At 56.7% G+C, this 138,106-nt stretch overlaps 6 protein-coding genes and 1 pseudogene across 12 annotated transcripts in view; 4 read left to right on the top strand and 3 right to left on the bottom strand.

Moving 5' to 3' along the window:
• The window catches only part of RGS19 (regulator of G protein signaling 19), a 17,504-nt gene extending 10,324 nt beyond the window's left edge, over positions 1-7,180 (top strand). For 2 of the 3 annotated variants that reach the window (XM_072878878.1, XM_072878876.1), the window contains exons 2-6: positions 2,031-2,173; positions 2,348-2,484; positions 4,957-5,031; positions 5,989-6,223; positions 6,852-7,180. In XM_072878878.1, coding sequence (XP_072734979.1) covers positions 2,384-2,484; positions 4,957-5,031; positions 5,989-6,223; positions 6,852-7,040 — 600 coding nt within the window. In that variant the 5' untranslated portion in view covers positions 2,031-2,173; positions 2,348-2,383 and the 3' untranslated portion in view covers positions 7,041-7,180. Of the gene's footprint in view, positions 1-2,030; positions 2,174-2,347; positions 2,485-4,956; positions 5,032-5,988; positions 6,224-6,851 lie in introns of those variants that run through there. The other variant, XM_072878877.1, reaches the window with a different exon arrangement.
• A 3,572-nt stretch (positions 7,181-10,752) lies between these two features.
• TCEA2 (transcription elongation factor A2) lies at positions 10,753-28,168 on the bottom strand. 5 transcript variants are annotated; one of them, XM_072878873.1, is made up of 11 exons: positions 27,927-28,168; positions 26,637-26,729; positions 26,335-26,543; positions 25,108-25,170; positions 24,333-24,438; positions 22,778-22,868; positions 16,682-16,815; positions 15,135-15,191; positions 14,183-14,337; positions 13,697-13,843; positions 10,753-11,758 (listed from the first exon to the last, which is right to left on the bottom strand). In XM_072878873.1, the coding sequence occupies exons 4-11, from the start codon at positions 25,159-25,161 to the stop codon at positions 11,657-11,659; spliced, it is 846 nt and encodes a 281-aa protein (XP_072734974.1). In that variant the 5' UTR covers positions 25,162-25,170; positions 26,335-26,543; positions 26,637-26,729; positions 27,927-28,168; the 3' UTR covers positions 10,753-11,656. The 5 variants fall into 5 exon arrangements, with proteins under 5 accessions (XP_072734974.1, XP_072734975.1, XP_072734976.1 ...); XM_072878874.1 differs by lacking the exon at positions 27,927-28,168 and adding an exon at positions 27,014-27,879; XM_072878875.1 differs by lacking the exon at positions 26,335-26,543.
• Positions 28,169-44,920: 16,752 nt separating this feature from the next.
• On the top strand, positions 44,921-49,703 carry SOX18 (SRY-box transcription factor 18). The gene is made up of 2 exons (XM_072879118.1): positions 44,921-45,552; positions 47,799-49,703. The coding sequence occupies exons 1-2, from the start codon at positions 45,138-45,140 to the stop codon at positions 48,647-48,649; spliced, it is 1,266 nt and encodes a 421-aa protein (XP_072735219.1). The 5' UTR covers positions 44,921-45,137; the 3' UTR covers positions 48,650-49,703.
• An 18,982-nt stretch (positions 49,704-68,685) lies between these two features.
• LOC140659543 (ammonium transporter Rh type B pseudogene) lies at positions 68,686-70,080 on the top strand (annotated as a pseudogene).
• A 5,836-nt stretch (positions 70,081-75,916) lies between these two features.
• Positions 75,917-81,738, bottom strand: C14H20orf204 (chromosome 14 C20orf204 homolog). The gene is made up of 5 exons (XM_072879220.1): positions 81,654-81,738; positions 78,370-78,504; positions 78,062-78,124; positions 77,804-77,956; positions 75,917-76,845 (listed from the first exon to the last, which is right to left on the bottom strand). Exons 1-5 carry the CDS (start codon positions 81,654-81,656, stop codon positions 76,690-76,692), a joined length of 510 nt encoding a protein of 169 aa, XP_072735321.1. The 5' UTR covers positions 81,657-81,738; the 3' UTR covers positions 75,917-76,689.
• Positions 81,739-84,810: 3,072 nt separating this feature from the next.
• PRPF6 (pre-mRNA processing factor 6) lies at positions 84,811-109,683 on the bottom strand. The gene is made up of 21 exons (XM_072878976.1): positions 109,502-109,683; positions 108,406-108,574; positions 107,492-107,610; positions 106,755-106,833; positions 105,637-105,813; positions 104,616-104,771; positions 103,810-103,904; positions 102,923-103,079; positions 102,545-102,707; positions 99,522-99,640; positions 98,638-98,856; positions 96,875-96,997; positions 95,915-96,036; positions 94,609-94,747; positions 93,499-93,618; positions 92,103-92,279; positions 91,095-91,228; positions 90,493-90,584; positions 88,269-88,383; positions 86,095-86,221; positions 84,811-85,297 (listed from the first exon to the last, which is right to left on the bottom strand). Exons 1-21 carry the CDS (start codon positions 109,570-109,572, stop codon positions 85,145-85,147), a joined length of 2,826 nt encoding a protein of 941 aa, XP_072735077.1. The 5' UTR covers positions 109,573-109,683; the 3' UTR covers positions 84,811-85,144.
• A 13,820-nt stretch (positions 109,684-123,503) lies between these two features.
• SAMD10 (sterile alpha motif domain containing 10) lies at positions 123,504-132,412 on the top strand. Its single transcript, XM_072879404.1, has 5 exons — positions 123,504-123,573; positions 125,910-126,094; positions 129,934-130,102; positions 131,251-131,391; positions 132,231-132,412. Exons 1-5 carry the CDS (start codon positions 123,504-123,506, stop codon positions 132,281-132,283), a joined length of 618 nt encoding a protein of 205 aa, XP_072735505.1. The 3' UTR covers positions 132,284-132,412.
• Positions 132,413-138,106: the final 5,694 nt, after the last annotated feature.

Below are 138,106 nucleotides of genomic sequence, written 5' to 3'. Positions count from 1 at the left end.
AAACGGCCCCGCGGCACGCGGCCCCGGCGGCCGTGGTGGGGTGGGGTGCTACGGGGACGTTAAGGGGTGCACGGGGCTGGGAAACCAGCCCTGAGAAGCCAGAGCACACCGGCATTGCCTTTCGGTGCCACGGGCGGGGGGCCCCGTGCAGCCCCACGCCTCCCTTCTCCTCCCTGTCCCCCTTGGCGCAGCCCACGGAGCTGATACGGCCCTGGGTGGGTGCCACAGCACCCGGGACAGGTGCTGAGTGCACCCCATGGGTGTGGGGAGGGGGTGCTCCTTGCTGGGGGATGCCGCCCCGTCCCGCTGCCTCTCCGGGGTGTTTTGTCTCTTGCTTGCGGGTCTGCTCTGGCCGAGGTCGAACACCAGCTGCAGAAGCAAAGTGCCTGGAGCGGAGTCCCCCTGGAGCAGTGCCACGCACTGTCCCCACGTCCCTGTCCCTTGGCCACCCCCCATCCGCCTGCTCCGCACCCCGGGGCCGCGGCAGAGCTGGGGCTGCCTTTGCTTCGGGGCGCGCTCGGAGGAAGCAGGGTTTTCCCAGCCTTCAGGTTTTCCTCCTGCTCGCCTCGTTCCCACAGCCTCGGCACCGCTTGCTGTAATTAGTGCCGCAGCCACGCTGGGAGCCGTGCCCAGAGCCTGGCTCTCCCCACCCCGCCGTGGGGCTGCAGCCCCCCGGCAGCGCCGGGCACGGCAGCGTGGCTGGGCACTGCGGGGCGAGTGGGCTCGGCAGTGGGATGTCGCCGTGGGTGGGCAGGGGGAAGAGCGGCTGCCGGGAGGGGAAGACGGTTGGTCTGGGGGAAGCAAAGGAAAGGGAGAAAAGAGGGGCATTAAATGGACGGGAGGGCAGCGCGGTGCCAGAGGGAGCAGAGCCTGCTGCTGAGCCGGGTGACAAGGTCACAGCCGTCCGTCCTGCCAGCACTCAGGGCTATAAATAGGGACAATTGGGAGCGAAACGCAGACTTTCTCCTTTTTCGTTCCTGCAGGAGCGATGGGAGCCAGCGGGAGGGTTTGCGAGGGCCCAGGCGAGGAGCTCACGGAAAGGGCTGCCGGGCAATGGCCGTGCCGGGGACAGGGTGGCTGCACCCACGGGGGCGGCCGTGGGCTCCGGGGGGGCTCTGGGGACAGCCCTGTCCCCAGCTGGGACCTGCACCCCGGCTCCGTCCCCATTGCTGAGTCTGCGGCAGGACTCAGACCCGAGGTGATGAGACCTGGGGCAGCTCCAGACAGGGATGCTGGGGCTGGGGTGGCCGGGGGCTCTCCCTGCCCGCAGCCCCCCACTTCCATTCCTTCCTTCTGGCAGAGGAAGGACCGTGATTGCTGCCCGCCGCCCTCAGCGGGGCACAGGGAGGCAGAGACGGCCGTGACCACATCCTTGCCGGCACCCTGCGCGGAGGTGGGCACTGAGCCCCGGCACCGCTCCTGCCCAGGAGCATCCCTGCTCCAGGCTGGGCCGATGGTGCAGGCAGGGACAGGCAGGGACAGGCAGGCCTGCGGGCACGGGGGACCGTTTCGCAGCAGCGGTGCAGAGCACTGGACTCAGCCAACACTTGGCATGGCGCGAGTTTTGGTTTAGTGCTGGGAGCTGTGAAAACTCTGCCCCCCCCTCCATTTCCTTCCACTCACATGATGTCGTGGAGCGGCTCCGACTTCCCCATCCTGGGCCCAAACACGCCGGGGGGTCTGGCCGTGCTTCCCCACGGCACGGGGCACGGCCAAGGGCGTGCAGGGCCGGTGCTGAGCCCTGCGCCCGGCTGGGCCCCGCTGCTGCCTGCGGGACTTGGCAGCACCGACAAAGCGTGGGAGGGGGTCCCAGGCGAAGCGTGGGGCTGGCAGAGCATCTGCCGCCGTGTTTCCCCTCCTCCGTTCCTTCTCACTTCCTTTTCTTGCACCCTTTCTGTTTGCCTGCCGTGCCCCAGCCCGCTGCCTGCAAAGGGCTTTCCCCGGCATGCAGCAACCCCCGTCGGAGCTGCTCGCAGCCAGGGGATCCCTCTGCGAAGGTAACGTGGTCCCGCTCCTCTCCCTCCCCGCAGGCTCCGTCCAGGAGGCGGCAGGGACAGTAGCCCGGGGGTCTCGGCGGCACGGCTCACCCACGGGCTGGGAGGAGCGGAGAGCAGCAGAAGAGCCCCCAAAGCACGACCCAACCCCGTCCACCGTGTATGAGGCTGGGACGCAGGTGAGGTGGTGACCATCTTGGGGCCGGCCGGTGGGCGGGACGGCAAGCGGGAGCCAAAACTAAATCACAGCCAGTCACTGCGCAGGGGTCCCTCGTTTACCTCCGGGTGCTTGCACGTGGGGGGGATAATCGTCAGCAGCTCGCTCACCCGCTCCCTGCCCTCCTGCCTTCCAGTACGCAGGACCCGCGTCCGCAGAGACACCCCTTCCGATGTCCCGGCATGAGACTTCTCCGACAACGGTGCAACCCGCCAGCAACCACCGCCCCAACGCCTGCTGCTTCTGCTGGTGCTGCTGCTGCAGTTGCTCATGGTACGTCCCACCGCCCACCCCGGCCCGAGGCTCCCGCGGGGCCGGCGAGCATCACCCGCTCGCCTCGTCGTCCGATATTCAAGGGTCCCGTAAGGAGGGGAGATGCGAGGGTTGCCCTCGTGTCGCTGGTCCTCCGTGCTTCATGCAGCACCAAGCACTGGGACACGGCTGCTGCTCAAGCAGGTGCCTGGGTTCAAGGGAGACAGGGTCCTGCGGCAGCCCCCACCCCTGGGTGCTCCGCAGCCCTTCGGCGCAGATCCAGGCACCCACGCGGCACCACGGGCAGTGGATACAGGAGGGCAGCTGGGATGGAGCCGGCTTCGCTCACCGAGCCGAGCCTCTGGGCTGCTGGTGTGCTTGCGTTGGGTTGGGGTTCAAAAGCCGGAATGGTGCCGTGGTTCAAAAGGGTGTAAATGGTGTTTCGGAGCAGATGGGCATCAGTGGTGCCGTGGCGCGTTGCTCTCCTCTGCGCAGAGCCTAGCGAGCTTGCGAGCCCGACCCTCGCCTCGCCTCAGTGCACCGTGACTCCTGCCTGTCGGCCAAATCTTTTAAAATGTACAGAGCAGATAGTGGCACCGGGAAACCCCGCTCTGGGCTGCCCTAACAGCTCTCCTGGGGCTGGACGGCCCCGGCCGGGCTGCGCGGGGGAAGCTGCAGGCAGCGCCGGCGGCACAGTGCGGTGCTCAGCCGAGCTGCCCAACCTCTGCCTCCCCATCCTGCCCTCCCCGGGCACCCGGCTGCACCCAGGCAGGGTGGCAAGGCCGGGCAGTGGGACCCCTGGACGCAGCGCTGTGCAGGCAGGAGGATTTTGCTGCCTGTTTCAGGCAGGTCAGGGCGGGAGAAGAGCTGGGTTTCCCTGCCCAGCGTCACGGCTGCCTTCTCGCAGCCGCAGTGCCCTGCCCGAGGTGGGTGGCCCTCACCCGCAGGAGCCCTTCCGGGCAGCTCTGCCTTGGAGCAGTGGGTGCAGAGTCCGGCCCTGGCCTCCCAGCGCTGCCCAAAGCCAGGGGCATAACCAGCCGCTTGCCTGCGGCTGCATCTCCCGTCCTCTCTGAGGATCCCCAGCTCCTTATTCTCTGGATAACAGAGATTTTGAAGAGCTCGTCTGCTCTTCTCCATCCTCAGCATCAGCCCGCTCTGAGGCTGCTGACGCCTTCAGGCTTTGCAGCAGCTTTGGGCTTTACGGCCACCGACAGCACTGAGCTTGGAGGAGCAACAAACCCTGGAGCTGAGCACCGTGTAAACCCATGGGGCATCCCCAGCGCTGCTGCATCAGCCCGGTGCAAACCCCCGCTGTGTCCTCGGGGCCCCATCTCGCCTGATCCCATCTCATTTCCTTGCATTTGCAAGGCAGCGAGTGCGGTGAGCGGCTCCTCTCGCAGCCCACCCCGAACATCTCCCTCCCAGACGCTGCCCCGGGCTTGTGGTGTTTGGCTGTGGGCAGGGTGACCCTTCCCTGTGTCCCTTCTCCGTCTCTGCAAGAGCCTGTAAGCAGAGACGGGACAGAAATCCCTCCTGTACCCCGCTCCCGGAGCAAGCAGTGACCGGTGCCAACCATTTTGGGGTTCAGGCGTGCCAGGCAGCAAGCCCCGGGGACGGCGTGGGCAGGGACGTGCCCACAGCTTCACCCACCCCAGCCGCCCGTGCCGCCAGGGAAGAAGTTTGCACATTTAATCCTGTGTGAGCGGTGAGGGACAGTGTTGCAAGCAGGAAGCGCTGCGGTTGGTGCCGGGTGCCGAAATTCGAGGGCCCGAGGGAAGTTGGCTGGAGGCCGCTCTCCCCTTGTGCCACTGGCACCCCCGGGGGCGAGGGACGGGGGGACGGGTGATGCCGGCACCCCCGGGCCCCGGCACCTCCATCCCGCGCGCAGCCTCCGGGCTGGATGGTGCCGGGGTGTCCCAGGGGTGCAGGGTCCGGCCCTTCGTATTTCTCCGTCTACCCCAGCCACCGGCTTCCTGGGCAAGCCGGGGCTGTCACTGGCCGGAGACGGTGATAACCGGGCACGGGGGCCGAGCGCACCACGGTGCTGAGCTCCGGCAGCCGCAGCCCTGGGCCCTGCAGCCACCGCCATTTATTTATTTATTGGTGTTTATTCATGGCGGTTCATGACGGCTTTGCCATGGGCTGAGCCAGCACTGACCTCTGCCAGCTCCCGCTGCCTGGCCCTGCAGCCGCTTTGTCTCCGTCTTCGCCCTGGCACACGTCCCGGGCGGTGGAGCGGGGCCGGGGCCACGGCGGTGCCCAAGCGCAGGAAACACCCTTGCACGATGACGGCAAAATTGCACAAGGGAGCTCGGGTGCCGCCGGGGCAGCGGGTGCCGGGGCGGGCTGGGTGCCAGGGAGGAGCCGAGTTGGGGGGACCGGAGGGGCTGGTGCCCGTGGAGGAGATGTGGTGGCCAGGGCCAGTCAGGGACTCAAGGTGGGGGTCTGGGTATGTCCCCAACACCCCTGACTACCTTTCTGTGTCCCTGTTAGGAACGAGGACCGGGAGCGAGCGTGGAGGGCGTCCCGGGAGACCAAACTGGAGACCATCCCAAACTGTGAAGCGTGGTGAGTGCAGGGGCAGCGCCCTGGGGGTGGGCTGGGGGGACCGGCACGGCACAGCATGGCACCCACTGCCACCCTCCGTGGCACCCAGCCCCGCATCCCCCCCCGCTGGTGCACCCACGGGAAGCGGGATGAGGGTGCCAGGACTCGGGGGGGGGTCCTGGTGCTGCTTCCAGCGGCGTGTCCCTGGTTCCCACTGAGAAGTGGGGAGCCTGGAGCCACGGGCTGCGGCCCTCTGCGATTCTGGCGCTTGGGCCCCTTGCAAAGGGAAACTGAGGCATGCAAGGACCTCAGCAGCTTTCAGGCCATGTCCCAAGGGCAGAACCTCATCCTGCAGGCACCCTGCTCTGGGGGTGCCCTGCACTGAGCACCCACTCCCTGAGGGATGGGTACAACCCCCTGCATGCAGCCCAGACGTGGGTGCTCTCTGCAGCACCTGGAGCAGGAGGGTTAGGGCTCAGACGTGCTAATTAGCCACTGATACTGATTGCTCCTGCCTGCTTTAGCAGGTAACGAGTATTTGCTGGGGAGCAGCCTCCCTCTCTCCCTCCCCCAGCTGTTAGGGATGATGGACCCATGTCAGTCCCTCCCCAGCCAGGGCAGCTCGGAGCTGCCGCTCTGCAGGGGAAGGGCTTTTGCTCCCTTTTGGGTTTGTGCTAAAGCCAGCACCAAAATACGTCTCAGCTTGGAAAAATTCAGCTGAAAGCAAGGCCGTGCTCCAGTCGAGCAGAGCCAGGACAGACCCCATGAGCGACCTCCGAAAGCCTCTGTACTAACTGGAGCCCGAGCAGGAACGGCCTCGGCGTGCGCACGGGGGATGCGTTCGGGCACAGTCCCTCCAGGATGGGACCAGGGATGAGCACGGCCGAGCCGCGCAGGGAGGGACCCAGCAGGGAGCCCGCAGCCCTCCCGGGCTGGCCGTAACGCTGTCCCCTTGCCTTCCCCGCTGGGACCCGGCAGCACCAAACCCACGCCGGAGGAGGTGCGGGGCTGGGCACAGTCCTTCGACAAGCTGATGAAGAGCCCGGCGGGTCGCAACGTCTTCCGGGAGTTCTTGCGGACTGAGTACAGCGAGGAGAACATGCTCTTCTGGTTAGCGTGCGAGGAGCTCAAAAACGAGTGCAACAAGCACACCATCGACGAGAAGGCCAGGATGATCTACGAGGACTACATCTCCATCCTCTCGCCCAAGGAGGTACGGGGCAGAGCCCCTCCCGCGGCTCTCGGGGGGTGGCTCAGGCTAAAATGGGGCTGGGGGGTGTTTTTTAGGGAAAGGGCTCTGTCCCGGCTGCCGCTGCAGCCCTGTGGCAATTTGGGGCTGGGGTTGGGTGGTTGGGGATGGGTTTGGCAGGGTAAGGGGTTTGCTTCACGCTTGTGCCTGGCGGTGGGGAGGGCGTCCCTGGCCCCCCCAGAACCCCCGGGACGCCGCCGGCAGCGGGACCACGGGCCGGGTTGTGCTGCGGGGCCAAAACCTCACGAGGGCACCAGCGGGCTGAGGAGATGCTGCAGCCCGGCTCGCAGCATCCCCAGAGTGGGGGCACCCAGGGTGGGAGCACCCCAACCCATCTCCCTGTGCCCAGCGAGGGGACACGGGGAGGACCCGGAGACCTCCCTGCTCCTCCCTGCAGCTCTCTCCGAAACACCCCGGCTCTGGTGTAAATATACTCCGGGGTGGAGCACGCTGTGGTCTGGCCACGTGCCACGTTGATACCCAACTTCCCACGAGAGCTTGTACAGGGGTGCAGGGGCGGGTGCTGGGGATGAGGGCTCAGCATTGGGGTCCCTCAATCCCCCCCCACCCCGTTTCTCTCCCTGCCACCCAGGTGAGCCTGGACTCGCGGGTGCGGGAGGTCATCAACCGGAAGATGCAGGAGCCGTCCTCGCACACCTTCGACGACGCGCAGCTCCAGATCTACACGCTCATGCACAGAGACTCCTACCCTCGCTTCCTGAACTCTGCCATATACAAATCGCTGCTCCAGAGCGTCTCCCGCTCCTCCTCGGAGTCCTAAGGGTGCCTGCTGGCCGTGTGGGGACGCCGGCGGGGACACGGCGGCCGGGGGGGCTCGGTGCCTCCTCCCCTCCGCCGCCCTCCCTGCCAGTTCCCCCCCCCCAAGTTTTTAGCTTTTTACCTATGAACCGTCACCCCGGTTTCTGGGCCACCCTCCAGGACTGTCCCCGGGGCTGGTGCCGCTGTGGCAGCGCAGCCTGGGCCGGCTCGTACTACTGAACCCTTGCCCCGTCCCCGCCGCTGGCCGGAGCGAGCCGGGGAAGCTCGCAGGAGAGCGCCCGGGGCCTGGCTCCCCCTCCCCGGCTCCACCCGCACCCCCTTTTGAAAAGGTCACTTTATCCCCTCTTCGCCACACCCGGGGACACGGCATGTCCCCGTTTCCCACCTGAGCCCCAGTTGGGGACTGGGTTGGGGGGTTTTTTGGGGTGAGGGGGAGGCTGATTGTTGTTGTTTTCTTTTTTTTTTTTTTTTAACTTTTTATTTTAAAGGCTTTTTTTGTTGGCTTTTATTGGGGGACTCGAGGGGCGGGAGGTGGGGTTTGACAAGCGTCTCTGTACATATAAAAACTTGTCAGGTTTGCATCGCTCCATCTGTTTGAAGTGGCCCATGGGGCTGGGGACAGTGCTGCAGCCCCGTCTGCATTCCCGGTGGATCGGGGACAGGCAGCGCCGGGGCCGGACAGAGGCAGAGGGCAGGCAGCACCCCGCGGCCATGGCCCCCCCCATCTCCAAAACTGCCTAAGGGGCTCTGGAGGGGCCAGACGGGACCCCAGCAGCGGTGATGCCATGAGGATGTGATGCCACTTGGAGGGTGGGCAGGGGTTGCCCAGCAGCTGCCCCCTCTGCCAGCCCCTGTCCCGGAGCGCCCAGTCCCCATCACACGGCACCGGTCCAGCCCCAGGACACCACACGCTTGTCACCCCAAACCCAGAGCACCCTGCATCCTCCGTTCACAGACCTCAGTGAAGGGGAAAACACGCGCGGGGGCTGCGCAGGTATTATTTGGCCTCCCCTGAAAGCGATGGCTCCCGGTGGGGAGAAGCCCAGGGGTCTGCCCTCGTCCCTCGGGCACAGCTTGGCACCAGGCAGGGCTCCACATGGGATGGGAAATGTCGCAGGGAAGACATATAATATCTGCATATCTTTGTACGGCATGAGGAATGGTTTACTGGAGCCCCTGCGCCCAGAATTAAAACATTTCTACCAGCAGCCCCTGCCCTCCACGCTGAAACGAAGGCAACGCCGGGGTCCTGCCGCCCAGCTCAGCCACGCACCGGCTCAGCCCTGCTGCAGAAGACCAACACTAGTCTTTGCTTTTCCTGACCCAGGTTTCCTAATTTATCTGCCCCTTTTCCCACCTTCTTCTCTCTCCATCCCTTTCAAAGAAAAAAAAGGAGCACTGGTTCTTTTTATTGAAGATATTTTTTAAACAAACAAAATTATCTCGACTTTTTTGTTGTTGTTTGTTTCCTAGTGGCACAACTGTGTGGAAATTCATGTCAGTAAATTTAGTTGTGTTTGCCAAGCTGGAAATACAGTTCAAGAAAATGTGTTTTTGAGAGAGACCAGAGATAGTTTGTTTGTTCAGGAATGTCAGTATTGTTATTATTTGGTTGTTATTGGCAGGTTTTTCCTCTGCGAGGGCCGATCCTGCACCGCTACAGCCCCGCAGCATCCCCACCCTGTGCTGGGGAGGTTTTAGTTCTGGGTGCTTGGTTTGAAAGGAAATATTCTCATGTGGCCTTAGCTGGAGGTGTGGAGGTTGAGCATCCCCGGAGCCATGCAGGAGCTCAGCTCAGCAGGCAGGTCGGAGCCTCTCTGCACACCATGGAGGGCTCAGCCCAGGGAAGACCCCGCTACCACCAGTTAACCTCGTCTCTTGCTCCCCCTCCTAACACTTTTCAACACTTTCTAAATGAGTCTTTACTTCTGAGATACAGAATCACAGACACCTCTTTATGCAGTGGCTTTCCCCTGCACTGGCTGTCCTTGGTGTTATCCCAGAAAATGGTACTTTTCCCTCGGTTTGAGGGGCTCCTTCTGCTTGGGACTCGCCCTGCCTAACAGGATTGTCAGCAAACTGTAGCCAAGCTCAACTCCCCTCCGTACAGTAATACAAGAAGAGAGGCCACAGCAACTGGTAATTAGCTGGCTGCTCTTCACAGCGCACAAGCCGGAGTGCCTTGGCCAGCTTTGGTTTCAGCTCCTGAAGCTTTTTTTAAGCATTACTGCGAGGACACTCTTCCCTCCCGAGCCTGGCTTGAATAATCCCATTCGCCACAAGACTCATGAGGCTTAAACGAGTTGTCAGCATCTTTGAGTCTTTTCCTTCTTGGGAGACTTGGCCGCACCCCATAAAGTGAAAGCCCTGAGTGAAGGATCCTGTTGGGATCCCTGCCTCCAGAGGAGCGCAGCCCTCAAAGGGGCTGCGAGCACGTTTTCCATTGCTTTCATGTGGCTGCTTACTCCTCTCTAAACATCTCCAAGGTCTCTGTTGAATGTCTGCTGTCTGGCATGCCGAAAAGCCAGTGGAAATACTTGTTTTTCACTCTGGAAGAAGGGAGCGATGCCATAAGAGATGTGACTGCAAATGCTCCTGCCCTGCTTGTCAGCATAAGAGCTGCAGTACGCAGGACTGCTCCCGAGCAGCCTCAACCTTGGAGGCCTTACTGGGGTCCCCCGAATGCTGTGTCACCCCAGTTAAAGGCTAAGAAAGGGAAGGAAGAGGGATTTTAAGTCTCAGGCTGAAAGCTGTTGTGAGGACAGACAATTTCCCCACCAGGTTTAGTTACCTCCCAGAAAGAGCCTGATCCTCCAGGTCCCCCTCAGAGGGTTGTATTTACAGACCCAGCACCTGAGGCTTGCTTTGCTACTAGCTCCTTTCTGTACCTCGCCCCTTCCAAGCACCAGCTCCGAGCTCACTTCAAACCTCATCCATTTCTAGAGCTAAGTGCTAACAGCTCCCACTGATACCTGTAACCCCTACCTCCTCCAGGTCCAAGCCTCTGGAAATTTTCCTGTATTTGCAGCATCTCCCCTCCTCCCGAGCCTCTCCAGCAAGTCTCTCTGAAAATTCAGGCTGCCTTTCAGCCATCCAGCTAAGAGCAGAGCATGCCCAAGCAGGAAAGTGCCTGGGACTCCCTTTTAACACTCACTGGCCAGTGGATTCCCTCCACCTCCTGTATTGATGGCTTCTCCCTGTATCAAGATTAACCTCACTTGGGCCTAGCACACCTTCCCCCCGTCCTGTTCCCCCAAATCAACCATTTGCGTTGATTTTTGTGGCTGGTGTCACCCTCCTTTCAGTCCGTTACAACCCGGGCAGCACATTCTCTTCTTGCAGCAGCCTATGCTGTTGGCATTTAAAGGTCTGAGATGACAAAGTCTGCATCACTTTGCAAAATCAAATGAATGCTGTGAAGATGGAAAGCAGCATCTGATCTGTGCCCCGAAAGCTGTGTTCCATCAACAGGTCTCCTCAGTCGGAAGACCACCAGTACTGCCCACCCAGCCACCCCAGGACTCGGCCCAGTGTTTTAGGTTTCATGAGTTGACTAGGAACAAGCCTTCATGCGCTGAGGGTGTACCTACAAGCAGCTTCTCACTTTCTGGTGGTCCAGGCAGCGTTCAGTCCTCATTCATCTGGACACTGACCATCTGTCAAGCTCCCACACAGTTCCACGCCGCAACAGCAAAGTGCTGCGCACACACAGCTCAAATAAAAGTCAGAAACTGACAAAAATGTTTAATACTAGTTTTGAAGAAAAAGTGACCATACTTGCTTAGATGAGAAAATAACGACTAAGTGTGTTTAGTGAGCTCTCCTGCCAACCTGTCAGCCCACAGCTGTGGCTCTCCACTGAGGCCCAAGCGGAGAGGCAGGCCTCCCCGCAGCTGCTCTCTCAGCCCGTGACAATGCAAACTCACTTGGGACACAATACACAATTGCCGTGGGAGCTGGCGTATGGAGGTTGCGCTCTGATCTGCGTTTGGCTGCCGCTCTCGGGCCATGGCACATATCAGCAGAACTGCAAGAGAAGGGAGTTTAAACCCCGATTAGAAAACCTCACTGCCAAGGGGAGTTGTGGGTCATGCTCGTGCTGCCTAGAAGAAGATAGGGATCCAGGTGATGGTCTTGTTTCTGAAGCTGGCAAGAGCTCGGGGATTCTGCAGAGGCAGGGCTCAGCCCCTGGAGTAGGGGCCAAACAGAGCTCCCATTTGAATCTCTCGGCTGTGGCTCTTTGGCACTGGGTAGTGGTGCCATTTCTGCTCACCACTGACGGGGAGATTTCTGCTCCCCCCCGAGCTCTGTGCGCAGTATAAAAGAGCAGTTTTAAAATCCTGAATGTCATCACCACCATCTCTCAGGGGGCAGAGGGAGCATGGAAAGCACTGTGAAGCCGGTCATGGCAGAAGAGGGGATGTGAGGAGGGAGGCAGGGAATGCGAAAGTGAGACTTGACCCCAGCTGGTCTGCAGAGATGGGATGAACCCAGGAGCTCTTGCCTCTGTGCTGGGAGGAAAGATCACTTGCTAGAGCCAGTCAGCGTTTGGCAAGCACCTCTGAGGGCAGCAGCTAAGCGTCTGCAGCATCGCGGGTGCAGCTACCCTAACACCCCTCAGTGCCAGTAATATCCTTGGTGCGCTACCTTCCAGCGATTCCCACACTCGTTGCACACGACGAAGGTGGTCATGGGCTCATCGGAGCTGCGGGTCTGCACCTGGGGGAGGACACGAGAGAAATGAGAGCCAAGCATCACACGTGGCCCCGTGGGGGGGTCACGGGGAGCTCCCTGTCCCTCTGGCCACCAGGGATTCATGCTGGGGTCAAACTGTCAGAAGTCAATGAGACACCGAGGCTTGGGACAGCAAAAGGAGCTTCCCTGTAAGATGAGTCTGGTTACTGTTTTACGCACAGATATACACCTCTACACACACCTCATGACCCCTCTCTAGCCTGACACTACCAGTGACATGTTTTGGGGCAGCAGATTTCCCTCCTCACCCTGCCTGCTGCCCGTTCCTTGCAGGTGGCTCCGGAGGTGGACGTACCCACAGCCGGTCCCTCCCCGTACTGTCCCCTGGGAACAGATGCAGCCGGCAGTGAGATGACAAAACCCTCAGCCCATCAAGCACGTGCTCCACAGCGACACATAAAAAAGCACTCAAGCTATTCCCATTTACAGACCAGTCCTAAGTCCTGGCCTCACAGGAACATGCCCTGGGTTACCAGGTTCTGCACATTTCCAGTCTGGTTTGTATTTGAGCCATTAAGGAACTCTAATATTTAACCCAGATGCGACTGCTGCCTCTGACTGGCTCTTGCCAGAAACACATACTTTGCTAAAAATCAGATTTTCATGGCATTTGAATACCACAAGGCAGACCTACGCTGAAAATACTGGCACTCCCTGCGCAAGTCAGACAGCAGAACTATGTCGCGGGGTAATTACGGTGATCTACATGTGTAATTACCCAATATGCAAGAGTCACCGTATTTGTACGATGCAAACTAAGCATGTTTTGCACGCATGCTGGATAGCTAAATTCTGTAATTCTCACCCGACATTACTGGCATTCATAAATGCCAGTTCATCTACTTGGAACTTACAACATTCTCAGTCACCAAATAGTGATTTCACTGGAAAACTAATAAAAATACAGAAAACCTTCTGATATTTCTGTTTAGAAGACACTGTCCAGGCAGTCAGACTCCAGTCCACTACAGGTGGAGACAGAGTCCCACGTGCTGCTGAGGCGAGCGAGACAGCCCAGGCAGCGCTCCCAGCCGACTTACTGGGACGCACTCGCGGAGCGAGGCCTCTCGCCTGAGCCAGCCTGCGGGATGCAAGACTGCTGCTGAGCCAAAGGAAAATCCCTGGTCAGCTGCCTGGCTCTCATCTGCATTTGCATGTCACGTCCAAGCATACGAAGGAGTTTCACTCAGCACTTGCGCACCCACTCAGTAGCAATCGCGTGGTTGCTGGTGCGTTTTTGGGTATCTGCACATTCTAAAACACTGACTCACAGCAAAGGCACATTTATCTCCAGATGCCTGGCACGAACATGGGAACTAAAAAGCACTGGTAATGCACAAGGCTTCCAGCAGCTGTCCATTGAGGAGAAAAATCCCCTCTGCCTGCTCACATCACTGCTTTGTTATTCCTTATGTTTCACCTGTTTTGCGTTGCTTGATTTTAAATAAGTTAGGATTTGTCCAGCCGCAGCTTATCTACATTCTGAATTTGCACTTTTAATACCATGGACGTGCCTGCCTCGGTTTCTGCAGTCTCTCTCCTCTACACTACCCACTCCTTTCTTGTCGGAATCTCCACATTCCCAGCACCTGCTTTCAATGTGCAGCTCTCCCGAGCTGCGCAGCAAGCAGCACTGCTGTACTTTTGAAAGCTTCCTTGGTGCTGCGCAACCCCTGCTCTTGTACAAATGAGACAGAAAAAGTTACACAAACGCCAAGAAAACGTGTGCAAAAGCAGAACTTCAGAAAAGCCTCGAGTGTACAAAAAGGTTCTCTCCACCAGCGGCAAAATTTGTGCCATGCTGCAGGGCCTGTCACGGAGCAGTAAGAGCTCGTGACCGTGACGGATCATGTCCTGTGCAGAGATCAACAGCCTGGAGGCTGTAGGAGCAGGAAGACTAACCTGGGTGTAGGTGCAGTTCTTCTTCTTGCATTTCCCACAGGTGAAGAGATCAGTCTGCGTCCCTCCTGTCTTGGCCATCTGATGCTCCCGGATTGCTTCTTTCGTCATGGCTTTCCTGATCTCTTTCAGCTCATTACTGGCCATTTCCTTTCAAAAAAAGTAATAAAATCACATCTGTCCAGTTTTACCACCACACTTACTACAGTGGAAAGAGTCAACAGGACAGGGTGGCCTAACAGATGGGTATTAAGACAGAAAGCCTTTCATTCCTGCTTTCTAGTTCATACCTAGGTCCCCGTGATGATCTGAAGGCCCAACAGACTACTCTCCACATTGCAAACCCCATTGCTAGCTCGCTCCCCATGCACTCTGGCAGCAGCTGCTGAGAAATCTGCAACCCTGGCAGCAGACCAGCCCCTTGCTTCAAGCTAAACCACAGGACACGTCCCCCGTAAGAAGCAAACCCTGCTCCTCAGGCTTCCTCACCTCCGAGGTCATCACCGCGATCTGCTCAGGGGTAATCGCCCCACACAGCACGTTCTTTTTCAGCTCAGGATTTTTGGAGTCCTTCAGATTCGAGATGCGGCTCCTCACTCGGTTTTTGTATTTCATGTCGGTGTTCTTGACATCTTGGTATATGCGTACATGGCAGTCAAGGAGTCTGCAGTCAACCCAGAGGCCTCCAAGCACTTTCTACACCACTCGTGAATAGCAGGGAGTGTTACTCGCTGCCAGGACACAGACGAGGGTACTGGGACCCAACAACAGTGTCTGCTCTGGGACGTTAATGCTGGATTTGAGAGCAGGCTTATGCAATCCCAGAGTTCAGGGGCTTTCAGTTCTGGCTTTTTCACTGTGCCGGAAATAATCTTTATTTTCAGTGATGCTCAGGTTCTTCAACCTGCTCTTTCTCTCAGCGAGGTAGTCACAAAACCCTCCACTAAGAGAGGCCAGCTGCACCTCCTACCCCACAGCCTCCAAACCAAGCAAACTTCTGGCTTATCTCAAATCGACATGCAACTTGATCCTCATTGCTCCATCCTTCCCATTGCTTGTGTCTATATCGGCACACTCTCCTCAAAAGGGAGGCAGAGGGAAGTTGCATGTATTTGGAAGCAGAGCTGAGAGCAGGAAATAGCATTTTTATGGGAAGGACAAACTGGGGATTACAGTCCATTATGGTGCAAACAGGAAGGAAATACCCATGTCCATCACACCAGCAAGGGGTCTGCCCTGAGCTCCCAACACCACACCAGTGGTTCATTAGTGACCCAGGACTCAGCCAAGCAGAGCTGGAACCAGACCCAGAGCCCTGACAAGCAGAGTTGCAGCAGAACATTTATGCAAAGAAAGCCTGTCCCATTTTTCCTCTGAGCACATTAATTTCATGGCCTGGAGGCACACAGGCCCTTGAGGAAGCCCCGTACAATAAGGATATATTCTTCAATCTGGGCTGCTATGTGCTCACAGTCAGCGCCAATGGCAATATAGTCATCTGTAAGACAAGAGGAACATGAAGTCAATGACTTCCAACCAAGCAAGGGGTCCCCAGGCTCAGTATTTCTGAGATTCAAATCTAGATAACTTCCTATTTTGATTTACATGCTCTTTCCATCAAATGGCATCTTGGCCTTTGCTCTAACCATCCTTCGATCCTTTTGAAAAGGGCAGTGATGAAAATAGACCAATCTAATCAGTCTATGCCCTCTGCCTCTCTAGGAGATGGACTGCACTAGACAAAGCTAACAAGAACCTGGCCCCCAAAAGATACAGTTTTCCAATATATTCTTGGTATAGTTGAAATCAAACATATACAAGCAGGAATTGAGTCCCATCAGATATCGGTGTCAATGAGAAGTAGCTCTACTCAGACCAACAATCTGGCAGGGCCTGAAAGCATGCAGCATCAGAGTCAAGCCTTCATTTCTCTTCTCAGCTCAGGACTCCGTCTGCTCCTCCCCTCTTCTTTCACACACTACTTCTTGCCAATTAAACAGCATCATATAGAGTCCAATGACTGCTGTGAGTTTGGACACTGGGTATGGTAACCAACGCCATAAAGCAGGAACAGGGATGAGCTTAGCAAAAGACTCAAGGGGACTATTTCCCAGACTTCATATGGAAAGGTTTTTTTTCTAAGAGTTATACAAAGTATTTAATGCAGCATATATATAAACACATGCATGTGCACAGGAAGGCTAGAAATAAAGACTTTGTGAACTTCTCCATCTGCCATCTACATTCCTTGGCTCCAAATTAATAAAACTCTGCAGTGCTTAGACCGCAATTTTCCAAAGGAATCTGCAATTTGGACACAAGCATGTGTTCAGCTGGAGGTGTTTAAAAGCTGACTTTCAGAGATGCTGAGCACCTGCAGTTGCCTCTCATTTTAGATGGCACAGCCTGAGCGCAAGAGAGACCTATTCCACTCCAGATCCACAGAGGACCACGATATTTAAGGGGCTCCAGTTTGCACAGGCAGGGGAGTCCAAGCGGAGATGGTGACTGGCATAAGCACCGTTACTGACAAATTCCATGTATTGAGTTACAGCTTCATTTTGTGCCCCAAGGGTAAGCAGACATCACAGCTTCACTTCACAGCAATCAGACAAGACTGAGACCTAGAAAGGGAAGCAAATACCTGCACACCTGAAGACAAAACTTCTGGCCAGACCACGCCGAGCTGCAGAGCAGAAGACCCCGTGTTCTTAACAGCCATTGCCTGACACATTGCCATGCCTCTGGTTCAAGCCAGGTTTATAGACACTTTATAGCAAGGGTCTATAAATGCTGCAATGCCAGCCAGTCTGACAAAGGGGTGACCAGTGGCTAGACCGAGCCGATAGCAATAATCCTTTGACAAGGCTGCTCCAGAAGAGCATATCTAAGAGGAGCTGGTGCTGACCTACATGCAGAGGTCTCTGTCAGAACGCACCAGGACCTGTGAAGCACTTTAGGCAATGCAGTGTTTCCCCCAGCACTTACCATCAGCCTGTAGAGCTGTTGTCAGCATTTCTCTGCATTTGTTGCGGACAGCATCGCAGGTGACGGGCGCCGGAGGGAAGGTGGTGATTTTGGGGGTGGTCGGAGTCTTCGGAGGCTCCTGCCTTTTGTTGGAGCTAAAAGAGAAACTTCACCTGTCAGAATGTCTCAGTTCGGGTCACTAAGAGCAGAGAAGGGATCAGCAGGTATGTGGCCAAGCATCCTGTTAATCATAACACAAAACCAGTCAGAGGAAAACAGTGCAAAGACACATGCCCTGAATCAGCATACAGCCCAATACAGCAACCACCACCATCAACCCAGATACAAGCTCTCCTGTGGACTCCGCTGGCTGTAAATGGAGGGTTTAATCCATGAAGCAGGCCTGCCAACCAACTTCTGTTATTGAACACACACCACAACTGCTGCACCACTGGGTATCAATCAAGTGAAAATATTACGAAGCCATTGGACACCATCAGTAACTCAAATATACTCAGGACTTCCTGAGACCATCAGCACTCTCTTGGTCTGGTAGCGTAGTGCACAGATGCATGGTACTTTATTCCCCTCTCACTTTGCAGGGCACAAAGTCCATAACTGCTCTCAGCAGAAAGGGAGCAGAAGGCACCAGTAAGCTTAATCTCAGCAGGTGCTGGAGATGGTTCCTCATCTTACATCCTTTACTACCAAGATGTCAGCAGCAGGAAAGAGAACAGCTAAACAAAAAAGCGCTCTAGCTCTCTGTAGCCAACAAGGAGTGCAGCACGCTGCCTTCTGGGGCAGAAATCAGAGAAGCCTACACTAGCCCCTCCAGAAGAAGGAGCTGCCGTGCGAAGGAAAAGAAAGAAAATGGCTCCTTCAGTTCCCATATTAAAAAAAAAAAACGAGTGTAACACAAGAGGATCTTCCTTTTTCCTGTAATCTGGACAAGACTCTTTGATTACTCACCTCACAGAAGAGCACCCCTACACAACCACACATGGCTTGTACAGGTGCCAGGCTAGCACAGGACTAATAAATACTGCTTCACTCACAAAAATAACCTCATTTCCACCTACAAGCCATCATGGGCACAGGCAAAGGAATGCAAAACCCTGCCTGCTGTGGCTGCCTCAGCCAGGTCATCTGCCAGGGGAGCTGGCTGGAGAGACTGAAGGCACAGAATCACTGCACAGGCTGGGCTTGCACACACCGCTGCGAGGTTTGCACGCCGGAGAAGTAACTTCACTGAGCAGTTCAGCTGGGTGTACACCCATGGTGTTGAGATGTCTTGCCCGTAAAGCCTAACATCTGTGTCTAAAGTTAGTTAGCCCTGCAAATACTGCCGGTAAAAGATTTGGGCTATTACAATTGCCAGATGATTTTACAGGGCTTTCCCCCCACCCTTAAATCTAGGCAGCAGAACAGCAATTTTTTCAGCAGAGATTGCTCTGACTTTGGTGTTTGGGCCATAAAATGCACTGTATTTATGGCCAATGCCTGGTAACATTAATGCAGTAAGAGACAAAGGGAAAAAAAAAAAAACGAGAAACCCTGATATTTCACCCATGCCATACTGGCAACATCTCCTTTAAGATCCAAGTGGCTTGACAATTGCTGTTAAGCTGGGTCACTACTGCCAGTTCTTTGCCATCAAAAATAAATCTGTTCTGAACAGGCACTTCACTACACTGTCCTGGAAGGGATTAGTCAGCCCACAGCAAAACAGTGCTAAGCTGGAAACCTGTCTGGAAACCAGACAACTTCAGGGACTTATCCTGGGAGACCCTGTTGCTGCTAAGATCAAATCCAGTCTGGTTCTGCAGTGCCTCAAAGCCCGTAGATCATCATTAGGGCTACTGGATTTCTGCTGTTCAAAACCTCGCCAGACCCTTTTAAGAAGCATCCACCAGTGCACCTTCAGCAAGTTTTTCAGCTCAAACCACAGTGGAAAATTAATTTCTTGCTCAGATGAAATAGATGCACTCTACAAGGGAGATTATGTTGTGAGCTTACCGTGTTTCTCTTTGATCAGTAGCTGAATAAAAACACTTTTTACCAGCTAGTTTTACCGGTCAGCACTGCAGGAGGCTATTAAGGAATAGATTTGTGTCCAAACAGCTCAAAACATTCAATAAGGATTTACACTGCACATTACAAAAAGAAGAAACAACTTAGCTTGCAAATAGTCAGTTAGATGATGATCTTCTCCCATCTGGGATGTACAAATCGCCATCAGGTACTTTTGTGCTTAAGCAGCTATGGACAGATCACAGGCAGCACACGTGGGGGTGTACACAGCAGAGCATACACAACTCAGGAATAACTCATCTAAAAATCACAGCTGATCATGTTGCATAAAACAGTTTGAAAGAATGAGACTTGACAAAGGCAAAAAGCCTAGAAAACATACCTACAATAAAAGGAAAGACTGAAGGAATTGGAGTGGTTTGCAGCAGGGAAGATTTAGAGGAGACAAGTCCTGAAATACTGGAAAGCTTGTTACAAAGGAAGTTGGTAGGAAAAATCCTCCATACTTGCTAAAGACAGAAGCATGAAGACATGGTCTTAGCGAGACAGGTTTTGACTGAGAGCAAGTTTCAAATTGTAAAGGTGAGTTATGAATTAGAAGATACTGCCAAGGGCAGCTGTGGAAATCTCTTACCCTGAGGTTTTTTTAGGGCTGTCAAAGAATTGCTTAGAGAAAGGCCTGTCAGGGACAGCTTGGGCAGAGGTTGTGCTATCCTGGGAAGGGGTGGCAGGAGAAGCTTTCCCGAGAGCTCTTCTAGCTTTAACTTTTGTCTCATTTTGCAAGCAACAGTGACACTAAGGTCTCCCAAAGCAAAACGCTGCATGTGAACTCTCAACACTGACCTTCACCACATTCAATACTTAAAGCCAGGTCTTTAAACTAATATTTGCACAGGTAATACTTGATTTTCAGGAAGGTTCTATCTGCAAATGTTATTGACTTCAATATTTAGATGTTTATTCCCTGGAGGTAGAAAAAAGCTAGACAAGATGCATGGTTATCCCACTTCTGTTAGCTGATGAGTAGAGACATTCACCTACATACACATACATGCCCTGAGATGACAACTGATCACTCACAAATTAGATGAAACAGACTTCTCAGCCATTCCAAACACTGTACAGAAAGTTATTTATTAAGCTTTAGAAGTTAGTTTATAATTAGAATAGTTGGGAAATAGAGCCCAAACACACCTAGAAGACTTATTTCAGGAAATCCTTGTGGTTCACCCTGTTCCTGTTAAACAGGAGAAAGAGCTTGTAAATCTATCCAGCCAACAGAAGTTTATACATAAAAAGTCTATGCTGGAACAAAATGGTGGCAAAGCAACAGCCAGGGACTGCAAGCAGAACTCAGGGCTGCACTGGAAGAAAATCCCATGGAAGAGCTGAATTCAGGCCACAGATCCAAAACCTCCTAATAAAGGCAGTGTAGAGAATCCTGGAAAAGAAAAAGCTCATGCTGCCAGAGACAGAGAAACATTAGACATAGCCCATTAAAATGTACTATACTAATGGTCTAAAATACTACAGCACAACAGAATATGCTTTGGATTACAGTAATGCAGCATATAACTTCACAGGTGCCAGCTCCACACTGGCTGGCTCAGAGCCTTCAGGTCTCGCAGTGCTAGCTCTCCAGTCACTACAGAGGGATTTCTACATCTGTGTTCCAGAAAGCAAGACAAGTTTCAGGCCAAGAGCTATTCAAGTATTTCTCCCTGACAGAAGAGGAAGGCCTAGCCAAAACCTATCAGACTAAGTGGCTGAAATATCTGAATACAAGCTGATCTCTTTGGTGTCGATAGCAGCCTCATCTGAACCAGCTATCACACACTGAGCAACTAGTCAGACTCCCTTCATCACAGCCTGGGCTTCAACGAACAAAGACTCTTCACTGCTAATAAATTTTGTTTTTGTCAAGGCAGATTAGTAGTTTATTTTGCAGCACTGGAGAAGAAGCATTCCTGCCTGTAAAGAGAGCCTGGCTCAACAGACTGACACCAGAAGCTAGCCACTTCTGCTGGTCTATGCTCCGCTAATCCATTTGCTTCTGTTTATCTTCCACAACCAAGGGGATGCTTTGCCATTCAGAAGATGGAGGCTGAATACACACATAAAGCATCAAGGAAAAAAACCTGCAGTACCTGCAGCACATCCTCAAGGCACAGGGGAGGGTTAGCAGCACAAGCCAGAAAGCTGCACTGCACATACCCCATGATAACTGTCTGACAAAGCAAGGAGACAGTGGGGTTTGGCCTCTCTACCTACAGCCAGGATCCTATCCCGAGTGAAATTACTACAAGCCTCAGCCTTCAAAGCAGATGTCCTAGCAGGCCCAGCTAGTTTTGTTCATGAAGTGTCTACTGCTACGGTGCCCAGGGAATGTCTCACACTTCCTTCCCTCCAGGCTCTGCATTCCCCAAAGTCAATTTTCCAAAGGTTAAATCAGAAGCTTCCCTTTTTCTCTGAACTGCAATACTACTTCCTGGCTTGAGCAGTACCAGCCAAGTCAGTAAAACTTGCCTTCTACTCTCCCCATCAGGAACAGCCAACAAGTACTTCCACGCAGGCTCCTGCCCTTACCCTCGAGGGAAATCTGCCTCTCTTTACCAGTAAGGGCATGCACAAAGGCTCTTACCTGTGACTGACTCAGTTCCCACCCTCATCAGCCCTACAACAGATCCTTCCTGTGTCCACACCCTGGGGAAGGCAGTACCAGTCTGCACTTCAGAGTATAAGGATCATGAGGAGAAGGTATTTGAATCACAAGGCTGGTGATACTGCTCAGACCAACTCTCTCAGCTTACAAAGCAACGCCTTCCACACTATCGCTGGCTGCTCTTTGGCCTCCAACTCTCATCTCCTCTCAATGGGACAGAAGGAAACAGCAGCTGGGAGCTCCATCCTGCTGCTTTTACCCCCGTACCACTGTCACACACCGGACTGCCACTGGATGCGTCATACACGCAGATCTAGACAGCCCTAGCTCCCATGTTGCACCACATCACTACAAGACTCAATTCTGGCTGTGAAGTCTCCCCAGTACTTTCATTGCAATACTTAGCAAATCCTTTTTCACATTTTATGGAAACGAGATAACCAAAGATGCAAGTCAATTAAAGTTATTGTCATCAGCAGCATCAGTAGCCTTCTCCATCAGCAGCTCTGTGTAGAGCTGCAAAGACTCACATCAAAGTGATAAGCCTTGAGGGATCTGAGCAAAAAAGGAAAAGCAAAGGGTAACATGACAAAAAAAGTGACCAGAGACAGGCTGCAAACATGGAAGAGCCTGCAAACCAGCAGGACTATAGCCTTAATACTCTAAATCTTCTGGCAAACTTGGGAAATTGGCTAAATCACTTAAGGGTCAAACCTATGAAGCACACATCCTCCTGGGATCTGAGGCCAAGAGAAGTCTTTTGCCTCTGGAACAAAGCTTTAAATCGCATTTTCTCCCTCCCCTTTCATCACTGCCTCCACTCAAAGGCTTGGCAAGTGCGGTCGCAGACAGTCGAAATGGGACGTAACATCAGAGGTATGGCAAGGAGCAAGCATGAAGCAGACCTGCCAGATGGGTGGGCATCAGTCTAGAGTGAAAAGAGGACTTCTGCTGCGACTTGTCGAGAAGAGGACAAAGAAATGAAAGTTTTACTGTAGTGATGTAAGAATCAATCCCATCCATCACTTGAAATTGCAAAGGCCAAAAATAATCTTCATTCTAAGGAGTTCAAAGTTAGAAATAAGCAAAAATATATAAAAATGCAACACAAAAGAACAGAGAAATGTTTTACTGATAGAAAAATCACCACATAACCAAGAGTAGAAAAACATGAAATAAGACGTGAATAAAATCAAAAAACTCACTAAAGCCACTGTATTTTGTAGATGTTTATTTCTGTGTTACAGTTTATTAAAAACACCACACAGATCATCTCTGAAGTCTAGACTCCTGGTGTTTCTGACCAGGAATTTGACTATGCAAAATTCCCAACTCAGACACTTAAAAATAAAAATTAATGTAAAGTGCCATAAGAAAATTCACATTCTGTAATAGTACCATCTTTGGTTAAAGGGAAACATTACCTTTGGTCTCTCGAGTTACCAGTCTCCTTCGAGGAAGATGTTGGCAAGGGCAGGCTTTTCTTTTTCTCCTCACTTTTTTCCTCAGAAGCATCTATACTCAAAAGAAGAGAAATGGATGCTAAAGGGTTCAGAACTGGTCTTTACGCTACAACCCCACATACAATAATCAATGTCTTAACGCTACGCAGAGCTGACCTAAGGCAAGTTATTATTCTCCAAAAAGAATCAGGAGAAAGAATGGCTTGTGTGCTTTCCAACAGACCTTTTACTTGCCTCTAAGTAGAAACTAATTCAAACAAAAGCTTTCCCCACCAAAAAGCTTTGCTAGAGAGCAAACACCTTCCCTGCCTAGGAGACAAGCTTCCTCACAAGACATGCCTCATGACAAAAGTTTTTGAGGCACCCTGGCTGCTGAGTACAGATTAGATCAAGTTCTCTAAAGACTAAAAGCAGCATTTCCAGCCAACACCACCTGAAGGGCCAGTATGGGCTAGTCCTTCTGGGAATACAACTTCTAGTGTTTCCCAAGTGCTGCTGAAAGCAAATAGCACAACCCTGGAGAGGACTTTCATTACACTGCAGAACAAGTTTGACCCAGAGGTAAACTGTCTCAGCCCAGCCAATACACATCAGCCCTAACGTGGAAGTGACAGTCCCAGCCAGGACAGGAAAACAGTGCTTCTGACGCTCATTTAGCCTATCAAGAAATGGGGAGCCCTGGGGTGCAGACTAGAGCCAGCTGCACATTTCACTTCACTTCAAACACTACATCGCTCTTGTTCTTTTTACACACAGCTGCCCAAAAGATCTGTTTAAAAAATAAGGAGTGTTTGAATTTCACACTGGGGTACTTTGCTACTAGCATAGAGTGGGAGAGACACGGTCTCGCTAGCAGGACACAGGTAGAGCTGCCCTTCCAGTCTCAGCCCTGCAATTGCCTCATTCTTTTATCACAAAGATAACCACTAAAACCATATTTGTAATCCCTCCATCTCTAATTTTGACATTAGTCTGTGCTATATCAGCATTAAGATTTCTCAGACAGAATTACAAGCTTCTGCTTATCAGCATCCATCGTCATGAATGCCTGGAGGAAACAGTCCATGTGAATTTGTTCACAAGGTGTTAAACTAAGGTCCTTCTACAACTCATCACTCAAAATGCATTCCAGCATTTCTCTTCCCAAGTTGTTGCACAAGGTTGACAGCACACGCTGTATTAATGCCACATAGCACACAAGTGGGGCGGAGGGTTCAGAGTGCAGATATTGTTTCTACAAATAATGCTGCTAATTATTATCTGGACAGGTACACATTAAGAATAATCCTGAAGCTTTCAATGTTCTTTCAAGGATGAGCTAGCTAAACAGGAGCTAAATCTAGAGGAATGCATGGTAGGAGACAAAACTTGAAAGACAGAGGGTGCAATTGTAAAGGCTGATTTGCTAGAATATTCTATTCAGATCAATAGATAAGCTCTCCTGAGAAACCCAGCCTCCCGCTGAAGCCAGCTCCTTCACAAGTTGAATCTGACAGGAACATGCTGATTTTCTTACCTAGAAGTTTTTTCCAAGATTTGATGAGGGATTTGGCAAGCGATATCACTTCTTCATCTGTGCTCTGCTTTCTCAGTGCATTTACTGACATCCCAATGCGGGTGGACTGCAAGTGAACGTTCAAATGAATCATTCAAGAACAGATTCGTTATTCGTTAGTAACTGAAATCAGAAATAAGCACGGCGAAGTCAAAGTAATGACCAAGAGATGAAGTATCCAAGGACTTGCAGAATGATTATCTCCTTACAACTTTGGAAGAGCGAGATGACACTCTCCAGCTTACTCAAACCGATCAGAAGCTAGACATCCAATCACCCAAATACCTTCTCTACACACCTACAAGTGACATGCAAGCTTAGAGTGAAAAAATCCAAGATGCATATCTTAATCTCTGAATTGTAATTCTGTTCACACCTCCCCAGTGTCCTGAATATCACCATTATAAAGACTTAAATAACTTCTCCCATGACTGCCCTTTGTGTTTGCTACTATAATCTGGTCTTTCCTCTTTTTGAAGCCCAAGAAAGGATTTGAGCAGTTGCCCACATTTGCCTCATCAGCTGTGCACAAGTTTCAGGCAGCACATGGTGACCCGGAGCTATTTATTTGCCAGTCCAAAACCCAGGTTCAGTACTAGATTTTCTGGATTTAATGTTTATTTTGATGCTTTGAGTGAGGTAAGAAGCGAGAGGAAATCTATTAAGTTTATTTAGACAACATTTTGAACTCATCTAGATGCAGACTTCAGCTTTTTACTCTAGCTGTGCAACTCACCTGCAGTAAATCCAAAGTCATAGGCATACTTTTCAGTTCTTTCAGTAAATCCATTGCACCATCCTGGCGAGGAAAAGAGAAACAGAATGAGTGCCTCAGCTTTTAGTAAAGAAATGCAACAACTTGGGAATAAATTCAGAAAGTTGAATTCAAAGGGAAAAACACCAAGACTTCCCTAAAACATCAGCAAGATTACTGCTGGGATTGCTGTTCCAGACAAATAGTAGATCCTACAATCTGAAGGCACCTGAGATACTGGAATGGGCAAAACAGAAGAGCACTGGAGCGCTACAGGTCTTTGCTGGTGGATGGTACAACTGCAGCATTAGCTTATTACCCTTACCTGGCAAGCTTAACATTTTTAACACCTTAAAAATACACTCTGAGTCACAACTGTCCCCTCAGCACACCACTTGGCCTGCAGGAGTAATCCTACTATCAAACTCACTATTTTGGGGGCCCTGATTAGTGATATTAGCTCACAAGAACAATTTAGCATAGTTGCAAGAACTTCAGTCACCCACCTAAAGCTCAGAATCACTGTCCAGAGCCAGAGCTAAAACTATCCCCTTTCTACAGCATGAAACTTAATGTAGCTGTTTCCTAGTTTTCATATTAATACCCCACCCAGCTCAGGACAAGAGCTGATACCAGGAGCAAAGCGATCAAGCAGTGAAGCTGAAGAGCTGGTCACTTGAAACTCGTTATATGAGGTTTCTTTACATCAGCTCTGCATCCCAGAACCCAGATCCAAAAAAAAAATCTGACTAGGCAATCTGTAGATACCCAAAATTGGTAGTCACTCAGAGAAATGGCAGGGACAGAAGCACTAGTCTCCCTTCAGCAGCACTCAGCAGATCACAGCCTGGAGTATGCCTGTCTCCATTCAGCTGGCTCTTTCGTCCCATCCCCCTTCTATCAAACAAGGCCTTCTAGTGTTCACATTTAACAGCTCATTTAAAACACCAACCACTCCAAGCCCATTTGCAGCACAAGACCTACAGAGCCTACGATTGTAGAGAAAGCGAAGCAGCCTGCACTGACAGACCCTGTCCTCGGATCGTCCTCCCTATGCAGAAGGGCCGTTTCCGATTCATCGCAGGAAGCAATCCAGCTGCCAGTGCCACCCTACAGAACAGATGCTGAGAAAGCCAAATCAAAGCAGAGTCAAAGCTTTCAGCGTGCACACAAGCAACTCACACCAGCACAAACCACGCATTACCGTACCCAGAACGAGCGACTTCCCACTCAGGCAGTTTCACACCTTTCCGTTCCTCCAACAGCCAAACGGACTCCATTAAATCCAGCCCTTAACATACAAAATGACCGGGTGATTCCTGTCTCCGTTATCAGAAATGGAGCCACTTGGCACAATGGCAGTAAATGGGGATCCATGCAAAAACTAGAGCAACAAACATGTACTCCAGGCAACCATCCTGCAGGAAGAGTTCGCAAATTAGGCAATATACAATAAACGCGCTACAGTTCAGTACCATATAAAATGCCAACCAAGAGGAAACATTGCATACCGCTCATTTAAGAAGCTGCCTCTTTCTCAATGAAGCTTGGAAGCAAATTCTGCAAAGTTGCTCCTTTCCTATTTCAACAATGGCGTTGAAAACCTGCCATCAACGGGAACAGACATCACAGGCTGTGGTTTAGCCCAAACACACTTTCCTGGGTTGTTACAACAGCTACACAAGTGCCAGCACTCACCCCTATCTGCGGCTGGCAGAACCGGTCCAGCATCCAAAAGTTCACGTGACAACCGCACCCAGCACCCCATCACCCAAATACCACATTCCCCTAACCCCTTCCCCTCCTCACCCATCACCTCCCACTCCCCACAGCCCTCCCCAGCCCCAAGAGCCCTCTCCCCCACCCCAAACACAGATGTACAGCCTACCTCCATCACAAACCCTCGTCACCCAGCTTGCTGCCTTGACACTCGTGTGATGCTGTTTGTACTCGTACGAGCTCCAGCTGACATATCCCATTAGGCAGGGAAATACTTGCTGCTGTCCCCCCAGTCACACCAGTTACAACACACCCTGCGAGACCCCCCCGTGTGCACACAGCAGCAAGGCCAGCCCTCCACGCTCCGAAGGCCACATGAGAGTGAGCAGAAGTGGTGAGCATGGGACGGGGATGCAGGAGGCAAATACAGAAGCGCTGGGGTTTTCCCTGAGGACACAACAGAGCTGGAGGCCAGTGCTGGGGGGATGCACAAGGATCCCTCCCTCCCCAAGGGCTCCCAACGGGATGGGGAGAAGGGCTGAGGGTGCTCCCTGGGAAGGAGCACAGGGGGAGCCCCAGGGTGCTGAGCTGCGGGGCAGGGGTTGCATGAGGTTTGGGTTGGATGAGGCTTGGGGTGGGGGACACAGCGTGGGGAGGAGGGCTTCCCACAGCACCACAGGGGGGAACATGGAGCTCCCCCCCGCCCATTAACGGGCAGTGGGATGGAACAGGGTGGACCCCTCCCCACCGCAACGGACGGGGAACGGAGAGAGACACCACCCCACGGCAACAGGGTCTGGGAGAGGGAACCCCACCGTGATGGGGGACGGGGAGGGCTTCTGCACCACCGTGATAACGACGGGGGGGCTGCATAGAGAGGGAGGCTCCCAAAATGGGGGCCGGGGAAGGGGGAGGCCCTCTCACAACGGGCACGGAGGGAGAAGGGGGGGTCCTACAGCACGGCAGCGAGGACGGGAGCCCCGCAGAGAGGGAGACCCCGACTGCCAGACCAGAAACCGGGGAAGGGGGAGGCTCCCTCACCCCAACTGGGCTGCGGGTGCCCGGCCGCCGCCACCACTCACCGCGCTCTTCTTGGCCACCATCTTGTCCAGCCGCCTGGCGATGCGCACGATCTCCTCCTCCCCGCCCATCGCGCCGCTCCCCGCGGCTGCCGGTCCCGGGGGGCTGGCGGCGGCTGCCCGGTGCCCACCACAGCCCCCGGTACCGCAGTCCGGGCGGGCGGCGCGCGGGGCACGACGGGACTCGTAGTCCTCCAGGCGCCCGCCCGCCTCTTCCCGGCGCGCTGCCGAACGGCGGGACTACAGCTCCCAGCGTGCCCCGCGCCCGCCCTGCCCCGCCGCGGGGCGCTGTGGGAGATGTAGTCCTCCCCCTCAGGAGCCGCAGGCCGCCGCCCTGACGGCCCGGAGCGCGGCAACGCCCCGGCAACGGAGCGCGGAGGATGAGCCCCGCAGTCGCTCGCTTCAGGTGCCGTTTCAGGGTCTCCCCGAGCCAGAAAAGACTACACGCATGTCCCAATCTGTTGTTGTGGGGCACCGGCGGCTGAGCCAGGCCGCCTCCCCCTCAGCCGGTCACAGAATCGCCCAGGTAGAAGCTGCCCCATCCCTCAGGGATCCCCCTCGAGGGCTCACTGAGCTGGGCTGCAGGTGGCTCCCCGTCAGTAAAGCCTGAGCACTGCTGCACTCCATCCACAGCCCAGCCTGGGTGGGAGCAGGGAGTGGGGAGCCCTGCCCTTTATAACCTGCCCAGCCCCTACCACAGATGGGCCCTGCTTCGCCCCCTCCACCAGCCCCAGGTGAGCCGATCCCAATGGAGCCGCCGCAGCCCAGGCAGCAGCACTGCCTGCAAGACGACCCGAGTCAGCAGCCCTGTGGTGCTGGGGGCCAGGGAAGCAGCTCCAGCAGCGATCGAGCACCGCAAGGAGCATCGCCCATGGCTGCAATCCTGCGGCGGGTCGCTCTCAGCGCCGCGGTTAGTCCTGCTGCCTGGCTAAACCGAGATGTGGGGCCATGCATCTGCTCCAGTGTGGCCTTAGGGACATGAGACTAGTTAAAAGAAGGGTGGAGAGGGGACAGCTGGTTTGGGGGTGCCCAGGCTGGAGCGTGGAGCCCCCCTGTAGGTGGCACTCGTACACTGTGCGAGGGCGGCGCGTCCCCCAGGAGCTGTGCAATGTCTGCTCCTGGGACTCGCTGCTGAATATTGTTGCTCTCTCTCTCCAGCTGGTTCCTGGCAGGGGGAGAACTTCGATGCCTCCTGCACAGCCGGCTTCACAGCCCACGCCAAGCGAGGATGTTTCAGAGAGGGCCCTGACTGTGCTGGTAAAGAGCGGCCATGTCCTGCCCCAGCGGGGCCACAGATCAAGTGAAAGCATGGAGATGTGCTCTGTGCGGCCTCAGGCTGCAGAATGAGGTGTTGGGAACCAGGGCTCCCTGCGCTCAGCTCCAACCCTGCTCTGTCCTGTGGCAAAGGAGTCACTGAGGGCAGAGTTTAGCTTTACCAGCACACAAAGGTGGGGAGTATTGAACAGATCAGTGCTCTCCTGGGTGGCTGTCCCCCAAACTGCCTGTTAGGTACCTAAAGCTGCCAGCTTGCTGTTCTTTATGGCAGCTCGTACGGAGTTGGACAGAACTCTGGGATCCCCTCAAGCAAGAGCTGCTCCCCAGATGTGCGAGATACGTTTCAATTCATCCCCAAACCAGCAGAGGTGGCCCCAGACCAAACCTGAGCTCCAGACCCTCTTCTCTTTGGCATGACACATGGAGCTACCTTGAAAATTCTTGGCTTGGCCCCATGTTTGCGAATGCGAATTCCCTCCAACCCGCCGTCTGGAGCCTCTGCAGCATCTGGAAAGCCTTCATCCCTTGGCAGGGTCTGGCTGTGAAGCGAGGGGGTGCCATTTTGGAGAGGCCCACCTCTGCGAGGGAGGAGGAACCAAGTCCCAACAAGGGGACCTTCTGGAGGTCCTTGGAAGCGGGCAGCTGCCTGTCCCGTGTGTGGGGTCGGGTCACGCCGGTCCTTGGCGTCAGAGGCGCGCTCAAGCGGCACTGCTGCCACTGTGAATGTGGTTTGTATCACTGCAACGCGAAGATGGTTCCTGACCACAAGTATGGCCGGGGACGTGTCTCAGATTCCAGAGCGCACAGTCACCGATGCCGAGCGCCGTCACCCCGTCGCTCCCTGCCTCTGAGCGAGAAACCCGTCACCCTGCCAATGCCGGCCTCCCGCCGCGGCGGACCGTTCTCGCCCAGGCCCCACGACTGCCTGGTTGGCAGCGGGTCCCCCAGGAACATAATGGCATGAAATCCTCACGCCTGCAGCCCCGTCTGCTGCCTGCTGGCTGGGAGAGGAAAATGGCCCCTGCCCCTGCACGCCTGCGGGCACAGGCCAGCCGTGCAGCCTAACCCTGCCAGCCTACGGCTCTGCTCTTCCCAAGGGTTAACAGGACAGGCGTTTGCAGAGCGGGGAGGGTTTCTGGCTGACCTTGGCTGGGAAGCAGCAGTGGTGTTGCTCAGCCCAGCCCCCCGAGCGTAGAGCCGGTGGCCGGAGCGCTCCCCAAGCCTGGGTGGAGGTAGATCCAGAGGAAACTCCACCTCCGCAGGAGCCAACCTGCTATTGCAGGAATTCCCAGAGAAATTCCCGCTTGGGCTGATCTGTCAACGGATCCATGAACTTTCTTTTACCTCTTGTGAAAGCAGCTACTTGAATGTGCTAAAAACAGAGCAGGGGCGAGTCTGTTGCTGGAGCTGGGCTCGGGGGAGAGGTTGGGAGGGGGCTTTAGCTGGCCCCTGCACACCGAGAAGCACCGTGAAAGTCTCCGTACATGGTGCCTTGCTGGCAGCTCCCCTCGGCAGGCAGGCCTGGTGGAGCCAGAAGAGTTTGACGCAAAATAAAAACCCACAAAATCTCACCTAGTTTTCCTACCAGGCTACAGTGTTTCCCAAGTGACTCCCAGCTGATTTGGACCCACTGGATGGGCTGGATCAAGTCGGATGAGCTTTCCTTGCTTCCAGTATCCCCAGCAGATTCAAGTCACCATCATTCATTTGGAGATTGGCCACCAAACCCCACCCTTTCTCTTGCTCCCAACCAGTGGAGGCTCAATCTGGTCGGCTTTTGGAGAAGGCAGAGACGAGAGGCCCCCCTGGGCCCAGCCTTGCCCACCTACCCAGCATGAGACCCCTGGGGAAGCTCTGTCCTGAGACACCCCCTAACTTCAGGACCTCAGCCTTGGGGTCACGGCTCGTAGGGACAGGAAGGTTGGCTGTCCCTGGGCGACACGCTGGGCTCTGAGCTGGTAGCGAGGCACCTCCATCCAGGGAACGACGGACAGCAAGGAGCTGCTAGACCCCCAGCCCTCATCCAGCACCGCGAACGCCAGCCAGGAGATGGGAGCAGCTGCCGTAGGCTTTGCCAGAGCAGCGCTGATTTTGGGGAGGGGTTTTGACACATGTTCCCCTCCTTTTCACCCTCGTGAGCCTGCCTTGGCGGCAGCACAAGGCTCCTGGCTCTGCTGGGTGGTTTGCTTTTGGCTCTCGGCTGTCTCCACCCGGCACGGCAGCCACCGCAGCAGGGCTCCTGCTGCCTGCACACATCGCTGGTGAGGATGCCTGCAGCCAGCCACCCTCCTGCACTGGTGGTCAAGCCATTCCCAGCACTGACCTCCCTGAGGATGGTTACTTTACTGTCCCTCCCTGAGCCCACGGCAGCTCAAATCTGGGAGAGGAGGAAGAGAGACACAGCGGAACCGATCCCCTAGACATGAGCTTGTGCCAGCTGCAGAAGAGAGGCAGGGATCTGCCTTTTGTCCCCCTGCTTGCTGCAATTGTCCCATGTCCTTAGGCTCCTAGCCCTGGCATCAGGGACATTTGACCCTGGAGGTCGAAATGCTCCATCCAAACACGTAAGAAACCTGGCAAATTTGGCCCAAATTGTGGCTTGCATTTTTGTCTTGCAGACTGTCCTGTTTTCTTCTCTGAGGAGCCAAGGGACCTCCCCACACCTCGTCTCGTGGCACAGGCCCTCCTAACACAACAGAAACCAGCATGGCTCCCAGGAGGTATTGCAGACTCCATCTGTGCTGCTCCGGCAGAGCAGCCCACAGAGGCTCTGTGGCCTCTGCTCCCCACGACCTCCCACTGCATCTGTCCCGGAGCTGCTGGTGAGCAGCCCATGCCTGGGGACACTGCCATCTGGACCTCCTAGGACAAGTCCTGCACCAGGAAGGGCTGCAGGATTTGGCTGCAGTGGGCAGCAGCCACGGAGGGGAACATGGCCAGGACCACCCCACATGGTAGCCCAGCCTCTGCAACCCTGCGAAACGGGGAGCGTGGAAGGGAGGATGCGGAGGAGATGATGGTTCCCCTGGGCCCTGCTCATTGCGAGCACCAGGGTGGAGTTTGGACCTCTAGCTTTGCAGATGCTCTTCCGAGACACTTTGGATGTTCCCAAATCTCCTCCTTCTAACGATTTTAATTATACTGGCTGCTGTTCAAAATAATAATGACAGGGGGAGGAATAAGTGCTAAGCAGCAGCCTGTCATGCTTCATGAGGTATTCTCAGGGGACGCTGGGCCAGACAAGCAGCTGGCCCAGAGCCGTGCCAGCCGAGTGGGTGCAGGCGGCCGTGCCACACTGGCCACCAACGGGCTCTGGGGTCTGGGCTGGCCCGTGTGTGCGTGAGAGTGTGTGCAAGCGCTCGGGTCTCCTTTCTCTCCCCCTCTCTGTCTCCTTTTATTCGCCTTCATAAAACATAGGAAGTTCAAGCCATTCATTTTGCTATTTGTGTCTCACTCCCCACGCCCCGGTTCCCTCCCTTGCCCCCTGCAGCCTCTCGGCTCGCTGCTTGCCCAGCATCCTTGACCCCGAGAAGTCTGGTGTGTATGCACTTCCCTTTTGGCCCATGGAAAGCGCCACTCTGAACTGGTGCCTTGATAAGTCTGCTGTGGGAAGGCAGGGGCTCCTGGGCTCTCACACAGGGCTTTCCCATGTAGCATTTCCTACGCTGTCCCTGCTCGCCAGCGCGATCTCCAGACCAGGGCGGTGGGGAAGCTCTCCGGATGGCGGTGCCCCTCCGTGGCAGCAGGTCTGTCCTCCTCGGGCTCTCGTGACTTGCTCTGTGTCAAAAGCTGCGGCGCGTGGAGGGAGGCATCCTCCCGAGGAGGAGGAGGAGGATGGTTAGCTTCTCTCGGACTAATGTGGCACCTCTCAAAGGTTGCCTGGATTGCAAAGGGCTTTGACCCCCCAGCCCCTTCCTCGCAGCACTTTTGCAAACAGAGCTCTGATATTGTTCTCCCACAGAGTTTGGGATCAGCGGGACCTGTGTCCCGCCTGCAAAGGAACAAGCACATGGCAGGGCAGCCAGGGCTGGAACCGAGACCTCGGAGGGGCTGGAGACAGGGATCGACTGGCAGAGAGGGAGGAAGGAGAGGCTCAGCGAGGAGGGCTGGGGCAGCACAGAGGGGCCTTTTCTCAGAAATACCCTCCCCTGAGCTGCCCTGCCAAAGGACAAGGCCCTCAGCATCAGCCGTGGGCTGGGGGCTGCGGCGGTCCCTCCATCGCCACCACCACGGGGACACAAGGATGGTGCCCGCACAGTGGGGGCATGGACACACACCTCCCGCTGCCCACCAGCGAGGCAGAGGGTGAAATCCAGGCAGCGAACAGGCAGCGTTTGGCCTCCTCCATCCATGGCTGCAGGGAGCTGTGCGGGGCAGGTTCCCCCCACAGCGAGGGCGCCCGTGATCTAAATGCTATCGGAGCTCCTAGGGCCGAGTCTGGATTCATGTACCTGAGGGGGCTGCTGGGTGAACTGGGAGGACTGGGAGGAAGAGTCTGCGTGGCTGAAGTCAGCAGGGCAGGTGGCTGCACCGCGGCATGTCGGAAGGGCGAAGGCCTCACTGCTTTCATCACCCCCTTCCTTTGAAACCCCCTGGACACCCCCTTGCCCCGTGCTAACGGCACCGCGAGGCCGAGCAGAGCCAGGTTCACTGGGGTCTTGCCGTGCCCTCTGCTCCCCGGCTCTCCCCGCAGCAACGGGACCACAGATAAGAGCCTTCTCCCGCTTATCGCCCCATCAGTGGTGCTGCAGACGGCTCAGCTGCCCCACTGCCGAGCACCGAGCCCTGATCTCATCAGCGCGCCGCACACTTGCAGCTCGAACAATAACCTCCTTCCCTGCCCGACACAATTCCCAGAAATGCACAGCCTCCTGCTAAAGCCTCCCTGGGGGAAAACATGCCAGCCGGCCTGTCGGCACCAGCACGGACATCGCTGCCAGCCGCTGGCAAACGCAGCCTGCTGCGTCCCTGGTGTGGAGGCACCTCTGTGAAAACAAGGGTGTGCTGGGTGGGGTGGAGGGAGCGGAGGGAGAGGCCGAGCTGGAGTCCTTGGGGCCATCCTTCAGCTGGATGTGCTCAGGAAGTCCCTCTCCCTCTGGGCGTTCGCGACGAGGCGCCTTGCCCCGTCCCAGCCACCCCGTTCGCAGCTCCCCGCTTGGCTGCCGTCACCCTGCCTGCTCCAAATACCCGCTGGGTTCACAAAGGCTGCTTATGGGGCCAGGAGGCAAAACCAAGCCCCAGTTGCCCGGACTGGGAGGATGGAGACAGGGCTCGTGGCTCCCCGCGCCCCAGCGGACCCCCAGCCCGGAGAGGCTATTCTGCATCTCACAGCATCACTGAGTGCCTCGGTCTGCCGGAGCTTTCCCTCGGCACATTTGAGTAATTGCTGTTGCCGCTTCCAGATGGAACATCTGGACACCTGGGCAGGCGTGGCTGGATGCTCGAGGCGGGTATTTACCCTGGCCCAGCTGAGCTGGGAGTGGGAGAGGGCCAGGCCAGCAGCTGGCCCGGCCGTCCTTTCTCCATGGGCTTCCTCTGGGGCTCACCAACCTGTCTGCCCCACACTTGTGTCTTGCCGGGGCCAGATGTGCCATGCAGGGAGGTGCAGCGGCAGCCCTGCCTGCGCAGGCAGGGCCACGACAGCACAGCAGTGCCGCGGTGGTGCAGGCTGCGGCCAGCGCACGCCGGGGTTTTCCTCAGCGATGCAAGCAGATCTCACAGCGATGCAAGCAGACACACCAAATCCCCATGCAAAAGGTGCAACGCCAGCACCATCCCGCAGCCCACGTGGATGGGAAACAGCGGCCGGCACAGAGCAGCGGCCGGGATGCCAGCGTGGGTGCAAGGCAGCCGCACGGTGCTGCCAGCGGCACGGCAGGGCCAGCCTCGCGGTGTCCCCGACATGGGAGGGCCAGCCTCACAGCGTCCCTGCCGCGGGGTGCATTGTTCACCAAAACACATGGGGAAGGCCGAGGAGGACAGACTCGCTGGCTGCGTCGGGCTTCCTGCCTCCCAGCCGCGGCCGCTGCCTGACATCATTGCTCCCGGTGGGAATGGCTGCTCCAGCCCCTGACAGCAGCCGATAAGTTCCTGACCTCCTGCCCGGCTTCCCAGCTTCCCCCAGCCCCCCCATGGTGTGGGGGCTTTCGTGCTCACTGTCCCCCTGCCATCATGGCACAACAGCTGGCAAACCTGCGTCCTCTTCCTCACCACCACAGGCACAGCTGAGGCGATGCTCCCCGTCACCTCGCCATCCACATCCAAGGGTGCAGGATGGGACCGTGCCTCGGTCCCAGCGCCCCGTCTGCTGACCACCCCTTCCCTGCCCTCTGCGAGCCGGGTGGCTGGAGACCCTCCGTCCTGTGCTTCGGGTCCTGCATCCCTTAAGCACCCTCTCTGTGCCCTCGCTGGTGTGTGGCATCACGGATCAGGACCTTGCCTGGGTCCCAGGGGCACGGCACAGCACCGGGGCCGGGGCAGGCAGAGCCACGGGCATGTGGCAGCCCCACGGGTGCCACTTCGGAGGGGCTGCTGCCCTGGGCAGGATGGTGCCTCCATCCCACTCATCCTCCCATCCTACTCATCCACCCACACATCCAGCCTAGCTCAGGAGTGTGTGTTCTCCAAAAATCCCCCATAGGGATTGACAGGGGCCCAGGCGGGCTGAGGAGGAAGGGTGTGGGGCGATGCGACACGGGTGTTGGAAGGTTTCACAGCCTCCCGCTGTGAAATGCACAGGTACTGCACGGCCCCCGTGCACCAGCCCTGGACAATGCGAAGGCACCGACCTTCTCCCCACCGGCCCCGTGTCTGCCCAAATGACAGCAGGGGCTGGGTGCAGCGTGTGCCGAATTGCCCATCCGCCCCGCACGCACCAGCGTGGGCTTTTTCAAATACACAGGCTTTGTAGCGAGAGGGTGTTGAGGGATCCCACGAGCCTCTGGATGTCACTGCGGCAGCCTCCCTCTCCCTGCAACCCCTCCTCAGTCAGTTACAGCCATGAGTTTTTTCCCTGGGTGACTTCTCACGAGCCGGCAGAGCACGACCTCGGGCCGAGGCACTGCAAACCTGCCCCCTGCCCTTGCCCAAACCCGCTGCCATCAGCACTTTGCCGCAGCTGCTTCCAGCACCGCTCCAAGAGTTTTTCCTTGCAGCCTAAACCCCCCCCGGCTCCATCCTTCTGGCTCCAGCCCACTGGGGATGGAAGGTTTCTCCTTCCCGAATACAAATATAACTGTAATCTGCTAAACCCCGCTGTTGATCCCGACTGCATCCTCCTGTCCTGAGCTTTCCTACAGCGCGCCTTTTATACCGGTAATAGCACCAGGCTCCTTCTCCCATCATTGTTGACTCGACAATGAAAACTGTTTGTATTATTGTGTCCCCGAAGCTTTGCCAATAGCACATGTGTCCCGAGCTGATAGCAACAGGCTTTGGCAAGGCTGCGGCTCCATCAGATAAGAGCCTTTAACCTTATTTCTCCAGCTCGAGCACGCCACGAAGGGCTGTTCTGTCGTGAGCCTTTGCTTATCCTTCCCAAGCACTTTCAGATCCAAGCAAGGCTGAACGGGCCAAGCAAGAGGGGTCGTTAGGAGGAGGGCAGAGGTGGAGGTGTTTGGGGCGAGCAGCCTGGGAAACAGCCTCGGCTTGGGTGAGAGAAGAGCCCTGGAGGGAGATGGAAAGATACACCCGCTTTCCCAGGCAATTTAAGGGCTAAATGCGCGGCCGTCCCCTGCCTTCCTTGGGGACCCGCTCCACCCCGCCGTGCTCCACCTTGGCCCGGCTCCCGCGCACAGCAGGAGCGAAGTGGAGGAGAAACGCTGGAACCCGGCGGCCCTCGCGTGCTCCCGCTGGCCCGCGAACAAAGCCTTTCCCTTAGAGCCCTTCCCCGCTGCCTCCCTCCTGCCCCCGGCCCCCTGCGCCCCACCAGCCGCGGGGATCCCCGGCATCGGTGCAGCCTTCATCCCTAGGGGTCCACATCATCCTCCTCCTCCACCCTGCCTCCCTGCACCAAACTCCCCCGCGGCCGCTCACAGCATCCCCAAGCCCCAGCTCTGCTGCTGGGGGATTTTGCTGCCGTTTTCCCTGAGCTGCAGCACAAAGGATGCTCTGAAATCAGAAAGTGAAGGAAAAGGTGCTGCCTGTGGCAAGCTTTTAAATCTCATTTGTAGGCCAGTTTACAGGGGGGATCTCACAGTCCTTGGGGTTTTGAGCTGCAAATGCAGCATGTCCATGCTCATTTCCCTTCCCTTAAAGTCCCCAGTACAGCACCAAAAAGCAAAAGTTGTTCTTCTGCTTGCAGGGAGGGAAAGCTCTCAGGCCCTTTTCTTTATTCTTAGTATTATTATTGTAATTATTTTTATTGTTCTTTCTCAGGAAAGAAGCACTCTGTCAAAATTACCCTGATACATCCTGCCCTTTGCCGGGGAGATTGTTGTCTCTAAAGGCCCCGAGGAGAGGCTGGGCTGCCCCGTGCCCTGCACAGCACATGGGGAAACTGAGACACGGAGCCACAGCAGCATCTACCCCCCTCTGAGCCAAAACTCCTCTCTTCCACTTGGGTTCGGCACTGAGGGTTTCCCTGCCTATATGAAGGTGAGGTTGCTCTCAGCAACACCCTCATTCTTTCTGCTGGGTGGTGAAAGCCTTGGTGAAGCAGAGGTGGCCACAATACCCCATGGGCAAGGAGGTGGGCTGCGAGCTTCAGCAAAGGTTGTCGGCGCCAGGGATGCTGCAAATGGCTCCTCTTCCTCCAGGGGTGCTGCAAAGGGTTCCCCTTCTTCCAGGGATGCTATAAAGTGTTCCCCTTCCTCCAGGGGTGCTGCAAAGGGCTCCTCTTCCTCCAGGGATGATATAGAGTGTTCCCCTTCCTCCAGGGGTGCTGCAAATGGCTCCTCTTCCTCCAGGGATGATATAGAGTGTTCCCCTTCTTCCAGGGGTGCTGCAAAGGGCTCCTCTTCCTCCAGGCCTGGCTGGGGTGATGCTCAGAAACCGGGCAACCGCCTCCCCAGGACCCTGTGAGCAAACTGGCCAGTGCGTGGAAAACCCGAGCGGAGAGCACTGGGTTCAGGGGCTGCAGACAAAGCGGGGAGAGGAGAGAGAGGAGCGCGGCGCAGCCAGCAGCCATCTGCCATCTGCGGCGGGCCGGTGAGGTAATGCCTCGCGCTAAGTTAAAACATGTCAGGAGCCACAGCAGCTCTTGAGAACAGCAAACCTTTCCCAGATGGAGATGTCCTGTGCTGCTGCGCCAGCCTTCCTGGCGAGGGAGAGGATGGGCGACCCTCCTGCTGCCGGCTGCGCGGCTCGGTGGGTGCAGGGGTGCAGCCGGCCGCCCCGTCTCCCCGGCTCGCCTGCTGCTGGAGTTTTGTTTTAGGGAGCAGAGAGGCAATAACCAGCTCAGCCTTCGCTGCCAGGCTCCTGAGGACTGAGATTCAAAGCGGTGGAGGCGTGATTGCTGCGTTGCCTTCCTTAATTCCCCTCCTCTCCCCTGCTGGAAAGCGGCATCCTCATCCGCCATGTAGCACAAGCCCATGTATCCGTGGTACTTTCAGTCGAATGATGCTCGAAGAACAAGGGATGAGCAAACACCCAGCGGGGCGTGGAGGTTGGGAACCCGGAGAGCAGAGCCCCGGCAAGAAAGGTTTCTGCCAGAGCGGGGCTGCGCTTTTCCTGGGGCGCACGTCGTCTGCTGGCAGTCCCCAGCGTGGCAGGGCCGTTGCTGCGGGAGGAAAGCAGGGGACACGCTCGCCGAGGCCACGGGTGAGAGTTCACGGCTCCACGCAGATGGGCCACGGTGGAGCTGCACCCAGCCGTGGTGCTCGTGGGCACGCATGGCTACGGGGCCACAAACGGGCAGCCCTGACCCAGCTCCCCAAAAAAGCCAGGCTCAGAAATCCTCCTAATTGCAGTTTTCCTTTCCTTTCCCCAGCACCCAAGAGGAGGTTGGGCGGCCCGGAGCAGCAAGCCTGGGCATGCAGAAAGAGCAGGATCGCGGTTCTTGGCTGCATCTCCTGCACAGGCACCCGCGAGCAGCATTTTCTGCCAATTCAAGTGATGGAAGCAGCGAATAACCCCGGCATGCCCAGGCTCTGCACAGCCCAACTGTCGGCCAGCTGCCTGTTCCTGGGAGGACGCGGTGCCACAGGCAGAGTGCGTTTTCTTGCTATAATCGAGAAAAGAAATTGTGCCGATCGGAGCAGCTGAACGGCAGCCAAATCTGCTTCTCGGTGGCTTTTCCACACTCTGTATTCATGTATTTGGCATGAGTAGCTCTGCATTGAGGTAATTCATTAATGCTGAACCAAAAATGTGTTTATGGGAGTCTTGAAATACTTGGTAGAAGTGTAAGACTTTCCTTCCTAAAAGCCTGGGCTCTCTCTGTGATGGGAACCGAGCATTAAAGCAATGACTGCCGCTGCAATCAGCTGCCGGGGAAGCGAGTCCAGCCAGTGCGCACATGCGTGCCCCGAGCACACCCACCCCGTGCGCCCCGGCACGCTCAGCCCTCCCTGTGCACCGCACCGTGCCGAGCCGAAGCCTTTCCCTGGCATTAGCCCGGCTGTAAGCACTGTGGGTGGGATTTGCAGCAGCTTCCCTCACGCTCGGGCCGTGGGGGCTGCACCCCGGGTTTCAGGGGGAGCAGGTCAGGGAGCAAACACGGAATGATGTGGCTGGGAAGTGCAGCACCCTGAGCTGGCGGGACCATCACCAGAGAGCCGGGGCTGTGCAAGAAGGGGCCGTGGCAGGGCAGAGACAGAGGAAGGGGAGGCAGGACAGCCCTGGTGAGGACCAAGGGCTCCGGCCACCACCCAGGAGGCTGCAGCGGCTGCACCTGCACGGAGCAACAGCTTTTTTGGGTTAGCTGTGGGTTTCGCTGCTCGCACAATGGGTATTGCTGTTGTCATTCCAGTTATAATCCTGTATAAACAAGGCTGACCTCTGGTTATTGAAAAGAGCTGAAAAAGAAAGACAACTTTCTCCGCTTCCTTGGATGCGGTGCCTGATTGCCAGGCTTGGCCGGTGCGGTCCGCACAGCGCTCCCAGCTCAGCCCTGCAGCCGTCGGGGACCTGCCGGCATGGGTGGCAGTGGGGCAGAGTGGCACCTCGGCCCAGGGCACCTTTCCACTGTCCCCGGTGCCCTTCACTTGTCAGATGGAGCTGGAAGCCAAGAAAAAGAACAAATGAGCAGAAAAGAGCTGAGCCGGCCGTTCCCAGGGCTGGGGCTGACCACAAGCACCCATTCTCCACCTGCCCTGACTCTGGTGGGAAAGAGTCTGATCCCCGGCTGGGGACACGGGCGACATGTCACCCTTGCACGGGCACGCAGCCGCTGCTGGGATGCTCCTAACACAGATGCCGTACTGCGTCTGCCGGCGCCCGGCAGCCCCCGGCCAGCTTGCTCGGTGCTTGCCAGCTCTGCCTGACCCACTGAACTATTTGTCCACGAGGAAACCGGGCGCTGAGCTGGACCCTGGAAGAAGGGAGGCTCCGGCGAAACTCGGAGCATTTCCCAGCAGATGACTTCAGCCTCCCGGCAGGGCTCACACACAGCCCTGGCCCCGAGTCCTTTGCTCTCCAGGAAGCGCCTTTCTTCGGGAAGCCTTTGTTCCAGCAAGGCTACAGCGGCCCCGGCCCCGGGGGAGCCCACGGGACCCGCCGGCGCGGGGGCACTTCTCGGGGCGCCGGGGGAGCCGCCGGCCCGGGCGTCTGGCGGTGGCACCAAGCAGCCCTGCCTGGGTCACCCCGTCCCCTCGACCTTCATCCTTTGGGATGAAGAAGTGGGTGCGGGCGTAGGTCACGTCCATCCCGCCTGGCCGCACAGCTCCGGGTAACTGCGTGATGTGGCCTAAAGATAATTATTAGCTCTAATTAATAAGAAATCTCTTCCTGTGAAATAACTCATTCATCCAATCGGACACACCACGGCACCAGCCCCACACCGATAATTGCATGGTGATTAATTCATTAGCGGCGTGAACACATCTAGAAGCAAGGCTGGTCCGTGTGAGTGAGCGAAGAAGGCGCTGGCCACCGCAGGAGGGTGCAGTGCCCGCACCCAGGCCCGGGGACGGATCCTGCCCCTGCCCCACTGACTGCCCCCCTTGTGCCTTGCACCCTCTGCAAAATGAGAGTAAAAAGCAATTTTCCCATCACGGTTTGGGGCTTTGCTGCTGCGGCGCCTGCCAGCATCTACCTGCCGCCTCTCTAACCTGGATGCAAATTTTGGGGGTAAATCCCTTGGATTTGGTTGCACAGCCCCTAGCCCAGCCTGGGGCTCCTGCACCCACCCGCGGCCATCAGCAGCAGAAATAACCATCAGGCTCAGCCAGCAACGCTCTCTCTATTCTTCTTGCCAGCCCCACCACCCCCCCTTTGAGCCCCCAAATCCCCGAGACCCCTTGGGATGGTCCAGCTGGTGCCGCATCTATTTTTAGGCGGGTGGGAGCTCGACGTCGGACCTGGCTGGGAGAAATAACTGGCAGCAAGAGGCGCGGGCTGGGGGCAGGGAGGGAAAATGCCTTTGTGCTGGGGAGCGGAGGCTGCTGTCCCCGCCACGCTTCCTCTCTTAGGTGTGGTGCTGGGCTGCGCGGGATGCTAGGAAGGGAAACCGGGGGCCGGGGTGGGGGCGGTGAGCTGCCAGCCCAATAAAACTGGGGGGATTAAAAAAAAGAAAAGAAAAGAAAAAAAAAAATACAACTCCTGAGGCTGTGTGCCAGGCCGGGGTCCAGCTCGCCCGACGCCAGGCCCGGCGAGGAGGGTGCGGGGAGAGGTCACCCAGCCGGCGCACACGCCGATCTTATCTCTGCCCAGGGATGTCCAGCGCTTCCTCCCCGCACGCCCGGAGCCGGGCCCAGGGGGTCACCAGTGCCCCGTGCCACGTCCCCACGTCCCTGGGGCAGCGGTGCGAAAGGAGGGGTTGTGCTGCAGAGGTTTTGTGTGTCCCCCCTCCAGGAAAGCTGAGCCGGGCACAGACCCCACGCGTTTCACCCCGCAGCCCGGCTGGGCATGGGTGCTTTCCCTCTGCGGGGCAGATGCCGGCTGTGGGGAGGAGGAGTGAAGCGTTGCGGCATTGCCCACACAGCCGGGCAGCGGGGCCCCCCCAAAACCCTCCTGGGCCGGTCCAGGCATTTTTGGGTGCTTTGCACCCAGGCATTTTTGCACGCAGGCATTTTTGAGTGCTTTGCATGCTTCTCCATCCCCCCTCGCAGCTCTCCTTCCCCTCTCTCCCTGCTTTGCAGCTCTCATCCCTCCTCCTCCAGCAGCCGTACCCTTCCTTTCCCCCTCCGCCACCCTCCCTGGCTCTTCCCCCCCATCCCTGCACCAAGATGCGGCACCATCGGCAATGCGCTGCAAAGCAGGGTTTGCAGACGCGCTGCAAGGCAGGATTTGCACCGCATGCATGCTCTGGGGTCGAAGCGCCCGGCTTTGCTCCGTGGGTAGAGGAGGTCCCAAACTACCCCAGCGCAACAGGGACAGCAGCGCCGCTCTGATCGCCCGCCCAGCAGCACCCCTGCATAAGGAAAGCATCGCGAGCCCCCTGCCATCCCGTGCGGAGGAGGCCCACGCTTGGAGCGGTTGCACAGGGCAAGAGCGGAGGGCACGAAGCTCTGTGTCTGCCTCCCCCCGGGAGGGTTTGCCCCAGCTTTTAGCATCGTTTCCAGGGCTGGAAAAATCTGAGCTGCCCCCTCTCCCACCCCGCTGCAGCTCATCCCCACCACGTCCCAAATACCAGCTGGTGGCACCAGGTCCAGCCCTGGCTCTGGGGCAGTTCTGAGCCCACGCGGAGGCCAAGGATGCTGCTGGGGCCACGCGGGAGGCCACGGGGTGGATGCAGCCAGGGAAAGCGCCACGTGCTTCGCCGAAGCCTGGGAGAAGGGCCAGGATCGGCAGCAGGGGAATGTTCCTGGGGCGTCCCCAGCAGCTGCCCACTCCAACTGCCCCAGAGGCTGCTCACTTCACCCCACAAGCAGCCATGGGCCCTGGGCTGGGGGCCTCCAGCTCCCCCCAGCACCCACCTTGCTGCTCCCTTAGCAGGGGCAAAGAGCCAAAGCCTCCAGCGGCTCGGGGGCTCGGCTCCGGGTGGTGGCACACGGCTGCTCCTCCGGCGTGGCGATGCTCCGGCACCCTCCTCGGCTCTGTGTCTGGGACGGGACAGGGGAGAGCGGAGAGGAGGCTCCTTGCAGCCGTACAGGCTCTCCCGTGGACTGGTGCTGATTTTCTCTTGCAAAATATTAATAAGAGGCTGCAGGAACATGAAGAAAATCTAGCCTGAAACCTCTGTCGCTCCTGGCTAGCGATTGAAGAATAAGTGAGACGAGATTTTTTTCTTTTTTTTTTTTTTTAAGGCCTTTGTTTTGTTTAGGGTTAACAGCAGATCGGCTTTTTCAAATCACTTCCAGACACAGAGGAACCATGGCATGCAATACCCCACCGCTGCGAGGAGGCTGGGAGCTGGGCTCTTGCGCAACCTGGTGCCCCAAGTCTTTCTAGCGCTGAGGTTCACATTTCAGCCTGGGGTCTTGGGCACGTCCGCAGCCGGAGGGGGCTTGGAGGCAGATACCCGGAGCTGGGGCATCTTTCATACATCAACCCCAGTGCCTGGGGAGTGTCAGGGAGCAGGGACAGTGCGCAAGCAGATCTCCTTGCTTGCAAACGGGTCCTGCAGAGTTCATAACTCCTCCGTGCCAAGGGCAGGAAGGACCTTCAGACCACCTAGCCTGGCTCTTGGCACTGCAAATCTCTGCTGGACGGCAGCCGAGCGAGCGGAGCAGTGACCTGGCAGCGGGGGGACGTGCTGCTTCTCCACGGCTGCCGATGGCAGCGTGCCGTGGGTATGCTGCCGTGCCCGCGGCGTGTGTGGCAATGGCACGGCCATGCCAGCCCCAGCAGTGCAGCTCGGGAGGCAGGTTTTAGCCGCGATCACCCGGCTGCCGGTGAACCCGCCATTCCTCAACAGTCCCTACCTAGGCTGACAGGCTGGAAACGGATTTCTTTCCATGTGAACAGTGCTTGAAAGCAAGGAGCTATTTCTCCCCCCAGCACTGAAATTCCCACCAGAAAATTGCCGGGGGAAGAGGGCTCACGCCTGCCTTCACCCCAGGGCTGCTCCCGACCCCGGACGGGGAACGCTGGCCAAAACACACACACGGAATAAGTCATAAGAAAAATAAACACAAAGCCCCAAGCATCCCTGTCTGCCTGCAAACAGGCAGCCTGGCAGGCAAATCCAAACACATCCCTGCCTCGGCTCGGTGGGTGTGCGGGAGGCACGGGCAGACCGCAAGTAGCCAGAAAAGAGGCAAAGAAAGACAGAAAGAAAGAAAGAAAGGAAAAGAAGACAGAGAAAAACCTAATAACCCTCCTCCTTGGAAGGAAGGGAACTGGGCAGCAGCGTCCACACCGGTCCCAGCCCGGCCCTCCCCGGGTGGCTCTTCCTGCTGGTGTCGGGGGACGCCCCCCTTCCTCCTCCCCCTCATCATCATCATCATCATCATCATCATCATCATCTCTTCCTCCTCCTCCTCCTCCTCCTCTCCCTCTCGCCGTCGTCGTCGCTGTCGTCGTCGTCGTCGTCGTCGTCGTCGTCGTCGTCGTCGTCCTCCTCCTCCTCCTCCTCCTCCTCCTCCTCCTACTCCTCCTCCTCCTCCTCCTCCCCTCCGCCCCGCTGATTGGTCCAGCCCGGCTATATTTTGCCCCTTCCAGCCCAGCATCATCCCAAAAGTTTTTTTTGGGGGGAAAGGGGGGAAAAAAAAAATAAAAGAGGAAAAAAAAGAAAAGAAACCAAAACAAACCAAGCCGACCCCAAATCCCCCCGAAGCGCAGGCGAGGGAGGCGAGCGGCGGGGCTGCTCGGCGGCTGCTGGACCCGGTGGGACGCGGCGGGACCCGGTTCTCTCTCCGGCACCCGGTCGGGTCGGACACAAAGTGCTGTCCAGCTGGAATGAATATATCTGAGTCTAGCTACTGCCGAGAGGAGATATCGCAACCCCGGGGCGACTGTTCATGGGTCACCGCCGCCGTGCCGGCCGCTGAGCCCGGGCTCGCCTTCCCGCGCCCCCCGGGAGCCGCCTCCCCCGCCAGCCGCACGCCCAGCCCCGAGCCCGGCTTCGCCTTCGGCCCCGGCCCCGGCGGCGCGGCCCCCGGCGCGGCCCCCGGCGCGGCCCCCAGCCGCACGCCCAGCCCCGAGCCGGGCTATGGATACAGCCCCCCGGCGGGCCGCGCCGAGGGCAAGGCCGGCGAGGACTCCCGCATCCGCCGGCCCATGAACGCCTTCATGGTCTGGGCGAAGGATGAGCGCAAGCGGCTGGCGCAGCAGAACCCCGACCTGCACAACGCCGTGCTCAGCAAGATGCTGGGTGAGCGGGACGGGCTGCGGGAGGAGGGGTGCGGGGGTGCGGGCTGGGGATGCGGGGGTGCGGGGCTGGGGATGCGGGCTGCGAGAGTGCAGGGCTGTGGGATGTGGGGGTATGGAGCTGGGGATGCAGGGATGTGGGGGTGCGGGGCTGGGGTCGTGGGGGTGCGGGGCTGGGGATGCGGGCTGCGAGAGTGCAGGGCTGTGGGATGTGGGGGTATGGAGCTGGGGATGCAGGGATGTGGGGGTTTGGGGCTGGGGTCGTGGGGGTGCGGGGCTGGGGATGCGGGCTGCGAGAGTGCAGGGCTGTGGGATGTGGGGGTATGGAGCTGGGGATGCAGGGATGTGGGGGTTTGGGGCTGGGGACGTGGGGGTGCGGGGCTGGGGATGCAGGCTGCGAGAGTGCAGGGCTGTGGGATGTGGGGGTATGGAGCTGGGGATGCAGGGATGTGGGGGTTTGGGGCTGGGGACGTGGGGGTGCGCGGCTGGGGATGCAGGGCTGCAGGGGTACAGGGCTGGGGATGCAGGGGTGCGGGGGTACAGGGCCGGGGATGCGGGCTGCAAGAGTGCAGGGCTGTGAGATGCAGGGGTATGGAGCTGGGGATGCAGGGGTACGGGGCTGGGGATGCGGGCTGCAAGAGTGTAGGGCTGTGGGATGCAGGGGTACGGAGCTGGGGATGCAGGGATGTGGGGATACGGGGCTGAGGATGCAAGGGTGCAGGGGTACAAGGCTGGGGATGCAGAGATAAGTGGTTATGGGGCTGGGGATGTGGGATGCAGGGATCCAGGGCAGCAGGATGCAGAGTTACAGGGCTGGAGATATATGCTGCAGGGGTACGGGACATTGCGATGCAGGGATACAGGGCTGGGGATGCAGGGATAAGTGGTTATGGGGCTGGGGATGCAGGCTGCAGGGGTCCAGGGCAGCAGGGTGCGGGGATACAGGGCTGGAGATGTGGGCTGCAGGGGTGTAGGGCAGCGGGATGCAGTTACAGGGCTGGGGATATAGGCTGCAGGGGTACAGGGCGTTGGGATGCAGGGAAACAGGGCTGGGGATGTGAGTTGCAGGGGCACGGGGTGTTGGGATGCAGGGATACAGGGCTGCAAGTGCAGGATGAAGGGGTACGGGGCATTGGGACCTGCGCTGCAAGGGTACAGGGCTGTGGGATGCAGGCTGCAAGGGTATGAGGCAGTGGGACATGGGGTGCAAGGATACGGGGCTGTGCTAGCCAGGCTGCAAGGGTACAGGACTGCGGGATGCAGGCTGAGAGGATATGGGGCTGCAGGATGCAGACTGAGAGGATATGGGGGTGCAGGAGCTGGGTTACAAGGATGGGGTGCTGCAGGATGCAAGGGTAGGGTGCTGTGGGATACAGGGCTGTGGGCTGCGAGGTTAAAGGGCTGCGGGATGCAGGCTCTAAGGATATGGGACCAAGGGATGCCGGCTGGAGGCTGCAAGGATGCAGGGCTGTGGGATCAAGGGCTGTGGGGTGCAGCGCTACAGGGCTGTGGGGTACGGAATTAGAGGATGGGGGAATATGGGGCTGTGGGATGTGAGGATACAGAGCTACACGTACGCAAGATGCAGGGAAAGACGGCTGCGGGATGCAGAGATACAGGGCTGTGGGGTGCGCAGCTGCGGGGATGCAGGATATGGGAATACGGGGCTGCAGGATGCGGGATACACGACTGTAGGATGCGGGATGTGGGAACACGGGAAGCAGGATATGGGTAGATGGAGTTGCAGGATGCGGGACAACGGGAAGCAGGATATGGCCAGACGGGGCAGCAGGATGCAGAGACACGGGGCTGCAGGGTGCAGGGACGTGGGATTCAGGATGCGGGGTGCGGGGTCTGGGGATGGGCGATTGGGGCTGCAGGGGAGCGGGGCTGTGGGTGCGGGATGCAGGGAAGCAGGCACCCCGGGGACCAGGCTGTGCTGAGGGGCAGCGGCAGGCAGAATCCCCTGCCCTGGCAGAGGGGTTCCTGCAGCCCCCCCGGGGCTTTGCACCCCCATCCTCCTCCTGTGCCTAAGCGCTGGGCACAGCCTGAGCATGCTGCTGGGACAGCCCTGCTTGGGCTCCCATTCCCCAGCCCCTCCTCGTGCCAGCAGCAGGACCCCGCTCAGGTGCCAAACCGGCCGAGGGAGCCCTTCCCGCCCCAAGGGTGCTCTCACCCCAGGTGCCCCCCTGCCCTGGCCAGCGCCGAGTGGCCAAGCCGGTGTCACAGAGCTTCGTTTTCCCCTTCCAGGCCAGTCGTGGAAAGCGCTGAGCGCCAGCGACAAGCGTCCCTTCGTGGAAGAGGCAGAGCGGCTGCGAATCCAGCATCTCCAGGATCACCCCAACTACAAGTACCGCCCAAGGAGAAAGAAGCAAGCCAAGAAAATCAAGAGGATGGAACCCAATATCCTCCTGCATAACCTTTCCCAGCCTTGCAGTGACAACTTCAGCATGAGTCACCATGGCGGCAGCCAGCCGGGCCACCCCCAGCCTCCCCCACTTAACCACTTCAGAGAACTCCACTCCATGGGGTCGGATATTGAAAACTATGGCTTGCCAACTCCTGAGATGTCTCCCTTGGATGTCTTGGAACAGACCGAGCCGGCGTTTTTCCCTCCGCACATGCAGGATGACTGCAACATGATGCCCTTTCGCGGCTACCACCACCATCACCAGATGGAGTTTCCCCAGGAGAAGTGCATGGGGCGGGACGTGGCGGTGCCCTACGCGCAGACCCCATCGCACTTGGCCGACGCCATGAGGACTCCCCATCCCTCCAGCATATACTACAACCAGATGTGCTCGGGAACTCAGAACGGGCTTTCCGCCCACCTGGGCCAGCTCTCGCCCCCACCCGAAGCCCACCACATGGAGAGCGTGGATCACTTGAACCAAACCGAGCTGTGGACAGACGTTGACCGCAATGAGTTTGACCAGTATTTGAACATGAGCAGGACTCGTCCCGAAGCCTCGGGACTCCCTTACCATGTCTCCCTGTCCAAAGTGACTCCTAGAAGCATCTCCTGCGAGGAGAGCAGCTTGATATCTGCCTTGTCCGATGCCAGCAGCGCTGTTTACTATAGCCCCTGCATCACCGGTTAGGTTGGCCCCACCATCCGATGCTCTCACCGGGAGAGCCCCGGCTCTCTGTTAAAAACAAAAAGCCATCCTCCTTTAACCACGAGCTCCATAATATTTAGAGTATCTCATTAAATGCATCGCTTTCTTTTGTTTGTTTTTTTATTTTGTTTGTTTGGTTTTGGTTTTTTGGGTTTTTTTTTAGAGAAAAAACATGCTGAACTCACTGATATACCGTATAACTATATAACACAGATAGACGCCTTTCCCAAACACTAGCCTGCCTGCCGCGCTCCCCGCTCCAGCCCTCGGCAGGGCATAGCCGTAGCTCCCACCAGCTCCAAGGGGCATTTTTAAGCCAATTCCAGTAAATCCTGCCTGAAACAACCACCACCAGGACGAGCCGAAGCGACCTGCCCCCAGTATTTAACCCAAGGGCAGGCGAACTTGCAGGGGGGGAGAAAAACTTTTAGGAAGACTTTGCCGGGGCCGTTAAAGAGTCGGCGCCTGTTAGGGGTGGGCTTTAGGACAGTTTTTACTGTATTCTCAGCAATATATTTTAATTGGGCAACAAAACTATATTTTTACTAAGCATTTTTATATATAAAATGGTATTTAATGTCTTTTGGGGGTTTTTTTTATTAGACTTTTTAAAAATAAATCAAGGGATATCCATGAGATCTAAAGCATTTATGTAGCAAAGCTGGATTTAAAAAAAAAAAAGGGGGGGGGGGAAAGGAGATATTTTGTGAAAAGGGAATGACAATGTAAATATTGTGGAACAATTGACTGGAATTTTGTACAAAAGAAAAATATGACTGCAAACACTTTTATTGTCTAGAACTGTATGGAGAGCAAACTGTTTTATACTGGTTAATTATTAAAACATCTTCATATAATTGTTCCCATCTTGTGTGCTTGTTGTGTGAACACATATTTTCCGCAAATACATGTTGTCCCAACCATTTCCAGATTTTTGTATCTGTTGATTAATGTTGTGACAACCTGGCAAATGTATTAATTTCCAGGCTGCCGCCCCGTCAGCCGCCTCAGGCTCCGCGAGCGTGGCTCAGCTCGGCGCGGGATGGGATGGCGGCTCCGGCAGCGCCGGCAGCGGGATGGGCTGGGATGCTGGCGGCCGCCCCACGGCACCGCGCCGTGCCACCCGGAGATGGGCTTTGCAGGAAAAGCAGCTGTTCTCAGATTAAAATATAATAAAACATGTGATATCCTCCTCCAAAATGAGCCTTGGTGTGGTTATTATTTTGCCAGCGCATCGGTGCGTGGTCCCCACGGCTCACCCCATTTTCCTGCGAAACCACCCAAAAATAGAGCCCGGCCGCTCCGACGCCTTCGCTCTGGTCCTCAGGGCTGGAAGAAAGGCCCCGTGTGCCGGAGCCCTTCCACCTCCCAGCCCTCACGGGCTCTTTCCCGGCTCCGGCAGCCATCGTCGCGCCGGGCCAGACCCTGCTCGGAGCCACCGGTGCTTTGCCGGAGCTTCATCCCCCTCCCGTGAATCACTTCATGATTTACAGTATTTTTTGTTCAGTTTGAAAAGGAGAAACGACAATCTGTTGCATAAAACCCCGATGGCATCCGTTCCTTGAACGCTGAGTGATTTAAACCAGGCTGATATCGCCAAAAAAGGCTATTTAAAAAAAAAAAAAAATTGAATAGAATAAGAGGTTTTTTGTTGTTGTTGTTGGCAAAGAATTGCCTTTTAGGGGAAATGGATATTTAACAAATGACATTAATTTTCAAGCTTCTCCTAAATTAAATTCACATTAGTGTTAACAGGACTAAATCCTGACTCACTTTTTTTTTGTTGTTTAATGCGAAGCGCTAATAAACAGGACCACTTTGGGGGCTGGCGACGTGTTCCCATTAAACGCCAGAAAGGCGCTTCATTGTCTTTCCATATACAGTATGTAAAAAGGGGGAATACATGGAAAAATGACCTCACTACCTACACGGGAGGGCTGGCGGGCGCCCGGCGGGTGCCAGAACCCGCGCTGCAGCAAACAAACACAACACCAAATGAGAAGCATCCTGTGCCGCCGCCGATGACTATGAAAGGAAGCAGCCGTCTATAGGCTTCATCCCGCTCCGCTCCCCGAAGCGGCCTGGGAGGAAGGAGATGGGGGGGGGGGAAGCAAGCCCTGACTTATTTTCCAGCCCCCAGCTTCCAGGTACCTTCCAGGCGAGGATGCGATCACTTCCTGCGGTTCAAAGAAGCGATGCGCACGCCGGCCCTCGCCCAGCTGCCCTGAGGTGCTCGGGGAAGCCGGCAGCGGATCACATCACGGAGGAAACGTTAAGTCATTTTTCTCCAGCAGAAATTCCCTTCTTTCCCCATAGCTTGGGCCGTGCCAGCTCGCCTCTGATCTCAGAGGATGGCTAGAAATCCTTGGGGTGTTTTTTTGGCTGCGGTTCCTTGCTCTGGAGCAATTTGGGGCCGGCATGCCCTGGTTTCGGGTGCTCGCCCATGCCGGTGGCGGGGCTGGGCACGAACAGGAGCTTTCCCAAAGCACCTGCACTGCAAATCTGTTGAAAATGTGACTTTGCTGTGAGGGGAGCGGGGGTCTCCTCGCTTCATGCCCGAGGATGCTGCTGCAGGGCTGGGGCAGGTGCCCGGACTGAAAACCACGGGGTGAGGGATGGTCTCTCCCCTCCATAAATGCACCGGCGATGCGCCACATTGCAACCACGGCTGCTGCATCGCTGCGAAAGCACCGAGCGGTGCTGGGGCAATTTGCAGGGACCTGCCATGCCCACCCGTCCCTGGGACCGGGTCACCAAGACCCACGGGTCACCGAGACCCAGCGTCAGATTTCAGGTCCCCGTGTCTGCGTCACTCTGACACGGCGCGGCGTTTGCCAGCAAAGCCCTGGCTTGCTTCTACACAAAAGCAGGGAGGGCCCTGCCAACTCTCCTGCCTAACTCAGCCCTGGGTGTTTTTATTAATAATAAAGCCTAATTGCAATCGAGGCTGTGAACAATGCGCGGCTGCCCCGTCTCGCTGCCCAGCCCTACCCCAGGTCGTGGGGAAATGAGAAAGAAGGAAAAGGAGCGAGGAAGAAAATAGGAGGGTGGGTTTGGGTCGGATAACAGCAGGCAGAAGGACCCACACCAGACCCCGGGGGATGCCGCCTCTTCCCATCGCTGGGTGTTTTGCACAGCCTTTTTCACCTAAACTCGCTGTTTTGATGTTAAATTAATCAAGAGGTGTCCCAAACCAGGGCCGTTCCTCCAGCCTCGCCTCCAAGCGGGCAGCGTGTGGCTGGTACCGAGCCGGCAGGCACCTTCCCGCAGCATCGGAGCCGCAGCGTCACATTTTGGCCGTGGCCAGGACAGGATTTGGCCCTCCCCGGACCCAGGGTTTGGCTGGGCTGGTGGGCACCGGGGCTGGTCCGTCTCCGTCAGGAGGGCAGAGAGCTAGGCAGACACTGCAAGGGATGCTAGCTCCTTGATGAGCTTGAGCCACGCCGCTAATGAGCTGCGTTCGATTTGATGCTAAATCCGCTATCTCCCAGTTTCACTTGGCGTTGGCTATTTGGCCGCTTGGGTTTGCTCAGCTCGGGGTTAGCTAATGCAAACCACAGGTCAGAAAACCCAGCTGCGGATGGGACGGGCTGCTCCAGCCGTGCCCACGGAGCTCAGCGATCCCTCTGCCCGGCCGGGACACATCCTGCACCGCTCAGGCACCGGGACCAGGCAGAGACGGCCAGCCCCGCACACCGGGAGAGCCTTTTTATTTTTAACATCACCTTCTTTCCCTGCCCCCATCCCTGTATGGCCGCGCTGGGGCCAGGAAACCATCCACCAGCATTTTATTTTGCTGCGTGCCGGTGGCTCAGGTGTGACGTGGGACTGGAAATGGATGGGGCTGAAATAGTTTGGGGATGATTTCACTGCCGTTATGGCTCAGGCCGGGGTTGTTACTACACAGCCCCTTCCGATTTTTATGACTTAATCTCTCCAAAGCTCGGGGCCTGATGGTTTTGGACTGGGGAGGAGGAGCGAGGGGCTCTTAGCAGGTCGTTACGGCAGAAATATGGAGAAGGTATTTGACAGGTATATGTAAAACCTGACAGGCCCATCCTGCCGGCTTTCCCGGGATGGCTGCCGGGGCAGGGAGAGGGGGAGGCGCTGCCAGGTCCTGCCTGGGCTTTATGGGTGGGTGGCATCTGCTCCGCGTCCCCTGGGGATGTGGGGCTGTGGATCCCCCCAGGCTCGCTGCCCCACGCACCGGGGCTGCTTCTGCAGAGGTCCCCGTGACGCGTGCCATGACGCCTGCGAGTGCCACCGGTCGCGGGGCAGCGCGTGCACTGTGCGCACCCGCCGTGCCCTTCCCGTGCTGCCCGCCACAGCCAGCGCTGAGCTGCACAGCAGGGAGAGGGGCAGGGTGGCATGAAGTGGGTGTGTGGGGGGGGGGGTGTACATCCGTGTGCGTGCATCCGTGTGTGCGCATCCCAATGTATCTGTGTGCAAAAATGTATGTGTGTGTGACTATCAACACGTGTGCGTGTGCAAGCACGTGTGCATCCGTGTGTGCATGCGGTTCTGTGCGTGCGTGCATCCCTGGCTATCTGTTTGCACGCATCTGAGCGCGTGTGCGCATGTGTGTAGCCATGTGTGTGCATCCCGATGTATCTGTGTGCAAACGTGTGTGTGTGTGTGTCTACCAATGCGTGTGCAAGCACGTGTGCATCCATGTGTGCCTGCATTTGTGTGTGTGTGCGTGCATCCCTGGCTATCTGTTTGCACGCATCTGAGCGCGTGTGCGCATGTGTGTAGCCATGTGTGCGCATCTCTGCATGTGTATGTATGTGTGCGTGGCCCTTTTTGTGTATCTGCACGTGCATGAGTCCGCATGTGCATCCACGCGTGCACCTGTGTGTACGTGCACGTGTGCGTATCCACGTGTGCCTATGCACGGGCACCCACGTCTGTGTGTGCCTCCGTGTGTGTGCGCATCTGTGCGTGCGTCTCCATGCATGCACGCGTGCATCCATGTGCACACACGCGTGCATGCATCTGCACGCACACGGCCACGTGCATGCACGTGTGCGTGTATCCGCGGGTGTGCATCTGTGTGCACACCCATGCGCGTGTGTGTTCTGCTGGAGGTTCACCGGTCAGCTTTATAGACGTTCTGGTTTTTTTACGGCATTATAGAGTGCTCGATGACATCACCCAAATATTAAAACAGCATGTGCTAGCCGGCCCGGCCCGGCGATACGCAGCTCCAGGCTCGCCGCTCCTGAGGCCGAAGCCGTGGCAGAGCCGGGGCGAGTGGGACCTGCCAGGGCGGCCGGCGGCAGCTCCGGAGCAGCCCAAGCTGTCCTGGCCCGGAGGACGCGGGAGGGGAGGGAACGCTGACACAGGCCTGTGGACGCGCAGCCTCGATGAAGTCATCCCTGCCGGGATGTTAAGGGGGAATTAGAGCCTCCTGGTCCGTGGATTTTGGGTGCTCACCACCACACATCCCTGCGGTGGGGACATCGGGGGGAACGGGAAGATGCTGCCGGTGCCGGTCCCCCACCTGCGGCAGCAGGCAGCTGCTCTGGAGCTAGTGATGGGATGATGGGGGGTTTTTTTCCCCTCTTCCACTGAAAAAAAAAAAAAAATTAAGATTAAAATAAAAATTTTTAAAAAATAAAAAAATAAAAGATTTTTCAAAGCCAAACCTGCTTGTGGCAAACAGCTCCAAAACATTTCCTGACTCGAGAAAAAGAGCATTGGAAAAAAAAAAAAAGTTTCCAGTTTTTTTAGATGGGAAGCAAACTATTTAGAGCTGTAACTGCGTTATATGTTGTAGAGGTTAACCAAAGGGAAAAGGTTGAAATGCGAAGAAAGGTTTCAGATGTTCCCAGTGCAACCTTTCCTGACCAAGCTGAAGAAGAGTTCCCAAACCTTCCCTGACTTTCTGTTTTGCAGCCCAGTTTGGGAAAGGAAATGTGTGAAAATCTCAACGCTCCTCGCAGGACAGGAAAGGCACCATTTCCTCCGCGGCCGTGCCTGGAGCGGCCGGCCGGGCGGCAGAGAGGTGCGGGGTGACGCTGGATGCTCTCCCCAGCTCTGCTCCCCAGCAGTTTCCCAGCAGCCGGGCACCGCTCCACCGGCTGCCGCAGGCAGGGGAGGGCAGCTGCCTGCAGGGCGTTGGGCCCACGGTATCGTAAATATTACAGGTTTTGTGACAGAAAAAGAAAATAAGGCAGCAAGGAGTCCTTAATGCACCCTGGGAAGTCTGCGCAGCCTGAAACTCTTTTTTTTTTTAGCATTTCCCTTGGTGCAAAGTTCAGCTTCTCCATCACCGGTGGAGCTCTGGCTGTGGTCCCCCAGCTCCCGGCTTTGCCCCCACCAGCTCTCACATTCCTCCCCCTGCCTTGGGGCCACCACCAGCCCCTGGCCCCACCACCAGCCCCTGGCCCCACAGCCCCCGGCCCCACACCATCCATCTGCTCACCCGACACCATGCTGGGGTCCCCTTCAGACCGTAAGGAAGGGAGGTTTGGTCCTCATTGCATGAGTCATGGGGGGGTGTGGGGGCTTGTTCTCCCCCCTGGCTCTCAGCCGAGCTGAGCCCCACAGCCATCCATCAGAGCCGCTTTGTGCCCCTCTTCTGACCTGAGCCAGCAATGCTGTGAGGCACCCAGAGGCCACAGGGTCATGGAAGGGTTGGAAGTGCTCTCCAGAGGTCACCTAACCCAACCCAATACAACCCAACCCAGCTCAACACAACACAACCCGACACAACCAACGCAACCAACACAACTCAACCAAACCCAACACAACCAACCGCAACCCAACCCAACCCAACCCAACCCAGCACAACCCAATGCAACCCAACCCAGCCAACGAAACCCAAAATAAGCCAACCCAACCAAAGGCAACCCAACCTAGCCTAACCAACCCAACCCAACCCATCCTAACCAACCTTACCCAGCCAGACTAGCCCAACCTAATCCAACCAACTCAACCTAGCCTACCTAACCCAACCCAACCAACCTATCCCAAACTAACCCAACCAACTCAACCCAGCCTACCTAACCCAACCCAACCAACCTATCCCAACCTAACCCAACCAACTCAACCTAGCCTACCTAACCCAACCCAACCAGCCTAACTCAACCTCCCACGCAAAGCAAGTCTCCCCATCGCCCCCCGCGCAGCCGAGCTCAGCCCTTCTGGGATGTTGCAGGGGTCTTGGTGGAAACCTCTCCCTCCTCCCATGCTCAGCAGCCCCCGGGGGGGTGAGCCCGGCAGGGAGCTGCATCACGTTCCCCCCCGCCGGCGCGGGAGCGTCACAGACTGTCTGAGGCTCGTCAGGAGAGTCAGGCCAGGCCGCGCGGGGCCGTTCTGGGAAGCCGTCCAGCCATCCGCTGGAGAGAGGAGTCTGCCTAAAAATGACTCTCCTGGCTCCTCTCCACACTCCGACCGTCCCATATGGAACAAATGTACATTTTCCATCAATTGTTTGTATTTTTCATTTAAAGAAAGAAGGGGGGGAAGGAAAAAAGACAGAAAGCAAGCGGGCTATACATATATGCGAAGCGTCGGTGACAGCAGATAGGCCCCATCGCGGAGAGGGAGAAACACTGGCTGGCGTTCAAGAGACTCAAACGTATGGTATGAAACAATAAATTTTAAGTGTGTTTTGACATATTTGGTGGTCTCTGCCTCACGCTTAATGAGTGTTGGTCCACGTTACGGGGGAACCGCACAGCTCGGGGTGGTTGGCAGGCTGTGCTGGAGGGGGGGTCGGTGGCCAGCGAGGCCGGAGGTAGACGTGGAGGTGGTCCTGGTATGCGTGCCCCGAGGGGACAGGGCACGGGGACGGAGCACGGGGGACCGCGCCGGCGCGCTCGGAGGAAGGGATGCTGCGGGCACCACGGCACCTCAGCACCCGTGGGGGACGAGCTGCGGCGGCAGCAATGCCAGCTTGCGGGAAGAAGCATCAGGAGGTGGAGTTGGGTGGAAGTCGGTGGTGGGAGATGCGACGTGACAGTGATGTCCCAGGGCAGCATCCCTCGCCGCCGCAGGGCTTGGGCAACCTGTGCTCGCATCTCCAGGCTGGGTCCCAGCCGGGCTGCGCTGCTTCGCCTGCGGGAAGACCACGGGCTCCCACATCCCCATCACCGCAGGGAGGAAGCCGGAGAGGACGGGAGAAGCGGCAGGAGAGGCGAGCGCAGCCCTCCCGCGTCCCCCGCGTCCCCCGCCGCTGTGCCAGGCTGCCCGGCTCCCCCCGTCTGACAGGGCTTGATCAGAAAGATGGACATGAAAGTGGAGCTTGGCTCTGGTTTCTCTCTCATTCAGAACATTCAAAAACTATTAACTGTGGTGGGGGTAAGCAAGCAGCTGGTTTTAATATTGTGCTCTTCCAATTGTGTTGGGTTTTTTTTTTTTCCCCTGCTTTTCGCGAGCACTTTAAGTGACATGGTTACATGTATTTGATTAAAAAGCTGTAATTCAACGAGAGCGTTTTCTTGTACTGTACAAAATGGCTTAAAGACACAGGATTTATTTACGGTGGTCTCCCGGTTTTCCAGCTCTGCTGAAAGACAAGATGACAGGGAAATCGCGGAAGGGGGGGACAGATAGCGGCAGAGGGGGACACGCGATCCCGCCTGGCTTTCCCAGTGCGGGGACCACGACTGGATCCTTTCCTCTGCTGGAAGGCTCAGCCTGCTGCCACCAGCGGGGTCCTTGGGGCCATCCACCCGTCCCAAAGGCACAAGCCCCTTTTTGGTGTCCCCGAGGTCGGGTCTCAGCTCAAGGGGCCTGGCAGAGAGGGGACAGTGAGGAGGGGAACCCGAGTTTGTCCAAACTGGTCCCCATCTCGCCCGCAGCAAGATGCTGCAGGACCTGGGGAGGGGGGGAGATGTTTTCTGCCCGTGCCCACCCCCTGCCCGCGCAGGGATGCTGCCAGCGCCGAGGAGCCCGTCCCAAGACGGCAGCTCCTTTTCCTAAGGAGGAAAAAGCCTTTACGAGATCCCAGCAAGGAGCCATGGCCCAATGCCGCCGAGAGCCCTGGATCCTCTCCCATTAACCCCAGCATCACCCACGGCACGGCCACGGCTTGGAGCCACGCGCGTGGCTCCGCTGTTTCAAAAGTGATACGTTTCACCCCAAAAGTCAGGCGGGAAGCTGCGGAGGAGGTGATGAGATTGCTGGGGGGCTGCTCTGCATCCCGATAACCTCGTCTCCCCGCTCTGCCGGCCCCGAGGAACCACAGCACGGCTGTGGCATGGCCGCGGCACGGCCTCTGTGCCCCATCCCATCCCTGGGCTGGCTGCGTTCCGGTGCGTTTCCCTGGCTTGGGAGGCAGGCGTGGGCATGTGTGGGTGTTCATGTGTGTATGTGTGCGTGTGTGTGCGTGTGTGTGCGTGTGCGTGTGCATGCGACACCGGCCCCGCCACGGAAAGCAGCTCACCCGGCACAGCTTTGCCCCTCTCAGCCAGATTTGCTTACATACAATAAAAAAAAAAATAACCCAGCAATATCTCCACCTCACCTGCCCCACAGCCCCCAACGTGCAGCCCCGGGGATAAGAACACCAACCCCAGCATCACCCAGAACACCCCGGAGCATCCCGGCCTCCCCCCATCCCTGCCTGCGGGGCCGGGGTCCACCCGGCTGCCGGCTGTGCCGAGCCGTGCCGTGTCTTTTCCTCGGCTCGCTCCTGCCCGGGGATCACCTGCAGTTCAGTTGATTTATGAACGGAGAATTTTTCAAGCTCCGTTTCCTTTTCATTGTTGTTTCAGTTGCTGTGCTCGCTTCCGCCCGCCTTTGAATAACTCCTGCCACACTGCGAGCGGTGAGAAAGGCGGCGAGTAAACACTCACACTCGGTCCCAGGGCTGGGGGGCAAGAGCCTTCTCCCCTCCCCAAAACCAGGGGGACGCGGGGCTGCCCACCAGCCCGTCCCAACCGCGGCGGGAGGATGCTGGGCTCAGAGCGAGCAAAGCCCGAAAGCGGATCCCTCTTTTCCCGCGGCTGCGGTTTGGGATGGGGGAGCAGCATCCCGGCCCCCCGCCCCGTGGCACAGCCCCTGGGAGGTGGCAGTCCCCTGGGGATGCTGCTCTCCCACGCTGCGGCTGCGGGGGGGTTTTACTGGAGGGACCCTAAAAAGTGCCTCTGGGTGGGGGGTTCATCTCTCTGGGGAGGGCAGGTTCCCCCCACCCAGGGCTTTGCTGCACCGCGTCTGGGCTGAGCGGGGGTACCCGGTTCCATCCCCATTCTCATGCTGGGGTGATGCCCAGGTGGAGAGGGGGGCTTCTCCAGCCGGCGTCACCCCCCGTGGCGCAGAAAGGATGCTCCGGAGGGAGCTTGGGTTGATTTACAGCAAAACTCTTAAAGAAAAAAAGAAATAATAAAAGGAAAGAAAAGGAAAGAAACCCCATCCGCAATCTCAGCTCAGCCCAGGACCTGCGTCCCCACCGCTGCCACCTGCCAGCCCCGCTGCCACCCTCCTGCCCCCTTCCTCCCGGTCCCATCCCGGGCCACCGAGGACCCCCCCCCCCCAGGTACAGGCCCCCAGCCCAGGAGGTGGGCAGCTGCCCGTCCCTGCCTGTGACCATTGTCCTGCCCTTCCTCCCCGCGTCCCGCAGCCCCCCGCCACCGCCCCGGGGCCGGGGGGAAAACAGGAAGCTCTCCCCAGCACGCTGCTGCGGAAATGAGACAAGCGGGCTGGAGCGGCGGCGAGGACGGCGGGAGGAAGCGGACGGGATATTTGGAACCAACGGCGAATTCTTGGGCTTATCTCTGCGCCGCAGAGGCCCAGGAGTCCTTACAAAACAGCGCCCAGCTGGAGCGAGGCCCGCGGCCAGGGATGCGTCCTCATCCCAGTGCAGCCGCCTCTGGTACCCCGCTCGGTGGTGGGATGTTGGTGGCAGGGAGGGGACACCCGCCCGGCACGGTGGGTGGCACCTGCATCCCTTTGGTGGTGGCAGAAGGGACCTGACACCTTGCTGCGGGGTGGGGATGGGGATGGGCAGCTCTCCAGGCTGAGTGGTCCCCAGGTTGCTCATCCCATCGTTCATCACGGATGTGGGGACCGGGGCCTCCCCCCCGCATCTCTAAAGCCTGGGCAAAAATCCTATTGGTTTATAAGCCCCCAGGGCACGAGTCCCCCCCTTGCCCACGGGCAACCGTTACCCGTCCTGCCTGCATTCTGCCCTCATTCTGCCTGCAGTCTGTCCCCCGTCCTGCCCGTGGTCTGCACTGGGATGCCTCAAGCCCGTCACCTCCCCTTCCGCTTCCGCAGGCACCGATGGCAGAGCTGGGATGCAGGATGCCGGTCCCCTGCCCACCCTGCCTCCTCTGCCCTCCCCACGGCCCCGCACGCCGCACCGCCTGCCCGCGAAGGGTTACGGCCAGCCCAGCTTGCTCCCATTCAGCCCTTCCAGCTGCTGCTCGCCTTTTTGTTGGGTTTTAATTATTTTTTCGTAACAATGCTGCGTTACTTTATATTCAGTGCATTGGGCCCAGGGTGGAGAATAGAAAGCGGGTCTGGGCTGGGAGCGCCCGACCCAAAGGCGAAGGTTTCTGCAGTGCTGCCTAAAAGCCGGCAGCTGCCCGCTGCAGGCAGGGGAGTGGGGCCGGGACGGTGGAATCATCCCAGGGGATCCAGGACTGCCGCCAGTGCCCAGGGATCCACAGCTGGACTTTGGTGGGGTCAGCCCTTCATTTGTTAATTGGTTGCGAAAATTAGGCAGGAGTCCTTTAGCGGGCAGCAGAGGCAGCCGGGGCACCCCAGGGTCAGCACCGGGAGCGGCTCGAGATGGGTCATCGCTTTCGTGGCGTGTCCCCACACCCAGCGGGGACCCCCCGGCCGAGGGCACCCAGTGTGATGGCAGCAAGGAGGCACTTTTGGAGCCGGAGAGCGCTGGCGGTGTGGGCGATGCCCGTGGCCAGGACCCGCCGGGGAAGGCTGCTGCGGCCAGCGGAGCTGAATTTGGTGGCTGGTGGGGGGGACACACAGGGTGTGACGGGTCACCCTGGCAGAGGCTGAGACTCCTCCTCTGTGGGGAGGAGGACAAAGGATGGAAGCGGCTGCCCCGTTGCAACACATCCCCGGAGAGCACAATGGAAATGCCAACCTCCGTCTTGTGAAACAGGAACCTCATATGATCTCGCTGAAGGCTGGGGACACTCTTGTAGGTCTGAGCGTGACGCTCCCCGGGCTCCTTTCTCCACCCGCGGGGAATGGGGATGGCGGGGACTCCCCCGGCACATCCCTGCCCTGGCGAGGACGGAGCTGCTGCCGCCATCCCTGGCAGCACCAGGAGGAGGGGACCAGGGGTGACCTGATAGTGGGAGGAAAGCGGTGCCCTGAAACCCACCCTGGGGCCAAAATACCCCCCGGTTCCCCCTAGCCCCACCGAAACGCCGTCCCATGGAGCCACATGCACCCGCAGCCCCGCCGAGCATCCCCCTCCCACCCCTCCAGCCCCGCTCAAGGACTCCTAAATAAACTGCGTTCTCCCTTTATGTTCTTGACCCCAGATTTAATTAGACCCCCCATTTCCTGCCTATATGAAAAATCACTTCCCCGAGCAGGTGGCTGCGATACCGCCGGGGCTGTTGTTGTTTTCTTCGGGGCGGGGGGAAGGTGGTAAATGGGGGGAAGAGTTTGTTGTTTATTTTTATATTTACAAAGCGCAGCTTTTTCCTGGTGCCGGGCATCGGAAGAGCGGCAGGATGTGACCTTCATCCATCTCCTCCTCGCTCACACAATACGGCCGCAAGCACCGCGGGCTGTCGCCGGCATTGTCCCCCCACGGCCGACGGGCACCTCCCGTGCCGCCCCGCCGGCACCTGGCGCCCGCCAGCACCCGGCACCGCTGCCCCCCAGCTGGGCCCCGCCGTTGCACACATGCACAGGGAAAAAAGGGAAAAAAAAAAAAATAGCAAGGTTGCCGGTTTCCTCTCTGGAAAACAAGCGGGAGCATCGAGCGGGGCGGCAGCGTGGGAAGGAGAGAGCAGGGTCCTGTTGAGTCCCCTGGGAGCCTCCCCTTCTGTTGGGGGGTGGCCAAGGCACGCTGCCCCCTCCTTCACCCTGTGCATGGGGCAAACGAGCGCTTTTCCCCCCATGCATGGGGCAAACGAGCCCTTTTCCCACCCGTGCATGAGGCAAACGAGCCCTTTCCCCCCATGCATGGGGCAAATGAGCCCTTTCCCCCCCGTGCATGGGGCAAACACGCCTTCAGCCCCGGCCAGCTGCAGCCCAGGCTGCAGCAGGGGCAGCAGGCAAGGAGGGGGTGCAGACCACATCTGGTTCCCCCCCCCACCCCGAGGTCCTGGGGAGCACCCAGCAAGCAAAAGCCCACCCAAACCCCAGCAGGGACTCGCAGAGCGGGTGCTGCTCCCCATCCCCATTCCGTGTGGCTCCTCCAGCCCTCCGGATTATCCCGGTCCCCACGGGGGGCTGCAGCGGCACGGAGCCAGCGCCGGCAGCCGGCCGGAGCAGCTGTTTGCCGGCTCCAGCTGCCGGGAGACCTGCGCTGGGCTGCTCGGCAGAGCTGGCCTCGGCGAGGGGCTGGCACTGCCCAGCCTCCCTGCGCCCAGCATGGGACGGATGAAGACGTAATGAAGTTAAATCTGCTTTCTTTCATTCTTCTCAAGAAGCACCACGCTATGGAGGGCTGCTCTGCCGCTTGATCTGGGGAGAGACATGCTCCAACCTCAACTCCATCCATTTTTGAAAATCAGCATCCGCGGTGACGAAGCTGCAGGGACAAATATTTGATGTGACCCCCCAAACCCAACGCTGGCACTCGCATGCTACTTGCTGGTGGCACCGCTGCCCCAGAGAAAGAGGAATTTAGGTCAGACAAAGGGTCTGTCACCCAAGAGCATCTTCCCGAGCTGGTCCCTCCGCATGGCCAAGCTCTGCTCTGGAGCAGCCCGAGACCCCAGGGTGCTTGAGCAGGGATTGGCACAGCCGGTGCGAGCCCTGGTACTCTCCAGCACCGCGGCATGCCATGGCCCCGCTGCTGCCCCAGCGCCCAGCAGAGTAAGCTGGCACAGGGCTGGCATGTCCCAGCGCCCTGCTCAAAGCCCAGCCCCGTCGCCAGTTCTGGAGCAGAGGGTGGTGCCAACGCAGGCACAGCATGTGGCACGGCACGGCACGGCACGGCACGGCATGGCACGGCACGGCACAGCACAGCATGCACAGCATGGCTGAGCATGGCATGGCATGGCATGGCACAGCATGGCATGGCACGGCACAGCACAGCACGGCATGCCCAGTATAGCTCAGCACGGTATGGCACGGCATGGCACAGCACAGCATGCACAGCATGGCTCAGCATGGCATGGCATGGCACAGCACAGCATGCCATGGCACGGCACGGCACAGCACAGCATGCCCAGCATAGCTCAGCATGGCATGGCACAGCATGGCACAGCATGGCATGCACACACGGCTCAGCATGGCATGGCATGGCACGGCACGGCATGGCATGCCCAGCATAGCTCAGCATGGCACGGCACGGCACAGCACAACTTGCCCAGCATAGCTCAGCATGGCACGGCACGGCACAGCACAACATGCCCAGCATAGCTCAGCATGGCATGGCACGGCACAGCACGGCACAGCACAGCATGCACAGCATGGCTGAGCATGGCATGGCACGGCACGGCACAGCATGACATGGCATGGCACGGCACAGCACAGCATGCCCAGCATAGCTTAGCACAGCATGGCACGGCATGGCACAGCACAGCATGCACAGCATGGCTCAGCATGGCATGGCACGGCACAGCACAGCATGCCATGGCACGGCACAGCACAGCATGGCTGAGCATGGCATGGCACAGCGTGCACAGCATGGCTCAGCATGGCATGGCATGGCACGGCACGGCACAGCACAGCATGCACAGCATGGCTCAGCATGGCATGGCATGGCACAGCACGGCATGCCATGGTACGGCATGGCACAGCACAGCATGGCTAAGCATGGCATGGCACGGCATGGCACAGCACGGCATGCCCAGCATAGCTCAGCACGGCATGGCACGGCACGGCACAGCACAGCATGCACAGCATGGCTCAGCATGGCATGGCACGGCACAGCATGCCATGGCACGGCACGGCACAGCACAGCATGCACACATGGCTGAGCATGGCATGGCACGCACGGCACAGCACAGCATGCACAGCATGGCACGGCACGGCACGGCACAGCACCAGGGCAAGCCTCGCGCTTGCACCAGTGCCACCCAGAGACGCCAGCACCTCAGGGCCGCTCCGGTCTCAACCCAGCCGAGCATTTGAAAGCCGAGCAGGGCAGTTTATTCCTTATTTATTCTTTAATTCACCAGCATCCCCCCGCCTCAGGAGCCCATCGGGCCCCATCCTGCTCAGGAGCACGCGGGAGCAGGTGCAGCCCCGCCGGGGCACAGCACCCATCGCCCCGGCGCAGAGCCCCCCCAGCACCCCCAGGACCCCCACCCCACGGGACCCGCACCCAAGGACCCCCACCCACGGGTCCGGCGGGCCGTGGGTGCCCACCTGGGCGCGGGGGGCGGGCGGCACGCTCGCGCCCGCGCCGCTCGGCACAGTTGGTTATCGTTACATTTGGCATCAGTCGCTTCCATTGGGCTCAATAGGGGAGGGAGAGAGAAAAAGGAAAACTCAGCTCAGGGCGATTTAATAAGTTCAGCGTTACGAGCTGGGGAAAAGCTGTGGAACACACAAGTGGTAACGCAGGATTAATCTTTCCTTTAGTCTTGGGAATTATGTTTTCATTAATCCTAATTTTTCCAGATGTTTCACTCCTTATACCATGCTCTTCAAAGCCTCTGTGGCTGCAAATTCTAATGAAGCCATGAGAACATTTTAAAGAGAAAGATTCAAAGCTTAAATTGCTTCCTTTTTTTTTTTCTTTTTCTTTTTCTTTTTTTTTTTTCCTCCCCCCTCCTTCTTTTCCCCCCGGTTGGGCTGTCGGGGAGTGCATGCGTGTGCGGTCCCAGCGCCTCCACATGTTGTGTTACACAATGTGCTAACAAGATGGAGAAGGCCACTCGGACCGCGTGATGCTGCTGTGACGTCTGTTCGGTTTGTCCCCCCCGGTAGGACCCGGCTACGAGGGGCTGGGGGGGGCTAGCCCCCCGCCTGCCGCCTGACAGCCGGCACCGAGCCTCCTGGGGTCAGAGCCGGACCGGGGCTTTTAAAACGCTTCGTGGTGCTCACTCCTGGCTCGCTTAGACACCAGGCGGGTGTTTATGTAGGACCTACAGAGGGGCCGGAGCGGGAACCAGGCATAGCTCCGTGGGTAGCCTGGCTTGCCGGCAGGATCTTTAGGGAACGGGGTTTTTTGGGGTGCTCCGGGCTCAGGAGAGCGGCTGGAGGGGGCGGCGGGGAGAAGAGCGGTGCCGAGGCCGGGGATGCTGTCGGCAGAGCCTCCCCGCCGCGCGGTGCCTCGGCCGGGCCTCCGCTCGCAGCCCCGTGGGGATGAAGCCGGAGCTCCCGCTCCCTCCTGCCCAGCAGCAGGTCCCCAGCGCCCATCCCCAGGTGCCAGCCCATTGCCACGGGGCGGGGGCACCCAGCCACCCCAGTGCCACCACGGCATTCCCAAACCTTCTCCGGCCAACCCCAGCCCGGCGCGGACGCAGGATCCGGCTGCTGCCGCCCGGCTGGGCTGAGCATCCCCTCCTCACCGGGAGCCCTCGTCTGACGCAGGAGGTCAGACAAGACGATCGGAACAATCCTGCCGGTCTCCAGCGCCCGGGATTCAGATCCATGTACTTATATGGCCTGCAAAACGCGGTGGGAGCATGACCAACGTCTGGAAATCCAGATAGGACTAGATCCCTTCATTAGTAATTTCTTGTACATGACTTTCTAGACCATAGGGATTTGTTAAATTTGCAGGAGTGTTTTCTCACAGTGCCATGGACTGGCTGTTGCCAGCATATATTGGCTCGGATCTGTCAGATCCTGTTGCCTTATATGACCCTCGGTTAATTCAGCTTTTCTTTGTATCCAGCCCTCAGCGGGGAACTCCTCTAGCAGTCTCAGCATGGATCATGCTAAAATGGTTCCCCAGTCCTCCTGCCATAAAACAACTGCCCACACAGTGAAAGGGGGACGTGGGGGGTGGAATTCAATGGTCCCCTCCCCGCCACCCCAGCCCTCGCCAGATGCTTCCTCCATCCCCGCTCCTTCGGTGCCGAAAGCAAACTCTCCGTGCCTGGAAAATGTTACTGGAGGGACCGGACCTTCTCCCTGCATCGGGTCCTCCCTGCGAGGACCGTGGCATCCCGCCGGTGCACCACGGGCTTAATCATTCACCATCCTTGGGAGTGCTCCGGGGCCGGGGAGACTTTCACCTTCCCAAGCGACCTCTTGAAACTTCAACCTTCTTTTATGGGTGCCATAAAGGTTGTTTTTTAAACCGTGCCCCGGCAGGGTTTCCCCCGTCTCTGCAGCGGGGTCTTTGGCCCGGGGAGCGCTTGGGCATTGCTGCTCTTTGGACCTTGCCCGGTTTGGGAAGCGAGGAGGCTAAACGGGATGGCCTTTTTCCCAAGGGAAGGGGATGGAGGTTCCCAACGGCTCGGCAAAGGAGCGTGGTGGTGGTTGGCCCCGGTCTCCACGTGTGCCCGTGTGCCAGCAGGGCTCAGGCCCGCATTGGATGCACCAGATCCAGGGATGCTGGTGGGAGGGATGCGAGGGGCTGCGGGTCGCGGGGGAGCCCCTCCGTTGGCTTCTGCCCCTCTGGGAGCCCAGATAAGCAGCCCAAATCCCCGAGTGCTGCCAGAGCAAGATTTCCAGGTGTAAAAAGAGCACGTGTCCAAGGATGTCCTGCTGAGCCTGCAACTCCTTATCACTCACCGATGGAGATAAGCACCCCTGTCCCTGAGCACCGAGCCCGGCAGCCCAGCGTCTGTTGTGTGCGTGTGCCCCTGCTCAGCGTCTCTTGACCCGGCAAGCTGAGCCCGGTGAGGGCACCCCAACCTCCCGGTGCCCCCACACCTCTGCCCCTTGCCGGAGGTGACAGCCGGATCCAGGAGGGCCTTTACATCCCGCACCTCCCGACACGATGCTTGTCCTCTCCAGCAGATCTGGCAGCACTGGGATGCTCCAGGAGAACACATCTCCTCCAGCATCCCCCTCCTCCTCGCAGGAGGCACTTTGCCGTAACTTTGCAATCTTCAAAGCACTCTGCTTTTTGAAAGACTTGTTCAAAGGCTTTTTCTTTCAGCATTTTATTTAGCCTCACCTTAAAAAAGCCTCAAACTGAAGCAGGAAGGGGAGAAGGGGAGGGCTGAGCTGCTGCAGGGTGGGAGCAAGCGTGCAGCACCGAGCGTGCAGCACCGAGCACCCCGGTGTCCAGCACGCCAGGGTGAGCATGAGGCGTTGCTTGGCCGGGGTCAAAACGCTTCCCCTGGTCTTTAGGAGCAGGACGGCTTCTCCATTTCAGGAGCACTGTCCGCTCCGAGCATCACCCTGGGGTTTTATCTCACCCGCCATCAACACAAGAGGTTTTACTGCGCCAGGCTGTCCCCTTGAAAATCCCTTTGGCGGGTTGGCATGGCATGCGAAGGGTTACAGGTGAGGGGTCGGGGGGCTGAAATCTCCTTTCTTTGCCTTTTTTATACCAGCAAGCGGTGGGGGAGGCTTTGCCTGTGTCCCCTCGTACCTCGTCCCTGCTGCTGGTGGAGGTGGAAGCCGGCAGCAGCCGCGGGCAGTGGGTCAGGCTGTGCCCCAGCGCGGGCACGGGCAGGAGCAATGGGAGCATCCTGCCCACCCATCCCACCCCGTCCCCAGCCACCCCGGGGACACCGGACAGAGCCGTACAGCACCGTGGGGACACCAGCCCCACGTTTCCTTGGGCGAGGGAGCCCCGTGGGAGCATCTGCTGCCGTTAGCAGCACCGGTCATGCAGCAGGGACACGTTGCAGGCAGACAAAGCATCCCGGGTCCCATCCCGCAAACCCCGGCAGCTCTCACCACCCCTCCGCTGCCGTTGGCCATAGCTTGGGCGCAACGCAACCCCTCCTCAACCCCCGAAGGCGCTGCCTTCAAAGCACCTCCTCCTCCTATACATTGCCCTCATTTCCAGCATCTTTGGGTTGAAAAATGGCCGGGGAGGGTTTGGCAGAGGAGCCTCGCGCAGATTATTCAACAATTGTTTCCCATTTTGCGCCCTCGACTGCCTCATCCTCCAGTAACAATGACGAAGAGCGGCGCGGAGCCAGCGCCCGCGGCAGGGGTGTTGAGATCAGGGACAGCACAAAAATATCTTCTCTCTGGAACAAATATTTACCAACCCTTCTGCCTTTTGTTCTTGTGGTTCTCTTCTTTTTTTTTTTTTTTTTTCCAGACATTCACTGGCAAAATGTCACACTAAGCAGCAACCCAGAAACTTCGGGGTAGCTGCTTGGCTGCTCTGGGCTTTGTTTTTCTCGCGCACTAATTGTTAATGAATTTCCAGCCATTCAAGCTAACGCAAACCTGTGAGAAAATGATCTTTTCGGCCCTGATTTCAGAGCTTTATGGCGCTTCGCAAAAATCCGGGCGGTTGCCGAGCAAAACGTGCATCATCCCGCAGCGTGGGGCGGTGGCAGTGCCGGAGCCGTCTCCGGGTGGGATGCAGCAGAGCCAGACCAGGAGCTGGGGGAGTCTGAGCTCCCGGCATCGCTCCGGGGGCTCCAGCGGCACGGTCCCCGCTCCGGGGATGGGGACGGGTTAAATGGGGCTGCGTGCCGTGGTACCCTCTTCCCTGGCTGGCTCCTCGCAGACCATCCTTCTCCCCGCTCAGCCCCATGGCAGGTTTTTCTTGTTTCCCCTCAAAATCATAACCCCCCTCACGTCCACTTTTTATGGCGGCCAAACAAGGGCACGTGGGTAATTTACGGGCGTTGTGTTTAAAGAAGGGAGGGGGGGGAAACCTCCTCTTCTGGCACATAAACTTATATCTTCGGTTAAAAATTAACCATGGCCATAAAAACCCCAATATAGGAGTGAGCAGAGCTCACCCCGTCAGTGCTGCCAAGCTGCTGCCCCGCGCCCAGCCACCCTGCCGGTCACCGTCCTCTCCCGTCCCTGGGATGGCCGGGCAGTGCCCCGCCTGCCCCCACCACCTCCTGCCCATCTCCCTGGGGCTCTTCCAGGGTGCCCTGCTCCTCTTCTTCGCCCTCTTCGTCACCTATGATGAGCCCTCGGCGCAGGCGGAGGATACCAACTTGGTGGCCAACCAGCTCTACGGCATCTTCCCCTTCTTCCAGGACATCCAGGTGATGCTGGTGGTGGGGCTGGGGCTCTTGCTGACATTCCTGCCCCGCTACGGGCTCAGCGCCGTCACCCACAACTTCCTCCTGCTCAACTTCTCCACGCAATGGGCGCTGGTGCTGCAGGGCTTGCTCCATCACTTGCACCACGGCCAGGTCCACCTGGACCTCCACAACCTTCTCACCTCCGAGTTTGCCGCTGTGACGGTGCTCATCTCCGTGGGAGCCATCCTGGGGAGGACCAGCCCCTGCCAGCTCCTTGTCGTGGCCGCCTGTGAAGTCCCCATCTACCTCGCCAGCGAGTGGGCCATCCTCACCGGTCTGGGCGTCCTCGATGTGGGAGGCACCATCACAATCCACGTCTTCTCCTGCTATTTCGGCCTCGGCGTGTCCAAGGCTCTGTTCGGGGCAGCGCGGCAGCCGGTGCACCCCAATGAGACCCCAACACCCCAGTCCGACTTCCTGTCCCTCCTGGGGACGCTCATCCTCTGGGTTTTCTGGCCCAGCTTCGTGGCCATCCTCTGCCAACCGGGAGATGCCCAGCATCGTGCCATCCTGAACACCCTCCTGGCCATGAGCGCCAGCGCTGTGACCACCGTGGTGGCATCCAGCCTGCTGGAGAGGGACGGCAAGCTCAGCCCTGGCCACCTGCAGAACGGCAGCCTGGCCGGCGGGGTGGTCATCGGCGCGGTGGCTGACATGACCATGCCGCCGGTGGCCGCTCTCGCCCTGGGCAGCCTCTCGGCTGTGGCGTGTGTCCTCGGCTTCAGGTTCCTCACCCCGCTCATGGCGAGGAAGCTCACGCTCCAGGACCAGTGCGGCATCCACAACCTCCACGGCTTGCCCGGCATCCTCGGTGCCATGGCCAGCGCTGTGGCCATCCTGGTGACATCCAAGGACACCCCCGGGTCCCGCTTCTCCCAGGTGTCCCCCGTCGGGGGCAATGCCAGCGAGGTGGGGGGTGGGTGGTGGGGGAACCGCGGGGCGGGCGAGCAGGCGCTGTACCAGGTGGCGGGGCTAGCGGTGGCCGTCGGCAGCTCGCTGCTCGCCGGGCTGCTCACCGGCATTGCGCTCCGGTTGCCCTGCCTGGCCCGGCCGCCCAAGTGGCTCTGCTTCGACGACTCACTGTATTTTAAGATCCAGGATCAGGCTGAGAGCCCAGGGCCGGGTGGCACCGCCGAGGAAGGAGCCCTGGTTCTGAGGGAGCGGGTTTAGGCACCGGCGTGTGTGCAGCCACGGCGAGGGCCGGGGACCGGCTCAGGGGTCGAACCTTTCTGACCCCATCACCTGCGGGAGCGGCGGGCGGGAGATGCTGCCTGCGCCCGCTCCCGGCCCCGTGCCCGGCTCCAGCCACCGAGGAGGCCGGCAGGGCCAGGGCAGCACCGCGGCGCCGATCCCTCCTCCATCCTCCCACCCGGCGGCTGCGAACCCGCTCCTCTGCCCCGGCCGCTCCCAGGATCCCTCCATCCCCGGCAGCAACTGAAGAAACAACCTGCTCAGGGTGTCTCCCCCAGGACCGCTAATAACCCCTGGCTAAGCCGGATGGCCCCAGCTCCGGGGACCGGCACCGGCACGGGCTGCTTCACTCTCGGCCGGCGGCATTGCCTGTGGTGCCCGCCCCGACCCTTGGTGCCAGCTCCCACTCGGGACTCGCCCCTGATGGGCAGCACCCGGCAAGGGCTGCCGGCTCGCTGCCGGCTCCAGCCATGGCTCTGGCCACGGCACCGGGCTGGGGACTCGGCATCCACTGCCTGGAGGGTGGAAACGCAGCGGCAGAGTGAGGTGAGGTGAGGTGAGCCGGCCCAAAGCAAGGGATCTTACAGGGATTTGGTAACCTGCGCTGGGCAACCCGCTCTCCGGGATAGTTTGCAAAGGGAAACTTTGCAAAAGTTTGCAAAAACCAGCTTTTTTTACCGCTGGTGCAGCAAGTGGCGATAAGGACGCAGCTCAAGCATGGCGAGGAGCCTCAGCGAGAGCCAGGATGCAGCAGGCACCCACACCCCACAGCACCCTTATCCCACCCCAAAGCTGGGGCCGGGAAAGCTGTGCCGGCATCCCGGGATGCTGGGGGGCCCCCGAGGAAGAGCAGCGGCCCCGTCTCATCCCGGCCCGGGCAGCGAGCCACTTCCACCCTGCGGAGGACAAAACCTGCGGTCCATCGCCGGCATGCGGCAAGCTACGAGTGCGGGGCCGCATCCTGCCCGGAGAGCGAGGTCTGTGATTCACATCCCCCCGTCCATGAGTCAATGCTCCCCCTGCGCCGCCACGGATCCCGCTGCTGCGGAGACAATGTCGGCGATGCTCGTGGGCTCCCGAGGGGGTCGAGGCAACCAAACCTCCCCAGCGCCGGCCGCAGGAGTGGGGGGCTCTCGGCACGGTTGGGGGTCCCCAACCCCAAGCCGGCGGGAGCGGGGTTGGATCCCCACCGCCCGGCACAGCCCCAGGCAGAGCCGACACCAAGAGGGAGCGAGGCTGGGGAATTTGCCCTCCAATAATCACAAACAGGCTCGGGAGCCCGGGCGTGTTTGATTAATTGTTAGAATAAAATATTGCCGAGCTCTGACAAAGGAATCCTGCCCCGCAGCCCGGCGCGGCCGAACAATGGGCCCCGGCGCAGGATGCCGCAGGCCGAGCAGCGGGGCCGGGGGCCACAGCGGCGGGAGGCAGCCCAGTCCCCCCCGGCCCCCAGCCGAGCCCCGGTGGCCCCCCGGCTTCTCGGTGGCTTGGCGTGGACGTGCCCCGTGCCGGTGTCGGAGCCATCGCGCACCCACTGGCCGGTACGGAGGGGGAGCGGGGTCTGGCCAGGCCCCTCGCCGCTGCCTGGCTCCCGCTGGGTGCCAAGAGCATCGGAGACAGCGCCCGCCCGGGGAGCCGCGATACCATCGGGGCCCATATCGGCAGCATCCAGCCTCGGCGCGAGCTGGCACTCCTGCTGAGCCCGGCATCCCAGTCCCGCCGGCTTCCCCCCATGCCGAGGCCTGCCGGCTCCAACGCCCAGCTCCGGCTCCAGCTCCGGCGGCGGGGAGGAGGGTGCACGGGGCTGGCAGCGCCGGGGGGCTGCAGCCACCCCTCGGGAAGCAGCCATGGAAGGGAATCGTGTGCAGACACCCGTGCACACGCACAATCCCACGCACACGCCCATCCATGCACCCGTGCACACGCACATACACGCATGCACAGACTTATACATGGATGCGCACGCACGCGCACAAGCTTTCGCACACGCATGCGCACTCACATGCACGCACATGGACGCGCAGTCCCGAGGCTGCAAACCTCTTCGGAGGAGACGGTGGAGCAGGGCAGAGCTGCTTTCCAGCATCGCCCAGCCCTTCCCAGCGAGGACGCAGCCTCCCGCCGAGCAGCCTGCGGCACCCAGCAGGGGAGCGGGCGATGGGGGCGCGGGGAGGGGAGAGCACCCGGAGCTGGGCCCGGTTGCACCCCGCCTCTCGGCTGGCATGTCCTGGCACGGGCACCCCAGCATGCCGAGGCACAATCTGGTCGGCAGATGCCTCCAAAACCAGCAACGGGCCCAGGAAATGGGGGGGTCAAGCACTTTCCCACTGCCTGGAGGGGATCAGCCACCCGGCATCCCACGGCCGGGGGTGCCAGCACCCACCTGGGTCTTGGCACGGCTCCGTGCAGCCCCGCTCCTGGCCATCCCCATCCCCTGGGACCCGCCATCCTCCAGCTGGAGCCGGGCAGCGATGCCGCTGGGTGTGCTGCCCTGCGCCCGGCTGTCCCCGCTCCTCCAAACCAGCCGCTCTCCAAAGGCTGGAGCAGTAAAATATTCAGCAGAGCCCCTAGCGTTTATCACACCGTAAATCTGCGCTTTCAACAGCTTTATGATGCTGCAGGGAGATGGGAGAGAACAAAACGCTGCTCCGCTTCGTCAGACACAGCCTACGTGTGCCAGTGCCCCCAGCGCCGGGGCTGCCAGGGGACGGGCCCCCAGCCCCGCTTGCGAGGGGGTGAGGACCAAAGCAGGGGGCTTGTGTGGGTGAGGACCCCCCTGGACACCGGCCAGGGGGGCTGCTGGCACCCCAGGGTGGTGACGGCTCTGCTCCAGTCCAGGGGCAGCCGCGTTTCGGTGGGGCAGTGACAGTGCAAAGCGGCAAAATGTGCCTCCGGCATCGGCTCTGCGGAAATATGGCAGCCACCGTCCCCTGGGCACGGTCCCCCGGCACGATCCCCAGGCACGGTTCCCCGGCACAGTGCCCTGGGATCTGCTGCTGCCTCCAAGCTCAGCCCGCGGCCAGGCTGGGACGCAGCGCGCTGGTCCCGGTAAGGAGCACCGGTCCCCATCCCTGTCCCCATCCCCGTCCCCACAGCCCCAGCAGCGCTCGCCGTTGACCCCCGTCTCCCGGCGGGCCCCTGCCGTGATTGCAAAACAAGCGGCGAGGGGAGGAAGCCGTGATTGCGCTGTTTGCGCAGCGTTCGGATGCATCTGGCAAGGCGATCAGCCGGCGGCACACGGCACCGCGCGGGGGGCGAGGGCACGGCGAGCGAATCCCCCACCCCGCGCATCCCCTCGTGCTCTAACGCACGCGTGCCGCGGCCTTTGTGTGCAGCGTGCCCGTGCACCGCATCCCCGCAACCGCCTCGCCCACCGTCCAGGCGGGCTTGCGCAAGGCGCGAGCGCCTTGCGCAAGCCCGCCCGGACCGTGGGCGAGGTGGAGGTTGGCGTGGCTCCGACCGGCTGCCAAGCGGCTGGCACGGCACGGGGGGAGGCCATGGCGGCAGCGACTGCTGGAGCCACATCAGAGTGGCCCCCCCGGCGCAGCCGGGAGCATGCGGTGCTGCCCTCGAAGGAAATGTGCTCACTCCCATGTGCTGCACACTTGGGTTCGCCTCGCTGCTATTTTTATTTGACTTTTCAGGGCCTGTTTCCTTTTTCCGGCTGTTTTTGCTGTGATTCCACCGTCGCTTCGACCTCGCTTTTCCCCTCCCTCCCTTTTGCCTCTTCCTTCACTCTTTCCTTCCTTTCCATGCACTCATTCCTGCCGCCGCACCGGCCTCCCTCTACCCCCACCCGGCAGCTGGTGTTCACGGCAAGCTCGCGGCGAGCTCGCGGTGAGCATGCCGATGCCTGTAAACCCCCGTCAACGCCGGCGCTCACCTCCCACGACCGCTCAGTTGCCAAACCGGCAGCACCGGGCACAACTCCCCTACTCCCTGCCCGCAGAGGCAGCCGGGGCGAGATGCCGGGGCAGTGAGCAGGCAGCACACGGCGATTTCCCGGCTCGGCAGCAGCTGCCCTCCCCTGTTGCTGCCTGCAAGGGAAGGGTAATGAACGGGGCCGGTTATTGCTCTGTTTTATCTGGGAAGGTGCTCACGGGTCGGTGGAGAAGGGGGGGACTTTGCTCCAGCCTTGACGCAGAAAAAGGCAGTGAGTCACCCTGTCCCAAGCCACCGTCCCGCTCGCACCGGTGCACGAGCCACCGGCTCCCACCGGGGCGTTGCGGTCACCCCGGCCGTGCCGTGCCGACCGCAACGCCCCGGCGAGACCACCAGCCCCATCCGCAGGGAAGCCAGCATCAATAGGGCTATTCTGGGATGTTGGCGGGATGCGGAGGGGGGTGTTGTTATATTTGGGGGTGGTGGTCGGGATGAGGGGGGGAGTAAGAAAGAAAATTCAAATCCAAACCACTGCAAAACCCCCTGTGGAGGCAGCAGAAAGGGCAGGAGGAAAGGAAGGCAGAGTTTGAGCCTGGTCCCCCCTCCCCGGGCACGCCGAGGAGGAAGATGGAGCTGGGAGGAAGGAGCCCAGGCATGGTGGGGCCAGCCGGGGAGGAGCGTGGCACCAGCGGTAGCCCGGTGCAGCTCGGGGAGGCCTCCGGCATCGGGATGTGCCAAATCACAGCTCCCCAGATGGGCCCCACCGACGGTGCCAGCCTGCCCCGTGCCATGCAGACGGCATCTCCCGCGACCCGTGGGCCTGATCCTGCTAAACACCCATGGGCCCTGGCAGAACCCCACAAGAGCAGCATTCCCAGCCTGCACCCCCGTGCTCCCACCCCCAAACCAGGGTACCAAACCAAGGGGCCCATCCTGCACCCTGCTACACCCTGGGGGCCCCGGTGTGTGTGTGGGGGTCTCCTACCCACCCTCGGCAATGCAGCCCCCCCCCCCAGCTCCTCTCCCAGCCCAGGTCCCAGAGGCAGAGGGTGGGCAAGGACCCCCAAGCATCCCCTGCGCTCCCCTCCCTGCATCCCCCCGCCCCCCGGCGGCTGCTTGAACCCCCGGAGAAACCCCCGGAGAAAGGTGTCCAGTGTCCCCGTCCCCTCCAAGGTGCACGGGTGGGGGGGCCCCACTCAGCGGCAGCACCCACTGCCTCCCCCCCGGACCGGGGAAGAGGGGGCCGAGGCCCCGGTGGGGACGGGGCCAGGGGATGCTGGCGTGGCCGTGGGCCAGGCGGGAGCCGTGGCTGTGGTCCAGGTGGCCGCGTGGCCCTGGCCGCAGGGACGCACGGCCGTGGGCAGCTTTCCGGCTCCGCGCAGCGCGCACAGCCCACTGCTGCCATCTCGTGTCCTCGACAGACGTCCCCACAGCCACACAGCCCGGGCTGGCCCCACTCACGGTCGTGACAGAGTCCTCCCGGGTGGAGACGGGTTGGGGAAACTGAGGCAGGGGCGCAAACACGAGCCCTCCCTCCCCGGCCGCTGCTCCAGCCCTGCCCGCGGCTCGGAGAGGGGGAATGGCCTCCCAGGAAAGCAGCTCCTGCAGCAGAGCCCCGTCCTCCACCGCCCATGCACCAGCATAAGCGTGCAGGATGGGGCCCCGTGGGCCGGGGATGCAGGCACGGTGGGCAGAGACAGGATGCCACGGAGCCCACTGCCGCTGCTCGCTCCTTCCCGGGCTTGCACGGCCTCTGCGCCGTGCCCGGACCCTGCGCCATGCCCGGACCCTGTGCCACGCCAGCCCCATCCACAGCACAAGAGCCCCCGGGTCACCAGATAAAGCACCCAAAGGGCTTCCAGGGAAGGAGAGGTTTTATTTCTGGCTTCCCAGAGACTGTTTGCCACCCAACCGGGGAGCGGGGACCCTGGCCAAGGCGCTGGCAGAGCGCGGTGATGAGGGAGGATGCTCCTCATCTCACCGAACCCCACGTCCCTCCAGGCTTGGCTTGCCGGGGGGTGCCAGGGCACCCGCAGTGCCGGGCAGCCGGGTCCCTCCGTGGTGCTGCCTGTCCCAGAGGCCAAGCCCTGAGCGCAAGCCCCCACAGCTGCCTGGGGTTTTGCTGTTTATCGACGGGCACCGGCTCTCCCCAGGCTTCCCCGGGCGCCCAGTGATGCACCCAGGTTTCCCCGTCCGCCGTGGGTGCCTGGCTGCTCTGCCTGTCCCAGCAGCGCACCAGGGACACGTGTCCCTCTCCGCAGCCCGGCCACCCTCAGAGCCTTGCAGATGCGCAGCGGTCCCGCTTCCAGCAGAGCCCTCCGAGCCGTGGCCCCGCGCGTCCTCTTTCTGCCCCGAAAAGCAACCGTTGTCCCCAGGAAAGCCGCAGGTGATGCAGGGCCAGGAGCATCGCAGGAATCCAACACCTCACCTCCTGTTTTCAGCTCTTCCCCTTCTTCTCCCCCACGTTTCTGGTGTTCCAGCTTCCTGCCGCAGCCATCCCATGGCAAACCAACCTGCCAGCCCCCACGACGTGCCAGGGGCCGGTCCCCGGGTACCGCTTGAAACAGGAGGATGAATTCAACTCAGGCATCCGCCGGTAGCAACTCCACTGCCTTCAGGGTTGAATTTGCCCCAGGTTTCCAAACAAGATGCTGGCAGCCACGGTGCCGGAGCAGCACATCCCTCCGGAACGTGGCGAGGGCATCCCTACGAGTCCCGCGGGGCGTGGCGGGGTGCGTGCAGGGCGTAGAGCTTTTCCCAGCAGGTCGCCAGTCTCTCTGCCTTCCTCCCGATCTCCCGCAGCTGCTTCCTCCTGCGGCCGGGTCCCCTGCGCTGGGGCTGTGCTGGGACGCGCGGTGGGCTCTGCGGTCAGCGTGGGAGCAGAAACACCCCACCACCACCACGCAGGCGTTAGTCAGGGGGACGAAAGCCACCGCCCCGGCGCCGAGGATGCACCTGGGCCATCGCACCCCACGCACATAGGGTTTGCGTGGGCAAAGCTGCAGGTTGGGGTGGCCAAACTGCCCGTGGCCACAGCGAGGACATGCTCTCAGGTCGCCAGGGCTCCCCAGAGCTGGCCATCCCCGCCCGAGCCAGCGGCACGCACCCCATGGCACATCCACGGGCAGGGCTGATGGCCAGGTTGGGTCTGCAGGCAGCTTTCCAGACCAGCAGCACCTCCATCCCACACCAGCAAACCCCCAGGCAGGGTTAGCCCCAGCTGATTTCCCTGGTGACGGCACGGAGAACAACCCCAGCACCGTGCCAGGGCCAGGCAGAGCCGGGAGCCGGCCCTTCGCTGCCCCAGGGCTTCCCCGCTAGTTAATGAGTTGCTGGTGGCTGCCATAGGGGATCCTCCTGGCCGGGGCTTCCCCAGCAGAGCCCCGGGGAAGCCGGGGGAGCCCAGACCAGCCCTTTGGGGAGAAATCCCAGTTGCTGCCTACGGGCACAAGAGCAGGACCGCCTGTGCCCACCCACCGGGCGAGCATTCCACCGGGACGAGGCTCTGTGATTCCATCAGCCATGGCATGGCGGCACGGGCGGACAAACCTGTTTGGGAGCTGGTGGTAAAAACCCCCCAGCCTGTCCCATGCTGCCACGGCCGGATTTCCCTCCCCAGCCAGTTGAAAGCTCACCGGGATTTGCCGTCAGCATCCCCCAGCCACCAACCCAGCACGGACCGTCACCCCCTGGGTGGGCAGAGCCTGGAGACTCCTCACGTGCAGCCAGGAGAGCTCACGACAGGGCAGGCTCTGCCCGGAGCCCAGGTGCTGGGGAACTGGGAGCCACTGGGGCGACTGGGAAGGGGCAGGGCTCCCACCTTGCTGATTTTCCTGCAGTTCTCCCTGAACACGAAGTCGGTGTTTCTGGCCACCTTCCACACTGCCAGCTCCTCGGGGCCACGCAGGGTGCCGGCCGCCACCTCCCGCAGGGACATGCTGATGTTGTAGATGGAGAGCAGGATCTTCTGGTCCTGGAGAGGAGAGAAGCATGCGGCCCCGGGCGGGGAGGGGGGCTCAACGGCTCCCCGGGGGCTCAGCCCACACGATGCCCCAGCCCCAGATCCCTTGGTGCTCACCTTGTCCGAACGACAAGCCGGCCCGGCCCTTCTGCTCCTGTCCTCCCACCCGCTCAGGTTTTTCTGGAGAAATAAAGCCAGGAGAAGATCAGGCACCCTGAAGCATCCGTGCCTCCCACGCGGGGCAGGAATCCCCCATTTAAACACAGCGTTCTCCCTGGAAACGCCAGCAAAGCAGCCAACCCCATACTAAGCTTTCCAGGCTCATCCCTCCTCGCCCACATCCCGCAGCTGGGCCGCATCCAGCCCGGCAGCGTCCCCCGGCGTGGGGAGCCAGGCCCCGGGCAGACACCCCCAGTCCCGCTCACCAGGTTCTGGATCTCGTGGAAGATGACGGCGCGGTACTGCCGGAGGATTTTGGCGATGCTGCACCTCTTCCCTCTGCTGAGCACGGCGACGAGCAGGAGGAGCAGAACAGCCCAGGAGAGCGCCCGGGGGAGAATCTGCGCAGGGAAGGGCTCCGCGTCAGCTGGGGGGAAGCCAGGGACGAAGGGATGCTCTGGGCTCTGCCTTCAGCCCCTCACCATAAGCCTCCATCAGACCTGTTCCCCCTCTGCGGACGCAGCGTGTGCAGGAGGGAAAGCACCTGCCTCCTCTCCCAGAGGACATCCTCCCAGCCCGACTGCCTCCTCTTGGAGCAAAGCCCTTGAGAAACTGCTCCAGCTTCATCCCAGTCCAGGCAGCGCTGCCCACGGCACCCACTGAGCTCTCCCCAGTGCCAGCAGCCGGGTACTCGGCACAGAGGTGTGGCAGGGACCTTTGCAGGTCTATAGGATCTGTCCCCAAGCTCTCTGCCCCAACAGGGTCCCCAGTACCGCCCCAGCTCGTGGCATTTCAAGCCCAGGCCCCTCAATCACCAAAAATGAAGGGGAGCAGACAGGGTCGTGCCCTGCTCTTTGGAGAGGAGCAGGAGGCAGGGAGCCGCCTGGTTCCCCGCCAGCGAACCTCCACGCCTCGACGTCAATGGTTTCAGGCACCCTCGGAAGGATGCCCTCCGCGCCTCCGCAAACCCCGCAGCACGGACGCGGTTATTGAACATCTTCCCAGCTCCCACGCAGCCCCCGCTCGGCCCAGACTCGGGTGCCCTCACACAAGAGTCAGACAGAAGCAGCACAAGCGCCTGCTCTTGCCAGCGCGTCCCGGCTGCCTCCGAGCCTCCCAGCTCCAAGCCTTCCCGGCAGCCCCGAGCCGGCCCCGGCAGAGAGGGGAAACCCAAGTGCTGACATCTGAGCTGGCGGGGGAGCACGGGGAGGGGGTGGCCGGACCCTCCGAGGGATGAGTCCCAGGGCTTTGAAGAAAAGCCAGCGTAACCTCAGGTGACCGGCACTGGGGATATTTGAGCAGTCCCACAGCAGCGGGGCGAGGATGGGAAGCCAGCCCAATACAGGCACAGCATCTGCCAGGAAAGGAGCCCGACAGCTCTCCATGGAGAGATGGCACAGCGCTGCAGCCCCATCCTGGCATCGGGGCATTTCTATCACCTCCCGTTTGCAGGAAAAGCCCCCAAAAAATCCCCCCCCGCCCCCCCCTCCCCGGGTGTCAGGTCTGGGCAGGCAGAAAGCAGCTCAGCTCCTTCCAAATATGCAACCCCTGCGCTGCGGCCAAAGCTCATAAGGAGGAAGGGGCACGCAGCTCTGCCTGCTGCCGGCATCTGCCTGCCTGAGCCCCAGCTCGCATCTCGGCAGGTTCGCTGCCATCCCAGACACGTCTGCCTCTCGGGCTTGGCTTTTTGCTCAGAGAAGCCAGAAGGAAGACGTTCCCTTGCTGAAGTCCGAGCCCAGGCAGACGCCATCCATCCTGCCCTTTGGTGGGAAGCTGGAGGGTTTGTTTGTAAAACCTGCATCCACACCGTGCTCCCCGCCCCATGACGGGCTCATCCCGGCTCCAAAAGGGCGAGGAAACCTTCCCCCACCGTCCCGCAGCTCAGCAGGAGCGATGAGGGCTTAACACGAGGTGAAAACCAACACGCCGCAAGTCTGGGAACCCAAGGACACAGGCATCACCTCGGAGCAGAATCGCGTGCGAGGAGATGAGCAAATCCACATGCAACCAGCACAAATCCCACTGGGCTCTTCAGCTTCCTTAATCGCCACACGCCTCCCAAGCAGGGAAGAGCCTCCCCGTGCTGCTGTCTCTGCTCTCTGCAAACCCACAGAGAGATCTCACCCCAGAGGCGATTCAGCAGAGAGCTGAGGGTATAATCCTCAGGGACACCCAAGGAGAGCTGCTTCCATGAGGACACCCTGTCCAAAGTCTAAGGGTTGCTCTCAGGAAGCCTCCGCCGCCGGGAAGACAAGGCCATGCGATTTTACCATTAAACTGGGAATGACTTCCCTGAAGTGGCTTATTAAACAACTGGGACCAAATTCCAGGAGAAAGCACACCATTTACAGCATTTCCAGGCAGCCAAGCCTGGCACTGGACTCTCAGTCCTTAGCACGGGAGGAAGCGCAGCCTGCAGTTAAAAAAGCTCAGCGAGCAGCCGGGACGGGAGCTCGGAGGGTGCAGGAGGTGCTTCCCACCACCCCCGTAGAGAGCAGGGAAGCAGTGGTGACAAGAGAGGGATGCAGGGGAGAGACGAAGCCGGCAAACCCCAGTCCTGGCCATTGCTTCCCACCCTTCAGGATGGAGGAAGATAAGTTCAGCGGCTGATTTGGGGTTACTCCGTCTCCCCTTGCTCTCAGCCCCGCAGCAGCAAGCTACAGGCAGGCAGGGCAGCTCTGGGATCAGGCACATCCCTTCCCACTGGCAAGGAAGGAGCAGCCAGGGGAGCGCGGGTGTGGGACGGTCGCAGCCTGCTCCGCCTGGCAGGGGAAGCTAATCTCTTCCTCGGCTCTAATCCTCCAGCAAATACGAGGAGATAAGGGAAATCACCATTATTGATAGAGCAGCTCCTGGTAGCACTCGTGCTGGCCCCAGCCACCCAGGCCGCGAGGGGCAATGCCGGCCGCCTGCCCAGGAGCCCCACTGGGCTCCTTCCAGCCAGACGGACCCCGTCCCCGACACCCTCCTATCCAAAGGGACTCTGCCACCACCCGGAGCCCCAGCACCTGCTGCAGCCCCGGGCAGGGACGGCCCCTCCGTTCTTCCCCCTTGGGACCAGCCGGTGCCGAGCCCCCTCCCAGCCCCAGCAGCCTCTGGACCGGCCCTCCCAGCCGGACCGGAGCCCCTTCCCCGCCGGCTCCCAGCTCCATCCCGCCACGACCCTCCCAGCCGGATCCAAGCCCCATCCCGACCCAACCCAGACCCGTTCCGACCGGTCCAAGCCCTTTCCCGACCGGACCCGGCCCCATCCCCACCAGTCCGAGTCCCCCCTCCCGGCCGGACCGGCCCCTTCCCGGTCGGTCCGAGCCCCGTCCCAGGAGAACCAGCCGCCTCCCGAGGGGTTCCCAAGCCCCGTCCCGGCTGCTGCGAGTCCCACCCGGCGGAGCCGACCCCATCCCGGCCCTGGGGCGGGGGGGGGGGGATCCGGTCCGGCGCCCTCCGCCCCCGCCCGGCGCGGCGGGGTCCCGGGAGGGGGGGGACGGGCCGCCCCCGCCCGCAGCCCCGCAGCCCCCGGCCGGGGAAGGGGCCGCGGCCCCGGCGCACTCACCATGGAGCCCCGCGGGAGCCGGGGGCCGCCGGCGCGGACCCTGCGGCGGCTGCCGGGGAGCCCGGCCCGGCCCGGCCCCTGCGCCGCGTCCCGCTCCGCCGGGGCTCGCGGTTTGAACTTGGCTCCACGGTGGGAGGGGACGGGACACGGCGGCCACACCGCCGCCGGCCCAGCCCCGGCCCCGGCCCCCGCGGGGGAGCGCTGCCCCGCGCCTCCGGCATCGCCTCCGGCCCCCCCCCGGCCCCGGCCGCTGCCCCCGGGGAAGGAGGGCCGGGGGACGGGCCCTGCTCTCGGCGAGGAGGGCGGGAGAGGCTCCCTCGGTGCTGAAGGGCCCAGGGGAGACAGCACCCAGGGTGCACCCAGCCGGAGATGCAAAGCGAGGGGGGGGGGGGTCCGACCCCAGAGCAGGGCAGGGGCTGTATTTCGTGCTGCAAAGGCATGCCAGAGCCCAGCGGGCAGACCACCCTGAGCTGCGGTGGCCGTGGGCACGCGGCGTCATGCCGGGGTCACAGAAGCTGTCGCTAAGCCTGGTCACCGCTCACAACTGCGTGCCACGTATGGCAGAGGCCCCTAAAACACCCACAGGCCTCGGGGTCCCGTGCTTTCAGCCGAAGCCCACCCCTGTTCCCCTCCGAGTTTTGAACAGACACGACAGAAAACTGCCCTGCCCCCCTTTCGACGGCTTTCGTACAAGACAGAACGGACAAAAATGAACCGACAGCAACAAGGCTCCACTGAGGAGTGGAGCGCGTGTGTTTTAGAGAGATGAAACAAATGGTTGAATAATCCAGCTCTGCTCAGCTTGGCAAGAACCTTCCTCCATGCGAAGTGAGAACCACAGCATACACAACATACTGCTGAAGACAGGACCCATATAACTTGTTTATTGAGCTTTAAATATAGTTAAAATTTGTAGGTGCCATAATCCATTTAAAAAACACAGAGACATCTACAAACGTTAAAAGGCTCTAAGATTGATGATCCCTTTTATCTAAAAAAAATAAATCCCCCAAACCTAAGGAACATCACCCCCCCAGGCCAGGGGAAGCTGCAGATACAAAGAGCAGGCGGCAAAAGGAGCTTGGTGCTGCGAGGACGCGGTGCAGCAGCCAGCGCAGGTCCCCTTGCTTGGGGCTTCCAGCCCGTCTCCGTGCTCAGCGCTGGGAAACAATCCCTCCCCTCACCACCCACGAGGAGCAACTCCCCTGCAAGTCCTTGCCCTGCGTTGTCTCAATCCCAGGGCTCCCGGGTAGCCTTTCCCAACAAACCCTGAAGGGACGCGGCGCTGCCACCCGAGCGAGGGGCAGGGGACGCGCGCGGATGCTGATCGGTGGGCGCACACACAGACCCTGGCTCGAGGGAGATGCTCCAAACACTTGTTCCAAGTCAGGAGTCTCTCCAGCGAGAAAAGCCACGCCACTGCGGTTCCAACCGTCCTTCCCCATCTCAACTCCGCAGCCACCAAAGGAGAGCACCGCAGGGCAGAGGGATTTATGTACCCCCGGCACCCAGCTTTCCCAAGCACATCACTACGCTAGGAAGTGCCGCAGCAACCGAAATTCCCTATTCCCTGCCCAGAGAAGCGGGATACAGTCCCCACGTCCGAGCGCTTACACAGATCGCATTATGGAGGAAGAATAAAAGCCGCGCGAGAAGCACAAGGGGCTGACAGACGGCAAGCACTGAAAACTATTTTTTAGCATTTTTTTCTTCTGCAGTTTCTGGCTCAGTCGTGAAATCCTTGTCCAGCCATGTTCCCTTCCCACAGGTCCACCCTCCTCTTTTCCCCAAGAGTGATGTCTCCATTCTCCTCCCCAAACTCCCCTCCCTTCCCCTTTGCGTAAGCCCAGAGACAGGAAGGATGCCAATGACAGCACAAAATCCCTGAGCAAGAGTCTCTCGACTCCCAACGCCTCTCACTCACCTTTGGGAAACCACAATTCCATGGGACATCCGTGATCTACACCCTCCTTAATGAAAATGCAGCCTCACACACTTTCACCAGCCACTCAAGAGAAAGCACAAGAGTTTCTGTTATAAACCCAAAGAAAAACAGGCTTTTGCTTCAAGACCAACGGTTTCTACTCCCGTGTGAAAAGACAGGCTTCTCATCCTTTTTGGCAAAAGGCTGAAGCACAACTTGGTGTAACCACCGCTGGCAGAGACGTTCCCAGAGTGGTGGGAGCCTGATAAGTTCCAAGGTTTCTGCTATCGGACCCACTCTTCCCAGTCAGAGTCAAAGGGCAAGACGACACTCAAAAAGAGAACGTCAGGAAACAAAAAAACAAGCTGTATTTTATACATACTGTCCAAGCAAGTGATAAGGGGTTGTCTCCGCCCACTAACTACATTCTATAACGCACATACACAGACCTGGATGCTTTTGCTATATCCTAACGTAAGACATTACAGCTTTTCATTCCATGATCACAAGAAAGTCAGGTTTTGGGGGGGTGGGGGGGGTGTCAAAATAATACAGATCACAAGTGTAGAAAGTTGAAGACAGCTTATAAAGGGTCCCCAACACAAAGCTTTCCCTCTCATGAATTTGCTTTTTTCCACCTGCATTTGAAGAGAGTCGTCCCAAACATCCCAACTGAAAGCAGCTGCCACTGTACAAGTGCACGGTCTCTCAACGGCTCTAAATAAAGGTTGTTCCTTCCACAGGGCCTTCAGGGATTGTTGGATTTTGCTTTGTTGCTTTAAAATACCACTGTGCTTAACGTGCTTAATGAAATCAGACACCTAGAAGAATAAGGTTATACTATATACATTTAAAAAATTGAGGAAAAGGTCTCTAAAAATACGCTCTTGAGTTTCACAAAATGCTCCATCTGCTCAGGTTTGAGGAATACTTCCCAGTTGTGCTGCAGCTTGCCAGCAGAGGAGACCGAGCTAAACCAGGCTTGTGGCAAAAAACTAAAAAAAGAGGGGCCAGCCCAGCCCTTCCCCTCAGCTGCTGGTCTTCCCCCAGCAGAACTCCACTCGTCTCCTCCGAGGACAGCAGTGTATTCAAACAGCAACAACCCAGATCTGCTGACAAGGAACTAGCACCAGATGGGCCAAACACTAAAGAACCTGCACAAAGGGGGACAGGACAGGACGGGGATGCATGCCAGGGAAGAAAACAGAGGAACTGCTAAACTGTCAGAATCCATACAAGCACTACTTAAAGCTTTTATTTACAGGGGGGATTCAGGCATCAAAATGGAAATGCCAACGGGGCCTCACAAGACTGCTCATCTCTCCTACGTGACACCAGCAACAACGTTCAGACGTGCTGCAAGAAGCTGATGACCGCGCTGTGTGAGCCAAGAGCACTATCGCTGGGAAGAGAAGGAAGCAGCTTTTCTTTTTGGAAGAAAGATCTTTCGTATCACCACCGATCTCCTGTCCTTCAAAATCTGTGCCACTGTACGGGCAAATGCACCAAAAGCAGGTAAGCAGACAAGTCCTACAGAGATGACTAACGCAGCTGAAGCCAGCGTACTCTAGAAGGTATTTTTAAGCTTGGCTGCCACAAGCACGAGAATCTCGCCGATCTTCTTCTGCCAATTCTCTATGTCCTTGGAGACATCACACCAGAGCTCTCCGTGGCGAGGTTCAGCATTCTCACAGCGCTTCCTCACCTCTTCTTGTTGTTCCTATGAGGAAGAGAAACGACAGTTTGCAAGTCTCTTAATGCCCTGGTTTGTTCCAGCACAGAGCCAAAAATTCAACGATCCCCACCCTGATTCAAACACTCTTCCAAAGCTTATGGTGGGTTTTTCGGTTTGTTTTTTTTTAAAGGCAGTATCGAAGCCTGAGTCAAAATTCAGAAGCAGCAACTCTCCTGCCTTGCTGAACAAAGTGGCTGAATTACAGTCAAGCAAGTTTTGGCTACACCAGAGAAATTGCAGCAGAAACTTCCTTTGCATTACCACCTGCATGAGATCTGTCAAGTGAGAGGTCTCTCTGAAGTCAGAAGATAAACACTCCCATCATTTCAGTAATATCAGGCAGTAAAAACTGCCATAAGAGATTAGAACAGACTGTTCCTCCAGCTGTGTTCACGTGCAACCTGTCCTGGACGCTTGTGAAGAAACGGGACTAGTTAGACAAACCCAGCATCGCAATTACAGGAAAATCTCCTACGAGAAAGCTTGCATTTTACAGAAGGAAGATTGATTTCATAGATTTTTGCACGAACTAGCATGACTGTGGACAGCAAAGAAGCCTGAAAGACAGCTCAGCTAACGACAGAGCCTTTTAAAAACCACCACACAGGCCTGTTCATGCTCATTCGTGACCAGGCGTGACAGCCATAGCCTCATCTGCGAGCCACACAGGCGGCAGCAGCGGCGGCGTGCTCAGCCCAGCGCCGCAGCAATCCCCGGGACTGGGTAACCAATATCAGCAAGGGATTCCTGATGCCTTCCCCTGCTCCCAGGCTCACACTCACCTCTGTGCCATGCTGGAGCTCAAATTTGTAAAAGAAAGCCCAGGCATCCCCCAGGTCAGAGTCGATCTTCACTGTTCGGTGAAACCACTCTCTGGCCTTGGTTATTTTTCGCTCGCTCCAGAACAGCCTGTTGAGAAAAGCAGAAGTGAGTGGACAAATAACCTCCTTAGAGGAACATGCCAATCTGCAAGCACTCCCATTTAAAGGCTCTACAGGTACTTCAATTCTTTGCCCTCCCAGGAAGGAAAGAGCAGATTTTGTAGGCATCTGCTGACTGTCCTTCCCCTGGGAAGAGAAGAGATACGAGAGGACCAAAAAGAACATCCACCACTTCTTCACTCTCCCCCTCATGAAGCAGGCTAACGTAGCCCAGGAAGAGACAGACACTCCTGAGAAGGGAAGTGTTACTCTCCGAGCTCAATCTTTGCTAACTCAATTGCTTAATTTTGCTGTTCCAGATTTCATGTAGAAAGAGACAGGATCATTTGCTTACATCTATTTCCCCTCCTCTAATTTCTTAATATGTCAAGTCAGTTTTAGCATCTAACGATTAAATCACTTCTAAAAGCTGAAAATTGCATGCACGTCCCTGGGGCCGCGGCTGTGTGCGGTCACACATTCACATCCACGAAGCACGCGCTAGTGGAGCAGACCCACCTTGTCAGCTCCACTTCACGAGGAAAGGCGAGCACGTAAGCTTCCGTGCTCAAATCCCAGCCTGGCACCCTGCCTGCCTGCTGCCATTTCAAAAAGGTACTCGTGAATTCTGAAATTTCTCCCCCGTAATTAACCAGCTGAGTCAATAGTCTCTTGGTTTCACTCCTTTGCATTAAACAGTTCATTTGAGCTGGTAAGGTCTTTATCAAATCAGCCAGCCATCCCTCATAAAGAGCTTAGCCAGTCATAAAATTATACAGCTTATGTGATTGTTTTTAAGCCCTATAATACTCCTGATTGTTCCGTGTTAAATAAACTGTGATTTAAAAGAGCACGAACAATGATAGCAGAGGCTCAACACCTGCAGGTAATGGCCATTTTCAGCAACATATTTCACAAAAAGTTTTTCACAGATGTGCGACACTGTGGTATTGCTGTACCTACATGCAAGTCGTGATGGGAGGTGGAAGCTGTTTGTGTTGGGATTAGCTGCTAAACTGTCTGAGGTTGCGCCAGAAGAGGCCTGGAAGCAGTTTCCGTAAAGCAAAAGTTAACATTTTTCTCACTTGCTGCTAAAGCTGAACAAGTCAGCTGTCATTATCTGGCAGAACCCAGTGCTGCAGTCACTGGAGTGTATCCTACAGTTTTCTTTGGCTTATAAAAAAGAGTTGTGAAAGAATTGGGCAACTGTTTGGGCAAAATGCTTCCTGCATTAACCTCTTCTGGTATTCACAAAGGAAGAAAAGGAAGTTTGTTCCAATCACGACTGCTGCAGAGCTGTTCGCACATCAGATCAGAAAGGATATGGCGTGAGTCAATTCTAATAGCGGCTTTTCATCGCTGGAAGCCTCCCAATTGGATCTAGACAAGATGACAATTCCTAGTAGATTATCTTCCCATTTTCAGAGAAGCAAACTACAGTCTGACTGGTAGTCTGCATTCCAGGAAGGGCCACAGCTGAAGAAAACTGACATAGCAGAAATTCAGGAGGGAAGAAGACTACAACGGCACAGAATTCAGCTTAGAATTAAAAAAAAACCTGACAGGATCCAGGGTAGAGAGAAAAGATGAAGAATACACAGTCAGCCACATAAAAATTGAAAAATAACCAGCAAAAATTGTCCCTAGTTTCACAAATAGGTAAAACATATCCTATAAAACTTAATTAAGCCTAGCTCATCTGAAAGCGCACTGAAATCCTTTTCAGGAGACACAAAGATAGCAATTTTCAGAGTGCCAATACCCAGCACTGGAAAAGGACTCTGTGTGAATGTATTGTCGTCTGTGCCGCAGTCCCAGGCCCACCAGAACAGCTTGAGGGCAGGATGGCATCCCCTGCCTTGAATCAAGGGAGAGATTTGCACAGTTACTAGGAGACAGCTTGAGAGCTGTTACTTGCTTTGAGGCTTATTAGAGCTGCTGCAGCCAGAATCACATGGTCGTGCTTGAGTGTTTCATCGTGGATGCAGCCACACACAGAAACGGGTATTTCTACAACATCAAGTACAGGAACTCACTTGGCCACAGCCAACAGGACATGTGGGTCATGTTCACACTTCTTGAGAGCATCCACACTCTTGGTCTTCCGTTGTGGTCGCGCTTCAAGGAAAATTGCCTCTGACCACAGGATTCCTTAATCAAGGCAAGAAGGAAGACTGTTTAGTGTTATTTCTGAGATTAACCCTCCCCATCCTGTCATCAGGCCAGTGCTCTCTAACACAAGTGCCGTCATCAGGCCAGTGCTCACTACTACCCCCACCCTGGTGCTTACCCATGCCCCAGCCTCATCCCAGATCACTCTTTCTGCATGGTACTTCATTCAGTACTCTCAATTTTTAGCTATCGCTTGCACCACGCTGGACCTTCAGTTCTGAATGTCTCTGTACCATAACCCTCCTGCAGCTTCAGCGCTCCCTACGCTGGCGTGCGCTAACCCAGAGCCTTTCAGAGGAGACATTGCAAGCAGTGGAACAGGGGAGGGCAAATCAGCATTTCGAAAAGTGAAAGATATCCATTTGTCTGAATGGGAAACTGCAGTGGCAGAAGTCATCCCAGAAGGTGCAAAGTACACCTTTTGGAAGCCATTTCAAGGGTGCCAGAGCGCACCACAGTCTTACTGATGCTGGCTCTCCACGTATACGATGAAGGACAGAGCAGGTCCAGGAAAGCCGGGTTTAATCCCTAGTTCCTTTCACTGCCAAAAGCAAGAAAGGAAATACGCGCAGAGGAGCATGAAATCTTCAGTTTCTCACGTCAGCCAACCATACCTGCTGATCATTTCAAAGCAAAGCCTGAAAGCTCGTGTCTGCCAGGACTCTATCAAAGTGCTCTCGCTTCCCATAAGCTGCACCAGGGGAATATACACAAGCTTTGATGACTGCAGTGACAGACTGGAGCAGAACTCTTCTCTTCTTGCTCTTTATATATAGGGTCAAACCACATTTTTCAGGCCTCTATTTTCAGGCCTGCTGAGGACACAAACACCATGTTTCAATTTTACTCTTTGTGCAGCCTGCCCACACCAGCCATAAGCAAGCAGGAATCAATTCTGCAATTGATGGACACAAGTCTCTGGTTTACATGACTGTAGGTGTCCAACGAGCTAATCCCTGCAGGCTTTTATTCTGGCTTGTAGAGTTTTAAGATAGAGTTGGAAGCGATTTTATTTAAACAAAAACTGAGATCGTGCTGCCCATTTCCATAGCAACAGGCAGATTCTGTAAAAAAGCCTGTGGTGGCAAACACTCATGAAGCATTAGGTCATTCACAAAACAAAGTGGGACTTGGGTGGTATTGCTTTGTTGACCCACTCGCATGGTGAGAGGCTTGCAAAGAGTTTATCATGTCATAATAGTCACTTAATTCCCAATTATTTCACTGGAACTTAAGCAGCTGCCAGTTAAACACCTTTCAAAACCTAGCCTGAAGGCAAGCTAAAAAGGCTTGCCCTGCAGTAGACTACTACATTTTGTAGTTATGTGACATCTTCTCTCCAAAGATGTCAACATGTTTAAATAATTAAGTCTTCCCGCAATTCTGCCAAAAAATAGGGAAGCATTATGCACTTTCTCCTCCCATCCCAAGAGGCAAATGTTTCCACTGCTGGTTAGAACCAATTGACTTATATTATATGACCTATTAGCCTTTTCTTAAATGAGTTAAAATAATCAAAAAACAGGACTAAACATTTATGGTACATGATTCCCTAATCATGACTGCAACTGAAATTTGCTGCCAGCACAAGTCAAGCACACAGTCAGTAGTGCAACCAGTGCAGCCAAACCGGCAACGGGAAGTCTCCTATGGCCAGCTGTACTCCAATGAGACAGAGAAAAACCCCATTCTTTTTCCACTGAACTTCCTAACTACAAACACTTGAGAGTTTTTCTTCAATTTTAAACCTTGGCAGACTTCTACCAGCTTCAGAGAAGAGCCACCCATATCCAAGATGCTTTCCCAGGAAACCCGTGAACAAACCGTGGACCACAGACCCAATAATATACCGGATACTGCAGCGAAATGGAACGAACACCAACCCGTTACCTCTCTGGTGCGAGACAGCACAAAGCAACTGGGATTATTCACAAAGACCCTCAACATTTCATTTGCAGAAGGATGACTGACACCTCTCCAAAACATAGTATTTTGAGACCTGGCCAGAAAGGACATCTTGGAAAAAGATGTGCCTTTATCAACTGGGCAAAACAACCGTGTTTAAGATAGAAATGAGATCCAGCTCACCTGAATTGGGGCATTCTTGCAATGCTTTGGCCATCAGAGTATTTGCAATATTCTTTAACCCAGCTCTGTACTCTAATCGCACAGACTCTAACCTGGTAAGGAAGAGACTCAGTGATGATATTTATGACAACATATTCACTATGCGGAAACAAACAGCAAGTCACATGAAGGTCACTGGAAATTGCAAACATCTGCCCATATTCTGAATATGCGTAGGTGACTGACATCCTCCCATTCCTCTGTGTCTAAAAATAAATATGACCTTTATTCTCTAATGGCCTAGATCAAAAACAATCTGAAAAAGGGACTATAACAGAAACAAAAGGTCCCTGAGTTTTCATGCTCTGTGCGCTACAACTATCAGGAAAGAAATAACTAGTCCCCAGCTCCTTAGAGTAGCTACATACCAGGATCACCAGATCATACAGCCAGGATCATCAAAGCATTTCTGGTATTCAAAAAAAGTTGTTAGTCCAGAAGAAACCCTAGGATGGACATGGTCACAAGTTCCAGGCTCAAACGGCTGAGAAGATGTAAAATAGCTGGCCTGCAGAATGCATTGGCTTTGTAGCCCAAATTCAGTTCATCTCCACACAACTCACCAGAGATCTGGGTTCTTTGGATTCTTTAGGCGAGACTTTTCCAAGATGGCTCTTGCTCTAGTCAACTGCCCAACTTTCTCCTCCAGTCTGGACAACAAAAGCCACAGGGGTATGGAATGGGGACACTTTTTCAACTGTTTGAGGGGAAAAAAAAAAAAGATTATGTAGATTTGAAAAAAAATCTTATAACCCCTATAGAAAGGAACTTCCCTCCCTACATCCTCCTGGAGAGTTTAAAAGAAGAGAGACAAAGTTGATTACGTTGCTCAAATTTCTCCTAGTTAGTCTTACAGCAGAGAACAGTACAGAAGTCAAGTTTCTCCTATATCCAAAACAGCCAGGTACCTCAACTATGACTGAGCTATCCCAGTAGCAAGAGAAGGAATACACCTCCCTTAATAATACATCTACAATTTGTGCTCTGTCTGGAAATGGAGGGCTCTCATACATAACCAAACCACAGCAACAGAGTGTGCAGGAAACAGACTGCCTTTGAAGCCCGGGAAGTCATTAGGATAGCGACACTGGCAGAAACCTGCTTCCATATTACTTTCATGGCTGACGAGTTTCAGAAGCATTCCTACCCGAGGACACCGATTACCATTTAAAAGAGACACGAGTGCTCTGTAGGCCATCTCCTTGTACTGTGTGTTTCTAAAGAGCTCCTTAGGAGGCTTTTCTTTTAAGAGTTCTGCTTTTACTCTTTACAGGTCTTAGAGAATTATTGTGCAGTGACTTTTTTTTCCTACCAGTGAGGAGTCAAGCATACAGCAAACTCTCTCAAGCAAGAAAGTGCATTTTGCACATGGATACTGGGTAAGAGAAATTCTTGCTGCTTATTTCAACGTCCTAATATTTTTTGTTCTGTTATTGTTTTATCCAATGACAGAGAGAACAGAAATCATCTCTTCGGTTAGTCTGGGACAGAGCCTTCTCCATTTTGATTCGAAGACAGACATCTCTCCAGGCCAGAAGCACAAAGCAAACTTTCAATAACAGACATCTTACCCCTTGATTGTAAGCCTCCCGTGCTTTCTCTACCAGCTCCTTTTGTTCCTCAATTTGTCCCTTCATCATCCACAGTTTGGGGAAGTCCTCATAGTGCTTCAGGGCTTCCTCACAAAGCTCCTGGGCTGCAGCAATGTTCCCAAGCACCCATTCTAACTTCACAGACTTCATGAAGACCTGAGAAAGAACCAGAGCTGTTTATCACTAGCAGCCATTGAAAAACCATTACTCCGTCAATGCAGTGGGTTCCCACTTTCATACATTCATTAGAATGCTATTGATTAGGTACAGTTTAAAGTAAAAAAAATAAATACCAGGGTTAAATAATAGCGGGAACAGATAATGAGAAAGGTAAATGCAAATATTAAAGGAGTTGGAACAGTGCAATCAACCTATATCTCCCCTATTAGCATACAGCTGACATTCGTACAAAGAGCATAGCTTTAAGGGCACAACCAATTAACAAATTTGAGCCTGCTTCATCAGCACAATCTGATCTCCTTAGATCCAAGCTACCAAGACCACCTATTCTTACTTACGGCTTCAAGTTGCAACTGTTATCCTGCTAATTACAAACTGGTACATATACTTTTCTGCCCCCAAATGCCTTTCTTTTAGCTACTCATGGAATTTACAGCTGTGAGAAATCCATTATAGACTGAAGGCTGTTTCACTACTCTTCGATCCCCGTCCTCCACATTCCCAAACTCCCCCCACTATGACTTTGCAAGAGAGGCACCAAGTCTGAGACCAGAGCTTCAGCCCCAGCTGCCAGCTGGAGAGAAGCTCCCCGACTGACAAAAGAGGAAGAGGACAGTGTAAAAGATCTAGGATGAAGCACAAATTTGGGGGGCGGGGGGAGGCAGGGGGGAAACCAAACTCATTTTTCTTTTACTTGGACAAGTTAAAATAGTTCTATACCAACAGCTGAAAATCGACAGTTTATCATACCAGAAGTAACTCTAGAGATAAACACGGGAGTGTAACTTTAAACAACAAACTCGACCAGAGCTGTCTTTAGCACAGCAAGCTAAGTCAGTCTTCTGTGAAAGTATTTTCCCTCTCTTTTTTCCAAGATATGCTTTTATGCAACATGAACGTTATACAAACAGCTGTAAACTGGGAATTTCCTGACTTTTGCCATTTGTGTAAAAAAAAAAAAATGAAACCCTTCACTTGGTCCTAGCCTTTTTTTCCCCCCCATCATGCCGTGATTTTGTGTCGCAATTCGCTGGAGAAGCGCTGCAGCAAAGCGGCCACATGCCTGCAAAAGGCTATGGCAGGGAGCCATCTGGTCAGTCACTAAGGCCGCAGAACTGAAGGAACTCCTCCTTCCGCCTCAACTCCCCCGTGGCCAAAAGAGGCCTCAGCCTCTCCACCCTTCACACATCCTTACCCTTGCAGTGGGGGCACTGCTGCGAGCTTTTGCCAGCAGCCTCCTTGCTCTTTCATACTCATTGTTTTCTGATTCGAGCTTCACGGCAGCCAGCCAGATCTCCTCGCTGTTGGGGTTGGCCTGCAAGAACATAAAATGACAGACAAATGCATACAGTGAATCAACAGCAGATTTAATCCTTCGTTTGATCCAGATTAAAATTGAAATCAGAGCTTTGTCAATCCACACTAGGATTTTTTTCAGTTCAAGCTCCTCCCAGTCTTCTTTGGCCTTTGAAGTTTATAGAAATTCTCCAAAACAGATGCGCAACACAAAGATATATGCCAGTTTAGAAGTTGGATGCTTCTCAATTGTTGAAAAGCATTAATGCTTGATCTTCTGAACTTCCAGTTTAAATACTGAAAAGATCACAGGGTCTGCCACAACAAGACCCTCATTTTATTACCCCTGAGCGAAAAAACTGAAGCTTGAATTCCCAACTGAGGTCTGTGAACGCTCCTCCAATAAAAGTCATTTCAGTGGCAACCACGTCAAAAAGTCTTCAGGATGGTAACAAAAAGCACCAAGAACAAATTTAGGAAGTAACTATCTTTTACCTTCCATCTCAGGACCTGTCATTTGGTTTTCCTATCAGCTTTTAAGCCTCTTTCCCAGCGTTAGAACTGTATCGCTCTGCCCATCTTAATCTTTCAGCATCCAGCAGACAATTCCCTTCGTTGTGCTGTGGATTAGTGGGTTTGGTCCAAGCCATAAGTAATGCAGTAACCTTATTAATTAGGACAGACCACCACCCTTTTTACTGAGGAGACAGATGACCCAACACAAGGGGATTCTGATCCACGACTGGGGTTGGTGGGAGCCATGGTAGTAAAATGAATGGTTTGCAAACTCAGGACCTGGTGTGGCACTATGAAAAGAGTAGTAATACACTCTCGCTTCCAGCTTGCTGCTATTTTACAGGAGAACATTTTGCCACATAAAACAATCAAAGAACAGCGGAAGCCTCCATCATTTTGAAAGGCAACAGGAATCAGGTGTTGACAGAAAAAGCCTACTCTGTATTCTATACCAGTTGTACTTAACACCATCACACAAGTCAAACATACCCACCTGGAAAGCCAGGGCCAAAATGCTTCTGGCTGCTGGCACATCTCCTGCCAGCCACTTCGATTTGGCTCCCATGAGCCAGAGCACTTCTGCTTTGGGACAGTGAGCAACGGCTCTCTGCAAAAGAGCCTCCAAGGATTCTCTGAGACAAGAAAGAGCAAGTTACAATCACTCAAAATACTGCCAAAGGCAAGCTCTCACACACCATTTCCACTATCACTCAATGTTATAAATATTGTTGCAAAGTCCAACGTTGTAAACCTTGATAAGTTGTTTCATAACAAGGAAAGGGTGGGGTCTTTTTTCACAAGGGTTCTGAAATCAGCACTCCACAAATGGCTCATTGTTCAGACACCTTTGTTTGATAGCCTCTGCGGAAAGACCCTGCACACAAACAGCTCGTTTGTCTTGGAAAGAGCCATTCTTCTTAACAAACTTTACTAGAAACTGAGACAGGAAGTTTTTCAGAATTATTAGATGAAGCTGACTTGATCTTACTGAATTTATTTTTCTCGTCTGGAAAATATACTTTTCAGGTAGAACAAGGGGCTTAAAAGACAGCCACCACTGTCTTTTAAGTTTCCCACCACTGGGAAACACGGGAGAACAACACCAAAAGCAAAGACATACTTGTTCCAAAAAAAAAAAAAGGCCTGAATGAGGCAGAACTCAGCATCTGCAGTCACTTTCACACAACGGCCTTGTTGGCTTTAATAAGACTGATTCCACGTGCATAAGTGGTCTGCTGCATAGATTGTTTGCTTTATTCTAAACTTTGGGCAGAAAGTTTCAGATGTGTAAAGCTTTATGAATAAACTGTAAAATAAGAGGCATGAACTGTGACAGTATATCACCAGTCTTAATACAGAACGTGATACATATTCACAGTATGTTTAATCAGAAAATGCCAAAGACGCTTGGACAACTTCAACGATGAAGTAGTTTATCTGTGACAATTAAATTAAACACTTGCTGTATTTCTAGGTGATTTGTATTCCCAATTTTTTCTAGAAATGCCTTCTCAAAGACGACTGTCCCTACCTTGCCTATTCATAGCTATTTTAACCAAGTAATCCCTACTGCCAAAAAACTTTTTATGACCTTCATAAAACCCAAAGATGTTATGACCACAACAATAACAAAGAAGGTCAGACCTGCAAACAATGCCAGCGAGTTTCCACCAGCTGAACTAACTCTGCACGTGCAACACGCCACTTCAGGGATCATCTTGTAGCTTTTCTTCCTCCCCAATCTATCACCCCGTAACAAGGATGAACCCCTCCACCCAAGGATTATGCAGCACACATACCTCGTTCCATGGTTTTTTTCGAAGTATGCTGCTCGCAGCCACACGCTCTTCTTGCTCGGGAAAACTTGCAAGGCATAGGCATAAATTGCTCGGGCACACTCCAGGGCATTATGAGCAACACACTAAGGGAAAACAGGTCAGAACTAAGTCACTTTAGGGTTGCACTGAAATCCAGTGCAAGAAAGAATTACACGTGCATAATTCAACACAGAACTCAATAACTCAGAGTAATACATGAACTGGGGCATTACATAGAACAGTTACGATCAGCTTTTTAAAAGAAAGCAGGGAGGAAATTTTCGAGCGTCCCTCTATCAGAGCAAAAGTATCGCTGGCCTTTCACTGGGACTGACACACACAGGCCAGCTTGAAAAATCAGTGAGGCATTGTAAACGCTCTCGTGTTTGCACTTCGTTTGTTTTTTACAAGCAAAACTATAAGTGCCACAGCGTATGCCCCCCTACTGCTGTAAGCCCAATTCAAGGCCAGTGAAGTGGACATTTCTCATGCTGAAATATAATTTAGTTTTTAGTGTATGTTCAAACTACTCCCCTAAAGCAAAGAAAGCCTGGTAAAGCTTTTATCCACTCCCCTGTCCAGTCTTACGTTAACTCTTGAGCTACAGTGTTTACGCCTTGAAACTCAACTCCCAGTTCCTTTAATCAGACCTCAATCTCTGCTGATATCACGCACACACAAAAAAACCCCAAAACAAAAACCCCAGCAACCAATCTATCACAATACCAACTTTTTGCTTAGTAAAAATTCAAATCTGAAAAAAGCTCTGTGATACAATAACCTGCTGAGAGGCAGACTGGCCAAACGCAGGCAGATGTTGTGGGATTCACATCCACTTCCACTGATAAAAAACGTCATTTCCAAGGCTCCAGTTCAATTTCCTCCAATTAAAAAAATTAAAAAAAAACAACAACAAAAAACCAGCATCACAGCTGGACATACACTGTCTGCGTCTTCCATCCAGGTATGTTTCCGATCTTCTTCCTCAATCCCAATCCCAATCACAGCTCGCATGATTGCCTGGCACGTGGCCACACTTCCAGCTTTATCACATTCCTCAGCATCCTAGAAACAAGAGTAAAGCCCTGCTCATTTTGAGAAATCAGTACAAGAAGTTGGATTCCGCAACAGTAACTCCTCATGCGCAAACACAGAGACATTGTGGGTCACCGCCACATTAAAAATAATCTTATTACTCAAACATATCTTGACACTAACTAGTAAGCCTACTCCCACAAGGAAGGTGCTATAGTTGTAGGCAAAATCAATCAGAAGTTGGTTAAGAAACAGCATGTCAACTGCATCCACTGAAAAGGAGTAAGTGTGACAATGCCTGACCTTTCCAGCCCAAAAAGTCTCCTCTTAGGTTCAACTGACCTGCCCTGGGCTGGGCCAAGCAGGGACCTGGCCAATAAAAAACTGCAAGAATTTGAGAAGGAAGAATTGTAACATCAAAACTACTGATCTTCTTTCAGCTTTGGGTTGATTCTTAAGTCTCAATAAGGGCTAAGCAATAACGGAATTTAAATGAATACACCCATAACCGGTGTTAAGTTAAAGGTGCAAAGGCTCTCTCACCAGAGCATATATGGAAAAGTGGAGTTTTCTGACATACAAAGCTTTCGGAAAGCCAAGCATGTCCTGCTTAAACTTGTTAAAAAGGCCTCTGATCAGATAACAGAAATGGCACAGTTCTAGTACTGAAAAGGAACTCGAGAAGATGATGATGCAGAGGCTGTGGTGTGGGTTTTTTAAACAGAAGTTGAAATTAACCTTTAATTGTTTTACTGACATAAAGAAAGTTATAATTCTTTTAGATGTTAACAAGGATATCCGTTTAATATTAAATACTTTGTTCATTATCAATTCTCTTAAGCAGTGTGCCAAGATTTCGCTGCCTTGACGCACTGTAAGTGATTTTAGTAGCAAACTGCTTTAAAGACTTGCGCTTAAACAAAGCACGGTACATATTCAGGAGGAAAGAGGTTCTTTTAACCTGAACATCAAGCCATTTAGATGGCAATAGTCTCTGAAGTGTCTTACTAACTCAAGAAACTCAAGCACCACAGCTTTGGAATGTGATCAAAACACTGGAAACCGCTACAACTTTTTGCTACTTTTCTAGTACAGAATATCAAAAATACGGCGACCTGGGAGGGACCTCCACAGAGGCTGCGTTTTGTAAACGTCACTGTACAACACAGTTCCACGTGTCAGCTGCGACTACCTCGCACAGAGCCAGGACTACAAGCCAATAAAGGACTAACAGAATATTTCCTGCCTGCTGCATGTGCAATATTTGTATTGACTTCTTACAACACTATCTGACAAAGACTTCTTTGGCAAACAGATACCTTTTAAGCCAAAAGAGACATATGCAAAAAATACATAAATCCTTCACTGGAAGCTTAAAGCCTCTGTCCTACTTAAGGCAGCAGCTGCTTCAAGTTGAAGCTGGTTATCTTCCAAGACAGAAGTAAACCAGACATTCCTCAGCTCAACACATGCAATGTTACCCCAGTGTATCACCTAACGATGGCCTTGGCGCTCCTCAGCTTTTTAGTCTCACCTCTTGTATTTTCATGGGGATCTCCACTGATAAGCCTAGCGCAAAATTACTCTATCCTACAATATCTTGCATCAATAGCCTTCAAAACAGAACTTGAAGAGTTCATCTGGGTCTCTAACCAAGGCCAAGCAAATACCTGTATCCATTGCTCTCTGTTGATTTCCACGCCATTAGCCCTAAGAGAAGTGATGGCTCTGTCAATTATTTTCTCCACCATCTGGGTGTTTCCATTGGCTTCCTCCAGTTTGGCAGCAGTAATCCAGATGTGACGATCCGTTGGAATATTCTCACGGGCTTTGTTAAGGACTTTACGAGCATTCTCATATGTCTCCAGCCTTGCCAGCGCAAGCCACAGCTGCGGAGCAACAAAAGATGTATTTTAGATTAGAACAAGGAGATGACAATGCCGCTGTATGGTAGTGCCGGCCCAAAGAGATAAGCAGCTTCATGCTGTTTGCTACTAGTTGGCAATTGTCCTCAAGTAGTATAAGCAGGCTGCAGAATACCAATGGAGAAATAGTAGAAACAGAGTCTACTACTGTCTGTAAAGCTCAGTCCTAATCACCTCAAGATATCATCTCTGTTTGCTGGGCTGCTGCACTCATATGTTCTGTCCACAGCACCTTTTAAACAGCCCAATATTACACTCTGGTTCAGCGTTCCAGAAACAAGCAACTTTGTTTTAGATTCCCCAGGCTATACGTATGCTTGTTTTCACAATTGTCAAGGCACTAAACATGAACACGAACGTGGCTAATTGGCTACAGCAGGCACAGCAGTACACTGGCATAACTAACGTAACAATTACACAGGAAAATGAGGCATATAATGACCACCAGACAATTAACTCTGGAGGAAAAAAAAGCACAGTCCACTACTCATCACATTCTTCTCATTGTGGCATAAAGTGCATGGTAGAAAACTCATACTGCACTTACTCTGCCTTTTGTTTTCAAAGCTCTACTGTCAACCTAAAGCGGTGCGCAGGGGGTTGCTTTATTCTACTTTTTTAAAACTTACTTCTACGCTAGTCGGACAGCACTCCACAGCCCGACTCAGCATGATCCTGGCATCCTCAGGTTCTTCTAACTCCACGGCTGCTTTCCACAAACGCACTGAATTTGGAACATGCTCAAGGGCTAGAGAGACAAAACAATGATGTCAATCATGACAACGTAGTTTACCAAAGAGAACTGTATTTTTTTAAGATGATATATTAAAGGCTTTGTCCTATTACAGATGAAATTTCCTGAAAGAGAGAAGGGAGGGAACTGTACTTGTATTAGCTCTCGCTTCAACAATGAGAACTTAAAATCAGAAAATACAAAACTTACTTAATTTTAATTGGAAACAGGTTTTGGAGAGCCAAGGGCTTTTTCCCTGTACAAGCTGTAATTGCATCCTCTTCAGTAAAATACCTAGCTGAACAAAGCCTCCAGTCTCAGCAAATGAGCATATGTAGGATCTTCAAAATTGGGTAGCCTAATCATGCTGTGCCTCCCTTTATAAAAGAGCATCTTCAGTGCTAACTAATAACACAGCCTTGTTCCTTGGATGTTGAAACTGTCCCTTCACAATTTAGTTTTCCCGTAGGCATCTCCTGACAGCTTAATGGATCCCAGTTTAGCTTCCCAAAAAGTTACTGGCCCACTATGCAAAAATAAAACAGGAGGATGCATAAAAGCTTAGAGGTATCGCTGACACTAACACCCTAAGCCACTGAATCCAAAGTGTTCTTTCAGCAATCCAATATGGGCTTCATCTAATTACAAGTCCTTGAGGTTTCCTTAATCTCATCCAAGGGTTAGCTACGGGTGGTAGAAACTGCATTCTCTGCAGACTGTCCTACATGTGCTGTCTGAAACACTGAAGTCTAAACAACAGCTTTTCTCAGCCTGCCTCTTCATAATCTTGTATCTTAAAGATACATTGAGAAACTACAGGGTTTTTTTAGCTTTTTGTCACTACAACTTACACCACAGATTATTAGTATTAGCTGCATTGCAGTAGAAGTTTAATTGCTTCCGTGGTGATTGTACACAAACCGGCTATAGTAACAGAGGACTGAACACATCCTTGCTCAATAAAGCAAGCATAACTTCAGGACCACAGAAACGGGTGGGAAGAGGCATCTAAACCTACTTTTAAACTAGCTAGGCTTCTAGGCAAGGCTGTTCCTTTAAGCATTCCCACAAAGGCAGAGGCACAATGCTGAGCCTCAACTTCAGAGCATATCCCAGCTCCATAGAAATACACAGAGCATTTACAAGTAGTGTGCACTGGGGATTTGGGCATTAACCGTTTCTCCTCGAGTCTGCAGTAGCAGGAGATTTTTCTGAAGAATTTAAGTGAATAATATCAGCCTGCAAGAGCTGAAAGCATCGCTCAGCAGGACAGAACATGTTTGCATAGATAGAGCGTTCAATTTTTACACCTCAAGATGCGTTTTAAACACTCAGCTTGCTGGCTCTCCTGTCAGAGACAGGCTTTAAAAACTCCAGAGGTTCTGCTGGATGATAGGAATGCGCAGAGCCAACAGACGAGAGAAACACATTATGAAAAACCACACTTCAGTGACATTACCTGGCAGATCAGTCTTTTTCATTTTTGGAGAAATAATGGGTTAAACTGCCACTTATCTTAAGGCTGTATATACAAACAGCTCCAAGCATCATATTACTGATGTTCCCTAGGTAGCAGAGGAGCACTGTGAAGCTGTTAACAGGCAGAAACTGGAAAGAGAATTATAAATCATGTTCCACTCCACTAACAGCTTTCTAACAGAGATTAAGTAGGTGGTTCCAAAAACTGAAGCAAGATGTTTTTCTCTTCGCAAATACGTTTAAAGCAAAACTCAGTACTTAATGTGTAAGTCACTGCTTTCACACAAGATGCTCTCCTACCTGAGCTGGACTCAGAAATCTATTTCTGCTCGTATAAAAGTGTTTTTCTGTTCAGCATCTATTAGTGCTCTTGAGAACGACACACAGTGTCACAGGAATGACACTTCACAGTGCGCTGCACTGCTTAGCCAATGAAAATTAAAAAAGCTACTGAATCATTAATATCTGAACTCTTACAGCTTCAAACCCCGGAACCTTTAAGTGCCTTTCATCCATATGCAGTAAGAGATCATTTCACCAGAGATGTGCAATTTTACACCCAATAGTAAGAGGTAGGAGGCAATTTACTTTCTTTGAAGCCAAGCCATTCGATACTGTAGAATGCTTCACAATGATTTAGTAAATGTATTAAATGCAGACCGTTTTCCCTGTCTAGATTAAAGTCAGGAGATGTAATTGATACAATTCAATAGTCATGAAGGACCTAACCTCTACCGATACAGGCACAGTAACTTAAAGTAATCAAAGAATTAATACTATGAACCTGCAAGGAAGACCTGGGTTCAGGACAACACAACAAACTGCTGTTAAGAGATCCTTGTTTGGAAAAGACAGTAATTCCACAAAAGAGGAAAATCTCCGAGTGCAATACAACAGAAGATGTACGGTTTTAGGTAAGCACCACAGAGAAAACCTGTTTGGCAAGAACACCAAACTTGCTACTCCACCAGGAGTAGCTCCTCTACCAGGAATCACTGTGGTCCCTAACAGGTTACAGACAAGTTGGAACTCAAACGCAAAGTCCAGTATCTCTTCCAAAATGTATCACAAGGTGACAGTTAAAACATCCTTTTCTCCTTAGAGCATCATTTTTTAATTGCTTTCATCTACCTGTCTAACTCTGATAAAGTTGGAATTGGTTTTGTTAAGTGAAATGTCATTTTGCAATTGCTCAGTAACAGCAGCTTTCCACTGAAGGATGTTTTACAAATACTTCAACTCTACTCTTCGACTCAATAGCAGGAAGTTCCACCATTAAGGCACACATTATTAACAACTGTACTTTCACCAAGGATGCAAAAAAAACCAACCAAAAAACACCAAACCCCACACTTAAACTTATGGACACATCCTGAACAACCTACAATGCAAACAGAGGGAGAGTCAGACTTTGTTCCCTGACCCTGCAGAAGCTCTCACCTTTCCTAAGGACGCGTTTCTTTGCACGGATATCTGTCTCCAGCTCTGCTGCTCTTATATAGATTCGGACAGACTGCGGAAGGTGGCGGACAGCTTGGGCCACAACAGCCTTGGCTGTATCCCCAGGCTGAAGCCGAGCAGCTTCTAACCAAACATCTTCACTCTGTCAGGAAAAAGAAACAATCTTCCTTGACATCAAAACAATAATTTAAAATTAGAGCTTCTAGCTAAATATGTGTTCTTTTAATACTGCAGATCGTGAAGCTGTATCAGATATAGCCCGATATAAGCTTAACAGAGAGATGATGCTGCTGCTCGTAACCACAACCCTTTCCTACTGTCCTGCAAGGATCAGCAGGGAAGCAAAGCAATTCTGACCTTGGGGCACATCTCCGTTCCTTTCATGATGAGGTTTCGAGCCACCTGGAGTTTGCCAGTGACCTCCTCCAGTCGGGCTGATGCTATCCAGGCTGGCGGATGATGAGGATTGGTCTCTCGTACAGATTTCAGGAGCAAACGGGCTTTCTTGATATCACTAAGGGAGGAGGACAGACAGACAGGAAAATTTTCAGCACGCTAGCAAACAATTCTCCTGAATCGGTAAGTGCTTTCCAGTCAGTTCTTCACAGCCACACTCAGATGCACAGTAACTGTGACCTCAAATGCTTCCATACTGGTGACACAAATTACATACTACCAAAACAAGCTTACAAATATGCACTAACACAGTGAGATCACACTGAAAACCGGTTAAGTATTTAAGTAAGATTTTTAGGAATTACAGCTGGGCACTTGCAGTTGGAAGCTGGTAAGCACAAGCATTGATTTAAGTCAAGTATCAGCATCAACATTTGCACATATCACTGACTTCAATGGCAATTCCTTATGAAACAGGCATCAAACTTCAGCTTAAAGAGGTTTTCAGAGGTCGTCAATCAAGCCTAAATTAGCAGTACACAGGTACAATTACCCAGGTTATTTCCTCGCTGGCAGGCAGCCACACACTGCCATCACTCTGGCATGTTAGTCCAGGGATAGAATAGAAACAATCCTCACAATTGATGCATCCAGGTCAGATGCTAAACACATCAGTTGAAAGACTATACCAGATCTCATGTCAAAAGAATTCACCCTCAAAAACTCACCTAGCATCTTTTACAAATTAAATGCTAGCTGAAAGCCACCCGCTCAGACAGATTTCCATTTATATGCAGCATCACAGCCATTACTAAGAGGATAAATCAGTTAATCCTTCTTAAACTTACTTGATATCTCCTCCATGCGTGGGAATCATCGAATTCAAGTCTGTCAAATATCCTTTCGGGTCCACTACAGTCTGGCCACTCACAGAGTCCGACACCTGGGAAAGTCAAGTCAGCGCTACTGAAATAGCCTCACACTCATAGCCCCACAGTCTGCCTGCACACATTAAAGACTGGAAAAGACACTGCCGCTATACAAGAAACCTAGGCATTCATCTGTTACCAAAACCAAGGAAGGAGGAAAACACAAAGCCTTGCTTATTAGCTTCTTTCCACTTCTAAAATACACGACTTTAACGTTAAAAATGTAGTACCACTGAAAATCTAGAAAACAAGCAGCTTGGCTTTCAGTCACCAAAAGGTCTTGCAGCCCTGCCAGCTAAAGCCCATCTTTTTAGTTTAAACCAGATTTAGATGGGAAAATCCATGAAAAAGAACAGAAGTCAACAACAATTTAAGAGTAGTATTTTTCAGCATTTTGTCCTGCATCCCTACACAGGATATAAGATATGCTTCCCCTGGTAAAACGACCAGTGCTGTTTGCCTGAAGTCCACCTCTGGTAAAACAGGGCAGTCCGTTCTCCCATAACGACCAAAACTTCCAGGGACAAACTGTTATTTCTCAGGAAATTCTGTTAGTGTAGAGGGCATGAGATTTGGGGAGGAGGAGCACAAAATTATTTTACAGCTGAGCTGTTTCTTCTAACACCCAGGAGAATGAAAGACTTTTCTAAAACCAGGTCCGAAATAGCAGCACACCACCAACCCCGGGTATACCTGTGACAGATCCTGCCTTCCAACATCCTCACCTGGCTTAGCCTCATATCCATCAAGGTGTTCCTGGCTTGGCCAATCTTCCTCATATCCAATTCGCCTGTCCCAGGTGTCATTAAGCCTGGTGTCATTCCTCCTGGGTACGGAGTATTCAATCCCCCTGGATACGGAGTATTCAATCCGCCAAATTGCTAAAGACAAGAACAAGAGAAATACATTCCTAAAAAACTCTTCTGAGATTTCAAAAATAATTCAGACTGTTGGCTGATCTGCTCTTCTCCAGTAACTACAGGACAGAGATGCCAAAATCCCACAGGTACTCCTGAAACAGTGGCTTCCCTGAATAACAAGACATTTCTCATGCAGGTTTTGTAAATCTGTAAGTATTTCAAATTTAGTCAAGTATCTCAAGTTTAGTCAAGTCAGTGAAATAAGTAACAAGAAAGTGAAAAATTTGAGCACAAGCATCTAAACCTAGCACATTTAAACAAGAATATCTACAAAGAAGTCCCATGGACATCTGGTGCCAGTTCAGGGCCAGTCAGCTTCTCCTGTAACTGTATGACCATAGCAGCCTGCGGCCATGTAGCAATAAGCTAAATTACTTAATTTTCAGTCGACGATAAGGCAAATAAATTTTAACACAATTGCTCTAGAGCTCAGCAAACCATGAGGTGAAACTGAACTTTATTTTCTGTTCCATTTTTGCAAAACGTTGTTATAACAGAAACGGATGTTGGTTATGCTCACCAAAACTCATTATCACCATTTTACAGTCAGAGAAAAGGAAAAGAAACACTTTCTTCCATTTTTAACACAAGAACCAGGCTCTCCCTGCCTATCCTCTAGTTTTCTCTGGTAATGGGTATGCGCTGAAAGACGCCGGCAAGCACAGGAGTTTAACATCCAGCAATTCCTTTGAAAGACTCGCAAACTACAAGTTTTTTGGTCAGGTATTTTTTTTTTCCAAATGCCACTAATGAATGCACAGTTTAACCCTCGTCTCTAATTATAAAGTACAGATCACACCTCCATCAGGTTTGCTTTCCTACTCACCGTTTGGCGTGGGTCCACAGAAGTGTGATTCTCCCCCGACTGTAAATGCTTTGCAAAGAAGCTGTCGGGTACAGGAGTCAGCTTCTCATAACGAGGATTCCTCTGACGCTTGTTCCTGGCATCACCAACTTCTGGAATACTCAGCCACTCTTCTTCTGTGACCTCTGCTAGCTTCCGCTATTTAAATAGGAGTTTTCATCATTATTTGCTGTAGAAATTCATTCTTTTTAACGGCTCTAATTCCTTAATAGATTTATTTTTCTTGAAAGAATTAAAGATCAATTAAACACTTAAAAGTCAAAGGTCAGATTTTTTTCCTAATCCAATGTATGAAAGAATTAGATGCATTTAATTAGAATTTGGTTTTAGTCCAGACTGAGATTCCAAACCAATTTTGTTATTAAATTCAGCGCTACAAAGATTCAGACTAATCTCAGTGCCTGCAGCATTGAGTGGTTTATTACTCATCATTAGACAATAGCTTAAAAAATACTTTTTATTTAAAAGAAGATTTAGAGTCAGGAGACCCTGCTCAACTACTACTCCAATGCCAACAAGTTTTCAGTCCCTCAAAGACAGAAATGCAGCACCTTCTCAAGACCTGATGTGAAGTCACAATAAAGCACAAAAGCCTAGTATCAAAATTTGCATGAATTTCACCACCTGGTGCATCCACAAGAAAAGCACTCAACAGACAGAATCACTGTATTCTCCCATATCCCTACAAAGTAGCTTATAAACACCCACCCCCATCAACCGAGTGCAACTTCGAATGCCGCTGTCAGTAGAGACGATACCACTTTATCACTTACTGCAGACTCCATCACCACTGTGATTTAAATCAGCCCTACCAATTACACTGTCCGTAACCGTGTAACGGCACCTGGCTGAAAATTCTACTGCAGTACTTGAGAGAGCTTCAAAGCAAGAAGATCTTCCGCACCACTAGCTGCCCGCTTCGTATTCGTTTACTTATTTTTCCAGCAGAAAGTAATTCTAATCTGGAGAATAACGAAGTACTTGTTTGCTAACACACACAATCTCAGCAAAGAAATGCAGAACATACATCCACCTCTCATATGTCATAAAAGTCACATTTCAGACGTTTTTTTCCTTACTTTCAAGTCTGAGAACTGCTGCTGAATTTTGGGTCGTTCCATACGGTATTTTTCTATTTCCTCTTTTTCTCGTTGTTCCCTTAGGAAAAGGAGTACTGAGGTTACGCTCAAAGTAACACTCGGCAAGTTGTTAAACAAAGTGTTGATATTACAGAAAAAGGTGTTTGATCAGAGCTAAGGCATAAAAAAAGGCATTTTTTCCAAGCTTAGATTATCAACATAATGACAGAGATGTCTTATCAAGTAAGACATTATCATGGTGTAAAAACAGACGTCTCCAACCAAGGGAACTTCAGTCTTTAACGTCCGCTTACCTGTGGACCAGGTAGTGAGTTTAACACATTAAGCATCACTCACCAGTTTACAAGACACCTGCATTACATGACTTTTCTAACAATTTCCAGTGTGCTGTGCAGTATGTGATGTGTCAAAACCAGTCACTCAGCATCTCCCCACATCACCTTCATGAACTACAGTGAATCTTAATGAACTACAGTGAAGCAATTCAGCCACATCAACTCCCAGAGCAAGTTGTGCAAAATACTCATCATCCTTAAAACCTGGAACTACAGGGTCAAAGGTACGGCATTAAAACAAATAAAAACTGCGTACGCTTCTGAAAACGTACCCAGGGAACAAGGATAAAATCTGAACCGGAAAATGGAAGAGGTAGAGGAAAGCTCTAAAACACAAACTAACTAGACAACACCCCGTGCCCGCGTTGTAATTGAGCCTACCTTCTTTCTTTTCTGCGTTCATCCATCCTCTTATCCAAAGCTGCATAAATAGCATCTGCTTCCTCATCGTCTTTTTCATAGGGACCGCTTGAGAACAGGCTCCCAGCATACCCATTGAACTAAGAATTTGGAGAGAGAGAGAAAGAAGAAAAAAAAGAAAAAAAAACCCAGTATCCTCAGTTTAAAGCTCCTGTTATGTTCCTGCTACAGCCAACAGTCACCCAGAACGACGAAAATGCACGAGCAGGCTATTTCTAACAACATTGCATCAGACTAACACATCCCTAAATAAAAGCCGCTTTCTTCTACCACCCCTAGTGTTTATTCTCCCACACCATTTCAAAAGCAAAACTGCTTCAAAATTGCTCCTCTTTCAAAATTGCTTCTATTAAGCAATAAACAAGATCCCAGTATAGAAAGGCCATTTTCTTCCATTAACCACTTATTTTTTTGAACTACTGAAAGCAAACAAAAAGAATAACAGTATTTAACTAACCAAAGTGGGATTTAAACACAGGAGACTACACAGGCCACATAAAGACAAATATATGTCAAAGCACGAGAGCTTAGATTTCATTTGTGCAGAAGAATACAAAATACATCCCCCAAAGTACTTAAACTAATATTTTATTTATGGATCTCTTCCCAAGACTCTCAGGAATCTGTATAGATAATTAAACCACAATACATGGACCAACGCCACAACAAAAATCTGCAAGCACTGTACCATTATGTATAACGAGGTCTCAATTAAAAAAAAAAAAGAAAAAAAGGAAGTGCTGCTAGCAAACTACAGGAAATTCTGGCCTTGAAACCTCAGCTAATACAGGGTTTCATCGCAAGAGAGCAGGGAGCTAAGGGACTCCTCTTCCACTCGGGGAAAAACATCTCCAGGACGATGAAAGTCTCATCACCTCATCATAGTTAGTGTCGTTCAAATCTTCATCATCATCGTCAGCCGTCTGATTCTTTTTCATCTGATCCCCAACAGTTCTCTTCCCCGGCGGAGCATGACGATCATCCACGGGGTCATTGGCATCACGGGCAGGGCCGATATCAGAGCGGGTGGTGAAACCTGTGGCTCTGTGTTGATAAACCGGTAGCAGCTAATTAGCAGGCCGCAACCCCACTGTTTGTTACGCGGGCAGTCTGTCAAAATTATTCCTTATAACAGACAATAAAAATATCATTCTTTTGCAAGAATGGCATCAGCCAGTCCCCACCCCGACCACGCATAAAGCCTGGGGGAAAAAATTGTCCTCTTACAGGGAGAACTTTATCTACAAAGACACTGCAATCACCCGGCTCACCGCTCTACCATCCGTCTTGTATCAAGACACGCTTTCTCTTCTTAAATGTGTCTCTCGGTTAGACACAGTAAAAAAGCCGATCCCGCAGGCTGTAAGGCACTACGGGGTGGGGGCCTGGGCGCGGGCCGGGGCGCCTGGGGCTCGCCAGACACCCCACATTCAAGGAGAGAGTATTTCCCAGGGCACAGCCGATAGAATCACCCGTGTAAGGGCACCAGCAAACGAGTGGAGGACAAACACAACTCACAGCCAGCAAAGGGCAACTCCTGGTGTCCGCCCGCCACCCAAAACTGCCTCTCGCTGTTCCCAGCACGAACACACCCGGATTTAATGATCTGAACGGGGCCCCAGGGACACAAAACCCGGAGAGACACGATCCCCTCCCGGCCAGCGGCTTCTAAAGCACCCAGGAACTTAACCGCCGTACCAGGTCCGCATTTAAATAAAAAACCGCCTATCTGAACAGTAACGCGAACCATCTCGGAGAAGTAACACCTGAAAAGCCGAGCAGGCCGCGCGGGGCCGCCGGCCTGCCCCGAGGGGACGGACGGGCCGTGGGCACCAAGCCAGGCACGAAACGGGGCCCGGGGGCGTCCTGGGGCCCGGCGAGGAGGGCGGGCGGGCCGTGAGGGGGAGCCGGGGCGGGGAAGGCCTAGGCCGGGCCCGCGGGGGAGCCGGGGGAGCGCGGGCGGCGCCTCACCCGCGGCCCAGCCCCGGCACGTAGCCCAGGGGCGCGGGCATGCCCAGGAACGGCTTCTTCTTCTTGTTCATGGTGCCGGTGACGGCGGCGGCGGCAGCAGCGAGGCGGGACCGGGGCCGCCGGACCCGACCGGGGCAGCGACGGCGGCGGCGGAAGCGGCGGCGAAACCAGGCGGTGCCAGGGGGCGGGGCTACCCGGGCGGGCCGCGCGGCACTTCCGCTCCCGCGGCGGCGGGGAAAGCAGAGCGCCCCCTGGCGCCGCGGCGGTCCCAAGAGGAAGGGAGAGGTGGGGGGGAGGCCGTGTGTGTGAGCCGGGCGCGCATGCGCACACCTGCCGGCAACCTGCCCGCGGCCAGGTGTGCGCACATCTGGATGCCCACCCGTGCGCGGTGCACGCGTGTCCTCACACACCCGCGCAGCTGCCCCTGCGCACGGGCACACCAGCGCACCCGCACGTGCGCCTCTCCCTCCACGGGTGGAACGCGCCTCGCCCCCCACGCCGGCCGCTGGCCCCGCTCCCGGCTCCCCCACGCCCACGCGTGCAAGGGACCGCCCCCCGCCTTGCACCCCTGTCACCCCACACCTCCCTGCACGCACTCACACCACCCTTACCCGTACGAACCCACACGCGCGGCCGCACGCGCGCCGACGCGCGCACCGACGCACGCAGACGTCCCTGCCGCGCGGGCGGACGCGTGCGTGGACACCCGTGGGTGCACCGGCCCCTGCGCCACCCGCTTCCCTCCTAATTTCCCTCTAAGAACCCAGAAAATCCTCGCCGATCCACGCCGCGCCCAGCAAAGGGCCTGCGCGGGCATTAAACGACCGGGATCTTTTTGCCGATTAATTATAACCGCCATCCCTCTCCTTTTGCGTCTGCAATTAACGGAGCAGATGGTGCCCCGAGCACTTAGAGCCAGCGGTGCCTCGGTCTGCTGCGGGTGAGGACGATGGGGATGAGGATGATGGGGACGAGGATGATGGGGACGATGGGGATGTTGAAGCCGCGCTATCACGGCGTTTAAAATTTACGGTAATTATTATTAGGAAACAAGTAGCTACTGAGGATGGCTTGGAACAGCCCCGGGAGGTGAGCGTCTCTGCTGGGGAGCGAAGCCGACACCCCGTATTGAGCAACCCCCAGCCGCACTGGGGGGAAAAAAGGGGAAAAAGGGGCCAGGAATGTCCCGGCAGGGCCCGGAGCTGGTCGAAGCCCCCGGCGCTGCTCGCCGTCGTCCCTTGCAGGGCTGCGACGCACGAGCCTTGCTTTCCCCCTGCTCCCCTCTTCTTCCCACCCGGTAACCATTTCCAAGACAAATTATCTCTGTGAGCACGAGGGGTTTTTGTGCTCATCGCTTCACCAGCCCGGGGGTCTCTCGCCCCTGGTTTTGCCGTGTGGCGGCAGCAGGGACGGCCGTGCCGACGGGCTGAGGCACCCGCGGGGTCGGGGGGGCCCGTCTCTGACCCTTCAGGGTGCTGGGATCCGACACCTTGGGGTGCAGGGATCTGGCCCCTCAGGGCTGGGCAGAGCAGCAGCCCCTCTGCCTGCACCATCCCTCCTCCCAGGGGACCCGAGGACGTCCCAGGGGCTCCTGCCTCAGTTTCCCCAGCCGGCAGCACCGGGCCGGTTTCTCTCGCCCACCCACACCGGGGGTGCCAGGATTAATTAGCCGCCGCTCAGCAAAGTCTCCAGGCGACCCTGAGACCCAGCTGGAACGGAGAAGGAAAGGGTCCTTGTCCCTCGGGAGAGGCTCGGGGTCACGGACCACAAGGGCGAGGGGGAGCGAGAGGGGCGCGAAGGGCGCGGGGCTGGTTTGGGGGCTGTCCCCATCCCGCAGCCCAGTCCTGCCTGCCGCTGCCAGCCCCTGCCAGGTTTCCACGCTCCAAATCTTAGAGCAGAAACCAGCTGCGGGGAAGACAAATAGCCCCATTTTGCATGCTAATGGCAACCCAGCCCCCAGCTGCTTCCCATCAATCTATTTTTGGGTCTTGCTGGAGAAAAAAAAAATAATTAAAAAAAATCACTTTTGCCAAACAGTTGGGGTGACGGAGCGGGGGAGGGGAGGCTGCAGTGTCCCAGCTCTCCTGGCCGGGCACCCAAGCGCAAGGGCAGAGCCCACGGGAGCGTCCCCAGTGCCAGGGAGGGGTGCGGGACCCCCCGACCCCCCAGCCCCGCAGGGGCTGCCCCGAGCGCTGCTCTGCAAACGCTCCCCATTGCAGGAAATCCCGGCATCGCCGCCTTTGCCAAGCCCCTCCATGCAACCATGCAGCTGGGGACCGTTTCCCTGCTGGGGCAGGATTCGGCCCCCAAAGAAGGGCCCGTCAGCTCTCACCAGCTCCTGCGGCTTTTATGGTGGGGCTAATAAAAGATATTGCTGTCCTAGCAAGTCTGGCCTCCTTTATATATCCCGAGTGATTTGATGCTGCATCCATGCTGCAGCACATCCCGCACCACCGAGCGCCGGGTGAAACCCAGCGGGTCTTGGCTTGGGGGTGGATAAATCCCTGTCCCTGCCAGGGGATGGGGACGAAGGGGACAGCAGCCACCGGGAGCCTCCCCAACGCGAGGGGAGAAGCTGTGGCAGGGCTGGGGAGAGCAGGGAAGTACCCCGTCTCTGCTGAGGCCGTGGAAGCTGCAGGAATTTCACTTTTGGGGGTATTTCCTGAAAACCAGAGCTGAGGATGGCAGCAGGCTGACCCCAGCACGGGGCTGGTCTTAGGGGTGTGAATCTTCTCCCTTTACACGGCGCCGGCACAAATCCAGCCTTTCCGTATGCAGGAGGGTTTCCCCTCTCCCGCGGCTAGCCGGCGTTCGCAGCTCACGCACGCTCCAACCAAGGAGAAAACTCACAATAATTTATAGGTTGAGTAAAATCAATCATAAATGGTTTTTAATCATCCCTCTGCATGGACCCGGGGTTTGTTATGTGCAGGGGAGAGCCAGCAGCCGGGCACCGGCTGTGCGTCCTGCCGACGCTGCACCCCAGAGGCACTGGGAGCTCTGGTTTGATCTTCCAGTGGTGCTGGAGCATGGCAGGGATGAGTGGCTCAGGATCCAGCCCTTGAGCATCCTCGCCAGCCTAGCTCTTGCTCTTTGGACACCTCCATGGGTTTCTCCTGGGATTTCCCTTTGCTACTTGAGCCCCGGCACCGGGCTGCTGCAGGGACGTGGCCGAAAGCCCCGCAGGGTTATTAATCAGCAGTTATTCTGATTAATGCAGCCGGGAATGGGGTGGGGTGGGAAGCCGGAGGGGGGAGAAAGCCCTGAGCTCCTCCTCGGATCACAGCAAAGTGGCTGTGGCCGACAAGTGAGAGGTGGCGGGTCCCCGCGATGCTGTGGTGGGAAGGAGCGGGGCGTCTGCGATGTGCGTGCTGCCGGCATTGCTCTGCCCTGCAAAAACACCTTGAAACGGGGTGAGAAGTGGGGAGGAGATGCTTTCTCCCTGGTGGAACAAAACCTGAAGGGGCAAAGGAGCAACGGCACCTGTTAACCGTGCAAATATGATGCACCACCCGCGTGGACCTGCTGCCGGGTCTGCGTGTCGGCATAGAGCATCTTATCTCCCTTGACAGCATTTCTGAGGACGGGGAATAAAGCCCTGGAGCAATGGAGCCACGCACGGCAGCCACTGTTGGTCGCTCCTCTCTCCTGGGTGCACGGAGTCACCCCGCTTCTGGTTTAGGGCTTTTGGAGCTCAGGTTCTGCACGCCCTGTTAAGAAAAGCAAAGGTGGGCAGGGGATGCTGCGCGCGTCGGCACATAATCGCTCACAAAGGCTTGAAAGTGAAAAATAATCACTTAGATGAGAGTGTGAGGCCGAGCTCACTTACTGCGGATCCCGCTGGGGGCCAGGCTGCTGAGGATCCGGCCCGAAGCCGAGCGAGGAGCAGCCCAGCCCGTGGCCAGGGCTGCAGCGGAGGGGTCGCTGCGGCCCCCTCGCTCACACAAAGCCGCCTCTGTGTCCCCGGGGAGAGCGGAGGCGGTGGCGGCTTCTTCCGGGACAACGGGAAAACAAACCCCAGGGCTCTCCGGAGGCTGGAAATTCATGTTTTTAAATATCACGCAGCACAGCAAGAATGCGGCCATGGGGCAGGATCAATGGTGGGGCTCATTCCCAAGCACCGTTTCCCAGTGCCTGCCTGCAAAACTCCTGCCTGCAAGCCTGGAGCTGAAACCCAGCCCCACGCCAGCATCACCTGCCCGTGTGCCGGTGCCGGCACCATGCACAGGGACGGGGCATCGTGGAGGTACCCGGGGGTACCGGGGGGTACCTGGAGCAGTGCAAGCTCCTCGGCTGAGCCCTGGGAGGTAAAAGAGACCGAATTCGGCCACCGCAGCCCCGGGCACGTTTGCACGTGTGGCCGGCACGGTGCTTGCTGAGCAGAGGTGCCGCTGCTTTGCACTCCTGAATGGGATGATTACTTGGATTTCAGACGTGGAAGTGTGAGAAAAGACTAAAACAGGGGCTTGGTTTTAATCCCTCTCGGCTCAGCTACTAAATTAACACTTTTGGAGCCTGTTCTCACTTGATTATCACCCCGTGCCATGAAATCCTCTGAAGACAGGATGTCCTACTTAGCAAAATCAACTCTGCATTAGGTAAATATACTTCCTGAAATTTTAATTAGTCCCATGCAACGACGACGGAGGGGCCCCGAGGACGCGTCTGCAGCATCTGCTCCCCTCCGCATGCCAAGCCGAGCACCAACGCGCGGCAGGGAGCTTCGCCGGAGCCGGCAGCAGGCAGGTGCCGAGCTCCCACCTCAGCTGGGAGGGAGCGAGGTGCCTTTGAACGTCTCCCCTGAAGCCATTTTAGGTCTCGGAGACAATTAGCGGAGGCTGCTAAAGGGTCTTCAACACGGAGCTCGCACCCTTGGCAATCGAGAGAGCGGAGCTGGCGTCAGCTGGAGGTTTGCTGGCAATAATCCCCCCGTGGGAGAAAGCGCAAGGACGCGGGTTGCTTGCCAGCAGCACGCTAATGGTGCTACCCAAACGGCACTCATTAAAATCACCTTCTAATCCAGGGACGTCTAAAGTCAAGAGCTCCTGGAAATGGACCAACGTTTCCCAAAGTGCCTGGTGATTTGGGCGGCTGGAAGAGGTGGGTGCAGAGGGTCCCTGTGCCAAGGGCAGCATGCCCGTGGTCCTGCCCACCAGCCTGCTGGTCCTGGTCCATCTCCAACGGATCAGCTGTCAGTAAACATACCCGAGCCCCTGCTGCCTCTGGTCTCCATTGCCCCGGAGCAACGGGCTCGGGTTTGTGGGATTTTTGCTATTTCCTGCCACCCAAGGCATTGCAAGCTCTGACCATGGGCAGGGTAAGGAGTGAAGGTGAAGGTGATGGTGGTGGTGAAGGTGAAGGTGATGGTGGTGGTGAAGGTGAAGGTGAAGGTGATGGTGAAGGTGGTGGTGAAGGTGATGGTGATGGTGAAGGTGAAGGTGATGTTGGTGGTGAAGGCAATGGTGAAGGTGAAGGTGATGGTGGTGGTGAAGGCGATGGTGAAGGTGAAGGTGATGGTGGTGGTGAAGGTGATGGTGAAGGTGAAGGTGATGGTGAAGGTGAAGGTGATGGTGGTGGTGAAGCTGATGGTGAAGGTGAAGGCCTGCTAAGCATCCCCCAAAACACCAGGGCTCCCGATGGTTTCCCAATTCTGGTGTTTCCCATCCCTTCTGCTCTCCCTGTCTGCTCTGCGCCCCCGTCCACAGCTCCTTCCTAAAAACCGGTGTCACTTTGCCCCCTCCCATTCCCCAGACCCCGACTGCTTAAACGAGGGGGGACACATTGCAACCGCCTGATCTCCCCTGCAGCACGGGGGTGATGACCCTTGGGGGGGGACCAGCTAATCCATCCCGCTGCCCCGGCAGGATCAGCTCTCCCTGCATCCCGAGAGACGCAACCGAAGGCGGCAGCAGAACGCAGAGCACCGGGACGCGCGGGCAGCTTTAAGCCTGGCATTCCCTAACTGTTGAATCCCTGATTTTGCAGCCCGACTGCACGAGCAACCAGTTTCCAGATCCCACACCGGTGTGCGGCGGCAGTCAGAGCACGGCAAATCAATTCAAGCCAGGCTGTACCTTGCAACGTAAATAATGCATCGGATTCTGTAAGCAATTGAATACAGCTAGCGAGCCCTGAAATGGGGCTTGAAGAAAACTAAGAACTTCAGGCTGCTGAGATGTAACGGGGCCGTGGTACGGTCATTAATTTGCTCACGCTGGTTAGCAGCTACATGCTGGAAAACCTTTCCCGGGGGGTGGTTTTCATTTGTGCCTATTCTGGGCACTGAAATAACGACTGCAGCACTGGGGTGATGGTGATGCCCAGCCTGGGGGGGTATCCCTGGTGAGGACGGCAGGATCCGACCTGCTCAGGCTTCAGTTACCTAATGGAGAGCAGATGGAGCTGGATGAAATGAATTTGGCCAAAAAAAAAATTGCAACACATGTCAAAAAAAAAAAAAAACAACAAAAACCCCCTAATGGCAATTTCATCAAGTTTCAGTTGGGAGTGGAAAAGCCTGAGAACGGCATCCGACTGCCCTCCTCTGCCACGGCCCCGGGTTTGCCGGGAGGTTCGGCCGTACCGAGACGACGCGCAGGCGTCCGGCTGCATCTCCACAGCGCTCAGCATCTCTGCACGGAGTGGGCTGAGCTACGGCAGGACCAGCCAAACCTCCCCACCTTATAAAATATCCATGAGCGTAGACCAGCTTCTTAGAATATACTTTTTTTTTTTTCCCCCCTCGCTGGAAAGAATTAAAATATTGCTTTGACTTTTTTATTCTTCCTCTGAATTGATTACGAAGCTGGGAAACGTGAATCACGCTGCCTCGCTGTGCCCTTGCAGATGATGGCATCGTGCGTGTCCTCTCATTGGATTAAGTTGCAAATTCACAATTTCATTTTGGGAAACAATATTAAAAAACCTCCTCTGTGCTGAGAGAAAGGAGGCGATCTGGGCTACGCTCTCAAATAATTACAGGCTGCCTTGAAAATAACCGTGACATGCCAAAATCCAATTAGAAATATATCTATATAAACCTCCAAATGAAAGAGCTTCCATAGTCTCAAGCCCCCCGCTGCGTCCCAGGGAGCAGAAAACAGGGAGCGATGCCTCAGATGTCCTCTGCCAGTAAATCATCGTCCTCGGGAAGGTGCAGATCTCGTGCTGCGAGCGGCGAGGGGGTGTCCTGCACTGCCAGGGGCGAAAGCAGAGCGCAGGCTTTATAAGCCAGAGCTTGGTGCCACCTGAAGCAGCTCCCACCCTGCAGCAATGAGGTTTGGTGCTTCATTATCAGCTTGAAAATAAATTATTTGCAGGGAGAGATTTTCATAACACTACATATTTCCATGCCCAGTCGAGCTGAGCGCCATCCATCACCCCGCGCCAGGCAGGAGGCTGCAGGCACGAAGCTGTTTTCTATTCGGTCTCCCTGCAAGTGCCTTAACAAACTCATTTTAAACTCTTTGCACAAAAATTCGGCGGGAGGGGGGGAGGGAATTGGGAAAACCCTTCCGTGGCATTTGGCTTGCGGGCGCCGGTCCCCGACCTGTGGGGCTGTGGTGAGGGGGGGCTCCCCGACACCCAGCTGCATCCGCAGCCCCCAGCCCAGCGGTCGGATGCCACGGGGGGCTTTGCGAAGGTGACATCCCGATGGGGATGGGACGTCCCAAGGCCACCGACAGCCACCGGCCACCTGCCCGGCCACCGACGGATGGTGCGGTTCCTCCCCCCTCGCTGGGTGCTCCCTTTTCCTGCTGACGAGCGGTTTTCATTAACGAGCAGACAAGCAAAGCAACAGAGAAATTAGTCACTTTTCTCCTTAGACAAATAACTTCCGTCTGAAGGCTTTTTATCTTCTCCCTCTCATCCTCGCAGGGCTGCAGCAGGAGGAAAGCTGATGTTTAATTACTTCCTTTATTCTCTGGAAAACGAACATGCTGAATCATCCCATCCTTGCACCCTCTCCGGAGGCTGGCGGAGGGGAGGGACGGGGCCCGCTAATGTGTTCTCCCTACCCAAATCCATATGCATGCGGAGGGGAAGCCTGTAGGTCCGGGGCTCGCTGGAGCCGGTGTCCCCGGCTTGTCCCCTTCCCACCCCACCAACACATGGGAGCAAGGGGCCCCTGCCCGGTGCTTTGATCTTCCCGAGCTATACTCTGGGTTTGGGTTCAATGCGTGGGCTTTTCCCTCTGTTTAACTGCAGAAAACCCTCCATCAGACATTAAAAGACCCAAAGACAGACCAAAACCCACGACAGAGTCACTGGGGGTGGTTAAGAGATGGGAGGGATTGAGTTGATAACCCAAGAATGATGCTGGATGCTCTAACAGCCGAGGATAGCTGGAGCACGGAGGAGGCGCAGGGATGCATGGGACCACGCCATCTCCTCAGCCCTCCCCAGACAGCCCCGAGGCTCAGGGTTTTCTTGCAAATCCTTTGGAATTACAGACGGGTGAGTGGTCTGGGCTTCCCCACACACCCAGACCCCACCGCAGCATCACCGGGCATCGGCGGGACGGTAGGTTGGCCCTGAACCTGTTTGCAGACGATGAGGAGGAAACAGATTCCTTCCCCGGGACACATGAAACCTTTGCTGGAGAAGTGCAATTACTACCAGAAAAATCAGGGAAAGCAAAGGCTGGGAACAGTGCAGCACTTATTTTTAATAACAGCTTAGCGTAATCTGCACACATTTTTCAAGCGACATTAGCCTTTTCCTGCCAAGGCCCGTCTTTAACCATATTTCTCTTGGAAGATTTCTGCCACAGCTTGAAAGCTCCGTGTGTAGACAGAGACTGAGGGAGAACTGGGAATTTCAGAGTAATGGAAAATGGGTTCTTTCTTTATTTGACCGAGTCGGATGCCTGCAATGAGCAAAACTGCCCTGCCCGCTCTTTTGCAGTGGTAGGAGGAGGAATGCTAGCACCAGGGCTGGGGAGCAGTGTTTTAGCAACAGACTGGTTGCAGGCTACGTGCACGGGTCATGGCCCAATGTCCAATGTCGTGCCACGGCAGCACGGTTGGCTCACCGAGCACGGCAGCCCCAGCTGGATCATGGCACAGAGCTGAGCCTGGTCGGGGGCTTGAGCCCCATCCGAAGCAGCTCTTGAGCGAGCATCCAAAATTTTGGAAAGCTTGTATTGGTTTGCAGAGCTGAATTTAATTTTTACAAGTGCTGCACGCACACACACAGTTGCGTAGCCTGGATCCGAGTGGTTTTTATGCCGTAGCGATACTAGTGCGGTGAACAGCCACACAACGCCCGGCACGGGGCCACGTAGGGTCAGTACCACCCACCGCACCTTTATGGCCCCAGCCGTAAGGCTGAGTTTTCCTCATCGTAAAACAAGGGTGAGGGTGCTGCCCGGTGCTGCGGTAGGTCTGTGACGGGGAACACCTTGCAAAGGTGAAGCATCATGGCACGGGCATCCACTTGTCCTCATCCTGGACGCCCAGCGGTGTCCCCGTTCCTGTCCCACCCCAGCGTGGGATAACCACAGGGTGCGCAGCCGGACCCCTGGCCCCTCCGCAGCTCCACGGGCTGACAGTGATGGTCCCTGGCTGGGACTCAGGTGCGATAGCTGAAGGCAGGCGCCTCCAAAAATACTCGCGGGGTTGCCACCCAGGAGGAGTGATGGGTGCTGGCGACGCCGTTCTCCTCCATGCCGGCGTGCCGCGCTCCGGCAAGGCTTGGTGGGTGCCCACTCACGCCGTGGCCACCCACCAGAGCCCATGTTGCACACACGGGGACGAGCATCCTCATTCCCCCGCCCTGCTGGCACCCATCCGGAGAGCTGCAGGTCAGGGGGAGAAGGGAAATTTGGGGAGGAGGGAACAACCAGGTGTTGTTTTCCACTCTGTGCCCACCGCAAACATGAGCAAAAACCTGTGCATGGTGACAACTGTGCCCTGGTGTCCCCAGGACCTGTCCCCCCGGCTGGGGAGGGATCCGGGGGGAAGATGCCCGCAGCCCCCGGGCAGGGACTCGGGGGGACGATGCCTGCAGCCTCCAAGGATGGATGCGGGGGGACGATGCCCATATCCCCTGGGCAGGGACCCGGAGGACGATGCCCGAAGCCCCGGGCAGGGACCCGGGGGACGATGCCCGTATCCCGTGGGCAGGGACCCGGGGGGGACGATGCCGGCAGCCCCGAGCAGGGACCCGGGGGGACGATGCCCGAAGCCCCCGGGCAGGGACCCGGGGGACGATGCCGGCAGCCCCGAGCAGGGACCCGGAGGACGATGCCCGAAGCCCCCGGGCAGGGACCCGGGGGACGATGCCCGTATCCCGTGGGCAGGGACCCGGGGGGGACGATGCCGGCAGCCCCGGGCAGGGACCCGGGGGACGATGCCCGCAGCCCCGGGCAGGGACGCGGGGGGACGCCCGGGGCACCCTCGGGGAAGGCAGCGGGCGCAGCCCGGCCCGGGCTGGCGGCGGCGCGGCGGGCGGAGCGCCCGGGGGTGGCGGAGCGCGGCACCGCCCCCGGCGCGGGCACCGGGGCGGGGCGGGCCGGGCGCGCCCGGTGCCGGCGGCGGCGCTGGGGGGGGCGGGGCTCCGGCCCCGCCTGAGCGCGGCCCCGCTGCGCGGAGGATGAGCTGCGGCCGGCCCAAGGACATGGAAGGTACCGGGCGGGGGGGCGGGGCAGGTGCACGGCGGGGCGCGCCCCTGGGCGGCTGCCCCCGCCATCCCGGGGCTCTGCCCTCCCTCCCCTCCCCGGTGCTGCCCCCGCCATCCCGGGGCTCTGCCCTCCCTCCCCTCCCCGGTGCTGCCCCCGCCATCCCGGGGCTCTGCCCTCCATCCTCCCCGGTGCTGCCCCCGCCATCCCGGGGCTCTGCCCTCCATCCCCTCCCCGGTGCTGGCCCCGCCATCCGGGGGCTCTGCCCTCCATCCCCTCCCCGGTGCTGCCCCCGCCATCCCGGGGCTCTGCCCTCCATCCCCTCCCCGGTGCTGCCCCCGCCATCCCGGGGGTCTGCCCTCCATCCCCTCCCCGGTGCTGCCCCCTCCATCCCGGGGGTATATCCTCCATTCCAGGGGTCTGCTCCCTCCATCCCTGGGTTACGTCCTCCCCCCGGGGGGCTGCCCCTCCACATCCCCCTTTGCTGCCCTCAACATCCCGGGGAGGGTCTGTCCCCATCCTCTACCCCAGGACTATGGGGTACCAGTGAGATGGACTGGGAAATTTGGCTGGAGCGAGGGGGTGCAGGTGTGAGGGCAGGGCAGGTCTGCGGGTGCCAGAGCAGGGCAGGACCCCCGGGAAGAGCGTGTCGAGGTGGAAGGGGACTCGCTGCAGGCAGGGGCGTCCCTGCCCGTGGGCTCCCACGCCTGCCTCCTGCCAGGAGAGCCTGCTCTGCCCAGAGCCACCACGAGGTCCTGCCTGCTGTCCTCACCCCACGCTCTCTTGGGTGCCCAACCCGACAGAGATCCCCTGTCCTGGGGTGCTTGGGGACCTCCTGGCAGTACCCACGGGGGGCTCAGGGGCACAGACACCCCCAAAGACACACACAGTCCCCGCAAAGGCTGTGCCCCAGGGCCCACTGGCTGCCCACTGGCTGCCTGCTGCTCCGTGCAGGCAGGCAGCACCCGTGCATGCTCCCCTGGAACGCACCCAGGGCACCGTGCTGCACGGGGAGGACGGAAAGGGCATCTACCTTTTGTTTCCTTCCTCATCCTTCCTCGGGAGGCACCAGTGGTGAGCAGCCGCCGGCCTGAGCTCCGTCCCTGCACGGGGCTCCCGTCTCACCTCCGCGAGCAGAGAATTCAGAGGGAAATGCTGGGGCGATGCTCATCGCAGCCAGGGCCTGGGCCAAGTACACCCCGGGGGAACCTGGAGAGGCTTGAGGGGGTGTCAGTCCGCTCTGAATGTGGTCTCGTCCTCCTCGGGGCCAGCAGGTCATAGGGAATGGCTCAGGGCGGGATCTGGTCCAGAAGGACATCCTGTGGGTACGGAGTCAACGACTACATGCATTGGGGGGTCCCAGAGAGCATCGCTGTCTCCCCGGGGGCTCCCGCCAGCCCAAGCAGCAGCTCTGCCCTGCACCAGGGTGAAGCCGCTTGGAAGGGACAGAGGGGACCAGGGCAATGGCAATGCCAGCCGGGCTCGTGGCTCACGCAGATGCCACTGAAAGTGAGATGAGTCCCTCGCAAAGCTGCTCCGTGAGGAGAGCGGATTCCCCGTCCTTGGAGTCCCCGGAGAGCTCTGGTCTCATCCACCCTTCACCTGCCTGGAGGAACACAAGAGGGACGACCAGCTCCCCACGAATCCCTCTGACTGTCGGCAAATCCCTCGCCCCATTTGGTGCTAAATGTCTCTTTCCCTCCCAGACACCGGGAGCCAGGCAAATCGACAAAGGGATTTCATTCCTTGCAAAGCTCGTTCCAAGCTTCTCCCAGGGATGACCGTTAATCCCCGGAAGCCTGGCTGACCCCGGGAAGCCTGGCTGCCCCCCGCCGCAGCTGCCTGCAGACACGTCCCCAGTGGGAGGGCCGGTCTGTGGGACGCCCACGTGTGCAATGGCATCAAAGACATAGGGATGTGCCCGAGGCCGCGCTGGGAAGCGGTGGCAGAGGAGGGAGCTGGATGCGGGCAGCACGTTGCCTATCCAGGCGCTGGGCTCCCCACTCCGTGCCCCTGCCTTCTCCTCCTGCAGCTTGGCTGCCTGCCGCCGCGTCCCCCGGGGCAGGACCCGGCCGCCTGCGAGCAGGCAGTGCCTGCGGAAAGTCAGCTCGAAGCCGGTTTGCTGGTAGCCATCAGCCCGTGCTGACCTCAGGACCGACCCGGGGATGCTTTCACCGTCTGGCTCGTTGCGTGCTGCCACGTCCTGCCCCGAGGTCTCCATCCCCGGGGGGTTTCCCGTCCCTCGTCCCTCTCCCCAGCTGCTGCTCTGAGCCTCTCCAGTGCTCACGTTTCACCAGCCATAAAAGTGTCTGGCGAGGGAAAGGCAGGCAGCGTGCCGGGCGAGGGGAGGGAGCGACGTCTGTCCCTGCCGCTGCCGCAGACCCTGTCCCACCGCCCGGGGTAGGGGGCTGCTGGTCCCCCTGCGGTGACCCGGCCCCTGGCCTCCCCCTCCGCCCGGCCCGTGTGGCTGGAGAGGTGCCCAAAATGGATCAAAGAGCCACTGAGGGAAAATGGGCCAGTGGCAATTCCCCAGCCCACGAGCAGGCGGCAGGTTGCCCATTGCACGGGGCTGCCAGATGAGCCGCAGGGACCACGGACCGGCTTGTGGGGACCCAGAAAGACGGGGGCACAGTGGCCGTTCAGGGACCAGAGCCAAGCTCTCCCCTCTCTGCTCCAGTGCGGGCTCAGCCGGCCCGAAGGCTCCTGCAGCCCCATTTCGAGGTGCCGTTCCCCACGCTCAGCACAGCGTTTGCTCGCCAACCCATGCTGCTGGCTGCGGGCACCCCCCTTCTGCCTGGACCCCAAACATGGCCATAACCATGACGGCTTGGGCCGGCTGCAGGAGCAGACCGTGCTGAGCCCCGCAGTCCTTGCCCGGGAAGGTTGCTCATCACCGTGCCCCCTCTTTTCTTCCCCCAGCGCCTCCTGCATCCCGAACGCCCCAAGTCACCGGTGACCCCGGTGCTGCCACGCACGAGCTTGCCACGGCTCCACTCAGCCCCGGGGCTCTTTGATGCCCGGTGGGTCCAGCGTCCCCTGCAGCAGCCCCCCAGGCTTCCCCTCCGTCCCGCTGCCAGCTGGCCCTGCCATGGGATTAGGCGGGAGCACGCAGGGAAAACGCTGAGCATCTCTCTGGATCAAACGTGCGCGGGGTGGCGGGGAGGGGGTGTAATTCACCCCCCCTCCCCGTGCGAGGCTGGCTGGGGGCTGCCCGGTGCCGGAGCTGGGGCGAGCGTGCAGCCACCGTTTATTGGCAGCGGGAGGGAGGCGATCGGGGGAATCAGTCAGGTGTGGACGAGGTATGAGGGGAGGCAGGGATGGAGCCGTGCTCGTGACAGCCGGTGCTGCCGAGCGCTCGCGCGCATCCCTCCTCCCGCCGAGATGCAGCAGGGCCGGCCATCCCTCTGCTGCGTCTCCACCATCCGCAGCTCGCAGGGACCACCCGAGCCAGGTGAGGGGGGCTGCGGGGCATGGCCGGGGGGCTGCGGGGCCAGTGGGGTGGGGGGAAGATGCTGCATGTGCATCCTTGGCTAGCGGGCACAGCCTCTGGCTCAGCAGAAAAGGAGCAGAGGGGATGGAGGGCGGCTGGGTGCTGGTGGCATTGCTGTGGCTGCTCCTGTGCAGGGCACGGGAAGGAGAGGAGAGCCCGTGTCGGAGGCCACCCCTGTGTCCCTGCGTGGAGCCAGCCCCGGGGCTGCCCTGACGCGGGGTTCCTCTGCCCCCATCCTTCCCGTGTTCCGAAACGCTCCCACGTGCCCTGGCTCAGCACCCCCTACCCTCACCCATGTCGAGTGCCGCCGGGCGATGGGAAAGTTGGGACCTGAGGGCTGGGCTGGGGGAGCGGGAGGCTGCGGAGGAGCTGCCGGAGGAGCTGCCGGGGGCTCTGGGCTCCGGGGCAGCAGCCGCCTGCCCCTGATGGGGAGCGGTGCCGCCAGCATTCCCGGCCCTGCCTTTCTTCTCGGCTTGTTTTTCCCTTCATCTTTCCCCCCTCTCTCCCATCTGCTCTGGCTCCGGCTCTCGCCTCTGGCCATGTTTGCTGGGGGAGCGTAGATGCCCACGTCCTGCTGCTGGCGGCAGATGCTCTATAGCCCCCTATGGATATAGGTCCCGCTGGTGGCCAGAGCCCCGTTCCCCATCACTCCCTCACCGAGCCTTTCTGCAGCGAGTCCTGGGGAAGCCCCAGCACAGCCAACGCACGTAGCTCTGGCACCAGCCCCTCCGGACCTGCCAGGTCCATATCTTGCCCCCAGCGCCCGGCGGGACGGGTGGTTTTGGGCTCGAGGGTAGACCAGCACGGCCACGGCAGGGCTGGGTGCTCGGGGTGCCAGGGGCAGGACGGCCGGCGGCATCTCGGGCATCCTTGGCTGGAGGGAGCACAACCCACTGGGGTCCTCGCCCGCCGGGTCCGGGGTGTCTGAGGCTGTAGGAAGCCATCGGCGACATCCCCATCACCTGAGACAGGCGCAGAGACCACCCCTGCCAGCTCTGCCTCTGCTCGACACCGAGCCTCTCCGTGCATCTCCCTTCAGCTTGTTTTCCATCAAATCGCTTCCCCAGCCGTCAGTCAGGTCCTCTGCCTCAGTTTCCCCATGGCAATGCTTGTCGCCGGGTGTGTTTCGGGAGCAAAGCAGTGTGATATTGTCTCGATAACCTGGGACACACGGACACATCGATAACCGTTTCCTGCTCCATTTTGCCTGCTTTTGGCCGGTTGGTCTCCTCTTGCACGAAGGTGTGCTCTAGAGGTCTCTTATAAACCTCTTCCCTCTTAAAACCCACTCATTATGAAAATGAGCTGCAGCAGGTTTTCTCCACTCTCCCTTCTGCTCTCCCTTCCGCTCTCCCAGGGTGGGTTATCCCGGGAGGTGGATCTCCTTCGGGTGCTGCTCTGCTTTTGGTGGTTTCATGACTTGCCCGGCTTGCGGTGGTGGGAGCAGGTGAGCTGGGGGATGCTCTGGTCTTTGCTTCTGCGGATCAGCGCTGCTTATGTCAAGCTGGCTGGCTTTTATCCGGAGCAGATGGATAAAATACCCACACGTCCTCCTCCCGCAGCAGCTGGGTCCCTTCAGCCTCCCCCCCCCCACAAAGGAAAGCTTTGCATCCTCGTTGCAACCCAAATACCCCCAGCTTATTAAAACACAAGGGGTGAGGGACAAAAACCACGCGTCGTGGGTAAACGGCTCTTTGTGGGCCATCGTAGATTGGCCGGCGCGTGTTTGGCCATCACTTGGGTGTGCAGGTTTGCGCGCCTGCGTGGCAGCAGCCGTCCCCAAGCAGCCGCGGTCTGTGCTGGGGGGGGACTAACCTGCGTCCCCTTCTCCATCGGGCTGCCCAGGGTGGAGTTTATCTGCTTCTCATCCCTCGGTGGCGGCAGTTTAATGTCAGCCTGGTCCCTGGAAAGTGGCTCTTCCCCTTTGCCCCCCTCCCGGCGTCTCGCCCGGCAGAGCGGCGGTGACGAGCAGGAGGTTATAACCACGCGGCGACGATCAGCTGCGGGTCCCCACGTCTGCTCGGCAGGCGGGTGTCAAAACAAGCATCGCTCGCGAGGGGTTTGTGTGGGCAAACATCTCGTCAGCGCCCGCCGGTTCCCGGTGCCAGCCGGCGGGTTCGTGGGCTGATGGATTTTCTCCCTGGCAATGGGAAGGGAAGGTGGGAGGGGGGAGATTTTGGCAGCGGGGGATACAGCCGAGCTCAGCTGGTCCCGTGGGGTAGAAGAGGCGTTTTTGGGTGCCCAAGAGCAAGGCGGAGGGACACCGTGCCCGTCTCTCACCCCGCTTCCCTCCGCAGCTGCCGCCGCTCACTTCAGCTTCTGCCGCAGCCTCCTGGAGCACACGGTGTCGGCCGAAAACCTCAGCTACCGCCTGCAGAGGAACCCGGGCAGCAGCCTCACCTGGCACGACGGCCGGAGCCAGCGGGCCGACGGCAGCCGGACCGTCAAGCTCCTGCGGCAGCCGGGCACCGAGGGCTCGCAGGTACCCGCCGGGCTCCTCCGCACCCCCCGGCCCCTGCCCTGGGGCTGCCCAGGGGAACACGGCTCCTCATCCCCCCCCATTCCATCGATTCCCCGCAGGAGCTTCTCCTCTTTCTCTGCAGGACCAGGCCTTCAGATCCCGTTTTGCTGAAAGCCCTCATGATTATTGGGCATTTAATTGTAGTAATATATATAAATAGAATAATTTAATTATTATCATCAGGCTGGAGGCTGTGCTGGGGCGAGCTCTGTGCCGCGCCTCCCCTCCGCACCTGGAGCTGGGACTTAATGCAATTTTTGCAGTAAATGTGCCAGAACCAAATTCCTTATAATGCTTTAAAATCCCTGAGCACTTGGGTACGTCTCTTAGCCAGGTTCGGACCATTGACCTCCTAAAATTCTGCACTTTATTGCATTAATGAGGCTGGGAGCTGAAGGTTTCCAGCCGTTTGCCTGCTGCCCTGCCTCTGCACGGCCGTGGGAAGGAGCATCTTCCCAGCGAGCAGCTCCTGGTGCTTCCTAACCCCTTTGTAACACCCTGGGAGCGGTGTTCGGAGGCAGCACATCCAGCCGGTGACTGCTGGAAAGAAAACAGGGGAAATCGAACTGCCCGGCTTCCAGCCTCCAACATGGAGATGCTTTTCCAGCTTCAGGGCCTGGCTGGTTCAGCGTCGGAGGGGAGCAGGGTCCCCGCAGGGACAGGTACGGTCCCACCGTCACGCTGTGATGCTCGCAGGAGCGGCAGCCCCTCAGGTCCCCCTGTCCTGGCAGCGCCGTGCCTCTCGTCCCCATCACCCCTCCAGGCACCCCAGTGGCCCCTTTCCTCTTGCACCTCTGCAAAAAGCACGGGGACATCGCTGCCTGCACGGTGCTGCCTGCACGGTGCTGCCTGCACAGGGCCACGCCAGCCACTCTCCAGCTGCCGGCCGTGCTCATCATGGCTCTCCCTCGTCTGCTTCTCTGTGCCTCCCAGAGGGATGTAGTGGGGAGAAAGGCTTTAATTTTGCCACAAGCAAGGAAAAATGCCCGAGAGAAGGGAGGTGCCGTGAGTTGCTCCTTGCAGCTCCCGAGGGGACGGCTCCCACCACCCAGCTCCCCCCAGCCCCCTCCGTGGGAGCAGCCTCCGAGCCCTCCCGCTTGCTCTCCTCAACACCGGCGCTCGATATTCACGGCTGAGAGTTTATCAGAGAGACAGCGCAGCTCAACCGGCTGGAAAACGAGCCCGTGATTCATTACACCTCCCCTTCCCATGCACGGAGCGCAGGGGCTCGCTCGGGGACCCGCCGGGGGGGCTTCACCCACCACGGGGGATGATACGCCCGAGCCAGAAGGGTTTAGGGATGCTGAGATGGGTCCCCGGCGCGGGGCTGCGTCTGATGGGCGAAGCGCTTGCAGCCATGAGCGTGCCCAGGGAAATTGCAGGTTGCTTGTCACCTCTTCCCCCGTGCCTCGGAGGGTTACTTGGATAATAGCTGCGGGAAGCTTGCGGGAAGCTGGCCCTTATTTCCCCCAGCCCCTCCGCTTCTCATCATCTCTCGTTAGTGAATCGAGAGCAAATCGCCTCCTCCTCCTCCTCACCGCACGCTCTCCGGCACACTCAGCCGAGTGTGAAGGAGCCGAGCGGCCGGCGCGGGCTGGGGCTGCTCCTGCGGGCAGACGGCTCCCAGGATGTGTCTGGGGCGGGCGGGCAGCTACCGGGGATCCCCCCAAAGGTGGGGTTTGGTTTGGTTTGGTTTGGTTGGGAAACCAAATAGTGTGCGTTGTCTATCGCCGTTTTCCATCCGCTTTGCAGATGCACTCCTCGGTTATTAATTTACAGCCTCTCAACTTTGCCTTCTTCCCTCTCGCTCGAATGGCCCCAGCGAGCCCTCCTTGAGGGCAGGTCCCTTTCCAAGCCCAGATGCTCCTCTGGGCGCAGGCAGCAGCTCCTGCCAGGCTGGCCGGGCTCCGTGGGGCGAGCGATGCCCAGCATGGGGCAGGGGAGGTGTCCCAGACCCTGCTGCCCTCCGCCGCCTCCTCTCTGGCATCTCTCCGGGACGTGTCATTAATTTCAGTAACCACGGGATGTCTGGAGTCCCGCTAATTATCTCCGCTCCTCTATTAGGCATGCTTAATTAGCCAATATCCACACATGGAGGTCGACGTTGGCATACCGTGATCCAAGCGCTGTCGACCTTTCCCATGCCGGTATGTTCCCACATCGGCTGCTGCTTCTGCCGTGCCCCTGCCGTGTCCTGGACATGGGTGAGGACCGTGCCGGCAGGGGCCCTGGCAATCCGGTCCCCTCCTGTGGCAGCAGCGGGGACCCCTTTCCCATCCCCGCCTGCCTGCAGTCCAGCCCAGGACGGTCCCGGCAGCTCGGGCGCAGGGGGCTGCTTCGGAGGAGCGACGTTTGCTGGTGCTGCTCGAGGATGAATTCTCGCCGTCGCCATCAGTGGAGAGCTCACCGATCTCCCCTGGGTGCTAAAAGCAGGAAACCGTGGGTTTCTGCATCCCCCCGCCCCGTTTCCCAGCCAGCCTTGAGCATCCCCCCGGAGAAGCAGGCTCGGTCCCCTGCGCTGTTGCAGCTCAAGGCGTTTGGTTTGCTCCGTGCCGAGATAAACCCAGGCTGCAAAGACCTCGCGAGGCCGGAGTCGCTGGAACGTGGGCGAGGGAATGGAGCTACCGGGTGGCTCGGGGCGAGAGCAGCTGCCCCAGCAGGCAGCTGGAGGGAGGGAGGGAGGGAAGGAGGGAGAGATGCCGGCAGACAAGCCCCATCCCGCCGTGGGCACCGCTTGTCCCCTTCCATCCCCTCTGCTCTGCAGGTCCTGGTCCCATCCTGCCACCAGGCAGGTGCCTGCGGGCCACCGAGGCCGGGTGGGTGGCCAGTACCGAGGGATCAGCCTGCGCTGGGGGCCAGGGCAGTCGGGGCAAGGGGCGAGGGTGTGTGGCAGAGGTCTCCGGGAGGTGGAGGGTGGCCAGGGCATGTTGGGGTGCTGAGGACTGTGACCCCGGTTTATCCCAGGTGTCTCCAGGCATGGCAGCACCCCAAGAAAGAGCTGTGGGGTTCGGAGGTGGCTTTAGATGCCCATGAGGCTGCAGGACCTCGTCATGGCCGGTCAGCTCAGGGTTGAAGGAGGCTGAGTAGGAGAGAAAGGGGGGGTCCCTCCTGCTCCAGGGCACCAGCTGGCTGCTTCCCTGGGGACTTCTGGTGGGGATGGCTTTGCACCGGTACTGAATTCTCGTGGGGATGGCTTTGCACCGGTACTGACTTCTGGTGGGGATGGCTTTGCACCAGTACCGACTTCTGGTGGGGATGGCTTTGCACCGGTACCGACTTCTGGTGGGGATGGCTTTGCACCGGTACTGAATTCTCGTGGGGATGGCTTTGCACCGGTACCTGCTGCACCCCAGGACCTCTGGCTCCATCCCCACTGAGAACTGCCAGCAAGCACCCTTCTCTGCCCAGCAAGGGGGGGACCCTGGGGACCCCCGGGATGTCTCCCGAGCCCCTGCAATGCTCTGCTGGGCTGGGAGACGTGTAGGGCAGGGGGACCAGGGTTCTTGCCCGCAGCAGGAGGGCTGGGTAGCTCCCAGCTGTGGGGTCTGTGTAGGGCAGGGCCCCCACCTCGGCCTCCCATCCCCGGTCCCCCCCCCCCCTCACCGGTTCCTCCGGTGCTGCTATTTCAGGGCGAGCCCAGAGACTCAGGAGGGTGCAAAGCCAAAGTCTGCCGACATCGCCGCAGTCCTGTGCCGCCGGCCAGCATCTCCCCCATCCCCGGGGGCTGACCTCCCAGCGGAGGCATTTTCCTCCTTGCAGGGTTGAATCCCACTAACCCCCTCCCCTCCCGCTCCCCGCAGGGCCGTGCCTGTGACCACTATGGCATCTACCACACCAGCCCCACGCTGGGCAGCCTGGCCAAGCCGGTGGTGCTCTGGACCCAGCAGGATGTGTGCAAATGGCTGAAGAAGCACTGCCCACATAACTATCTCATCTACGTCGAGGCTTTCTCCCACCACGCCATCACAGGTACGGTAGACACCCCTGCTAATCACCGGTACTAATCGCCATCGGCACGTGCTCCTGGGAAATACCTGTTTGGAGGTTCGTGGTTCGGAAGGCAGATGTACCCCCCGGTTCTGTCCCCTCTCCCCGTGGAGATGCAGCTGGGGTGAGAGCCGCCCCACGGCCCCGGGCACGGGGACACCCACCCGGGCTGGGCAGGAGGCGTCTGCCATTGGGGTGAGCTCCCGGACAGGCTGGAGGTTGTTTCAAATGAGCATAAACTGCCCAGGGGAGATCGTGGTTTTTAAGATAGGGAAGAGTCTTCTCCTTGCCTAGATTAATATAATAAGAATATTTTTATAGTTTTTTACATACTGAAAATTTTTGCAGAAGAGGAAAGACCTCTGCAAATCCAAGTCCAAGTTGCAAATGCCTTCCTCCGGGTTTGAATCTAACTCCCAGCCAAGTCCTTGGAGGAGAATAAGATCTAGGACCTGCTCCCTCCTGGGGACTCTGGCTTTGACTCCTATGTATGAGCATCATCCCGGTCTGACCGTGACCTGTGCCTGGCCGGGCAGAGCTCTGCCAGGGCCAGGAGAAAGCGGTGGGGAAGGGAGCGCTGGAGCTGCCCGCAAGGGATGCAAAGCCCTAATGCAAGAGCCCAGCCAGCCCTTGCATGGGAAACAAAGGCAGCATTAGCAAATGTACGCTGGGGAACAAGGACAAAAGCTGGTTGTAAATCCCTCGTCTAATAGCCCCTGGACCGGAGGAGAGTGGCTCGCTGGGGACGGTGGCGGCAACACTAATGTGTTTTGATGGGTGCCCCTGTTCCCCCGGGACGGCCAGCCCGCGCGGGGACCGTGCGCTCGGAAAAACATCTCCTGATGCGGGAGGTGGAGCGGAGAAATGGAAAGCTCCTGCCTGCGGGGACGGGTTATGTGAGTGCTGGAGCCGGTACCTGTCCTGAGGCTGGGGACCTCGAGCTGCAGCCGGTGCTCTCTGAATGCGCGGCCACCTGCGAGGCTTCTCCGTCCCTGCGGGTCCAGGTGGTGAAAGAGCATTTTAGGATTTCTTCCCTTTCCCCCTCCTTGTTCCCACGTGAACACGGGTTCCCATCAAGTTGCGCTTTTACGGTGTCCCCGCCACGTCGCCGAGCGATGCCGTATTTGCAGGTCGGGCACTGCTGCGGCTGAACGGGGAGAAGCTGCAGCGCATGGGCATCGCTCACGAGGCGCAGCGGCAGGAGGTCCTGCAGCAGGTCCTGCAGCTCCAGGTGCGCGAGGAGGTCCGAAACCTGCAGCTGCTCAGCCAAGGTAGGGCTGGCGGGAGGCCGAGCAGGGAGAAAGGCCACGAAGCCGAACCCCGGGGGGAGGTCGTGTCCCTGCTGCAGCCATCTGGGCAAGGAGAGCCGTGGCCGGGTGGCTGCCAAAGCCAGAGGCACCTGCTTGCATGTCGCTGGTGCAAATGCAGCCCACGCCGTGGCTGGGATGGGGTGTGGAGCACACGTTGTGGTGCACAGGGACGGGTTGCGGTGCACAGGGACAGGACGCGGTGCACAGGTCGCAGTGCACAGGGACAGGACGCACAGGGACGGGTTGCGGTGCACAGGTCGCAGTGCACAGGGACAGGACGTGGTGCACAGGTCGCGGTGCACAGGGACAGGACGCGGTGCACAGGTTGCGGTGCACAGGGACGGGTTGCGGTGCACAGGTCGCAGTGCACAGGGACAGGACGCGGTGCACAGGTCGCGGTGCACAGGGACAGGACGCGGTGCACAGGTCGCGGTGCACAGGGATGGGTTGCGGTGCACAGGGACGGGTTGCGGTGCACGGGTCGCAGTGCACAGGGACAGGACGCGGTGCACAGGTCGCAGTGCACAGGGACGGGTTGCGGTGCACGGGTCGCAGTGCACAGGGACAGGACGTGGTGCACAGGTCACAGTGCACAGGGGTGGGCTGCGGTGCACGGGGCCGGGCTGCGGTGCACAGCACAAAATCCATTAGTGGCATTTTGCATGGAAGGGACGGGATTCTCCAGGGCTGGCAGTGGGTGAGCTGGAACATGCCACCCTGCAGGCCGTTTATTCCTTCCTCTCCCGCCTTGTTCCAGCTTCTTTTGGAAATGTCTCCTAGCTGATCCGTCTGTTTGGCAGATTGCACCAACACTGTGAACCGAGCACCTCTGGGATGGGCTGTGCACCGCTGATATGAGACCTGAACCGCACGCTTGGAATACGAAGAGACAGCTTCCCAGCCACTCCGGGCCTTCTCTCCTTCTTCTTTCTCTTTCTTTTTTATGAACACATTTCTGTGCAGAGATGGGAGGTTTCCTCCAGCAGACGTGGCTCTCGGCTGGGAGAAAATCAGCAAAACAGCCGCTGGGACAGACAAACTTTTGCCCACCTGAGCCTGATGGTTCACGGGGAAAGAGATGGAAAAAAGGAGACGGCGACAAGCAGGGCTCAGCACTGTGGACAAATCGAGCATGGTTATTCCCGGGACGGCTCAGAGCCGCGCACAGGACGGTGAAGCATTATGCACATGGGCAACATCCCAGCACCCGTCGGCTCGTGTCCATATCTCGGAGCTTATTTAGGGAGCTTTAGTTTTCTCTTCAGATTGGGCTGTCTTCCAGCGTCCTAGGAGGTAACGTTATGAGTAGCAAATAAGATGACCCAACCAGCCAAAAAAAATTAAAAGCGGGGCCAAGGCACCCGCACCCGGCTCCACTCGGTGAGTTAAAAAGGGAGCTGAGTCATCGGAGCTGGAAAATCCGGGAGCGAAGGCAGGGTGGACGCGCCGGGAGGGTGCCGTGGCCTGGAGGAAGCTGTGCCAGGAGCTCGTCCTTCATCCGTCCTCGTTTGCAGGCAGACGGGGGAGCCGATGCAGGGGCCGGGTGGGAGCAGCTGGGGATGCTGCTGGGTGGTGCCAGGTGCTGCCCGGGGTGAGGTTGGGGATTCCTGGGTGCCGTGTCCCCCCCTCGCCCCAGTGCCCAGTCGTGCTCCCTCCCACACCGTCTGCACTCCCCCCAGCTCTTTGCAGAGCTCTGCTCCTCCGGGCATTTGCAAGTGCTCGTCCGATCTCCCGCCCAGGGGCTGGTGACAGTGCCACCGAACCCAGGCATCGTCCTGATGACCCAGCTTGTCATTAAGGTGAAGCAACGTTCACCGGTACACCCCCCCGCCACCCGAACCCCTCCTGCCTGCAGCCACAGATGGCTCATGCAGGCAGGTAAGGAAAAACCGATTTAGGGGCAGGGTGGATGCTGTCACCTCCCCACGTACCCCCTCCGGTGATGAGGGCAGGGCTGCGGGGCCGGGGGGGTGTCCCGAAACGGCAGCACCTCAAAGCCCCTGGGGCATCAGAGCTGGCAGGGATGCGGATGCAGGTCGCGGTGGCCCCCCAGGCCGGGCGCCCACCAACCACCCACCCGCTCCTCTGCTGGTAATAAAATAAGAGACTGTTATTTTAACTTGCTGCTCTTCTGACTCTTCCCACGCCTGAACCTGCGCCGTGGGTTTGGTCCCTCCAGCCCTTCCCGGGGATGCTCAGGAGATGTCGACAGCCCTAAACCCCTCGGGACAAGCACCTCCACGGGGGACAGGGGTCCCGCCGGATGGCCCTGTAGGAACAAGCCTCGGCCTGGGGCTCTGTCAGTATTTAAATCCCCTCCCAGCTCCACAGAACCGCTGTGGAAATGACAATTAAGGGGCTCCTAATTTTTGCTGGCGGGCAGCTGGACGGGGGGATTTGGGGTTGTAGTTACCGCTCCAGCGCAGGTAACGGCTCGTGGCAAAGCGAAGGTCTCCAAAGCTCGTCTGCGAGCAGCATTACCCCAGCTAACGAGCCATGCTAAGCGGGACGGGAGAGCACGGGGCTGCAGGCAGGGTTAAGGCAGCCGGCAGCGGAGCCTGGGGCTGGTGCAGGGCAGCGGCAGCCCGGCGTCGTTCCTGCGCCATCCCTGTCCCATCATGGTGACGCTGCTCCTCAGTGACGGAGCTGGGAGATTTCCACGAGGCTGGGCTCAAAGAGGAGCTGAAAACAAGTTGTTTGCCCACAGCTAGCAAAAACTGTGATTGCACCCAAAGGTTTTTTGTCTCCCCCTCCTGAAATCCCCACGGAAAGCTGTCCCCGGAGCCCTCCAGCCGGTCTTGAGGTGTTGGTGGGGCAGGAGGAGATGCAAGACCCCCGGGATTTGCCTCCAGGATTTGGAGGGCAGGAACCCCCCAGGGCTCAGACCCTCGAGCACCGACGGAGGCTGGACGGGGGTTTCAAGCCAGCGCCTGACTCGGGGTTGGGGATGGACGTGGCCGGGCCGGGGCGGGACGCGGGGTGCACGGAGCGTCCTCGGGCTCCAGCCGTGGTGGCCGCGCTGGTTCCCGGGGCGGGGGGCGTTTACAAGGCCCAGGTGCTGGAAAAGTCTCGGAAACAAAACCTAGTTCTCAAAGCGTTTTGGTTTGGATAACGGATTCACCAAATGGTTCTCGGATCCAAGCAGGTGAATTCTTTCTCCTGCACCAGCGTGATTTGCACGACACCGGCATTGCCAAAGGAGTTTATAACTCACATCTGTCACCCTCAGAGGAGGGGTCTGCTGCGGGGCTGAAGGCAAAGACTCCAAATTGCCCAAATCTAAATTTCCTCCAAATTTCCAAAATCCAAATTTCCTCCAACTCAGAGAAAGGCATTGCCTGGGCTGTGCCTGCAACGGAGCGACGCAGACCGTGACGGCCGCTCTCTCCCCTCTCTGCGTGTCGGTCGGCTCAGCCGGACCTTGCCAGCGGGTAATTCCCATTTGAGTTTTGCCATAGCGGGGGCAGCGGGGGGACTGTGACCCCCGGGGTCTGTCCACAGGGAACCAGCTTCAGAGCTTCGCTGTGCGCAGCCCCCGGCCCTTCCAGCACACAGAAATCAGAAATTCCTCCTCTGCCCATACTGACCTTTTCAAAAATGCAGCAAAATTGGCTCTTCTCACCTCACTAGAACCTCACGAGCAACGAAGCTGGGAGAATTTATTGAATTTTAAGAAAAGGAAAGAAAACAACCAGGGGAAAAAAAAACCATCTCCGCAGCAGCAGCGGCACTCTCAGCCGTGGGCTCTGCACTGACGGCTGCGATGGAGCCGCGCACCCGTTCCGGCCGGCGCAGGATCCACGTTTGCTCCTTGTTACCCCCTTACATGGAGAGCAGAGCCCCGTGCAGGATGCGACCCCGTCCCCTCCTGATGCAGCCACATAGGAAACTATTAAACTTCCAATCCTGGATGGATCAGAGCTAAATAAAACCCCAGCGAGACAACCCGTGGCCAAGAGCCGGGTCGATTCCCCTTCTCCATGGGTTTAGTTTCTGCCGCAGCGGTGGGTGCCGGTGAAGGGCTGGTGGAGGGTGCTGGGGGACAGCAGGAGCGGTGGCGGGGGACATGGGGGGTGGCTGGGGTGCAGGCAGCATCCCCGAGAGCAGCCGGCGACTGCTGGGTGTCTGGCTGCGGGTGATGCACATCGTTAGAGGGAGATGCTGAGCTTCTCTCCAGAGCTTCGGAGCTGTGCAGGGCAGAGATGGCTTCTCTGGGCTCTGGCTCCAGGCTGTGCTCGCCCGGCAAGTTGGTGGTGGTTTTGCTTCAAATGCAGCTGGGGTGCACGGAGCGGTGCTGGGGCTGCCCCTGACCCCCCTCTAAAGGCAGGGTCCCCCCCCCCAGGTCTTGTCCCAAAGCCCAGCTGGCCCTCGCTGTGCTCCCGAGGGTGTGCGTGGCCGTGGGTCCCCCCACGTGTGCCCTGTCCACCCACGCTGAGCTGTGCTCATCCGCACAGAAGGAAGGAGGCACAGAAGAAAGCAGAAACCCCACCAGCACGCTCGGCCGGAGCCCGAAGCACGGCCGCGTTGGGGTGTCCCTCTGAGACCCACCTGGGCTTGCCGAGACCTGGCAGGGCAGGGCTGGAGGAGCTGGGTGAACCAACGTTCACGGGGCAGGCAGGAGGATGCCGTCCTGCCCCCCAGCCCCCTGCCCTAGCGGGGTCTGTGCTGGCTGCGCCTTCATCCCGGCAAGGATGGTGATGGTGAGAACGGAGCATCCTTCCAGGCTGGCTCTGGACCAGCCTCTGGTGCCATCGTCCGAGGGGCATCCAGGGCCAGACTCTGCCCAGGGCAGCAGGGACGCATCCGGAGCAGCCCTGAGCACGGCTTTGCCTTCAGTTGCTCTGGGCACGGAGCAAAACCCGTCTGCACGGCGGCACCGAGGAAGCACCGTCCTCCCCACGGGCTCCTGAGTGAGCACCCGGGCCGGTGGGTGCTGCACCAGGACCCTGGGTGCTGGAGGGAGTTGGGTGCTCGGGGTCCTCTCCGGATCGAAGGACAGCTCGGTCACTCCTCAGCTTTTGCCAAGCGAGAAAAATACCTTTTATTTGTCTAGCACTTATCTGCCGGTGGCATTTCAGGCATTGCCCTAAAACAAACAGCATCAGATAATGAAACGCAGAAGAACCGGGTGCAGATTCATGCAATATTAAAACCAGGCAACAATTAAATAAACAGAAAACACCAGCGAGCACAAATCAATCCCATGCAGCAGGCAGGAGGACGCAGGCAGCGGCACCGGGGCAAAGGGGCAGGCAATGGCAGCTATGGGCTGCCTCTGATTTTGCCGCCTCTGATTAACTTTTTCTGCTCGTGGTCATTTTTTGCAAGAAGCAGGACAATGCACTGCTGGCATCAGAAATAATGGCCAGCATCTTCTTGTCTTATAAAGGAAAAATCCAGCAATGCCTTCCCAGTGGTAGAGGCAGTTTGCAGATTCTAGCAAGGTTTTAAAGGAGAAAAAAAAAAAAAAGCTAACACAGTTGCACATAGAAAATGCACGCCTAATTTGTCCAAGTAATTACTGAGCCGGGCTTGATGATACAGATACCTCCAGCTCTGAAACGCTGCTGATTGCGTCTCTGATTCAGGAAATGATCCCTGTTCCCCCAGCGCTGAAATTCGTGCTCAGCTCTGAACACAGCCTGTGATTTCCTTGGCTGCATGGGGTTCGAGGACACAATTTGCTGAGCAGAGAGGGATGGCAGCGCCTGCCACGGGCTCTGCTGAACCCAGGCCAGTTTGAATCTGAACACCAGTCCCCGGTAGATTCCATGCTTGATCTCATTAGGAGTCTGTCCTCCCACCAGGTTTCCAGGGGGGATTACAAACCACCTCCAATCATGGACTTTTTGGTGCTCTCAGGCAGCTCCTTATGAAGTTCCTCGCACTGGAGACCTGCGGGCACCTGAATGCATCGCAGCAGGATGGCAGGCAAGAAAAAAGGAGGACTCCCAGTCGCTGGTGGCACATGCCACGTGTCGGGGACACACAAGCCCTGGGGAAGGACAGCAGGACGTGGGGGGGGGGGGCACAGCAGCCTGGTAGGTCTGCACGGGTGCTGGTATAAATCAGAGCGTCTCGGGGCGGCGTGAGCTGGGGGAGATGCTGGCGCGTGGCGGGGGCACAGCGAAACGGCTGCGCCCAGGGTGCTCCGGCAGCCGCATCCTGGCGCTGGCAAACCGCCGGCTGCCTTATCCCAGAGCCCTGGTCCCCATCCCGGCTGCCTGGTGCCGGAGGACAAGACAGGGCTTGGGGACAGGCAGGGTCTGGCGGCGATCTCGGCAGAAGCCTTCTGCCCCGGCATGTCCTCGCCGCACATCCAGGACTAATCAATCTTGATTCATTGCTAATGAACTTGAGAACAGTGTTGGGATGGATCAGGTGCCACTCGGGGTGAGATGGATAATATAATTAAGATTTCCTCAAAGGTCCCGTCTTTCTTACCTTGTTAATTAAGCTGATGTGGGGCCCTCCATGCAGAATGCATAATGAGAGGCTGCCGGAGACGGAGCTGGCTATTAGCAGGAGGTGATGCTGGGGGAAACGCCGGCCTTAACCACAGGGCTGGGGATATTTTGGCAACTCTTTGGGGGTTAGGTCCCCCCAGAGTGGCCGAGAGCTGCTCTCTGCTGAGAAATCACCGCATCCTTTGCACCACAAAAGCATTTGGACCGCA

The sequence above is a fragment of the Ciconia boyciana genome, chromosome 14 (assembly GCF_034638445.1).
Source record: "Ciconia boyciana chromosome 14, ASM3463844v1, whole genome shotgun sequence".
NCBI lineage: Eukaryota > Metazoa > Chordata > Aves > Ciconiiformes > Ciconiidae > Ciconia > Ciconia boyciana.
This window is presented reverse-complemented; position numbering and strand designations above follow the sequence as displayed.

Excerpts from the sequence above, each read along its gene's own strand:
- SAMD10 (XM_072879404.1), top strand. The coding sequence starts at position 123,504 with ATGCAGCAGGGCCGGCCATCCCTCTGCTGCGTCTCCACCATCCGCAGC. Across the intron at positions 123,574-125,909 it reads GCAGGGACCACCCGAGCCAG|CTGCCGCCGCTCACTTCAGC; the intron begins GTGAGGGGGGCT and ends TTCCCTCCGCAG. Across the intron at positions 130,103-131,250 it reads CTCCCACCACGCCATCACAG|GTCGGGCACTGCTGCGGCTG; the intron begins GTACGGTAGACA and ends CCGTATTTGCAG.
- C14H20orf204 (XM_072879220.1), bottom strand. Across the intron at positions 78,125-78,369 it reads TCCACGAGATCCAGAACCTG|AAAAACCTGAGCGGGTGGGA; the intron begins GTGAGCGGGACT and ends TTATTTCTCCAG. Across the intron at positions 76,846-77,803 it reads ACTGCAGGAAAATCAGCAAG|AGCCCACCGCGCGTCCCAGC; the intron begins GTGGGAGCCCTG and ends CGCTGACCGCAG.
- TCEA2 (XM_072878871.1), bottom strand. The coding sequence starts at position 27,995 with ATGGGCGGGGAGGAGGAGATCGTGCGCATCGCCAGGCGGCTGGACAAG. Across the intron at positions 16,816-22,777 it reads GGTAACTCGAGAGACCAAAG|CTCCAACAAAAGGCAGGAGC; the intron begins GTAATGTTTCCC and ends TTTCTCTTTTAG. Across the intron at positions 13,844-14,182 it reads TCGCGGTGATGACCTCGGAG|GAAATGGCCAGTAATGAGCT; the intron begins GTGAGGAAGCCT and ends TTTTTTTGAAAG.
- PRPF6 (XM_072878976.1), bottom strand. The coding sequence starts at position 109,572 with ATGAACAAGAAGAAGAAGCCGTTCCTGGGCATGCCCGCGCCCCTGGGC. Across the intron at positions 103,080-103,809 it reads ACGCATGGAGGAGATATCAA|TGATATCAAGAAAGCCCGTT; the intron begins GTAAGTTTAAGA and ends CTCCTCCCTTAG. Across the intron at positions 88,384-90,492 it reads GCAAGAATGCCCCAATTCAG|GAATCCTGTGGTCAGAGGCA; the intron begins GTGAGCTGGATC and ends GCCTTGATTAAG.
- SOX18 (XM_072879118.1), top strand. The coding sequence starts at position 45,138 with ATGAATATATCTGAGTCTAGCTACTGCCGAGAGGAGATATCGCAACCC. Across the intron at positions 45,553-47,798 it reads CGTGCTCAGCAAGATGCTGG|GCCAGTCGTGGAAAGCGCTG; the intron begins GTGAGCGGGACG and ends TTCCCCTTCCAG.